Genomic DNA, 142,922 nt, shown 5'->3' with positions numbered 1-142,922 from the left:
AAATCAGGAATTCGTTAGATTGCGTGTAACAGAATAATAAAAGACATTATTGCATTGACATATGTTATTTAATGTGAGCCGTCAATTCCCTACAAGGAGTGGGTCTGCTTACAGCTGTCCCAGCATGCTGTGAGAGATGAGGGAAACGGTTGCATGGCCATCCCCTTCCCCACTCGAGACTCTGGACAAACGCAGTAAAGCCAAAGTGAACATCTCAGTCCCCTTTAAATGAAAATAAAGGTATAAAACAGCAGAATACCGCCAGATATATACTTGTCAAGCTTAGCTGTGTAAGAGACTTAGATGGAAAAATAGGCATGTGTGTGCACACGCGTGTGCGTGAGTGCTGTGTATTTGACAGCCACTCAGGTAAAGGCAACATCTCTAGCTATTGCTGTTCTTGGCGTTAGTGCCTAGCCAGCCACTTGCCCAGGCAACGTCAGCAGAGTCCTTGCTGCTTCTCTGTCTTCACTCCTTAACATCAGCATCAAAGCCTACCTGGGAAGTAACTCTACGATTTGTGCCATTAGTCAAGGCTGTTCCCTTCTGTGTCTGAAGATGTGCTAAATTAGGAGCAGCAAAGAAAAAGTACTCACTGAGTCAGATTTGGAGGAGAATCCAGTTTGACGCCACAGTCTAGCCAAGAGCAAAAGCAGGGACAGAGATGGGTGAGCCCAAGGGATAAGCTCCCAGGATACGCAGGGGGGACCCACAAATGAGGTCACAGAAAGCAGCGGTTAAGGAAGGCGAGCAAGGCTAATGTGGACACGCAGGCAATAAATCTAGACGTACTGGTGACGCTGGCCGATGTGCTTTATTCCACGTGGAGAGCTCTCAGTGGCTCACAGCCTAGTCTCTGTAGATGTGTCCCCACTGGTCTCAGGGACATGGAAAATGTGCTCAGAACCTGGGGTCTGCCTGGGGGAAGAATGCAGGACATTTAGAAACATGTAATAATTAGACATCTGAAACGACTTTCAAGAGTTCAGCTCACTGCTACAGTGTATGATGTTGTATAATTTTAACTTGGGTTTTATTTCTGCCTTTAAAAAGAATCATTAGCATTTCAAGCCAAAGTAGTAATTGCTTGAGACATTTAGCATAGCTATTACACAAGCTAAAACTCTTAGAAGAAAAATGTTAGAATTCCTGATGAGAACTTAGATATCTAACGAAAAACTTTCCACCCTAAGATAGCTTTATATACGCTGTTCAATAAATTGTGAAATCTGTACTTTAGTTAAGTAATATCTTGTACGTCTTTAGCGCAGCGAGAAAATCGAATCAAAAACAAATCTGGACTTAGGTAAGAAGAGATTTATTGGAAAAGACCATTGCAGTAAGTGGAAAAGCCTACTGCAAAGGGAAAACACTCTGACTGTGGGATGTGCGGGGGTCTCAAAGGTCAGCAGAAAAAGATCTTCAATTTATAGGGGTTAGTAAACAAGGCTGGAAATGATCAGGTGAGGGGGAATGGGGGTGTGTGTGGTGTGATTGCACAGTTGACCTTACAGTGACCTGGGGTTGGGGCAGGGACAGGTGATCTGGGGACCCCTCCGGGCAGCTTTCAGGAGGAGCCTAAGGGTGGATTAAAGTTCAGGGACTTGTGGGGCAGATGGGAGAAGCCTGACTAATATTTCGTCAAGTTAGCAGGTATTGTGTCCAGTTGGTCAGCAGGAGAAAGCAGTTCAGCTAATCCTTTATGAGACAAAGCGTGAGAATTTGGAGGGTGTGTTGAGGATGGTCACAGGGAACAAGGGGTTGTTTGCAAGCCTCCTGTTAGTCATGCAGGAAGGGGCAGTGACCCATGTCCTGAAACACAAAGGGTGGCATTCTGGCAATCTCTGTCTCCTAGGCGCACAGGACTCAGGAAAATTGGACACGGTCAGGTTCGTTCTTTTCCCCCAAGTTTTCTGTCGGATGCTTCACTTAGTTGTTTAAATGCCAACACAACGTTGTCATCTTTGTCATCGCATAACTCACTTAGTGAGATCCTGTACGAGATGAAGTGTTTCAATTATTATCATGGTTTTTCATACTTAAAGATGTTCAGCTGCTTACAGGAACTTCACATGCAGGGGCGTTTACTCTACCTGATGGTCTGAGTGACAGGCACAAAACCTGTGATTAACTTAAACGCACTGCCCATGTTTAACCTACAGAAAAAAAGAGAGTAACGTTACAGGAATACATTTTGTTTTCATGGGTTCTCAATCTACCGCCAAGGAAAAGATAAATTACCACTGAGTTGCTGGCCCTTCCAGAGACAAAATAAAGCCAGAAGTAGAGATACCTCAGGACATACCCCTGTGCTTTGCATCCAGAGCCTTACTCTGTTCCGTGTAGCCCTAAAGTGACCAAACTAGTAAAGAGGCTAATCGTTTGGCTAAAAAAGCATGACTTTTAGTGCTCTTATACAGTAGCCCATTATTATGACCAAAGTTGTTATTTTACATGTTAAAACAGTGCCAAATGTGAGTGATGTCACCAAAGACGGCAGAGCAGGCAGAGAAGGAGGGCCTATCCCTGCACAGAAACATCAAAAACTCATGCAAAAGCTGCCAGAAGGGTGGAAAATAAGCCAAGGTTTAACTCAGAGTCAAGAACAGGTTAGAAAAGTAGGAAAGCGCTGAGACATTTTTATTCACCCTTTCCCCACCCTCCTTCCAGCTTAGCATCAGCCTTGTTTCCCAGTCCCCGATTCCCCAGGGAACAGAGCCAGCCTTGTTCATCTGTCTGTTCTAACCTGTCTGGGAGCTGCAGGAAGGACTGAGGTGAGGGGCTTGTCTTTGTTTGGCCGAGCTCAGAGCTCAGTCAGGGAGGGAGATAGCGAGGCAGCTGCCGAGGGTGAAAGACGACAGTCGAGACTGTCGACTGAAAAAAATGCACAGCGTGCGAGTTGGGAGTTAAGTTTTATCTGGGGCAAAATGAGGACTAGAGCCTGGGAGACAGCGTTTCAGAGAGCTCTGAGAAACAGCTCTGAAGAGGTGGCGGCGAAGTCAGTATAGATGTGATTTTGGTGAAGGGGGAGTACATGCAGTCAAGCACATATTTTTTGCAGAAGGTTTCCGCTAGTCTCACGAAGGTTACTGCTGGTCACGAGGAGCAGAGTTCACCATGAAGGATTTTAGTGCTTTGCTAGATACGAGGACATGCAAGAATTGGGCTCATAAAATCTCCTCAAAATACCTATCTGAAGACCTGTTCTGCCTGTTTTCCCCAGAGCCCAGAGTGCCTCATTTCTGCTCTCCACCCTGAACTCCTTTCAGGGGTTGCTGAAGGTCAGCAGCTGCAGCAGCACATAATTTGATCCTTGCAGAGGTAGATGGCAAGTGCCAGTTTGTAGGTGACAAGACAAAGCAACTGAGTAACGAAAACCTCTGAGGAAAATCTAGGCGAACCCACATACGTCAGGGAATTCAGACAGCCATGCAGATGCCTAGGGCAGGACACGTGCTTAGAAAAGACCTGAGAAGACCCCAAGCCTTCATTACTGCTGGTCTCCAGGATAAGGGCAAGCAGGACGTGGGGGAAGGGTGAGTCATAAACGGCTTCAGTGTTGAAGGAGATCCCAGCACAGAGCCAACCTGCAAAGAACGGAAGGAAGATTTTTCTTTCCTTTTCTTCTTCTCCTTCTCCTTCTCCTTCTTCTCCTTCTCCTTCTACTTCTTCTCATTTTCTTCCCATTTCTCCTGCTCCTGCTCTTCCTCCTTCTTCTTTCTCTTCTTCCTCTCTCTGTCTCTCCCACTCCCCCTTGTGTTCAAAGAAATCTCTGTCCAAACACTAGCTGAATACAATCTAAGGAAACAAGGACTTCAGGGACTTCCCTGGTGGTCCAGTGGGTAAGACTCCTCGCTCCCAATGAAGGGGGCCAGGGTTCGATCCCTGGTCGGGGAACTAGATCCCACACGCATGCCACAACTAAGAAGTCCGCATGCCACAACTAAGAAGTCTGCATGCCACAACTAAGAAGTCTGCATGCCGCAACTAAGACCCAGCACAGCCAAAATAAATAAATATTTTTTTAATTAAAAAAGTAAAGAAACAAGGACTTCAGAGGCCATACATGGTGAAAAATATACACAGATTTTTATAAAAATAGTTTGGAAAAGTCACTAAACCAAACAACGCCACAGCGGACCCCTTGAAACATAAACCCTGAGAAGGGGGACAATTCCAGAATTACCACATTATTGTATTCAAAATGTATAGTGCTCAAAAAAAATGTATGAAGCGTAAAGAGAAACTAGAAAGTATACCCATTGACAGATAAAATTGCCAAAAACTATCCCTGAGAAACAAAAAAGAGCATAAGACTTATTAAAAAAAAAATCAAAATGGCAAAAGTAAGTCCTTCCTTATCAGTAATTACGTTAAATGTAAGTGGAGTAAATTCTCCAATCAAAAGATTGGCAGAATGAATTAAAAAATACATAATCAGGGCTTCCCTGGTGGCACAGTGGTTGAAGAGTCCGCCTGCCGATGCGGGGGACACGGGTTCGTGCCCCGGTCCGGGAAGATCCCACATGACGCGGAGCGGCTGGGCCCGTGAGCCATGGTCGCTGAGCCTGCGCATCCGGAGCCTGTGCTCTGCAACGGGAGAGGCCGCAGCAGTGAGAGGCCCGCGTACCAAAAAAGAAAAAACATAATCCAACAATTTACTGTCTATAAGAGACTAATTTTGGATACAAGCATACAAAGATGTTGAAAAGTGAAAGAACAGAGAAAGATACTCCATGCAAATAGTAAATAGAAGAGAGCTGGGGTGCCTGTACTAATATCAGAAAAAAATAGACTTTAAGTACAAACTGTTACAAGAGACAAAAAAGACATTATATGTGGATAAAAGGGTTGATTCATGTAGAAGATATAAAACTTATCTAGAAGATACAATAAACATATAGACCCCAAACAACAGATTCCCCCAAATATATGAGGCAAAACACTGACAGAATTTAAGAGAGAAAGTGACAGCTCTAAAATAGTAGTTAAAGGGGACTCTGGGAGGGCTCACGCCAAGGAGTACTTCCCAGAACCTCTGCTGTCACTGTCCTTGTCCCCACAGTGAGCCACAGCCACCCCCTGTCTCTGCAGGAGACCCTCCAACACTAGCAGGGAATCCTACTAGACAAGTCCAGTGGCTCCAGCAGTCACATAGACGATGCCTGCTCATCATTCACTTGCCTGACAAAATTTCACCTCATGTATTGTCTCCCTCACTGAACGCCAGCTCCCTGACAGCAAAGGCTCTTTTCTCCTCCGTGCCTCTAGACTAGTCCTTAGAGGAGTGGCTGGTATATAGGAGGTATGCTTGGCACATGGAAAACTCAGTGCTCACTGAATCGCTGCATTCTGAAGAGAGAGATTTTCCAAAAATAACTAGAGTCTAAATGGCAGCTATTCGATACTGAAACTGGGTCATCAGTAGCCATCTACAGTTTGGCAGAAAATACGCTTAAAAATTAATCTAAGATATCAGGAAACTTGCTCAAGCCTCTTAGATAGCCTCATCCACCAGAGGGCAGACAGCAGAAGCAAGAAGAACTACAATCCTGCAGCCTGTGGAACGAAAACCACATTCACAAAAAGTCAGACAAGATGAAAAGGCAGAGGGCTATGTACCAGATGAAGGAACCAGATAAAACCCCAGAAAAACAACTAAATGAAGTGGAGATAGGCAACCTCCCAGAAAAAGAAGTCAGAATAATGATAGTGAAGATGATCCAGGACCTTTGAAAAAGAATGGAGGCAAAGATCGAGAAGATGCAAGAAATGTTTAACAAAGACCTAGAAGAATTAAAGAACAAACAGAGATGATCAATACAATAACTGAAATGAAAACTACGCTAGAAGGAATCAAGAGCAGAATAACTGAGGCAGAAGAACGGATAAGTGACCTGGAAGACAGGATGCTGGAATTCACTGCTGCAGAACAGAAGAAAGAAAAAAGAATGAAAAGAAATGAAGGCAGCCTAAGAGACCTCTGGGACAACATTAAACGCAACAACATTCGCATTATAGGGGTCCCAGAAAGAGAAGAGAGAAAGAAAGAACCCAAGAAAATATTTGAAGAGATTATAGTCGAAAACTTCCCTAACATGGGAAAGGAAATAGCCACCCAAGTCCAGGAAGTGCAGTGAGTCCCATACAGGATAAACCCAAGGAGAAACATGCCAAGACACATAGTAATCAAATTGGCAGAAATTAAAGACAAAGAAAAATTATTGAAAGCAGCAAGGGAAAAATGACAAATAACATACAAGGGAACTCCCAAAAGGTTAACAGCTGATTTCTCAGCAGAAACTCTACAAACCAGAAGGGAGTGGAATGATATACTTAAAGTGATGAAACGGAAGAACCTACAACCAAGATTACTCTACCTGGCAAGGATCTCATTCAGATTCAATGGAGAAATCAAAAGCTTTACAGACAAGCAAAAGCTAAGAGAATTCAGCACCACCAAATCAGCTCTACCACAAATGCTAAAGGAACTTCTCTAAGTGGGAAACACAAGAGAAGAAAAGGACCTACGAAAAGAAACCTAAAACAGTGAAGAAAATGGTCATAGGAACATACATATCGATAATTACCTTAAACATGAATGGATTAAATGCTCCAATCAAAAGACACAGGCTCGCTGAATGGATACAAAAACAAGACCCATCTATATGCTGTCTACAAGAGACCCACTTCAGACCTAGGGACACATACAGACTGAAAGTGAGGGGATGGAAAAAGATATTCCATGCAAATGGAAATCAAAAGAAAGCTGGAGTAGCAATACTCGTAACAGATAAAATAGACTTTAAAAGAAAGAATGTTACAAGAGACAAGGAAGGACACTACATAATGATCAAGGGATCAATCCAAGAAGAAGATATAACAATTATAAATATATAAGCACCCAACATAGGAGCACCGCAATACATAAGGCAACTGCTAACAGTTATAAAAGAGGAAATCGACAGTAACACAATAATAGTGGGGGACTTTAACACCTCACTTACACCAATGGACAGATGATCCTAAATGAAAATAAATAAGGAAACAGAAGCTTTCAATGACATAATAGACCAGATAGATTTACTTGATATTTATAGGACATTCCATCCAAAAACAGCAGATTACACTTTCTTCTCAAGTGCGCACGGAACATTCTCCAGGATAGATCACATCTTGGGTCACAAATCAAGCCTCAGTAAATTTAAGAAAACTGAAATCATATCAAGTATCTTTTTTGACCACAGCACTATGAGATTAGAAATGAATTACAGGGGAAAAAAACCAGACGTATTTCAAAGCCCACACCCAACAACAGCAGAAGATTACACCCTTCGTAAGCGTATCAAACGTTCTCCAGAAGAGACCATAAGTTAGGCTACATAACAAGTTTCAACACATTTAAAATTACAGAAGTCACACAAAGTCTTTTCAGACACATTTCAGAGCAGAGTGGAATAAAGCTAGAAATCATTAACAGAAGGAAAATAGGAAAATTGAGAACTCTATGGAAATTAAACAGCACACAGACAATGAGTCAAAGAAGAAATCACAGGTAAATCAGAAAACAAAGACAAATGACAGCAAAAGCAAAGCATACCAAAACTTATGGGATACATGAAGCTGCTCAGAAGGAAATTTATACCAGTTAATGTCCAAATTAAAAAAGATGGAAGATCTCACATCAGCAACCTAATTTTACACTTAAGGAACTAGAGAAACAAGTGTGATCTAAAACCTAAGCTAGCAGAAGGAAGGAAATAATAAAGATTAGTGTGGTGGAAAATGAAATAAATAATAGAAAAACAGAATCAGTGAAACAAAAGTTGGATCTCAGAAAAGATCAACAAAATTGACCAAATCTTTAGCTAGACTGACAAAGAAGAAAGAAGATGCAAATAAAATCAGAAATAAACATAGGGAAAGGTGCTACAGAAAAAGAAAGGATTATATGAAGTTATTATCAACAAATAACATTACAACAAAAAATTAGATAATCTACGTTAAATGGATGAATTTCTAGAAATATACATATTACCAATACTGATTCAAAAAAATAGAAAATCTAATAAAGCCTATACTAATTAAATAAACTGAGTCAGTTATCAAAACCCTCCTAACAAAAGTCCAGATCAGCTGGTAGTGAATTCTACCAAACACTTAAAGAAGAATTAACACCAATTTTTTTCAAACTGTTGCAAAAAAACAGAAGAGGAAGGAATGCTTCCTAACTCATTCTATGAGGCCCATTTTACCCTAATACCAAAACCAGACTAAGACATCACAGGAAAAGACCAACTTCTCTTATGAACATAGATGCAAAAATCCTCAGCAAAGTACCAACAAACTGAGTCCAAAAGTATATTTAAAAGATTACACACTATGACTCAGTGAGATTTACCCCAGGAATGCATGGATGATTCAACATGAGAAAACTAATCAATGTAACACACCACATTAGAATAAAAGAATAATAATAATAATAGAATAAAAGAAAAAAGCCACCAGATCACCTCAGTTAGTGCACAATAAGCATTTGAAAAAAAAGTCCTTTCATAAAAATACTCAGCAAACTAAGAATATAAGGGAACTCTCTCATCATGATAAAGAACATTTATGAAAAGCTCACAGCTAAGTTCAGATTCAGTGAGAGAGGACTGAAGATCAGGAACAAAACAAGGATGTCTGCTTTCACTATTGTTAATCAACATTTTCCTGGAAGTACTAGGCAGAGCCCTTAGGTAAGAGGAAGAAAAAGAAGGCGTTCAAATTGGAAAGGAACAAGTAAAACTCCTTTTTTCACAGATGGCATGATCCCATATGTAGAAAATGCTGAAGAATCCACAAAATAACTATCAGAGCTAATAAACAAATTTGGCAAAGTCATAGAGTACAAGATCAATACTCAAAAACCATTTGTGTTTCTACATGAAAGCGAGGTACTTTCTGAAAATAATATTAAGGAAAAAGTTCCAACTGCAATAGCATGCATAAGAATAAAATACCTAGGAATAAATTTAACAAAGGAGGTCAACAACTTGTACACTGAAAGCTACAACATTGCAGAAAGAAATTAAGGACGACCTAAAAATGGAAAGATACCCTGTGTTTATGGATTGAAAGACTTAATATTGTTAAGATGCCAATAGTACTCAAAGTGATCTACAGATCATTGCAATCCTTATCCAAATTCCTACAGCCTTGTTTGCAGAAGTGGAAAAGACAATCCTCAAATTCATATGGAATTACAAAGGACCTTGAATAGCCAAAACAGTACTGAACACAAAGAGAGTTGGAAGACCCACACATTTCACAAGCTATAGTTATCAAAACAGGGTGGTACTGGCAGGAAAATAGACAGACAGACTAACGGAATAGGACTGAGAATTCAAAAATAAACCCACATATCTGTCAGCTGAGGTTTGACAAGTTACCAACCCCATTCGGTGGAGAAAGAATTCAACAAATGGTTCTGGGGCAACTGTAAAACCACATGCAGATGAATGAAGTTGTCAACTTATCTCATACCATACACCAAATCTATTCAAAATGGATCAACAATCTAAATATAAGAGCTCTTAGAAGAAAACATAGGGAGAAATCTTCATGACCTTGGATTTGGGAATGAATTCTTGGATATGACACCAAAAGGATGAGCAAAAAAGAAGAATTAGGTAGGTTGGATTTCCTCAAAATTAAAAATTTTGTGCATCAAAGGGCATTATCAAGAAAATAAAAGATAACTTACAGAGTCGGAGAAAATATTTGCAAATCATATATCTGACAAGAGTCTAGTATTAGAATATCTAAAGGACTTCTACAACTCAACAACAAAAGATAAACAACATAATTGTAGAGTTATGGAGGGCAATGACTTGTAGAGTTACGGGCAAAGGACTTGAATAGACATTTTTCCAAAGACTATATACATCTCTTTCATAACATAAAATTAAGCTCAAAATGTTTAGTGTTTAGGGAAATGTAAAGTAAAACCACAGTGAGATATGGATCACTTCACACACACTAGAATGGCTATAACTTTTTATAAAAAAGGAAAATAACAAGTGTGGTGAGGCTGTGGAGAAAGTAGAACCCTTGTACAGTGCAGTTGGTTGTGTAAAATTGTTGCTGTGGAAAACATTTCAGCGGTTCCACAGACGTTGAACAAGGAGTTACTACATAACCCAACAGTTCTACTCCTAGGTTTATACACAAAAGAAATGAAAACAGGCACTGAAACAAATACATGTACATGCTTGTTCACTGCAGCACTATTCACAGGAGCCAAAAGTTGAAGCAACCCGAATGTTCATTCATTGGATAAACAAATTGTATATATACAAACAATGCAATAACAACCAGCTATAAAAAGGAGTCAAGTACTGCTATCACTCCAACATGGGCGAACCTCGAAATATCCTAGTGAAAGAACTCAGACACAGAAAGTCACATAATTGTATGATTCCATTCATTAATCACCCAGACTAGTTAAATCCACAAGATGGAGAACAGACAGACACAGAACAGTAGGTGCCAGAGTTGAGGGAGGGGAGGGGAGTCACTGCTTCAGGGGTCCAGACTTTCCCCTTGGGTCAATGACAATGTTTAATACCTGGATAGAGGCGGTGGTTGTTCATTATGAACGCATCAAATGTCCCTGAACTCTTCACTTTCAAATGGTCGATTTTATGATACGTGAGCTTCACCACAATCATAATTTGAAAAGGTGTTTTTTAAACTGTTTGAAATAAATTGCACCTTAATCACCCAAATTATTGCATCTTGAAATTATTCTCATAAGTCATAATGCAACAGCATTCATTACACAAACACACACGCCTGTCTATAAAGAATGTTAAAACAGAAAAGGTCATACCAGTTATCCTTGGTCAGTGCCGACTGGGAGCTGTGTTTGTTGAAGTTCAATATGTAACTGTTCAAAGGGCATCCCCTTCCACTCTTATCATATTTATTCAAGCAAAGGAGAGGAATATTTTTTGCATCCACATGAATCGTTTGTAACATAGCCTGAGGATATGCAGAGATTTTAGATCGTTAGTGTCTTTCTTTTGAGATATGCCTTAGTCTGTTATAAAATATCATTCTGGTTCTTTACATCTAGCTCACTAAAACAATAACTCATTATATTTTAATGAAGTATTGTCAAACATGCAAACAGTGTATTAAGGTTTTCTCCACTTTAATATAAATGACCAAATAAAATCAGTTTAAAAAAATCAATACTCAAAATATTGACTCTTTGAAATCATAGAAATAATGTCTCTAATTTACTAGAAATGTGAAGTCACAGTCACTTTTATCATCCCAGAATTATGCTACAAAAATTTTTTGAATCTATTTTTCCTGAAAAAGTATTCATGGCTTTACAAACTTACATTGTATCAGCTACATATAACAGGAATAGCATTCCCCTTTCCATATACATCTATTTTTTCTTAAACTGCCATTCAGAATATAATTAACTGACTTTGGCCAATGATGTCCTCACAGTCATTTAGAACGTACTGCCCATCAAACCCTCCTACACTGTTGGTGGGAAGATGGTGCAGCCACTATGGAGAGGAGTATGGAGGTTCCTCAGAAAACTAAAAATAGAGCTACCATATGATCCCGCAATCCCATTCTAGACAAAACTCTAATTTGAAAAGGTACATGCACCCTTATGTTCATAGCAGCACTAGTCATAATAGCCAAGACATGGAAGCAACCTAAGTGTCCATGACCGATGAATGGATAAAGAAGAAGTGGTACATATAGACAGTGGAATATTACTCAGCCATAAAAAACAATGAAATAATGCCATTTGCAGCAACATGGATGGACTTGGAGATTATCACACTAAGTAAGTCAGACAGAGAAAGACAAATACCATATGATATCACTTATGTGTGGAATCTAAAGTACGACAAAAATGAACCTATCTGTGAAACAGAAACAGAAGCACGGACATAGAGAACAGACTTATGGTTGCCAAGGGGGAGGGGGGTGGAGGAGGGATAGATTGGGAGTTTGGGATTGTAGATATAAGTTTTTATATATAGAATGGATAAACAACAAGGTCCTACTATATAGCCCAGAGAACTCCATTCAGTAGCCTATGATAAATCATAATGGATAAGAATATATAAAAAAAGAATGCATATCTATGTATAACTGAATCACTTTGCTGTACAGCAGTAATTAACACAACATTGTAAATCAACTATACTTCAATTAAAAGAGAAAGATCGAGGAAATATTTCCTAGAACTTTCCATCCAAAGTTAAAATAGGAATGTATTGCTCCTCCACATGCTGTGGGTAAGTCACCAGGGCCCCAGGCAGGACTGGCCGGCAGACTCATTACCCCCAATCACACGTGACAGGAAACAGTGGCTCATGTATTCATCTTAAAAATTAAAGTGTGCGTTATATATTTGTTGTTTCTACTCTGTATATCACACACCTTCTTCTTTACGTGCAAGGATCACAAAAATAAGGACAAACACAAACTGCCTATCACAGGGGTGCCCGATGTTGATGTGCGTCGGAACTCCGTGGTTATAGGATGGCATCTCCAGCAGGTAATGCTAATGATGCTAGTGGTGCTGGTCTCTGGTCCACAGGTGAGCAGCCAGGGCCTCTGGCGTAATGATCCCCACAGTAAGGCATAATCCGTACATGATGATTAACTGAGAATGTAACATTCTCTTCCTTACCTAATTTAATTTTCTATTTTAAAACCACTCAGGTATTTTAAAAAAAGATTTGTTCTTCCACTTCAGTGAAAAGCTGGAATTCTTATTCTGGAATACGAGTAACATGGCTTTGGTAGAGTGGACACTTTCCTACTACTATCATCGTATAAAAATTATTTCTCTTAAATGAATAAACAAGATAAAAGAAAGCTGCACCCATACACTCACGTACATCTTTTACCACAATGATGTCAAACAGATCTTGATTGGTTACGTTGGACAGCCAGACAAACGGGGAGACTGCCGTCCTGCCGTCTGCCCCGGGCATCAGACGACAGACCAGCTCCGAGTCCACACATTCTTGACCTGAAAAGTCTAGTAAGAAAAGAAGTGGAAAATCAAAGAAGAAGTGAATTGAAAATTGTTCTCCTGTTCAACACGAATTATTTAAAACAAATCAGACTTGTTTATACCATTATTACTAAGCAAATGATTAAAGATTTTTAGAAAGGAAAATATTTAAGATGAAAATTTAAGAATTATACTGCCAGACCATCACTGGGAAAGCATTCTTCTTAAACTAAACTCATTCTGGCATCTGTTAGAGGTGTTGTTATTTGTCCTCATCGACTGGTCCAGGGGGGTAACTCTGTGTCTATCACCCAGAAAAGGGATGAACACCATTTACAAAACGGAAAACGCACTTCATTGGACCCTAGTGATCTGAGGATCTCAGGCACCATCCGCCTGTCCTTTAAAACGTATTTCATTATCAGTTAATTGCTTTTAAGGTGCTAACACAACATTGTAAATCACTGTATTTCAATAATTAAAAAAAAATGCTATGGAGCTACAAAAACTGCAAGATTTCCCATAACAGAGTTAAAATTGGCATCGCTGCCCACTTAGGCTATCTCTCCCCTTCATATCCCAGCAGAAGGGAGGAAACTCCTACCTCCCTCTCCACGGGCTCTGGTTGAGCCCCCCAGGCCTGAGAGGTGAACTTGGGAGGAGAAGCTACTGCCACGGCTCACGTGGTCTCCCTGTGTCTGTACCCCTCCTGCATCCCCTCCTTCCTCTCAACTTGTTCTCTAACAGCATCACAGAGACTATCTTTTGGCTACATCACATGCTCACAGGGTCCCAGGATCAGGACCCAGACCCCTTCGTGGGGAGGAGGCATTATTATGCCTACACACATTGGCCCAGAGAAAAACAAAAAAAGATAAATGTATTCACCCCTCTAAGTCCCAAATGTAGGCAATTTCCTGGAAGCACATCAATTCTTTCCTATGAAGTTGACTCATTGCTAGCTAATTTCGTATTCCACGATTGAATGAACCGACCCTTTTCTCTCTGTTCCTCATAAGCCTTCCACATTCCAGTGTAATAATCTATCCAGAAATATGAATAAACCCAAGCAGCCCTTACTGCTCCATTTTTTCCTCCTTGCTTCTTCTGGAGGTGAGGGAGAGAATTCCACCCCCTTCTCCCTTTCCTCTTAGGCGTCTCTTCTTTTTTCATCCTGGGGCGGTGAGTGTATTCTCTGCTTCCAAAGCCTTTACTTCATCTGGCACAGATTAGTGCATTTTCCTTATATTTTTGTCACGTTCTTTTCCTTTACTCTGTCCTTTCCTCAAAGGCACGGGCAATGCCTCAACTTCCTTGTTGCACCCCCCCATAGTACTCAAGAAAGTACTAACATACTGATGAACCCCATAAATATGCCAATAGTCCTTTTCTTATATTTCCAAAGTTATTCAGATTTGAAAGCTTAACTAGTGAAGAGCATCAATATTGACCAAAAGACAAATAGCATCAAGAGGAAAGGGGAGAGTCTGGACTAAATTTAGACAATTGCATGGTCTGTTAGCTTATAATGACACTAGAAAATGTAAAAATATTTTAAGCATTTAGTGTCAAATCAAATCCATGGTGGCTTAGCTAAATCCAAATAATATATTTCAGTATAACTTTTGCACAGCATAGATCTGAAGGATTATGTTCGCTTCCTAAGCGTTCTTTTTGCAAGAGTTTTCTCCTTATATTCTAAAGTTTAATTTTATTGAATATCTCAAAATATTGACATTTATTTTCCGCTATTGACTACACAGTCTGTTTGTGGACGTTCTCAACCTTACCAATTTCTGAGGGAGGCAGCTGGTATTCTTTTCTCATGTCAGCCAGCTTAGAAATTGTTGGGAGGAAGGAAGCAGAATTCTTTTGAATTCTGTCATTGTGTTCCTCTACCATAGCGGCAAAGTCCTTGGGAAGGTCCTTCAGAATTACCAGGGGAATGTGTAACTAGTTAAAGCCCAAGTACAGGATACCAAGTCTGGGAGACACAGGGCCACGATATTTTTAAAAGCTTGGATGGAAATATAGTTCTAAGTATAAATTTATAGTATAAATACTATAGTAAAGAATATTGGTAAAGGATCCATCTAAGTACGATCTTATCAACATAACCGTTTGTTGTAATCTTTGCCAGATTAACAAGTGAACTGCAGTATCTTGTTAATTCCCATTTTCTACTATTGGGGAGATTACATCACACTTTATTTTCTTCATCACTTCAGTGTATGGGAAAGCTATACATTTCATTAAATCTATTCTGCATCTGAATACTTATTTTTCTGCTGATTCTTTTGTCTTTTTCAGGGGCCAGTCATTTTGTCCGTAAATAATGACAATTAAGAAAATAAGATCTAACACGTATTGTTTCCTATATGCCAAGCACTGCTCTAAGCCCGCTGCACATATTCATTAATTCAATCCTCACAGCAATCCTTTGAAGTAGGTACTGGTATGATGCCCAGTTGACAGATAAAGAAATTTGATTACGGCCACCTACATACTAAGTAGCAGGGCTGGGATGGAATCCAGGTTTACATCACTCTACCCTGCTCCCTGCTAGCTCTGCTCACTTATCCAATGCTACTATCATATTTTTATCTCTTGCAATGAGTAAAATTCCCAGAACAAAATTTTCAAATTACCGTTAAACTGAACATTCATGTCTTCTCGTTTCAAATATACAGTAAGTCCCTTACATACGAACCTTCAAGTTGCAAACTTTCAAAGATGCGAACGTGCGCTTGCATATCCAATCACGTAAGTTAGTTCACGTGTCTGGCATACATTGTCACGTGCATGCATCCCGTACAAGTGGTTGTGCTTTCACGTACTTTACCGTACAGGACTGTATAGAACACAGTAGTACAGTATCTTTGTTTCAAGCCCAGGATGTCTGGAAGCAAGCGTAAAAGCAGCAGTGATGTAGCTGGTACAGTACTACCCAGACATCACTGGATCATTTTTTTAAGAGGGTGGATAGAATTGAATCCAGCAAGGAAGCAGAACCTGTGCCATCAGCGTCAGGCATGAATGAAACTGCAGCTTGCCCTCCGTCCCCTATTTCTGATGATCCTTCAGCTCTGCCATCTCCCACCGCCTCTCCCCACTCCAGTCAGCAACTCTTCTTGCCTGTTCCCTCGATGCCAGCCCCTGGATGCCAGCTGTTGTACTAGACTACTGTACTTTTCAAGGTACTATACTGTAAGATTTAAAATGTTTTCTTTATTTTTTGTTTGTTTTTTATGTATTATTTGTGTGAAAAGTATTATAAACCTATTACAGTACAGTACTATACAGCCGACTGTGTTAGTCGGGTACCTAGGCTAACTTTGTTGGACTTATCAACAGATTGGACTTACGAACGTGCTCTCGGAACGGAACTCGTTCATACGTAGGGGACTTATTGTACCTCAATCGTCGTCTAAAACCAGTCAGTCTGGAATTTCCTGGTCAGCAGTGGTGAGGCAATCCATCTGATAGACCCCTTCCATCGCCCAAAGAAAGATAAGGTCATCTGCTCTTCTCTTATCTCGCCCCTTTACGTCTATAAAAACCTTCCATTTTGCACAGCTCCTTGGAGCTCCTTTCTACTTGCTGGATGGGATGGTACCTGACTCATGAGTCTTTGAATACAGCCAATTAGACCTTCAGATCTACTCAGTTGAATTTTGTTTTTTAACATCATCAAAATGCATCACTGTGATACTGCCAATGCAGTAAGTGGGCAATCATTTGCTCTCTCTGGGCTGCAGTTTCCTTTTGTTTAAAATAGCAGTAAAAATATATTTCCCCCACAAAGCATGAAAGCATAAATATACTGTGAGAAGAAGTAAAAGTGTTGACCACTCTGCCGCATTTCCAACCCTTCCTGTTTCTGGCTTTTTTCAGCAAATGCAATTGCCCATAGATATAATTTCACTCTGACGAATGTTCATTCATTCATTCATTAATCCACTCAATCATCTTTTATTGGGCATTTAATATAATATTAGATATTATTCTAGGCAATATTCTCAAGGCCGCTAGCGTCTAGAAGAACCCAGTCTAGAGAAAGTGAGAGACAAGTTCGCAGACTAAGAAATGACATGATGAGGGCTGCACTGCAGCTGGTAAACCAAGTATTTAGAGCAGAACACCAGGGGGCTGTGCCCGGGGAGAAGTGAATAAGGCTTCTCAGGGGACAGGATGCTTCAGCTTGAGCTCGAAGGGGTTTGTCAGATAAAGACCGGGTAGGAGCATTCGGGAGAAACAGGGCAGCAGCAGTTCTGAGGAATGTAGCCCCACCCTGGACTCGCCCCAGGTGTGCTGCTCAGAGAGCATCAGGGTCTTCCCTGGTCCCCAGACAGAATACGTGTCAACGTTATTTGATTAAGCACACCGGCCAACTGTACCAAGAAACAGCTGCAAGTACATCCTCCTAGACAATCATGCTTGTCTTAATGATGAGCACAAATGACATTTTTTTTCTCACATGCTTCCCCTGAAATACCCAACGGCACAGGATCTGGGGAAACCTCTAACTTTACCTTTTTTAGTAAAAATGCATATAAATGTTGCATTCTACCACACAATAGATCAGTATTTTTAATATAAAAGGAGTTTCTTTGAAAAGTCTTTTCCAGACATTCTCCCATAGCCCTCTGAATAATTTCATATTGTTGGAGTTATTATCTCTCATTTTAGAGACGAGTCATCAGAGGATCGGAGAGGTTTTGTAAAAGCTTGCGAGTAAGCTGAAGCAGTGAGTCTGTCTGATGCCACGCCCCGTCTTTCCCAGGAGGCTAACAGCGCTGCTGAGGTCACAGGCAGGTACGCAGCTGCTCCAGGGAGCCGCACTGTTGGACTTGGAGAACAACTACAGACAAGAACTGACTTTGCCCTTGATTTCCAGTTTCACTGAAATGTTGCAAGTACACTTCGCTGTGCAGAGAAACCCAATTTAGCTGAGTCACAAGTCACACCCTACCCTAAAGTAAAAGGCAATTCTTAGCTATTAAACATAGAAATACAGTCAAGAAAACTATGCTGACAGTATTTTTAAATCCAAGTTTACAAACCACCATTTAAGGTAGACTTCTCACTTGTTAATGCCATTATTTCTCTATCAGTCCTGCCAAGCTCCTCATTGATACAAACACACACACGCACAGATACACACACATATACACACACGTACACACACACTCACACAAACACGTGTGTCTTTCCCATGTCTGTCAGTTACATTAAGCTATAAACTTAATGCAAAATTGTGTATCACGTTTCTTAAAATAATCAAGCTGGTACCAAGTCTTACTATGTTTAAAAAATATGAATTCAATCCAAAGGGGACATTTGGACTTAATTTATTTTCAAATAAGTGACTTAGTCTTGGGACTGAAAGCAGCACCATTCTGCCACCCCGAGTCTAACCTTCAAGTTTATCTCAGCTATTAGCAGTCACTTCTTTCCTTAAACAATCCCCAAACACATGCACTCACTTTTCTCACCGCCTCATCTGTAAACGAGGCACCAAACCCCCTCCTACCTGTGATCTGTGGTTCCCTCCTCACACCCAACAGCCGGCAGCTGCTGCAGGATGGGGTCAGGTGTCCTGGGAGGCCCTGGGAAGACCTGGAACAGAGCGCACTGCTGCTCCGACCGAGGCCCTGGCAGTGCCCTCTCTACACCAGCCAAGTCTCCTGCCTTAGGTTTCGATTCCTGGAGAGGCTGAGAGAAGACGAAGAGCAAGCAGGGTATCACAGCTTCTCTGCTTCTTCCCATTTCCTCGGCCACACCCTCTGTGAAAGTGCATTTATAGGACACTGAAGGCAAAGGTCAAGTGTGTGCACACACCTGCCTCGGGCCAGCTGCAGTCTGCACACGCCCCTACCAGCCTCTCCCAGGACTCTCCCAGCCACCCCGCACACTACACGTACCTTCCTCCACCTCCTTCTGCTCTCCACCTTGTAAAGTCTACAAGAATTACAGCAAGGACACCTGACATCTTGGGACAATTAACTGGAGCCTTGAGATCCACTGAGAATTCTTCTTCATCAACTCAAAAGTCCTGATCAGTGTGGACTAGAAATGAAAACGTCGTATGTGCTCAAAAATAACCTGCCGGTCCGATGGAGCATAAAACCTCACAGTGGAGAGTTTCTGTTCAGTAACAAAATGCAGAGAACAAGTCCAACGAACCTCCCTCAAGGTTTTAATGGGACAGAGAAATACTACACCACTGACCTAAGCATATTTCTTCCTATTTTTCATGTTACAGGTATCAAGGAGGTCAGGGAAAATTTGAACAATGAGGATATTAATTAAAAACCTTTCTCTTACTCTATATAAAATAGATAACTAATATGGACCTGCTGTACAGCACAGGGAACTCTACTCAATACTCTGTAATGACCGATACGGGAAAAGAATCTAAAAAAGAGTGGATACATGTATATGTATAACTCATTCACTTTGCTGTACACCTGACACTAACACGACATTGTAAATCAACTATATTCCAATAAAAATTTTTAAAAAACCTTCCTCTGATTGCTATGACTCCTAATATAGAATACATTCTGCTCAAGTAAATAAGGAACATGTTTGAAATATCTTAAATAACAAAGTAAGTCTACAAAATTCATAGTGTCTTAGACACTATGTTCCCTAACCACATACTCAATAATGGAAGATAAATATGAAAAATAAAACAAAATGTCTTACATGTGCAAGTTAATAAGAGCACTTCTAATTAATTTTGCAGGGCAAAAAGAATTAATGGGAAATTTTTTTAATACTTGAATTTAAATAACACCAAAAATATTCATAAAAATGTACTGAATGCCTCTAAAATTGTGAATAGACAGAAATTTATATCATTAAGTGCTTATATTAGAAAAGAAGTTAGAATAAAAGTTAGTGAGCTAAGCATGAAACTTAGCTAAAGAAGTTAAAAGGAGAACATTTTTAAAGAAAGTGATAGGGCTTCCCTGGTGGCACGGTGGTTGAGAGTCTGCCTGCCGATGCAGGGGACACGGGTCCGTGCCCCGGTCTGGGAGGATCCCACGTGCCGCGAAACAGCTGGGCCCGTGAGCCATGGCCGCTGGGCCTGCGCGTCCAGAGCCTGTGCTCTGCAATGGGAGAGGCCACAACGGTGAGAGGCCCCGCGTACCACAAAAAAAAAAAAAAAACAAAGTGACAGAAAGAAATTATCAAGATTAACATTTTAGTGCCATGTAAAAAAGAAGGATTGATAAAGCCAAAACTAATTATTTGAAAATAATAAAATCAACACAGTTTGTCATCATTTCTCAGGAAAAAAAAGAGATAACAAAAATAAATAATTTTAGGAATAAAAGGGGGATCAGAACTACAAAAATGGCAGCAATTTTACAAATTAGAAAAAGTACTATCAACAGGTATATCATAAGAAATTTGAATATTTAGATAAAGTGGAAATTTTCGTACGATATGCCAAGCTAAATAAGAAATAGAAAACTTTAGGGTAATTTTACAAATTAGAAAAAGTACTATCAACAGGTATATCATAAGAAATTTGAACATTTAGATAAAGTGGAAATTGTCGTATGATATGCCAAGCTAAATAAGAAATAGAAAACTTTAGGGCTTCCCTGGTGGTGCAGTGGTTAAGAATCCACCTGCCAATGCAGGGGACACGGGTTCAAGCCCTGGTCCAGGAAGATCCCACATGCCATGGAGCAACAAAGCCCGTGAGCCACAACTACTGAGCCTGCACTCTAGAGCCTGTGCGCCACAACTACTGAGCCCACGTGCCACAACTACTGAAGCCCGCGCATGTACAGCCCATGCTCCACAACAAGAGAAGCCACTGCAATGAGAAGCCCATGTACTGCAATGAAGAGTAGCCCCGACTCGCCACAGCTAGAGAAAGCCCACGCACAGCAACAAAGACCCAATGCAGCCAAAAATAAATAAAATAAATAAATTTATTAAGAAAAGAAAATTTTAACAGACCGATAAACGAACATTTAAAATTTACCCCAATCCTCTTCTCCAATTAAAAAAATAAAAAGCATCATTCAAGGAACATATTATTCCAATCCCATCAAACAGTTCATAAATAGAAGATAAATAAAAAAGAAAGAATGTTCCCCAATTTATTTTGAGTCTAAAATAAACTTTTCAATCAAAAAAAAATCAAACATAGGAAAGGAAAATTTCAGGTCTGTGTCATTAGTTTATATAGAAATAAAAATCCTAAACAAAATATCTGAAAGAAAAATCCTAAACAAAATCCTAAATAAAATAATAGCAAACCTTATCCAGCAAGGTATAAAGAAATAAAACATAGTTTATAAAACCCTTCCAAAATAAGTTCACATCTTTTCTTGGCAATTTCCTAACTCTGTGAAGACCTCAAATGTCTCTAACTTGCTTCTTCAGCCCCCAAATTGGAATAATGACTTTCTCTTTGCAGGAATTCAATAACAAAATAATACCCTGTATGTGAGTCAGTGTTTTGTAATCAAAGGAAAAGGAGATTCGGAGCCAGACAGATCTAGGTTCACACCACGGCTTGTGAGTTCTTCTGAGCCTCAGTTTTCTCATCTTAAAACAAAGCTGGTAAGAATAACTACTTTTCAGGGCTTCCCTGGTGGCGCAGTGGTTGAGAATCCGCCTGCCAATGCAGGGGTCACAGGTTCCATCCCTGCTCCGGGAAGATCCCACATGCCGCGGAGCAACTAAGCCTGTGCACCACAACTACTGAGCCTGTGCTCTACAGTCCTCAAGCCACAACTACTGAGCCTGCGCGCCTAGAGCCCGTGCTCTGCAACAAGAGAAGCCACCGCAATGAGACGCCCGCGCACCGCAACGAAGAGTAGCCCTGGCTCACTGCAACTAGAGAAAGCCCGCACACAGCAGCAAAGACCCAAAGCAGCCAAAAATAAATAAATAAAATAAATTTAAAAAAAAAAGAACAACTACTTTTCAAAGTTGTTTATAGAATTAAAAAATAACTTATTAGAGACTAGAGTCCAGATCAGGAGAGCAGAGTTGGAAGACCCTGAGCCCCACTCCCCCAACGGGCACACCAAAACCACAAGTACCCGTAGAACAACTCTCTGAGGACAACCTGAAAACCAGCAGGACAGGTTTTCTATGACTGAGGATATGAAGAAGGGCCACACGGAGATGGGATGGAGGGGTAGAGATGCAGTCCAGTCAGAACCCACAGCCCCAAGTAAGTGACCCACAAGCAGGAGGGTATCACAACCGCAACGTTCCCCTGAGGAGCAACGGGTCTGACCAGCTCCAGGAGGACAAGCCCCCAGAGCGTCTGGCTTGGAAAATCAGTGGGGCTTCTATCCGGGAAGGCTGGGGGGCTGTGGGGAACTGAGACTCCACTCTTGAAGTAGATTCATTGACTAATATTAGGGTGGATGCGAGGCAGGCAAGGACCTGGGGAAACTTTCTCCAAGGACAGAAGTACTGGCTGGAGACCTTTTTTTTACTCTCCTTCTAACTAGCAGGCCCGGTGCTGGTGGGGCCGTTTCTATCACTCTCAATCAACCTACCTAACACCATGAGCCCTGCCCTGGTGTTCCCCTGAGGACCCGCCCCACCCAACCCACCTCTCCAAAGCAACTCCTACCCCACTCAACTGACAGGCAGCCCTGGCCAGCACCAATGCCCCCCACAGCAGATCCCACCAGAGAGGGCTGGCCCCGCACACCAGCACACCCACAGCAGTCATGGTCGGGACAACCAGCCAGATGAGCTAGGGGCCAGCCCTGCCCACTGGTGCATCCACAACCACAATGGGAGGGCACACACAGCCCACAAAGAAGGTACCTCAGGAGCACCTGGCTTTGGGGACCAGGGGGCATTGAGCCAAAGGACCCCATAGGACACCTTCTATACAAGGCAACTCTCTCAGGAGTGAGAGATGTAGCTGATATGCCTAATCACTGAAATTAACACAGAGAGTTACGCAAAATGAGGAGACAAGGAATACCTTCCAAATGAGAGAACAAGACAAAACCCCAGGAAAATCACTAAATGAAATGGATATAAGCAATTTACCAGATGAAGAGTTCAAAGTAATAGTCACAAAAAATGCTCACTGAACTTGGGAGAAAAATAAATAAAATCAGTAAGAAATTAAACAAAGAGATAGAAAATATAAAAGAGAAAACAAGGAACTGAAGAATACAGTTACTGAAATGAAAGATACACTAGAAGGAATCAACAGCAGATTAGAGGATGCAGAAGAATATATCAGCAATCTGGAAGATACGGTAGCAGACATCCAAGTCCAGGAAGCACAGAGTCCCAAACAAAAAGAACCCAAAGAGATCTACACCAAGACATACTGTAATTAAAATATCAAAAGTTAAAGCAAAGGAGAGAATATTAAAAGCAGAAAGAGAGAGACAACTTGTTCCAAGGGAACCCCCATAAGATCATCAACAGATTTTTCAGCTGATAAAAATCAGAAACAAAAGAGAAGTTAGCAATGCCACAGAAATACAAAGGATCACAAGCGATTACTATGAACAATTATATGCCAATAAAATGGATAACCTAGACGAAAAGAATAAATTCCTAGAAACATACAATCTCCCAAGACTGAATCAGGAAGAAGTAGAAAACACGAACAGACTGATTATCAGTTATGAAATTGAACTGGTAATAAAAATACTCCCAACAAACAAAAGTTCAGGACCAGATAGCTTCACAGGTAAATGCTACCAAACACCCCAAAATGTATTAACACCTATCATTCTCAAACTTTTCCAAAACAACTGAAGAGGAAGGAACACCTGAACACATTCCACAAAGCCACCACCATCCAGTTACCAAAACCAGACAAAGAAACCACAAGAAAATTTCAGACCAATATCCTTGATGAACAGAGATAAAAAATCCTCAACAAAATGCTAGCAAACTAAATACAATTCAATAAAAGGACTGCACACCAAGATCAAGTGGAATTTATCCCACGGATGCAAGGATGGTTCAATATCCACACGTCAATCAATGTGATAAACCACATTAACAGAACAAGGACAGAAACCATATGATCATCTCAAGCGAAAGTAACTACATAACGCTCTGACTGAACAAATCACACTGCCTATTTTCAAAGTGCATTTTACTTTCAAATTAAAGGTAAAGAGTTCCTGGCTAACTCAGTCTTCAGAATAGCACCAATATGATGAAAGATGCCCATTTTTAGCCAAGCTGTCAGCTGTGGTCAATGCTTATATTAGTGAATTTTAACGGCAGTTGTGAGAGCTTGAAGAATGCAAAGGATTAAATATCACTCTAGATTGGGTTGGGGGAGGTGGAGAAATCATACAAATGTTAAAAAATGTTTGAAGCTGCAATGATTAAATCAAGGAACACATCAATTTGGAGCCACTGGGGAAAAAATCATATGATCAGCTCAATAGATGCAGAAAAAGCATCTGGCAAAATTCAAAATCCATTGTGACATAAACTCCCACAATGTGGGTAAAGAGGGGATATACCACAACATAATAAAGGCCATATATGACAAACCTACAGCTGACATCGTAAGAGTGACAAGCTAAAAGCTTTTCCTCTAAGATCAGGAACAAGACAAAGAGGCTCACGCTTGTCACTTTTATTTAACACAGTCTAGGAGATAAAAGTCATTCAAATTGGAAAGTAACAAGTACAACTCACTAATTGCAGATGACATAATACTATATAGAAAACCCTAAAGACCCCACCAAAAACCATTACAACTAGTAAATGAATTCAGTACAGTTGCAGGGTACAAAATTAATATACAGAACCAAACCAAAGTCATTAGAACTAGTAAATGAATTCGCTGAAGTTGCACGGTACAAAGTTAATATACAGAAATCTGTTGATTTTTATATACCAATAATGAATTTTCAGAAAACTAAATGAAGAAAACAATCCCATTTATAATTGCAAAAAGAATAAAATACCTAGGAGTAAACTGAACCAAGGGGGTGAATGACTTGTAACCTGAAAACTATGACACTAATGAAAGAAACTGAAGACTACACAAATAAATAGGAAGATATACCATGCTCAAAGATTGGAAGAATTAATATTGTTAAAATGTCCATGCTATTGAAAGTAATCTAGAGATTCAATCTACAAAACAAAACAAAAAAACGTCAAAGGCATTTTTCACAGAACTACAAAAGACAATTCTAAAATTTGTATGGAACCACAGAAGACCCCAAATAGCCAAAACAATCTAAATAAAGGAAAATTAAGCTTCGCTTGGTCACGATCCCAGATTTCAAACTATACTACAAAGTTATAGTAACCAAAACTGTATGCTACAGGTGCAAAAGTATACACGTAGATCAATGGCACAGAATGGAGAGCCCAGAAATAAACCCGTACTCATATGGTCAATCTTTGACAAACGAACCAAGAATATGCAATGGGGCAAAGTCAATCTCTCCAATAAATGGCGTTGGGAAAACTGGACAGCTACATGCAAAAGAATGAAAATGGACTACTTTCTCACACCAAATACAAAAATACATTCAAAATGGATTAAAGACTTAAATGTAAGACTTGAAACCAGAAAACTCCTAGAAGAAAATACAGGCAGTACACTCTCTGACATCAGTCTTAGCAATATTTTCTTTGGGTCTCTCTCCTCAGGCAAGGGAAACAAAAGCAAAAGTAAACAAATGGGACTTCATCAAACTACAAGCTTTTGCACAGTGAAGGAAACCATCAACAAGACAGAAAACCCAGCCTACTGAATAGGAGAAGATACAGGTAGACCCTGTTTTATTGCACTTTGCTTTGTTGCACTTTGAAGATCTTGCATTTTTTACAAATTTGTGGCAACCAGCAAGTCTATAGCCATTTTTCCTACATTTGCTCATTTTATGACTCTGTGTCACATTTTCTTAATTCTCAAAATATTTTAACTCTTCTACCAGCAGAAAGAGTATGACTCACTGAAGGCTCAGATCATGGCTAGAATTTTTTTAGCAATAAAGTATTTTTAACTGCGGTATTTACATTGTTATTTTAGACATAATGTTATTTCAAACTTAAGAGACTACAGCATAGTGTAAACATAACTTTTTACTCATTACGAAATCAAAAAAATATGTGACTTGCTTTACTTTGATATTCACTTTATTGCATTGGTCTGGAACTGAACCTTCAATAGCTCAGAGGTATGCCTGTATTTGCAAATGATATATCCCATAAGGGATACGTAAAATACGTACATTCCAAAATACATAAAAAAAAAACCTCACACAACACAAAATTAAAAGAACAATCTGATATAAAAACGGGACAGAGGATCTGAATAGACATTTTTCCAAAGAAGACATACAGATGGCCAACAGACACATGAAAAGATACTCAACATCACTAATCATCAGGGAAATGCAAATCAAAACCACAATGAGATATCACCTCACACCTATCAGAATGGCTATCATAAAAAGACAAGAAATAACTTGGCAAAGATGTGGAGAAGAGGGAGGCGTTACATACTGTCTGTGGGAAAGTAAATCAGTGCAGACACTATGGAAAACAGTATTGCAAGACGTACTTTTGTGTTTTCCCCTTCCTAATAGGTCCATAAAGGGAAAAGATCATCTGGTGGGATGCTACACAGAGAAGTGCTATTTGACGTGGGCTTTAAAGCATGGCTAAGATATAGATAAAGAGGAGGGAAACTCAGAGCTAAATAATTGGTCTTAAAAAGAGGAAAATACAGACCGTATACTGGAGGACCTTCTGTGAACTCGTTTAGTTCGGCCAGATCATGAAAGATGTAACATGTTGACAAAGCGTAGACAATATGGCTCCAAAGATAGTTTGATGCCAGACTGTAGAGGAAGGAGATAAAAGCAGAGCTCTGATTAGCTCCACCTCAGACTGCCTTGTTCATGCCCACTGATGCCAGGTTGGGGGAGGCTGGATGCCCTGATGACACAGTGGGGAAGCACAGTGGCGATGAGGCCCCCCTCACGCTGCTTGGACGTATGGGAGGCATGAGGAAACCCAGAGAATCCACTGCCGTGTCATCCCTCACGTCTCAACGTCCCTATTCTTGCTTTTGAGATACGGCCAGGGCTTGCTGTTGCCAAGAAGAAAGACCTAGGAGACACGGGGCTGCTCTGTCTTGAATTTTTATTAAAAGAATGAAATGTTTGGACGTGTTGGGAAAAGTTAGATTTTGTATTTTTCACGTGAATCCATAACTGGGACAAGAGAAAGCTTCACTTCTTCAACTGACTGCTATGATTTCATAATTTCTGCCCTGTTCAGGAAGTCTTCTGGCAGGTGGGCAAGGCTTCCATAGCCCGGGAGTTTTCTGAAAGCCAGCTTTTGCTTCTCTCAATAGCCTTTCTTGATCCTGTTTTATGTCTTCCTATCGAACGAAGGCTCACTCTATCATCTCTATGGATATCACACATGGTAAAAGTCCCTAGTAGGTTGAGTGCTTATTAGGAAAAGTGCTGTCTAATCAACATAGTTGATGTAAAACCAAATTAGCTCTTGTTACTTACATGGGTATGCCAAGATGAACCCTACTCTAACTTCGTACTTGATCGATCGATCGATCGTGCTTGCACCACACATCCCTGTGAGGCTGAGTTGATAACAAGCCTTTATCGTAGCTTAGAAACCTGGAAACCAAAGAATGCAGACCTGCCCTCTTGATACAGCTCTACATAGCTGCTTCGTACCCTAGGAAGGAATGCACGCTCACTCCCTGGCCCTGGCTGGTTTTGTGCAAGTCGGATGTGCATTTAGTGAACACTGACGTTGAAATAAAAGTCAGTTTAACAAACGATATATTTAGCTGGCATCGTTCTGTATTTTGCTAGATTCCTATAATAAATACTTCATATGTTTTCTCCTCGTAGCTTCTGAGTCACAAGTTGCCACCGTCATCAAGTCTGGCTTCTCTCCTTAGTCTTCACCGCTTCCAATATTTTTCCATCAAAGAAACTGCCACACTACGTTTAGGGCTTGTTGTGGAATGAAATGGAGACTATAAAGCTTAAGGAAAATAGAAGACCTGTGGGAGCTGCAAGGTACACTGCAAGGGAGTGTGTGTATGTGTGTGTGTGTGTGTGTGTGAACCTGAGGACAGGTCAATAGCCTTCACCAATTTGAATAAGAGAAAGTGGACTGAAAAGAAAATGAAGAGTGTCAGGGACCTGTGACACCACACAGAAAAGCTAACACTCACACCATTGGAGTCTCAGAAGGAGAGGGAAAAAGAGTGGGGCTGAAAAGATATTTAAAGAAATAATGGTGACATATGATCCACAATCCCACTCCTGGGCCTATATCCAGACAAAATTCTAATTCAAAAAGATACATGCACCCTTATGTTTACAGCAGCACTATTCACAATAGCCAAGACATGGAAAAAACCTAAATGTCCATCAACGGATAAATGCATAAAGATGTGGTACATATATACAATGGAATATTACTCAGCCACGAAAAAGAATGAAATAACGCCATTTGCAGCAACAGGGATGGACCTAGAGATTATCATACTAAGTGAAATAAGTCAGAAAGAGAAAGACGAATGATATCACATATGTGGAATCTAAAATACAGCACAAATGAACTTCTCTATGAAACAGAAACGGACTCACAGACATAGAGAACAGACTTGTGGTTGCCAAGGGGGAGAGGGTGGGGGAGGGATGGAGTGGGAGTGTGGGATTAGCAGATGCAAATTATTACACATAGGATGGATAAGCAACAAGGTCCTACTGTAGAGCACAGGGAACGATATTCAGTATCCTGTGATAAAGCATAATAGAAAAGAATATGAAAAAGAATGTATGTACATGTATAACTGAATCACTTTGCTGTACAGCAGAAATTAACACAACATTGTAAATCAACTATGCTTCAATTAAAAAATTTTTTAAAGAAATAATGGCTGAAAACTTCCCAAATTTAGGAAAAGACATGAACCTACAGAGTAAAAAAGCTAAATAAACCCCAAATAAAGACCATACAACGAAAACATCTTAACTAAATTCGTGAAAACTAAAGACAAAGAAAAAATCCTGAAAGCAGACAGAGAGAAACACCACATAACCCACAGCGCACACCAACTCAAGTGCCCGTGGATTTCTCATCTGAAGCCATGCTGGCCAGAAGCGGCCCAATGTTTTTCAAGAACTGAAAATTTTTAAAACCTGTCAAATAAATTTTATAACCAGTGAAAATATTCTTTAGGATTGAAGAGGAAGTAAAAACTGTCCATTCAAGGAAAATGACCAGAATTCGTCACTAGCAAACCTACCCTCCAAGAATGGGTAAAGGAAGTTCTCTAACAGAAAAGAAAGGATTACAAAAGGAAGCTTGAGCCTTCAGAAAAGAAAAAAGAAAATCAAAATGGGTAAAAGAGAGAAAAATATCATAGAATATTCTTCTCATGGGCTGCTTAACTCATATTTGATGGTTGAAGTAAAAATGTTAATGTCATCTGATGTGATGCTCAATGTACGTCGAAAGAATACTTATATACAATTATATTTTAAAAGCGGGAAGGGTGGGCTTCCCTGGTGGCGCAGTGGTTGAGAGTCTGCCTGCAGATGCAGGGGACGCGGGTTTGTGCCCCGGTCTGGGAGGATCCCACGTGCCGCGGAGCGGCTGGGCCCGTGAGCCATGGCCGGTGAGCCTGCGCGTCCGGAGCCTGTGCTCCGCAACGGGAGAGGCCACAGCAGTGAGAGGCCTGCGTACCGCAAAAAATAAAACAAAAATAAAAAAATAAAAAAATAAAAAAAAATAAAAGCGGCAAGGGTAAAGGGAACTACGTAGCAGTAAGGTGGTAAGACCTCCGTACCAGCAGACTGTGACCAGTTACAGATGCACGTTGCCACCACTAAGAAAACTGTACAAAGTGACGTACTCAAAAACACTGTAAATAAATCAACAGGGAATCCAAAAATTTTCAGGGAATTCACGGGAAGGCAAGAAAAGAGAAACAGAAGAACAAGAAACAGAGGAAGCATGAACATTAATAGCAGCTTTATTTCCAAGAGCCCAGAACTGGAACCAAGCCAGTGTCCTTTAATGGGTTGAATGGGGTTAACCAACTGTGGTACATCCAGACTTTGGAACCGTACTCGGCAATAAGAAATAGCACAATACGGATAACATGCAGCAACTTGGATCTGTCTCAAGCGAATTACGCTGCATGAGAAAAGGCCAGTCTCAAAGGTTCCATACTGTATGATTCTATTTATATGGGGCTTGAAATGACAACAGGACAGAAATAGAGAGTAATTAGTGGTTGGCAGAGGTTAGGGACGGGAAGGTGGGTAGCAGTGGGAGGGATGTGATGTCGGGTGGGAAGGGGAGAGGGGGAGGGGGGTTACAGTGGGGAGCTGGCTGTAGTTATAAAGGGGCAGGAGGAGGGTTCTTTGTGGGGATGGACTGTTCTGTATCCTGCCTGTGGTAGTGGATGCACAAACCTACACATGCAGTAACACTGCACAGAACCAGATGCTCACACACAAATGCGTGCACGTAAAACTGATGAAATAAGAATAATGGATTACATTTGTATCAATTTCCTGGTTCTGATACTGTACCAATCAGAACCGTACCTGGTTCTGATACTATACCGATGCAAGCATCTACCATTTAGGAAACTGGGTCAAGTCTATATGGGATCACCCTGTATTATTTTGTTTCATTATCATTTGTATTTGATACATAATTTACATATAACATTATATTAGCTTCAGGTACACAACATAATGATTCAATACTTGTATATATTGTGAAATGGTCACCGCATTGTCTAGGTAACATCCATCACCAAACATCATTACACATTGTTTTGGTGATAGAAACTTTTCAGATTAACTCTCAGCAACTTTCAAATACAGTTGATCCTTGAACAACACGGGTTTGAACTGCACAGGTCCACTTATACTTAGATTTTTTTTCAGTAAATACAGAGTCGGCCCTCTGAATTCTCATCGCTGTGTCCACAGGTTCAACCAACCATGGATCGTGCGCCATGATTACTATCCACACGTGGCTGAATCTGCAGACGCAGAGTCTGTGGATACAAAGGACCCACTATGGGACTTGAGCATCGAGGATTTTGGTATCTGCAGAGGGTCCTGGAACCAGTCCTCCACAGATGCCATGGGACAACTGTAGACAATACAGTATTATTACCTAGATTCACCATGCCATACATTACACCACATGACTTATTTTATAACTGCAAGTTTGTTCTTTGGACCCCCTTCACCTGTTTTGCTCACTCCTCACCTCCCACCTCTGACAACTACCAATCTCTTCTCTACATCTATGAGTTCAGTTTTTTTGTTTTATTAGATTCCACATAAGAGATCATACAGTCTTTGTCTTTCTCTGTCTGATTTAGGTCACTTAGCATAATGCCCTCAAGGTCCATCTATGTTGTCATAAAGGGCAAGGTTTCACTCTTTTTTTTGGCTGATTTTATATATATACATATTTATACATATATATAATATATACATATATATAAAATTTTTAATCTATTCGGCCATCAATGTACACTAGTTGTTTTTATGTCTTGGCTATCGTCAATAATGCTTCATTGAAGATGGGGGTGCATACATCTTTGAGTTAGCATTTCCATGTCTTTCAGATAAACACTCACAAGTGGGATTGCTGGATCATATGGTAGCTGTAACTTTAATTTTTTGAGGAATCTTTGTACTGTTTTCCACAGTGGCAGCACCAATTTCCAATCCCACTAACAACAGTGCATAAGGGTTCCCTTTTCTCCACATTCTCACCAATACTTCTTATCTCGTCTTTTTGATGATGGCCATTCTGACAGGTGTGAGATGATATCTCACTGAGGTTTTGATTCAGATTTCCCTGATGATTAGGGATGTTAAGCATGCTTTCATGTGTTTTTTGGCTGTTTGTCTTCTTTGTGAAAATGTCTATTCAAACCCTCTGCCCATTTTTCAATCAAGTACTTGGGGGTTTTTGTGTGAGTTCTTTACATATTTTTGATATTAACCTCTTATCAGATATATGATCTGCAAATATTTACTCCCATTCAGTAAGTTGCCTTTTAATTCTGTTGATGGCTGCCTTTGCTGTGCAGAAGCTTTTTAGTTTGACATAATCCCACTTGATTTTCCTTTTGTTGCTTTTGCTTTTAATGTCAGATTCAACATATCATTACCAAAACCTGTGTCAAGGAGCTTACCCCAATGTTTTCTTCAAGGAGTTTTACGGTTTCAGGATTTATGTTCAAGTCTTTAATCCATTTTAATTTTTATGTGTAGTGCAGGATAGTGGTCCAGTTTTCCAAGCACATTTATTGAAGAGACTGTCCTTCCATGTTGCATATTCTTGCCTCCTCTGTTGTAAATTAGTTGACCATACACGCATAGGTTTATTATTTCTTATAATACCATAAACATCTACAATTTTCTCAAAATAAAAATTTTTGATAAATGGCTCTTCCAGAAAACCCTTTATAGGCCCATTGCAAATATGATTTTCCCTCTCTTGGGAACAAGATGGGAATAAATTATGGTGGGAATGATGACTTTCCAGTAATCTCACCAAGGTCTTTATACACGTTTCTCAGAAAAATTTCACATCAGTACAACAAATGGAACATAAAGCATTTTGTTTTCGGAGTTCCTATGTAAATTCATTCTTCATAAGTTGTTCCAAGTTACTCTTTAAGGTTGTTGCTAAAAATCAAAAAGGAAGCTGCCCATTAGACCCACCTGGAAGAGGTTAGGTGTAACTCCTTCTTGCAAGAGAATACCACGTTACAAGAAATAACTTTATTCTCCTCCTAAAAATTAGGAAGTCAGATTGGCTCAGTCATATGGAAAAAATCTTCATGTCTCCATCAGACTTTCGAAACTACAAATAAGGGGTGGAAACCCATGTAACAATATATTAATACTGTGTACCATTGTTTTAGTTTTGTTTTGCTTTTTTATTGGAATATAATTGCTTTACAATGTTGTGTTACTTTCTGCTGTACAATGAAGTGAATCAGCTATATGTATACCTATATCCCCTCCCTCCTGGACTTCCCTCCCATCCTCACTTATGTCATCAGAGAACCGAGCTGAGCTCCCTGTGCTATACTGCAGGTTCCTACTGGCTACCTATTTTACACATGGTAGTGTATTTATGTCAAACCTAATCTCCCAATTCATCCCATCCTCCCCTTAACTCCGTGTCCACATGTCCATTCTCTACATATACGTCTCTATTCCTGCCCTACAAATAGGTTCATCTGTACCATTTTTCTAGGTTCCACATATATGCATTAATATACAATATTTGTTTTTCTCTTTCTGGCTTACTTCACTCTGCATGACAGACTGTAGGGTCCATCCACATCTCTACAAATAACCCTATTTCATTCCTTTTTATGGCTGAGTAATATTCCATTGTATATATGTACTACATCTTCTTTACCCATTCATCTATTGTTGGACATTTAGGTTGTTTCCATATGCTGGCTATTGTAAATAGTGCTGCAATGAACGTTTACAATGTGCATGTGTCTTTTAGAATTATGATTTTCTCATGATATATGCCCAGTATGGGATTGCTGGGTCATATGGTAGTTCTATTTTTAGTTTTTTAAGGAACCTCCATACTGTTCTCCATAGTGGCTGCATCAATTTACATTCCCACCAACAGTATAAAAGGGTTCCCTTTTCTCCAGACCTTCTGTAGTATTTATTGTTTGTAGATTTTTTTGATGATGGCCATTCTGACGAATGTGAGGTGATACCTCCTTGTAGTTTTGATTTGCATTTCTCTAATTAGTGATGTTGAGCATCTTTTCATGTGCCTCTTGGCCATCTGTATGTCTTCTCTGGAGAAATGTCTACTTAGGTCTTTTGCCTATTTTTTAATTGGGTTGTATTTTTGATATTGAGCTCCATGAGCTGTTTGTATATTTTGCAGATTAACCCTTTGTCCGATGCTTCATTTGCAAACATTTTCTCCCATTCTGAGGATAGTCTTTTTGTCTTGTTTATGGTTTCCTTTGCTGTGTGAAAGCTTTTAAGTTTAACTTGGTCCCATTTGTTTATTTTTGTTTTTATTTTCATTATTCTAGGAGGTGGGTCAGAAAAGATCTTGCTGTGGTTTATGTCAAAGTGTGTTTTCCTCTAAGAGTTTTAGAGTGTCCAGTCTTAGGTTTTTAATCCATTTTGAGTTTAGTTTTGTGTATGGTATTAGGTAGTGTTATAATTTCATTCTTTTACATGTAGCTGTCCAATTTTCCCAGCACCACTTATTGAAGAGGCTGTCTTTTCTCCATTGTATGTTTTTGCCTTTGTTGTCATAAATTAGGTGACCACAGGTGTGTGGGTTTATCTCTGGGCTTTCTACCTTGTACCATTGATCTATATTTGCTTTTGCGTCAGTACCATACTGTCTTCATTACTGTAGCTTTGCAGTACAGTTTGAAGGTGGGGAGTCTGATTCCTCCAGCTCCATTTTTCTTTCTCAAGATTGCTTTGGGTATTCAGGGTCTTTCGTGTTTCCATACAAATTGTAAAATTTTTTGCTCTCATTCTGTGAAGAATGCCATTGGTAGTTTGATAGGGATTGCACTGAATCTGTAGATTTGCTTTGGGTAGTACAGTCATTTTCACAATATTGATTCTTCCAAACCAAGAACATGGTACATTTCTCCATCTGTTTATGTCATCTTTGATTTCTTTCATCAGTGTTTTATAGTTTCCTGAGTCTTTTGCCTCCTTAGGTAGGTTTATTCCTAGGTATTTTATTCTTTTTGTTGTGGTGGTAAATGGGATTGTTTCCTTAATTTCTCATTCTGAATTTTCATTGTTAGTGTATAGGAATGCCAAAGATTTCTGTGCATCAATTTTGTATCCTACAAGATTATCAAATTCATTGATTAGTTCTAGTAGTTTTCTGGTGGCATCTTTACGATTTTCTATGTACAGTATCATGTCATCTGCAAACAGTGGTAGTTTTACTTCTTCTTTTCCAATTTGTATTCCTTTTATTCCTTTTTTTTCTCTGATTGCCGTGGTTAGAACTTGCAAAACTATATTGAATTAAGAGTGGCGAGAGTGGACATCCGTGTCTTGTTCCTGATCTTAGTGGAAATGCTTTCAGTTTTTCTCCATTGAGAATGATGTTTGCTGTGGGTTTGTCATATCTGGTCTTTATTATGTTGAGGTAGGTTCCCTCTATACCCATTTTCTGGAGAGTTTTCATAATAAATGGGTGTTGTATTTTGTCAAAAGTTTTTTTTTGCATCTATTGAGATGATCATATGGCTTTTATTCCTTAATTTGTTTATATGGTGTATCACACTGATTGATTTGCATATATTGAAGAACCCTTATATTCCTGGGATAAATCCCACTCAATCATGGTGTGTGATCCTTTCACTGTTGTTGGGTTCTGTTTGGTAGAGATTAAGGGGCAGTAAAAACACTGCTTTGGTTTCTAAATGTCTGGGTGTTCAGAAATTGTTGTATTGCATGTTTTAAAATAATGAAAATCGGTTTCACCAAAGAAAGGAGGGACCCTTAACACGGCACATGCAAGGATGGGTCAGTTCCAGGGAAAAGAGTATTCTTCTATCTCCAGACAAAATGAACCACAGGGGTTTTCTAAGCCGATGTAATCTGTGTATAAATAATGCCATACAATGGATCATCTTTCAGCAAGACGTCTTGATAGTAGGAGACAGCACACCTTGCCCTGAGGAAAAAATGCTCTGTTCAAGTTTAGGGTCTAAAATAGGTTCTAGAATGATAATCTGAGGTTAGGCTGGGGCAGGAAAGTGACTATAAATGAACTATGTTCTATAAAATGCAAATGTGTATGCAAGAGGATGGAAAGACGTGTGAATTTAACACAAAGAGACCAACGACAAATAGATTAAACCCATTTTATTTGTTCGTGGTTTTTCAGTTACTTATGTAGAATTAAAATCAAGCCAAATCATCAGGTATGTTTTATTTAAAGCACCATGGAATTTATACCAAACTCCCATCATGTTTTATAAAAAGTAGTTTAAGTTCACTAAAAGGTACTCTTCCAACAGCCATATCTAAGTCATGGAATCACATTTAAATTAAATAGAGAGAATATATTGCAATGTCAGGATACTGTAATCGTTTATTCTAGCCTTAATAGACTGTTTACAAATTATAACATTGAGGAGAAAATTGTTGAGAATGTAATATTTGATTAGGCCTCACAGAGCAAACATTGTTCTTCAATCTCATATAACATCCTTGCATTTCTCAATCAATCTACAGACTAGCTGAGACATAACCATTGTGACTAAACGATACAAAGAAGCCAAGGTTTAGAGATACTAAGTGATTCATCCAAGGATGCTCACAGGAGAGCAGGGCAAGTTTGATCAGAACCCTGACTCCAAACTGCTTCCCTTTCTACTTCATCATATATGTATTCCCAACAAAAAGCATGAGAATCATAAAATATGACTTTTAAAATGCCCAAGGCAATCTTTTAATTAGTTTGGATAGACTTCATTTTCAAATTTTCTTAAATTTTTCATTAAAGGTTTCACTCAGTTGTTCAAATGCTAAGACCACGTTGTCCTCTTCATTTCCACATAGTTCACGCAAAGAAACACTGTAAATGGAAATACAGATACACATAAAACTCACCCATTCTACTGAGAGTCGGTATCATAAGAAGGGCTTTCCCCAGGGAGGTAGAACTAAGTAAATCCCACTAGATGATGAAATGTGAGCAAACTGAGGAAAAGAATCATAAGGAACATATTTATCTAAAAAACAAAAAAAATCTTGTCAACGAATCAATCAATCAACACAATCACCATGCAGCTCCCCTCCCTGTATTTTACGAAGAGGATATTTGTTGTTTTTTTTTTTTTTGCGGTACACGGGCCTCTCACCACTGTGGACTCTCCCGTTGCAGAGCACAGGCTCCGGACGCGCAGGCTCAGCGGCCATGGCTCATGGGCCCAGCCGCTCCATGGCATGTGGGATCTTCCCAGACCAGGGTGTGAACCTGTGTCCCCTGCATCAGCAGACGGACTCTCAACCACTGCGCCACCAGGGAAGCCCCCAAGAGGATTTTAATGGCCACCAAGTCCCATGTAACCAGATCCCTCCTCCCTTCAATAATAGCAACACAAATCTCCTTCTTTTTTCCCACATTTTTTTTTAAGGAGTCATTTTGTGGGTTTTTTTTTTTTCAGTATATACTTAAACCCACAGGCAACTACCTCTACAAAAAGCAAAACAATCCTCCCTTTACCTAGATGTATGAGAAAATTAAGAAAACAGGGTGTGATAAACAAAATAATGGCCCACAAAGATATCCATGTCCTAATCCCTAGAAATTTATAAATCCTTAGGTTACATGGCAAAGGAGAATTAAGGCTGTAAATGGAATTGAAGTTGCTAATTGGCTGACCTTGAGGTGGGGAAATTAACCTGGATTATCTGGGTGGCCCACTGTTGTCACAAAGGTCATTCTAAGTGGAAGACAGGGGGCAGGAGAGAGTGAATGTCAGAGTGACCTGATGTAAGAATCTGCCTTCCAATGCTGGCTTTGAAGACAGAAGGGGCCAAAATCAAAGCATCTATAAGCTGGAAAGGACAATCAAATAGATTGTCCCAGAGGCTCCAGAAAGGAATGCAGCCTTGACAACACCTTGATTTCAGCCCAGTGAGACCCATTTTGAACCTCTGACCTCCAGAACTGTAGACACTAAAGATGTGTTGGTTTAAACACTATGTTTGTGGTCATTTGTTACAGCAGCAATAAGGAACTGATACACAGGTGACGAGAATGGAGAGAGGAAATCCAAGAATGGACAGTGCAGCTGGGCTCATCAAGGAATGGGAACAGTCAGAACCTGACCTTTCATCAGCCTTTTGTAATCTGTACCTGCCTTGATTCCACTAGAGATCCAGTTTTCCCCTGGTGTTTTCATTGACCTACCGCAAAGAATGACCAGCTCTGTACCCACAATACTGAATTTCCTCCTAGTTACAGACTCACAATTGTGACTCCTGGACATTTCTCCTGAAGAATATTCAAGAGATATAATGTGACACATACCACCTAACTCACTGGTTTTTGTTCTCAGTCCCCAGATCTCATGCTCCCGCTTATGTTTTTACGTATCATTAACTAAAATGGAAACCTTGGTTGTGGAAACTGAGAACATGAGTGTCTAGGGATTCTTGAAGCTTTGGGATACTGCTGCCTGTTGGTCTAAAGTGCCTGGGCTGAGGCTCTGGTCTAGGTGAAAGTTCATGGATTTTGGAATTAGTTCTATTATACAAACAATGCAACAGTTGAGGAGAAGGTCTGCAAAGTCACAGGGGAATTGAAATGCTCAGGGGCACCTTTAAGTATGAGCTCAACATTTTTCAAATTATCATTAAATTATTAGAAAATATGAAATCACTATTTAAAATGTATAACATACCTGATAGATTTAATGGTGAGGGAAAAATCTTCCAACAACTGATAAGCAGCTCCTTCATTTATCCTAAACAAAACAACATTTTGAAAATTAATGGTATAAAAACATTGAAGAATTTATTTCATATTGAAATGTTGGATTGGTCATTAATGGATTGCTTTTGTCTGTCAAGATGTATTTACTAAAATCATTTCTACCAAAGACTCCCAGATGATTTAATCTGTGAGAATGACAATTATGAACTCCAGTCACAAGTTCACAATCAGAGATAATCAGTGAACATGGGAGGCTGACCTTCTAGGAGAAACCCAAGTCACAAAGTCAAGATCAGGAGCGTGGATGGGACCAGAGAGTCAAAGAGAAGGCCAAGTGAATTACTCACTGGTATCACAACTACTTTATTCACAATAATGAGTCCTACTGTCAAAAATGATCAGTGTTTCTCAAGAGGGTCAGAAGTTTTAAATACTTGAATTCACTAAAGATTGTTCAAAATGTATTTAAAATGCACACTGAATTCCCGATGGTGTGACAGAATTCTCCTCCCCCAACACACCCACACACACGTCCATGTGCTCAGTGACTGGGCCAATTTCTCCATTCCCAGTAAATCTCTGCACACTGTTTTGGAAAATGGTTTCCCTGCCAAGGAGTTAAAACAACTGTCATAGTCTCAGTCCTCAGATGTGTGAATTATATTCTTTTCATATACTTCTGTCAGATGATGCAGAGCATGGCATTATTTGTTATTGTTATCCATTTTTAAATATATAATAATCAATAAATAGTACTAAATAAAAAACATCTGTGAACATGTGCAAATATTGGTAACTGTAGTGTAAATCTTTATGTCAAGTGAGTCAGCCTAAGTCTCAAGATTTTGCTGGTCAAACACAAACAACAATACCACCAAATGTATTTTCTCTTGCCCTTAGTCTGTAAGAAAAAATTTCAGTATGTTTTGCATGATTAACCTATACTTGAAATTGTAAGAAGGTGTTTGCCTAATATTCATTACATTCATTTATTAGATGTAAAGATGCAGATGAAGACGGATATAGAAAGAGAACTAGAGGTAGAGGCAGAGGTGGAAATGACAGAGAGAGGTAGAGGTGAAAAGGATAGAGAGAGAGGTAGAGGTAGAGATGGGGATGCTGGGGATGACAGGGATGCTGGGGATGGCTGGGGAGGGAGATGGAGACGGAGACAGATAAAACACACCTGTTGTCCTGGACCAATCCTGTCAAGGAACCGTGTTTATAGAAATCGAGCGCATAAGCATTGAGCTGCATTCTTCTTCCTTGGTGATCAAATTCCTGTGGCCACAGCACAGGAGCCCGAGTGCTATCAATGCCAATGGTGCGCAGAGTGACCTGAAGAAATAGAGCTCTCCTTAATTTACTATTTATGTGTAAAGAAAGTTTATGATTTCTTACATTGTGCTTCATAGTTCCTTCCTAGAATCAACATGTTGAAAGCACACTCTTCACAGTGAAGAAGAGGGTGTCTCTCATCCACACTGAGGTAGTGCTGTCCCAAGTAGGACAGTAGGATGGCCTGGCTCCACCGATGAACATCACTGCCTCACAACGTACAATAAAAATTTTAACTACCCGTCCACTAGAATATAGCAAGGCTCACTAGGAAAGAAAAGCTAACTTAAAATTTTATCAGTATCCTAATTGGTGCAGGAAATACCTTTGTACACAGTGTCAGGGAGCTGGTGCCTTGCATGTCTGGAAAGAAGGCTTAAACTGAGTAACTCTGACAATCTTTGGATCCCAATTACTGGAACAAAAGGGAAGGGGAGGAAGATGGAGGGGAAAGAAAAAGGAAAATAAGAAAAGGAAGAACGCACATCAGTAGTTTTTCATGTCTGCTGATTTTCTGAAAACTCTATGGGGTCAACAGGAACTCTAGTGCAGGGCCAGTGAGAGTGCACACTGGTACAGCTACTTTCTAAAATGACTGGGGAGTAGCTCAGAAAGTTATTATTATTCAAAGTCCTTAGAATATTCTTATTCCGTTATGATCCAGAAAATCGTTTTGACCCCGAGAGTCTGGAAGATTTGCAATCAAGGGGAATTGGTGGATAAGTAAGGTAAAATTATGTGGGGGGATGCAGAGTCTAAACACAAGAGGAAAAGAACTGCATCAAAATTTAAAGCATTAAAAATGTTATTCTTGACTGTTTTTAACTTGACAGTTATGGGTGTTAAAACACTTTAGTATTTATATTCCATTTTATACATTTAAAAGGATGATGCAACGGTTCTATTTTAACATATCAACACTTATCTGAAAATGCAATCTATATCATTAGAAACTATTTAAATATATGATAAAAATATATGCATCCATTTAAAATGCACAAGGGTCTATACAGTTTTTCAAAATTCTTTGAAAACAGGGTGGAGGTTTCTCAAAAAACTAAAAATAGAGGTACCATATGATCCAGTGATCCCACTCCTGGGCATATATCCAGAAAAGACAAAAACCATGATTCGAAAAGATACATGCACCCCAGCGTTCACAGCAGCACTATTTACAATAGCGAAGGCATGGAAGCAACTTCAATGTCCATCAACAGATGACTGGATAAAGCAAATGTGGTACATATATACAATGGAATACTACTCAGCCATAAAAAAGAATAAAATAATGTAATTTGCAGCTACACAGATGGACCTAGAGATTATCATATTAAGCAAAGTCAGAAAGAGAAAGACAAATACCAGATGATACCACTTATATGTGGAATCTAAAATATGACACAAATGAATCTCTCTGTGAAACAGAAACAGACACACAGTCATAGAGAACAGACTTGTTGCCAAAGGGGAGGAGCGGGTAGAGGAGGGATGGTTTGGGAGTTTGGGATTAGCAGATGCAAACTATTATATAGAGAATGGATAAACAGCAAGGACCTACTGTATGGCACAGGGAACTATATTCAGTATTCTGTGAGGAACCATAATGGAAAAGAATATGAAAAAGCATATATGTGTGTGTGTGTGTACCTGAATCACTTTGCTATACACAACAAATTAACACAACATTGTAAATCAACTACACTTAAATTGCCACAAGTTTATTCCAACATTCAAATGGGTTATCCAGCACATCTGAAATGTATCTAGTTCTCTATACTTCATTTTTGACACCACCGATCCAGAATATATGGGATTTACAGCATCTACAGCAATACTGGGAAAGCCTGAAGATAGTTTTATGTGCTCTTTTCACAGCAAACCTCTGCCAATCTCCAGAAAAGTAGTGATCCTGGATTTCTGTATACTGGAACAGGGTTCCTCAGGCCAGGGTGACAAACTGGCCTCAAGAGCACCTTTCCCTGGGTATTTCTGTTGATGCACCTGAAACTCTTTTCAATCTGGGGAACCTGAAGCCCTTGCTAAGCTGCCCGAAAGCATAAATCCAATTCTTTCTTAATGACATTTTACTTACAAGCCTCCTTTTCCACTTACATGGTCTGAAGTTTCTAGATGAAGCAAGCTGCCGTCAGAGTTCCCAGAGAGACAGGCAAATGGAGAAATGGCTATTCTTCCTTCCCTGCAGCTCATCAAGTGAGACACAAGTTGTGAGTCTTCACACTCTTGACCTGAGAAATCTGGCCATAAGAGGTGGGCACAAATCAGCTTTGAAGATTAAGCCAGACTGCCAAGCCTTACACACCTGCTCTAGACCAGGAGGCAAAGGGGAGCCATTCAACTTTCAAGGACCAACACTGTAATGAAGACTGAATAGGACTGATCACATACAGTAAGCAGCACATCCTGGCATAGAATACATTCAATAAATGTTAGTTATTAATACTATTATCAACGGTATAAAATTTTGTATTATACTTTAGTTGCTTTGATCAACAGGTCATAAAAACTAAATTTAAATGGTATCCTCTTTTAGCCCAGAATCGTTGTTATTACCTTGGTCCTTTTTCCCACCGAACTCAGACTTGCCTGCAGAATCCTTCTAGACAGGCTGATTCAAGCAGCCACCATCAGCAGGTTTGGAAATGGCGTATGAGAAGAAGTATGTTTTCCATTCCTCCCTTTGTAAAGCACCGGAGGGCACGTTCACAGTCGGCTCTCGTTTGTGACTGAGGCCGAACCTTCCCGTTCCTTTTCTTCCTCCTCTGGTTGCTCGCCACACCCTCTGCCACTGTCTACTTCCTGCTTTCACGCTGTCCAGAAAGTTACACGGTCCTCCTCCCTGACTTCTTCCAGCTGAGGATGTTACCAAACCAGGAAATGGCTACCCAGAGCTCACCCCTTTCCCTGTATCCCTGTCACCGTTTCCAGTTTAGTTTCTCCCGGAAGATTTCCAGCCAATAGCTCATGAAAAGTAAGAGCAAAGATCAGGAGTGTTGACTACGTGCTACGTGCTGTTTGGAGATAAGTTACAGACATTGGCTTAACTATTTAAAGCTCACCCAAACTAGGTGGATAATGTTATCCTCCTTATTTATCTGTTGAGAAAATCGAGGCAGGAATATGGAGTCCCCTGCTCAAAGTCCCACTGCTAACAAGTAGCAGAGCCACAGCTTGGAGTCAGGTCATAATGCAGAGTTTATGCTCATGACCACCATGCACAGCTCCTCTCAAGGAAGAAGTGACAGAATCACTTCTTGTTTCTCCTCATCTCATAGGTGTCCTTACTCCTTTTCCAGGCTTGTCCCAAACCCAACCTTTAATCAAGATGGTTTATAAATGACTCTATTCAATGTCATTCTCCACTGTCCCTTACTTAATTCTAATAATCATACCGTCTTCCTTGAGAGAGCAGAAAGGATCCCCTTATTCTAAGGCAGACTGATCTTTCCCGGGCTCTACTCTTCTTATGGGATAAAATATACTTATGGCAAGATTATTTATTTTTTAAACTGTCCCACAATGGAGCTAAGATACACTTACCTATTTTTGACAATGGGAGCTGATGTTCTTGTTTCATATCAGCCAGTTTGGAAACAATCAGTAGGAAAGAGGCAAAGTCCTTTGTCACGTTTGTGTTATACTCATCTAGAGCGGCCTTGAAGTCCTCAGGGAGATCCTCCAGAAACACCTAAATCATCAAGGAGGTCATCAAAAAAAAAACAAAAACAAAAAACTGGAGGCCAAATATTTTTCAGAGAGATCTACGTACCATCCTTGAAAACTGAAAGTTTAGAAGAACTGCAAAGAACAATGTAATGTAATTCTATAGTTATCTATCTATTCAGTAATGTAACTGTTCCATTCTTTCATCTATGAAATTCAGGTGAAATTCATTTTTTATTCCTATTTGTGTTATAAAAGCGAATACCTTTGCTCTTAAAAATTTGTTTTCATGCTACTTAATCAAAACTCTTTTAAATAGAAGTATGCCCTCAAATGACATTAGACTTGTGAATATTTCAAAGAATCTAGTGACATGTTTGGAAAGCAAGCAACAATATAAAGTCCCCTTTGTGCCTGGAATAAACCTCACTCAATTGTGAGGGTCTTTAAAGCCCCACTGGATTCATTCTCCTAATATTTTGTTAATTATTCTTCTATCTATATTTTCATAAGAGATACATCTCTAATTTTTTATAATGTCCTTGTCAAGTTTTGATATTAAGTTTAAGTTTTGCTCCCTCTTTTTATATTCTCTAGAAGAGTTTGTGAAAATTTGCTGTTATTCTTTAAATGTTTAAAAAAGTTCACCACTGAAGCCATCTGAACCTGGGTTTTTTTAAATGGGAAATTTAAAAAAAATAATTGGTTACATTTCTTTAATGGCTATCAGATATGAAATTATTCATATAGTCCTTGGTTAGTTTTAGAAAGTTGCATTTTCTAGGAATTTGCCCATTTTGTCCAAATAGTCAAATGTTATTTTCCATTTGATGTACTACATAAGATCTGTAATAATGTCTCATTTTCTTTCCTGATAATTGTAATTTGTGCTTTCTCTCCCTTCTTTGTCAATGAGTCTTGCTGTGTATTCATCACTTTTATTATAAATCTTAACAAAGAAGCAACTTAGGCCTTGCTGATTTCCCTTTTTTTACAATTGCTCTCAATTTACTTTATTTCTGTTCTCATTTTATTACTCTTTTTCTTGTATTTCCCTTAGGTTAGATATTCTGTTTTATTTATTTTGCTTTGTTTTGTTTTCTCCTAACTCCTTAAGCTGAAAAGTCAAATCACTGATTTTTTTCTCAGCCTGTCTTCTTTTCTAAGATGTGGATGTCCCTCTTATAAATGTCCCTCTAATCATTGCATAAATCACATCTTATATTTGTATGTACTCTTCATTATCATTTAACTAAAATATTTGATAATTTCCATTTTATTTATTTTTTGTCTTATGTGTATTTAGAAATGAAACGAGTTTGTTCAATTTTAAGGCAATTACGGTGTTTCTGGTCCAGAAACATATTTCACATATATATATATTACCAGCATATATCTGACAAAGGTACCAATAACACACAATAGAGGAAGGATAGTCTTTTCAAAAATGGTATTGGCAAAATGATATATACATGTAAAAGATTGAAATTGGACCCCTACCATATGCTATACATAAAAATAAACTCAAAACGGTTTAAAGACTTAAATGTAAGACCTAAAACTGTAAAATTAATAAAAGAAAATATAGCGACATTGGTTTTGGCCATGATTTTTTAATGTAACATCAAAAGTATAGGCAACACAAGTGAAAATAAACAAGTGGGACTACATCAAACTAAAAACCTTCCGCACAGCAAAAGAAATAATCAACAGAGTGAAAAGGCATTTCTGGAATGGGAGAAAATATTTCTAAACCAACCATCTGATACGGGATAATATCCAAAATATGCAAGAATCTAGTACAACTCCATAGCAAAACAAACAAACAAAAACACAAAAACAAAAGAAAAACGGGCAAAGGACTTGAAAAGACATTTCCTCAAAGAAGGCATACAAACTGCTATCATGTATATTACAAGTTGCTCAGCATCACTAATCATCAGGGAAATGCAGATCAAAACCACAATGAGATAGCACCTCATACCTGTCAGAATGGCTATCATCAAAAAAAACAAGATTATAAGGGTTGAAGAAAAATTTTAAACGTAGAAAAATTCGAACCTTGTACACTGTTGGTGGGAATGTAAATTGGTGCAGCCACTATGAAAAACATACAAAGTTTTCTTTAAAAAAATTAAGAATAGAACTATCATATGATCCAGCAATTCCACATCTGGGTATATATCCAAAAGGGTTGCAATCAGGATGTTGAAGAGATACCTGTACATCCACGTTCACTGAAACATTATTCACAACAGGCAAGACATACAAACAACCCAAGTGTGTATCAGCAAGATGAATCGATAAGAAAGTGTGCTGCATACATACAGTGGGATATTATTCATTCTTAAAAAAGGAGATCAACATGGATGTACCTAGAGGACATTATGTTAAGTAAAATAAGCCTCACAGAAGGACAAACACTGCATGATTCCACTTACATGGGGGACCTAAAACAGTCATACTCATAGAAGCAGAGAATATTGTCAGGGGCTGGGTGGAGGTGGAAATAGGGAATTGTTTTTCATTGAATATAAATTATTGTTATGCAGGCTAAATAATTTCTGTAGATCTTCTCTACAACATAGTACCTATGTTAACGATACAGTACTGTGTACTTTAAACTACATTAAGAGGATAAATCTCATGGTAAGTATTCCTAACTAACTAAATAAATAAAACCAGAAGAAATATTTTGGACATGGTGGATATGTTTAGTGCCTTTGTTGTGGCAATGATATCACAGGTGTATGCATACGTCCAAACGCATTAACATGTGTATATTAAACGTATGCCATTTTTATATATCACTTATACCTCAAAAAAACTTTTAAAATAAGGTATGCATATCCTCTTGATATGTCATGAAACCAATCACAATATATTTACCCTGTTTTAACTTATGTTTAAAACATACGCTCAGTATCTGTACACATTCATGCATAAAAATAAACAGAGTGGAGTGAAAATTATATTCCCATTTTCTTCTACCTTCCATTATTTTGGTCAGAAAGTCAGCTATCCATCTTATTACTGCTTTTTTCAAGGAAATGTCTATTTCGGCTCTAGCTGATTTGTGTTTTTCTCTTTGTTTTTGATTTTCAGTAGTTTTAGTTTAATGTTTCTTTATCCTTCTTGAAGTTGACTAATCTTTTGAAACTATGGAGTGCTGTCTTTCATCAGCTTGGGAAAATTCCCAGCTATTATTTTTGAATACCCTCCGGCCATTCTTCTCCCTCCTCTTCTTCTGGGATTGCCATTATATTACATTAAACCTTTTGAATGTCATCCACATTCTCATATGCTATTGTTTTTATTTTCATTTTTTTCTCCCTGTGCTACAATTCAGATACCTTTTATTGAGCTATCAGTCAACTCACTGATTTTGACTTCTGATATGTATATTCTGATCAGACAGTACATTTTTCAATTCTGGACGGTCCAATTAATTACCTGGTGAAATTCTCTATTCTCGTCAATTTTGTAATTATCTAGTGAAAGTCTCCATCCTTTCATCAATTCTATCTCTTCCCCCATTTTCTTGAGCAGTCCTTATATTCTAACTTCAATATCTGAATCATCTTCCTGTTGATTATTATTGCCTGCTTTCATTCCTGCTAATTGGTCATATGTTCTCACTTACTCACTTTTTTAGGTTTTATTTTTCTTTCACCAGAAGTGTTTGTAAAAGGACCTGATAGACTTCAAACAATGTTATCTTCCACTGGAGTGAGCTCCCCAATTTTGTGTTTGGCCAAGTGAGTGAAGATGTGATCACCTCAGTCTAAGTAGAGATTGAAGTGGATTGATACTGTTTTCCAGTTTTAGTAAGTCTCAGTCTACATCTGGTGCATCTCTGCTCTTAAGCCCTCTTGGGTTTTGAGTATGAGGCTGGTGGGTCTCAGTCTTCTCAGCCCTAAAAGATTCCCAAAGATCCACGTCATTCCTGTAGAGCTTCACAACCTACATTTATATCTTCCAGCCCTAGATGGCTTTAAAAATGCCTTGAGGGTAATATAAGCCTATGAATACATTCAAACTCTTCCCTCTAGTGGGTTTTTATTTAGTAAATGCTACAAGACTGCAAGAAATTTGGTGTAACACCCTGACATTTCATGCAGATATGACCCAGTGAATGTCCTGAGTTAACACTCTCTCAAGTGTCTAGTCTGTCACTCCAGCCCCATGGAATCACTAAAAGCTTTATTGCTGTGTTGTGTTTTTTATCTCATAGGAGAGGCTCTCTGGATATGCTAAGTACAACTTTGAACCTCGTCCAGAATCAACAAGTTCTTTGAGAGAAAAATCATGGTTGGAGAGTCCAATCACACCTTGGATAAGTTCTTGCCATTTTATAATTTTAGCCAATATAATCCTCATCCCTTCCACAGCTCTCTGTTGCAACAGGAGTGATGGCCACCTAGCATGTCCCACCTGGAAGTGCTCAAATTTCTAATAATCTTTAAAGGAAAAAAGAGAGAGAAATAGGAGGCCTCCACTCAAAATCTTTTTTTATTGTACTTTTTTCTATCATAACCATCTGTGTAAGACAGAGATACTGACTTGTCTTTTGTAAGAAAAATAAGTTTATTTAACCAAAACAAATAATAGTCCAAGAATGTACATGTGATGAAAAAGATATGAAGATGAAAAGTCAGTGACTAAAATTGTTTTCACTGGTCTAGAGAACACTCTGTGAGGGCTAAGAATGGTAACTTAACATTGTGATGTTAGACAATATAGATGAACTCTTCTCTTTTTGTTCTTCTTTGTCACCTTTACCAAGGTTATCTGGTATAATAACCAGCCCTTCCCACTTTCTCAGATTCTAGTGAAATACATTAGTAATAATATTTGATGCTGATTTAATGACAGGGAATCATGATCAAAGAACTCATTGCAAATAAAATCGGACAACAGTCTGTGTGTCAAGGGATGATTTCTTAGATGACTATTCTAATATTTTTTCAGTGAGAACATTATAGTTTACAGCATACGCTTCCTGTCCATAGACCTACTGCAAGGTAAAAAGATGCTAAAAGAACTAGAGATTCAATGATGGGAACTATTAGTTCATTTAATGTATAATTACGTACATTTTTTTCTTTAGCCACTGATTGCTACACGTTTATACAATCCAACAGAAAACATGAGCAGAACTTTTTATCCCATTTTTCCTCAAGGCATTTAATCTTTTGATAGATTTATAGAGGAGACATGTGAATTACAGATTAAATATAACACTGATTACAGAAGAAATTATTTCTATAAAACAAATGAACTCTATATTAATAAAATTCTGCTGTGGAATCATTTACGGTAGGATCTGTTAAATTATCTTAATTATTTAATGTTATCAGAATCATAAATTTTACCTTGGATTGATAAAACTTGAGCGTAGCATCTTGGAACTTTGCTGGAAGATATTTTCTGCCAAACAGATTTGCCAATACTAACACTAGCTTTTCCATAACATCTTGAGAAAAATGTTTCGAGCCTATACAAAATAAAATATCTTGTCATAAACATAAAAAGTGCATTAATCCCATTTTTAATGTTTCAATTGAACAATACAAATTGAATGTTATATTGCATGTTATTTCATGGAGACTAGAAATTTGTAACAAGTGTAGCGACTAGGGAACGACTATCTCTGCTGGCAGTTTTACACCTGTGCCTCCTTTTTCCTTCTTGCCGCTCCCCCTCTACTTCAGACTCTTGTAACTCCAACCAAAGACCCTTGTCCCCTTACCTGGGACCTTCCTCTTTAGTCTATGATTGGTTTTCTTAAGCATTTAATGATCATGACCTCACCTCCTCAAAAGCCTCTGATCGCATCTCAATGCCTCATAAACAAAATCCAATCTCCTCGGCCAAGCACGTAAGGGTTTCCAAAACTAACCCACAAATAACCCCCCAGCCCCCTCCCCTCCCCTCCCTGCCACTCATGTTAATATACTGTCAACCCCAACACAACATGGTAAAGCAACTATACTCCAACTATATATATATATATCCCATCAACCTGACTCATTCCCATCCTCCACAGCACGTGACTGTTACATGGTCGTGTTAAAAAGTGCCACCTTTAATAACTTGCTCATATTCGAATCTTGGCTCAAGACTTACAATATTTAGGTTTTGTGACCATGGCAATTTGTCTAACTTCTCTGTTTCCTCATGTACAAAATAGCAACGTCCATATTATCTACCTCATAAAGCTTCTGTCTCCATGTTTATAACCGCACACACCTCCCTACACACACACACACACACACACACAGCAATAAACACAACTGCACTTCTTGTTGCCTGAAATTATTTCTCCTCTTACAGAGCTTCTGGGAGACAGAACTTCCTGAGGATCCTTGTTTCACAGAACAATGCACATTCAGAGCCTAGTGACGCTGTGTAAAACAGAGTGTTCCTGCCAGTTAACAATGGAAGATAAAGCGAAGTTATGCTGTGAAAGGCAAGAAAATCACCAGGCATCAGGAACTACAACGAACTTAAGCACAGAGACAGAAATATTTCTTTTAGGGACATAGTTTAAAGATCTATGGTTTAGTTATAAAAATCAAAGGCTTTTATAAAAACTGCATTGAATGAAACATTAGATGGGCTTTACAAATGGAATTCACAAAAAATGTACACAATTTGACAAAAGCAAATCTGGGGGAAAACAAGTTTCTAGATCATGCAACTAATATGGTATCAGCTATTTAAATACACTATAGGATTATATTCAAAGAAAATATGATTGGAGGAAAATATTCACAAATATCAACAGTGAGTATTTTTTTAACATGATGGTTTCCTATACCCTTTCCTCCTATGATGAGCATATATTACATTTAATTAGAAAAATATTTACCAAAAAATCATATATTAATATCTCTGAATCCTGGAATCAAGGCATCTCTCAAGTTAATAAGAAGTTGTTATTTTTAAATAGTTGCCACAAAATATGGCTTTCTCCTATGTAATCTATATTAGTAGGTATATAAAACTTTATTTTATCTAATTTGGTATCTCCAAATTATCTACATATTAACTTGCATTTTCTTTGTAGAAAAAAAAGATTTCCTGAAGTGTTAGCTCCACTATAGCATCTTTGCTGTTTTTAGACCATACGTATGAAACGTCAAGCTTACCTTTCCTGGTTGGCTGACAGAGATTATGGAAAAGGCCTCTTACAAGAAAACTGACGAAAACAAGATTGGAAGGCTCGTGATAATGCAAATGTGACACAAGTCCAGCAAAGCCTGTAGGATTACCTTCTTGATCTAAATAGCCCTAAAGAACAGACATAATTTATTAGTTTGACTCAACTCAACCACATACCTTAATTAATAGACAGCTTATTAAGTGCCAGTTTAAAACAGTACTTAATACTGAGAACTAAAACATGGCTGCCATGACAGTAAGCAAAAGATGTTGCAGCCATCAAGCCATCACATTCCAGCAGCCTGGATGGTGAGCCCTGAGGGAGCTCAGGATGGAGACAGGCTGCTCCACCATCAAGCCCTCAGCCACTGCAGCCCCCGCAATGGTGCACCTGAGAACACTCAGGATGGGAAAGCACAGGACACTGGCCCCAGAGAGCTGAGGTGCACATCAAAGGAATGATTCCAGTGAGCCCAGACTCTTGCATCTTCCCATACACAGAAAAGCGCTAAATTCCTTAACTTGAGATGTCTGGCTTTCTTTAATGAACAGTCATCTTCTGAAGTTCTGACTACCTGGTCTTTATTGCAAAAACCCCTATATATCCTAGCTCCTCCCTTGCCTCTTGGGAGCAGTCCCTCAAGTGTTATTTGAGATGCTATGTCCTGCTTGAAGTCCTAAGAATGTCCACCGAATAAAACATAATTCTCAACTTTCAGGTTGTGCTTTTTTTTTTTTCGGTCCACAATACCAACATAAGAGAGATTAGTACTCATTACCTGGCCCACTTTGATAATTAAATCAACTGTAAGTAGTAGGAATCCTTGGCTATAACCTTGGAAAGACTGGAATTAGTTCAAGATGATGAGAAACAGAGATGGTACCGATCCTATCTCACAAAAAGGCAAACACGGTCCTACCTCCTTGACCAGGAATTGCACGGAGAACAGAAAGTACAGTTTCAGCATCTCCAGCGCCCGGGGCTGCTTGAAGGAGATCAGTGAGTGCTTGAGCACCGACAGCACCTGAGGAGAGGAGGATGTTAATTCACACTGTGCTCCTGCTGAGAAATACACTCCTGGATGACAAGAGAGGTGCACTGGAATTTAACATTTTTTCCTGCATATCACGATGCTTTGGCATCTTAAAACCCTTGCTGGCTGGGGAGAGACTGATACTCCCAGGGCTACTTCCTCAAGGTAATAACAACTTGACAAAGCTTGCTTTCCTCTACAAACCAACCAATGCCGACTTTACGCCCCACCTGCTGCCTTACCTGAATCTCACACACCAAGCCAATATTCCCCTGTCCTAAAGCACCCCAGGTGCTAGGCAAATAGAGACCACCGCAGCTCCCAAAGCCCACCCGAATGATTCCAACTACCCAGTCCCAAACTATTTACTCTGAGATGCCTTGCCCTTCCCATGGGCCCTCTCCCTCCACTCGTGGCTCTTGCCTCCCGACCATCCTGGGGTCTCGTGAAGCCCTGCATGGTGCACCCTGCCTGCATTTCTAGGACCTCTTGAGTTTCTACTTTGTTTCCCTGAGCCTCTCGTCTGTCTCCTCCTGTGGCCACATCCGACTGACCAGCTCATAAAAGAATATAAAACAATCAAATAGATATTACTAATATCCATTTTACCCCACAGATACCAGAGCCACCTAAGATTCAGTGCGATTTCACATTTTACCATATTCTTACATGGCACGCCCTTCCCCTAACAAAACGGAACATATAAAACCGAATCACTGGAAATGAAACATGTTGCCAAATAACCTGGTAATATATGTGGATCCAGTTTAAGAGCTTACAATCTTGGGTTGTTCTGGAAGAAAATACGATATTATTGATACATTTTCCCATGTCCTGCAGTATCGTTGCAAAAACGATGGAATCACGTTGATTAAGGTCAAGGTAATAAAAATATTGAGACAGTAAAACAGCATCGAGGTAACAGTTCAGATATCTTCCAACTGCCCACTACAACGTTTATGAGGTTCAAGTAAAAGGAGAATTTCCCAACATCACCGAAATTAAACGTGGCTGCCTTTAGGCCTGAGAGTTCATAGTACCTGGGAAGAATCTCTAGTCAATGTAAGGCCAGGGGACTAGGAGGGAGAAGGAAGGAAGGGAGAGGGGCAGGGAGGAAGGGAGGGAGAAGGAAGGAAGGGAGAGGGGCAGGGAGGGAGGGAGGGAGAAGGAAGGAAGGGAGAGGGGCAGGGAGGGAGGGAGGGAGGAAGGGAGAAGGGCAGGGAGGGAAGGAGGGAGAAGGAAGGAAGGGAGGGGGCAGTGGAGGAAGGAGGGAGAAGGAAGGAAGGGAGAGGGGCAGGGAGGGAAGGAGGGTGAAGGAAGGAAGGGAGAGGGGCAGTGGGGGAAGGAGGGAGAAGGAAGGAAGGGAGAGGGGCAGTGGGGGAAGGAGGGAGAGGGGCAGTGGGGGAAGGAGGGAGGAAGGGAGAGGGGCAGGGAGGGAAGGAGGGAGGAAGGAAGGAAGGGAGAGGGGCAGGGAGGGAGGGAGGGAGGGAAGGAGGGAGGAAGGAAGGAAGGGAGAGGGGCAGGGAGGGAGGGAGGGATAAGGAAGGAAGGGAGAGAGAGGGGCAGGGAGGGAAGCGGGGAGAAGGAAGGGAGAGGGGCAGGGAGGGAAGGGGGAGAAGGAAGGGAGAGGGGCAGGGAGGGAAGGGGGGAGAAGGAAGGAAGGAAGAGAGAGGGGCAGGGAGGGAGGGAGGGAGAAGGAAGGAAGGGAGAGGGAAAGGGAGGGAAGGAGGGAGAAGGAAGGAGGGGATGGGGTGTACCATCCATCACCTCTACTTTGGGGTGATACGTTTTCAGGGAGCCAAAAATGCCCTTTCCTACAACTTCTCCTCTCTCTGGCTCTACATTTAGAGCAACAGGCAGGAAACAGCAGAGTAGTAGAGGGTGAGCGACCTCTGGTGGTTCACTGTAACTCCGGAGATGCAGACCACGTCACTAAAGTCTCATTACGACAGGAAGAGTTCTGACTGCGGTGCCTACTGCAGTTCGTGGTGACGAATGGCCTCCACAGGACCAATCTGTGGACCAGTCTGTCAGTGACATTGGCAGAAGATGAACTTTCAGTCCAGAAAGCTACATAATTTGAAAATACGCTAAATGCTGAGGTTTGGACCAAAAGCTATTCATCTAGCTTCACATTTAAAAGGGTATTTAAACAGCACTGAAGTGAGCAGACAGTGAAACCAAAAGAAAAATCATGCACCCTCTTTCTTGGCAAACCACCAGATTTGAAGGGATGTACTTTCCTTCAAAAGTGAGAGAATAGACAAACCCACAAGAGATCAGTTCTTTTAAGAAAATAGACCAACTTCCTAAAATTATTCAGTCATGCTACAAGTATTTATTGGGTGTCTGTACCAAGAATTAAGACAAAAAAACAACTTTGGCCTAGGGTGCTTACATTCCAGTGGGAAATATAGAGAAAATAAACATGATAGAGATGGTAGATATTGACAGAGACAGAGATTTGCAGCTGTGTAAGGCGTGGTGTGTGCTATGTATAAATGAGCAGGGGTCACAGTCGGCACGGCAGACGGGGGTCCATCGACAGCGCAGGAGGAGTGGTGGCAGCAGGCTAACAGCAGAGCAAGAAACTGAACAAGATGGAAGAGTGAGACTGTGCACACATCTGGGGGAAGGTTCTGGAAGCAGCAGAAACAGCAAAGCTGTGCCCCTCGGAGTGTTACGTGCCTACTGTCGGAGGAGCGGGTAGTGGGCTCGTGTAGGAGAGCAGGACGTGGTGAGTCCAACAAGGGATCATGGGACCAGGCTCTGTAGAAACTTACAGACCATCACAAGAACACTGGCTTCTACTCAAAAGTAATCTGACCTATGAAAATGGGTTTTTTTAGAAAAACGTATTTTGGAAAAATTCTTTGGCATCCTCAATGGAGGCCAAAAGATACGACCTCTTATGAAACAAGGCACAACCGCATAAGGTAAATGGACAATATAAATTGACATTTAAAAAATAATACATTATTATGATATGAAAGGGTGACATCGGAAGCAGTGCACAATCTCGGGGAAACAAGTCCAGCAGCAGAATGAACATCCACACGGTGTCCCTAAGGAGAAGATCTGAAACTTGAGAGAGTGCATCAGAGACGCAGGAGATAAACTCAAGTGTTCTCTCATAATGAAGAAAAACAACAGCGGAGAACAGGAAAACGACTTTTGATTTTAAAAGTTATAACTTTTTCTGGAAACTGAACAAATCAAAACGGAAGCAAATATCAAAGATCTAACTTAAGAAATCTTTTCTTAGTTCCAGAATGATCTGAGCCCTGCACAATGCAAAGGTTCTTAACACTACTGAATTGTACACTTAAAACCAGTTAAGATGGCAAATTTAATGTTACATGTATTTTACCGCGATAAAAACTTCTGAGCATGAAGACTGAAAGTTTTCATCATGTAATAACTAAAACATCAATAAAACATAAAAGGAAAGACACACAAGATAGAAAATCCTGGGGAAAAGAATTTAAATATACAGACTTTTTAAAATACTCATATAATTACATAGGCAGAAAGAAATAAACTATAAGGAAACAGGAATTAGCACAGTTCCTCTAGAGGAGATTTCAAGAGTCTGTTCCTCTATGACAGTAAATGCCAGAGGGCAGTGAAGTGATTCTAGCTTGATGTGATAAGTAAAAAGAATATTCCAAGAAATTTATGCCCACACTTGAGTCTTTTATGTGTGAAGGTTACCGAGAGAGCTCCTCACACAGGCCAAGGCAAAGAAGACCAGCGACTCAGAAAACCTTTTTGAAAAAAATTAAAAAGTTTGCAAGAAGACGTATGCTTCTCTCCTGTATAGAGGTAAAAGATAAGAACTCAAACATGGGGAAGTTTTGGTCTAAAATGATAGGCACCTGGTCTGTAGGAGCGTCAACAACATGACAAGAGGCTGCTCATCACAAAAGTCCTGGAAGAATCCTCACCGTGGCAAACAGGATCCAAATTAGAGGGCAGGCGAATCAATATACAAACCCAGGGAGGAATGGGTCCCTTTCACAATGCATCTTCATAAGGATGAAACCAAATATTTAATTACGAATTTTAAATTTCTCATTGTGGGATTAGACTCAAAATATTTATCTCAGCAGAAAACTTCACGGTAAGTTTATAACCACAGTCTTAAGTCCAACTAAATATAAATATATCTTTGCAAGGAACAAAATACACACCTACAATTAGAAATATGACTGAAAAAAACAGCAAAATGAGAATGTGACTGTTTTTGGAGAGTCAAACTAGGTGTAGGTGCTTTTTTTCTTCCTTCAACTTTCTGCATTATCCAAATATTCTTTGATGAACTTGGGTTACTTTTTTATGAAAAATAAGCCCTTTTATTACAAAATCATAAACACAAATCTTTTTGTAACCCAGATCTTTTAAAATCCATAGCTAGCACCCTTCACTCCTATGGGGCAATGTTTATCATACGTGAAAATAGTAATCTGGGGGCAACTCCAAATGCCCATTGGCCATAAATTCTATGATTGACAGAGACAACAAAACTAATTATTACTCTCCCCACCCACCCCCAGTTCTCTACCAGCCAAGACACTAGCAAGCATTAAAGACTGGTGACTCCAAGAAGCTATCACTACAGATGTAAAAACGAGCCCGGCCAGTAATGGAGACTCAGCCCCAGAAACCATCCCACAGTACCTTTGCCTTAGCGTCCTCGGGGTCATCTGCCTTGGAAGCCAGAAGCATGAGTCTCAGGATCAGGGAGATGCTGAGAGGGAACTGCCCTCTCAGTTCAGGGACGTTGGATTTGATGAGCTTTTCGATTTTAGGGAGTGGAATACCAAAGAAATACACATCTCCCCCCAGGTCTTGACCTCGTCGTCCGGCCCGTCCAGACATCTGCAAACAGAATAGAAGCACAAAGTAAATCTTTCCTGAACAGTTTCTCCATCACAGTATAAGAACTGAGCCTTTTATACTGCATTAGAGCAAGTACACTGTGAAGATGTCCAACCGTTACAGAACTGAGACTAAAATCCAACTGGGTGCCAGGCAGGAAATTCACCGTGGCTGAGACAGAGGTGAAAATGAGACATTCGTCATCCTGATGTGCTTATTTCAGTCCCAAAACTGTGCTAGATTTTTGTATACTGATATACAGCAAGAAGAAAAAAAGACGAGACCCTGGCTTCCAGTTCACTTACAGCTGAACTTACAAGTCTTCCTCTCTTCCTTCCCACCCCCCTCCTTTGTCCCTTTTCTCTCTCTCCCCTACACACATGTGTGCTGAGTGACAAATCACCATAAAAATTGTGCACAAACCGAGACGCAAGAGTGAGATAAAATTCAGAAACGCTACTTGTACAAAGGAAGTTAAGAACAAACTCTTTACAGTAGTTATATTAGTTCTCCTTCGGTAAGTGCTCAGAATGTGCTAAGTCCTTTACACCTTTTTTATAAAGACCCTACAACCACTACCCTATGAGGAGAGTGTAATCATTGTCTGCATTTTACAGTAGAGTAACTGGGGCTTGGGAAATAAGAAAGTCACTGTAGGCAAACACCAAGAAGTGAAAGACCCAGGACTCCAACCTTGGCATTTCCACTGCCAAGTTCACCATCCATGACGCCGGCCCCAGACCCCTAAATGAGAGATTCCCAAAGATGATATGGGGGGAGGGTTCATGCCCAGAACAGCAGCAGAAGGAGAACTCCGAAGGACAGAGGTTGGTAAAATGGAGGAAAAACTAAGGATGTTGTATTGGGTAGGAACAAGGCCCATCAGGGAATAGAAAGGAAGTGTTCTGTGAGGAAGTGGGGTGGGGGGGCACTTGGATAAAACCTGTAAGGTTGGCTGACAGATGTAGCAGAAATATTCACCAAGTGATCCTGAGCAGGTAAACCGTCTGCGTTCAGGACACAGTGGAGTCAGGAGACCTGAAAATTAGGAAAACTGTTTAATGACTACAAGCTCAAAATGTATGATGAAAGACGGTGGAAATGGAAATTGCAAGGCCAAAATCAAAACCACTGGAGGAGAATAACAAAGTCGGCTTGGTAGTACAGTGCACAGCAGGGGCAAAGACAAGAGAAGCATGAAAGAGAACCCCAGGGCGTAAACTCAGGGGCAAAGGGGCTGGACGAGGAGGGAGTCCTCAAGCACCTTGCACCTGTGTGTCTTCCCTACAAACCACTTCATTGAATTCTTGCAAATGCCATGGGACCGTTCTTATCGACCCTATTCCGGAGATAGCAAAGAAGGACCAGGCAGGTTAGAGATCTCACCCAAGGTCATGTAACACCAAGCCCGTGACCGGCCCTATACCACAGCTAAATGTGACTGTCAGGTTTGCAGGAAAGTCCCCGTGAATTGCAGCACGTTTGCAAACCAAAGCCTCGCCTTTCTTACTCTTTTATTGCCTATTTTAGCAATGCAATAGGGAGTTTCTGCATATCACAATACCTGTCTGTAGTTTAAAGCATCCAGATAGACTGAGTTTTGAGCAAAAACCACAGATTTACAAGGCATGTTGATTCCTAAAGCAAGTGTCCCCGTAGCGGTCACCACCTAGAAGGAGAATAAACAGTTACTTCATAAAATAGCATTCCAGTGGAATGCCATGGAGTGACTGAAAGCCTTGAACTACAGGACCTAGAACGTTGGCGTTCTTGCTATGTCATATTTCACTGCTCAGGGCCTTGCCCCTCACTCTGCTCTGCCCAGAATATTCTTCTCCCACGTATCCAGTTATCTGGTTTGTTCAGTCCTCCGCTCAAATGTCAAATAGAAATTTCTGGACCACCACATCCAAAATGATGGCCCCGTCCTCATTATGCCTACTCATGGCATTAATGACCACCTCAAGTGTATCACCTGTGTGTTTACTGTCCTGCCTCAGACTCCAAGCCCCTTTCACTATCGTGTACCCCACCCCCCAAAAAGAGTACCAGGCACATGACAGGTGCTCAGGAAATACTCTGTAATAAATGACTAGAAAGGGAACTTCCCACAACAGGGAATAATACTGTTATAGACCCACTTATGGGCAGTGGCCAGCCTCACCCACTATAACTTATCTGTGAAGATTATTTCTATGGAAATAAATTATCTAAGTAATAGAGCAAATTAAGTTTCACCTTTTTCCCTGAATTGCCATAATAACTGACCAGAAAAGGAGTAGGGAAAATTTTACAGTTTCTTAAATAATCTATTTTTACTCATTTTTTTTCATATAATGCTGGGTATTTCTAATTGTTATTTCTATTTATATTGATTATCATAAAGTCATAGTTGAGGTTAATGGTGAAGTATATGGAATAATTTTAATTATTCTGAACCTGATATCGATACTCTGTCAAAATGAAACACACCATTTATTAACTATTTTTATAAAGTTCTTCAATAAGAACATGAATGGGAAAAGAAAGAACATTAAATTTATACTATAACTAGAATAAATACCTTTTGAAAAATGTGTTCTCAATAACAAAGCTATCTCTGTTTCCACAGTACTCTGCCTAGCGGGATCTAGTTATCCATTTACTAAGCTACTGGTAATTGAGCAACTACTATTTAAGATACTATTTTAGACCCAGGATATGCTGATCAAAATAGTTGTGCCTCCTTACCTCAATTCATAATCATGTAAAAAATTTTGTTTCTGGTTATTGACTTTTAAAATAAATAAATAACTTGTTATTAGTTAAGAAAAAAGCTAAACAACGTTGTTAATGATACATTTTGGGTTTTTTTCCAGATTACAGAATTACCCTTAAATTAGGATGTCAGATTTTCTTCAAGATTTATTTATTAAGATTAAACGATACTCCCTAGAGTAACAGAATCTATCACTCCCCTCCCCACCACACACAAATATAATGTACATAATTCAAAAAATTAATGTGGCAAATTAGAAAAAGTCAGGGTCTATTTTAAAATATTACTCAACGTCTAAATTAACTAGGAAATCATATAAACCCTCTTTGTGAATGTATCCAGAGGATCCCCTCACATCTTTATGGGACACACCACATACATAACAAGGGCTGGGTGTCAAGTGATTCAGGGAACCTTCCTCCTGTCCGCCACCAGGGACAGGACAGAGTATGAGGATGGTACCGCTAAAGTCTGCCGAGCCATGCAGCTGGCCCCCGGAAGAGTACATCCTTGTTCTTATTTCTCCTAGTACACCGGGAAAAGGTCTGATCGAAATGCTACCCTGAATGTCCTCCACACCCATGAAAAGACATTTACAGCCAAAATCACACGAACAGCTGACAAAATGCCATGAACATTATAAATGAAAAGTGGGCGTTTATTCCTAGATCGCCACAGGTGTATTTCAAACATAGTTGGAAATAGTTGGAACAGTACTTGTTTAAGGGATACTTGAATCTCATGAAAAAGAGATAAACTGAATGAGAGATTTCACACCCCCTCCCTCAACTAAATGAGATGGAAAATGCAGTGGTATCGTGGGATGTTAAAAAAAAAAAAAAGACATAATTAGATTGGAAAAAATGGTTATTTTCCATTCGTTATGGTGCTCAGCTTCATATAGACAGAGTTTCAAGTTATAAAATGAAGAACTTTACTTACCCTAATAAATCCTTTCCTAAAAAGAATCTCAACTAACTGCTTTTCTTTGAAGCTCAAAGAGCTGTGATGATATCCAATCCCTCTTGCTGCCAAAGCCTTCAGTTCGGCGCCTTTCCTTGAGAATTTCACTCGGTCAAACACCCTCTGCAAAGTCTGAAAGAAGAGTTTTAGGGATTTTGATCGTCTCTTATCTAATTTGAATTTAAATCAGAATTTAAAATGGTGAAATGAAAATAACAGGCACACTATATAATAATTTAGCTAAATGAGGCCAATTATTTGAAATTAACTCTACATGTAAAAAACATTTTATGGGAACAACAGTAACTATCAGACATGTTCCAAAGTCTTGGAGCAGAATGTCTCGCGCTGTTTCACCCCATTTCAGGGGTGAGAAGCACTGACCAAGCAGTAGACAATCCCCAGAGGAGGTGTGAGTGTAGCCGCTCCAGCCTGAGGGAGGTCAGATCAGCCCCAGGAGTTCTCCCTGGGGAGAGGGATTTCTCCAAGCAGAGCAGGTTCCTTACCTTACACGGTCTGGGAAGGCTTCCTTCTCACTGTAAATTGGTCACAGATAGCCTTAAAAATATCCCTGCCCTAAGGAGGAAATCCACTTGCATGCAGAGTTTTATGTGTTAAAATAAACACTGCTTATGAAAGAGAGAAGAAAAGAAAAAAACCCCAAACCCTAAATCCAAAAGCAAAATACCCTCCATGTACAGTCAACTACACAATGGGATATCAAGGACCCACGAAATGATGATGGTTCTTGAAAAGGAGGAAACCGTGAAGTTTACAAAAGAATGTATACAATAGAATGCACATATACACACACAGACATATGCCTCTATGTGTGTATGTATGTATGTGTGTGTGCATGTATGTGTGCGTGTATGCGTATGCATGCGTGTGTGTGTGGTCACAAAGACATGAAAGGTTCATCCAGAAGGGCAGTGATTACTCCCCACGGTTGGCATGGCTTTTCTTGTTACTAATTTGTATTTTCGAATTCGTCTACCAAACGCATGCATTATTTGCACCATAAAACATTTTGAAGAAGAAACGGCATACCACATTTAGATATTTCAATGTCTTTTTGGTGGCATGTTTTGACTATAACACAGAAATCCTGAGCTTTAGAGAAACTGTGTATATATTATTTCAAGTGTATTGGACCACATGTACCGAAATATTCGGTTGAGGCGTGTGAGACCGGAGCGTAGAATTCAGGCTGTGAAAAACAGTATTGCAGGAAGAAATAACGGAAGGGCAGCCACCCCCAGGGGTTAACTATTAACAAGCAAGAAATCTTCTACAAACCTAATCCTGTCTTCTTCAAACATGCTCTGCAGAGCCCTCAGGGTTAGGTAAAGACAGAGGCCACGCACAAGGGTTTCTATTCTGGAAGCGACGGCACTGAGGTATCACACCCAGCAGCGTCTGGAGCTGCGCAGTAGTAGCGGGAGTGTGAAATGATTTCCAGGAGCATTGCTCCATCCTAAGGGCTCACCTCAGCATCTATGGCCTTCTGATCAGCATATGTGCAGTCCTCAGGGATCTCCAAGTTCTTCTCAAGAAGCTTGAGGAGATTAGCATGTTCAGCTTCAAGGATTAGGCTTTGATCCATTTTTCTGGGATTTGTCTGGCTTCTTTTATCTCTGTTTATAAAAACAAATTTTAAGTAATGAATGGCCACATGTGGCCACCATAGGAAGCCCGGGACATCCTTGATCCCCTCATCACCCAGACATGCACTACTACATACCCCCAGACCACCCTGAACCAACCTTCTCCCTCGGAAGCCTCTGGAACTGGTGGCCCCTCATCAGAAAAGTCCCCTATTGTGTCTGAATATTCCCCTCCCTTCCTCCTACTCTAAGCATCCTTCTTGCCAAATCCAGTTCTCCCAATATGACCCCCCCGTCCCGTGCTAAAGTGATGAGCATTTTCTCTTTCACAGGCTTGGAGGAAGGTGGGTGCCCCCGGCTCCACATGGCCGAGTGCAGGCCAGCTCCTTCTCTCCTCCTTCTCTCCTCCTGCTACACCAGCTCTGAGTTTGGTTGCCAAGGGCTCTTGGCGACACCATCCCCTGCAGAATTGCCCTCTGCTGACAAGAGCTCCCAAGAAATGCCTATAAGGTTACAACACCTCCTGGGACTGGGAACGTGGCCCCCAGCCAGTACCTGACTGATAAGAGGTACACGAAACAGCCCCCTCCACCCACGCTGGCACGATCCTGCAGTGCACCCAGGCCTCCCGGTTGGCCGGGGTCAGCAATATTCCAGCAACACCACACCCTTACGCCTCTTCTTCACTTTCCCTCTGTTGCTTCGTCGCTTTCTTGCAGGTCCCGCTCAAGCACACCCCTTCAACAGATCACTTCCATGAGGTCCCATCTCAGATCTCTGCGGGGAATCTGGCCTAAGACACTGCCCCACAAACACTGGCTTGGACTCAGTCACCAAAGCGCATTATCCATCACTCCATGGGAACTGCCTTTCACAGACACCCACATCTCTCGTCCTTTCTTGGTTTGTCTTTGGTGAATGAGAAAAGCTGCTGCCATATCAGTAAACAAAGGATGCTGCAGCCATCAAGCCACTACAGTCACCCCGACGGTGAGCCCTGAGGGGACTCAGGACAGAGACCCACGGGCTGCCCACCGCCAAGTCCGCAGCCTCTGCAGCCCGCCTCCGTGGTGCACCCCGAGGGGACTCAGGATGGGAAAGCACAGGACACTGGCCCCAGCTCTGAGGTGCAGATCAAAGGAATGATTTCAGTGAGCTCAGACTCTTGCATCTTCCCATACATTGAAAAGTGCTAAACTCCTTGAGATGTCTGGTTTTCTTTAATTAAGAGTCATCTTTTGATGTTCCGACTACCTGGCCTTTGTTGCAAAAACTCCTCTACATCCTGGCTCCCCGCTTACCTCTTGGGAGCAGCCCCTCAGAGCTGTCTGAGAGGCTGCGTCCCGGGCTTAAGTCCTTAGAACGTCCAGCAAATAAAACCTAATTCTCAACTTTTAGATTGTGCTTTTTTTTTTCAGTCGACACTCTCGCCTTTGCACATAGACAGCTCCTAATATGAGAATATGTGCTAACCAGTGTCCCATCTAACCCCATTTCAGGGGTGAGAAATACAGACCAAGCAGTAGACGCGCCACCAACTCACTTCCTGGGACATTCCCTTCACCTCCAGGGGCAATGCCGGGACCAGCACAGGCAGAGGGCTAACGGAGGCCCCCATACTGTTGTCTACGGATTTCTAAGTTTTAAATTGAGGTACCAAACTTTCAGATAAAATACAACCTCCTCCTACCCCGACAAATAAAGCTCCGTAACCACCTGGAATCTCAAGGGTGAGAGGGAGCTCCAGAGGGATGTCTCCTGAGCTGCACCAACTCCTCATTTTAAGGGAATGGCTGCAGACGGGGAGGCCGGCTTGGGGTTCTCTGAAGCACAGGGCCCAGGGCAAGGGTCCCAACACCCTCAGTGTAATCATGGTGCTGAACGAGGTAGGAAAATGCTGACGGAAAGAAAATGCACAACCTAGAAGTTGAGAATTACGTTCTATTCGGTGGACATTCTTAGGACTTCAAGCCCAGGAGACAGCAGCTCAGATAACTCTGAGAGACTGCTCCGAGGAGGTGATGGGAGGAGCCAGGACGCACAAGAGTTTCTGCAACAAAGAACAGGTGGTCCGAACATCAAAGGATCACTGCTAATTAAAGAAAACCAGACACCTCCAGTTTAAGGAATTTAGCGCTTTTCTGTGTATGAGAAGATGCAAAGTCTGGACTCACTGGAATCGTTCCTTTGATGTGCACCTCAGCTCTCTGGGGCCAGTGTCCTGTGCTTTCCCATCCTGAGTCCCCTCAGGGTGCGCTGCCGGGGAAAGTGGAGGCTTGCTGGCTGCAACATCCTTTGTTTACAGATATGACAGCAGCATTCTTAGTTCATGAAAACATTCGTCTTATTTTTAAAGCTTGGCTTGTTGGTCACTAATGCAACGTGACGTCGTGACTGCCAGCGTCCTGAAGAAAAGCTGTCTGAGTGTCTAAGCTGTCTAGTGATTGAAAAGGCTGACACCTACCATCACTTCCAGGGAAACAGCATGACAGGCAGAAGGAAGAGACACAGAAGTGTCAGCAGGAAATTCTGACCTGCTCCAGAATGTGAAAAATCTGAGCCCGAGAAGCTCTAAAAGCTGTTTCAACTTTCAGGGAAATAACTACCAATCATTGCAAAATATTTATGGACCAGCTGTGACCTGCCAAGCAATGTGTTAAGACTGTGTAAGCAGCTCTTTACAGGAAACCGCCCTCAGCAGGAAGCCCCTTTCCCTGTCACTTTAGCAGAGCTGCATCGTGACTTTTCACCAGGCACCCCATGCTCTACTCATCTCCGGCCCAAGTACACCTTTCAAGTCTTTAGATCACGCAATACTTTGCCTAACATATCGGTTCTTTCTGCAGATCAAAGAAGGAGGAGAGAAGAGTCAGTAATTAACAGGTGACCAGATCTCTTCCCAAGTTTCCCCTTCAGTAATCTCCCCAACAAACGGCGTGATCGAGAGAACACCTAGAGGAAGATGACGAGGATTCCACGAGCCTGCACACAGCGGGGGACGGCGATGACCCTGACCCCCCATCTCAGTGATTAACTGAGATTACTCTCCTCCTTCCCTTTAAAACTTCCATGGCCGAACAGAATCTCAGAGGTGGTTTTGGGGGAACACTGAGTCCACCATCTCCCCACACTGCCGGCATCCTGATTAAAGGAACCTTTCCTTTCTGCCGACATCTGTGAGTACGTAATCGGGTCCAGCGAGAATCAGGACCCAAGTCATTCGATAACAACTGGACATATTAATAAAAAGAGGAAAATGCACGGTCCCTGCTGTGAGAGAGCTTAACGATTTAGGAATAAGACAGCAACACATCGTAATCGACCTACTAAATACTGCAGCGTAGCAAGAGCCCGGGAGAAAGGGCACTAAATCTAAGTGGGGCATGAGGGCGAGCTTCAGAGAGGCACAGCGAACTCATGAGCAGAAGCTCTGGGGGCGAGCAGGAAGGAGGGACCTCAAGGCAGAAGGGCCATGTCACAGGAAAGTGCAGGAGGACGTGGCACTCTTCACACAGGGAGAAGAGTAAATATTGAGTATTGAAGGATGAGAGTAGTAGGACGTGATCTGAAAAAGTGAGGGCAAAACTCCAAAGATGGTGGTCCACCAACAATGGCCCAGGAGAAGGAACAGTGAGTGTGGGTAAGTTAATCAATGAGAATGTCAGCAAGAGTGGTGTCAGCTACACCGCAGGGTGGTGAGCCTCGGAGCTCCCAAGTCCAAGAAGAAGACCTCTGTGATCACCCGAGGAAGATGCGGGCCCGTCCAGACCAGGCTGCCACTGAGGATGGGAGGGTGGGAGGAAGGAAAGACGCATCTCAGACGCAGAGTCATCAGAATTAGACACCGAGAACAAGGCAGGAGCCAGGAGCACACACAGTTCTCCGAAGCACAGAACCGGCCTGCAAATAAGGGACAGCTAGGATGTCTGCATAGCCCAGTGTACATTCCTGTTGGGACCTGTGATGTATTTCAGCCTTCCAACCACCCGTGTGTTGAGTCACATACTCACATTGTCTTCTGTGTCTCAAGGGATTTTCTAACTTTTCGAAGTTTGCTCTCCATGTCATAGGCCTCCTTATCAGCCTTGAGGGACCTTCTGCTCTGTTGCTTTATCTCTAGGAACCTTTTCACACTTCCAGCGCTTCTCTCTACAGCCCCTAAATTAAATCTGGAAACAAAGGAAAAGAACGCTTGCCTTGAAATTAATGTGATAAATACAATTCAGTCATATAGCCATCCACTGCTGTCATCCTGACACACAGTTGTTGAGTTTTTAATCTCCACTTTTATGAGCTTCATCCTGAACAGGCACATGAGGTGTTCTGGGTCGGCAGACCCATCATTAACCGCCTTACAGGAAACAAGAAGTCCCCCCCTGGGGCAATGGCAAGCAGAGCCCCCAGAGATTTCTCCTGGAAGAGGGGTCAGGCACGCCACAGGCAAGGAACAGATAACAATGGATTTTCTCTATTTACAGAAGAGAGATGTTCCTTCTTCCTCTCTTAAGAGGTGAGGAAAAATTGTTTTACTCCTTTTTATTTATTTTTATTGTTATTGTAGTTGTTCTTGTGTCTAATTCCACTGCTCTTTAGGTCTGTCTTGTAACAGCATCAAAGACCCTTAGTGTTAGATATTTTTTTTTCCAAAGTATAGTTGATTTACAATATCATGTTAGTTTCAGTTGTACAACATAGTAACTCAGTATTTTTGAAAATTCTATTCCATTTAGGTTATTACAAGATCAGGGCTATCATTCCCTGTGCTATACAGTAGGTCCTTGTTGCCTATCTAATATATAGTAGTTTGCATCTGTTAATCCCAAACCCCTCATTTGTCCCTCCCCACTTTTCCTCTTCCCTTTGGTAACCGTAAGTTTGTTTTCTATGTCTGTGTGACCGTTTCTGTTTTACTTACACATTCATTTGTATTATTTTTTAGATTCCACATATAAGTGATAGCATACAGTATTCGTCTTTCTCTGTCTGACTTATTTCACTAGAGAATATTATGGTTAGTGAAATAAGTCAGATTTCTTGACGGCCAAATCTTTTGTGAATTTTAGTGCCTCCTTTGCTTTTCTCTGTGTGTTTTTGTTTTCAGTTTTATTGAGACATAATTGACATATAACGCTGCATACGTTTAAGTTATACAAAACATGACAAGTTGATAAAGGTAAACATAGCAAAACGATGACTGTAATAAGGTTAGTTCACAAAACCACCACCTCACAAAGTTACCTTTCTTTCCTTTTGTGGTGAGAACATTTCAAATCTACTCTTAGCCACTTTCAAGTATGCAATACAGTACTGTTACCTGTAGTCACCATGATGGAATTAGATCCTCAGGACTTATTCATTACATAACTGGAAGTCTGTACCTTAGACCAGCATCTCCTCCCTTTCTCTCACCCCCATGTCCCTGGAAACCACGAATCTACTCCGTTTCTATGAGTAAGGCTTTTTCAGATTCCACATACAAGTGAGATCGTACAGTAAAATTTTGCTCTTTTAGGCAGGATGGAGAGAACTGGGGGTTTTCATCCTCACTTCTTGGATTGTGACTATTTCTTTCTAGGGACCAGGTAAACCCAGGGGTTACTGGCCTCTACAATCCAGAAAAGTCTCCAGAGTCTGGGCTTTATACCTTTTGAAATGGAAATCCCTAGGGACATATGGTCCAGACTTCCTGGCACCTTGGGATTTAAACTAGCATATTGCAAGGCTACTTTAATTTTATGTGGGGTAATTGTGTGCATAAACATTCGATCTCTTTTGTAAAAAACCTAGGTATTGACTGAAAATTAACAAGACCTAATTAAAAATACACTAGTTTAGAGTAAAAGGAGAAGAAATGGAGAAGGAAAACCAAATAAAGAAGGTGATATGTAACAGCACAAGTAAAATTATTTTTGTAAGAACTAAACTAGAAAGGTGTAGTTTTAAATCGGCACTCTAATAACAAAAGGGCACCAAAAAGCGTACTGAACACTATTTTACAAGAGTCAAGTTTGTGTAACTTCCCTCTACTTAAAAGAATGCATCTAATACAAATTACAACCAAAAACAAATTAAATGACTTACAAAAAAAACAGTGCAGGTAACTTCTCCATTTGTCTTAGCTTTTCAACAAGACGTGGAAACATACGTCGTGCCATGTTTTCTGAACTAACAACCGAAGGAGGACGAAGATTCCTCAGGACCATTCTGGCCTGTAGCAGTGAAAAGAAAATTATTGTAAGTTCTGCGTAATGAAGACATGAATTCCTGCCTCTGGCTAAAACATTTTCATAGTTATCTAATCTATATTTCTGTGGTTCTTTAATAGACTATGTAACAAAAACAAAAATAATGGAAGTATAAAATAAAACATTGCAAAAGAACCATCAAAGAAATATATAAATCAACATTTATATATCATATACGAGAGAACAAAAAGATAAACAGTAATACCCACGCACATGCGCACGTGCAATTTAACATGCAATTTTTTAAGGCAACACAAATCAGTCAGGAAGAGGATTATTTGGTAAATGATGCTGGTTCCACTACATGGCAGGAGGTGGGGTAAATCAGTTTCTCTCTACATCATGTAACATATATATACACGATATAAGTTTCTCTCTATATCACGTATCACTTACAAATACATTTTAAAGGTTTTTCTTGACAAAATAAGTGGAATAAAATATAATTATATAGGAGCAGGAGGTTAGTTAAAATAGAATGGGAAAAACTCACCTGAGAAAACTCTAATATATGTCACACCCCCAAAATCAGAAACCTTAATATGTGACAACAGAGCAAACTCCAAAATAAAAAGACCAGCAACTTACTTAAAACAAATATTCGTAACTCATACGACCCCGGACTAAGGTTGTAATACAAAAATAGTTCCTACAAATTAAAATAAAAATCATAAAAGATAAAAAAACTTTCCAGATGAAAAAGAGATAAAGGGATGAAAAGCTCTCCTCAGCTGCTGTCACTGTGATTCCCGAGCATCATGACCAGGAAAGGGCCCCTCTGTCCTCATCCCTCAGAACGTGGAGCACACGCCAGGGCAGGGACAGAGGACAAGACAAGGACATAGGTCCTTTCTCTCTCTCTAGTCTATCTCAGAATCACTGGACTTCGTGCTCAACTGAAAATCCTACAATGGAAGCTGAAGATTAAAGAAAGCCAGAAAATAGTAATGACTGCACAGCACAACTCAAGGGGACAAGAACACAGAGGTGCTTCACCCAAAACATGTGTGATAATTACCTCCTGGATGTGACCGCTCTTCACCCAGCCCGTCAGTTCTGCCTTTAAGCTCTCTTCATACTTTCTAGCATCCACCTTTCGAATGACTATTTTATTCTTAAAATGAACGAATTCCTCCGGACACAACTCCTTGAAAAGGAATACCACAAAATTCAATAAAATCATGCAAGAAAATCCAAAAGTGTTTCTCAGCAATATGTCTCACTAACAGAATTACAAGCGTCTTGAGAGTAGAGGATGAACTTCTATCTCCCCAACATTTCTGGTGTGTAAACCTAATAGGATGGTGAACTCTTAAGGCAGAATGTGCAGCAAAAACAAACAGGAGATGAACAAAGATGGACAGAGAGAAGGGAGGGGCGCGAGAAGAGAGAAAGGCAGGAACAGAAACCCAGGACCCAGCACATAGGAGGGGAGATGAAAGGATTGTCCTGTCACAGAAAGTGAAAGAGGAAGCCTGCTCAGGAGTTCAGGGGCATTCCGCCCAGTTACAGGAAAACACAGACCGTCAGGAGGAAGGCTGTCTAGAGAAGGGGCGACCTTATTTTGCAAAGAGTCCACAGGTAACTTTCAAAGATCAGATGCAAGTGATTAGAAAGAGTGAGAGCTTGTCTTTGTGAGCAGCAGGTACCATCCACTTCAATCAATTCAAAATAATTGCAGAATTACTATTTACCTGAGCCCTGGGCCAACCTTCCCAGAATTCAAACATGGTATCATAAAGTTGGATCATTTCTCGAGGCGAAAAGGTAAGATCAGAAGGGAATCCAAACTTTTCAATCTATGTTTAAAATAAAATTGAAAAATTTAATATTCCTTCTATTCCATCTGACGTTCCATCCTCTGCCTCAGCATCACTCATTATCATGAACCCAAAGACACTGAAAACAGCACTGATCTAACATGCTCAGTAATGGCTCAGCGCAAACAAAATACTAACCGAGAGTGTCCCTGATTTACCAAGAGAGAAAAAAACTCAAAAGCCCACCGAAAGGTTTTTATATTTCCTAAGAGGTTTCAGCTGAGCCAATTCTCTTATGAGGGCTGGGAGGCTCAAAGATCTGTGGACTCAGTTTAGACAAGAACACACAGCCTCCACCCTGTAACTGGAAGTGGAACTGATTTAATTATGAATATGATTCCTGGCTTTTGAGCACCAAGCCAGGCTAAAAGGGGCAAATCTGATTTTCTCAAGTCCTATGATAACTTGAAGGTCACCTTCACGACACTCAAGGAAACTTCTCCCCAGGTTACTGACTTGGTTCTGCTAAGCCTTCTGGATATCCACGTCATTATTTTTCCACAAATATTTTAAAATATAAATTAAAAATTCCTGTTCTCCAAAACCCTTTACTGCAGTAAATGCTACTGGATTCAACCACTGTTGCTACGAATCCACTGCCTGTGAAACTATGATCCCTGAGACGCTGGCAGGTTTTCTTCAAAAGAAAAGTTGAGGACAGGGGGGTTTTATTCTAGGAATAGGCTTCCTCAAGGGCTCTCACTGGAAATGTTAAATCTCCAAGAAGGGGCTACAGTATCCAGATTTCTCCAAAATTATTTGACAATAAGAAACTTGTTTTCGTAAACAGCTACTAAGTTATGAAACTCAGGTTTGGAAGTTCTGGGCTAAAAAAAGCCACCCCAAACAATACAGCTGAAAAAAATTGTTTAGTAGGATGGAAAGTGCAATCAAGTTTGAATCAGAAGGTCTAGTTCTAATTCCACCTCTAAATGCCAGTTCCTCATCTACAATATAGGATCAAAATATCTGTCCTGCCACCTTACAGACTGTGCTAAAAGCAAACAAGATAAATACATCAGTACAGGTTTTTTAAACCTTTTTAAACTAGTAGATAAATAAGTCTTGAAGAGCTAATGCCCAGTATGGTGATTACAGAAAACAAAGCTGTATTATGAACACCAAACATGCTGAGAGACTAGATCTTAATTGTCCCACCACAAAAAAGGGATGCGGGGCTTCCCTGGTGGCTCAGTGGTTAAGAATACGCCTGACAATGCAGGGGCCATGGGTTCTATCCCTGGTCCGAGAAGGTGACACATACCGTGGAGCAATTAAGCCCGTGCGCCACAACTACTGAGCTTGCGCCCTAGAGCCCACGAGCCACAACTACTGAGCCCGTGCACCACAATTACTGAGCCCGCACGCCTAGAGCCCATGTTCCGCGACAAGAGAAGCCACTGCAATGAAGAGCCCGCGCACCACAACGAACAGTAGCCCACGCTTGCCACAACTAGAGAAAGCCTGCACGCAGCAACGAAGACTTGACGCAGCCAAAAATAAATAAATAAATTTTAAAAAATAATAAAAAGTAAAAGATGTTAAAGAAAAAAAAAGGGATGAGGACTCAGACTTGACACAGGTGGCAGACACACTGCAAAATAAATGTATCAAATCAACATGCTGCACCCCTTAAACTTATACAAGGTTTTATGTCAAACGTATTTCAATTAAAATAATCAACCAGGCTTTGAAGGAGGCTTGTAAAAATCTATAGGATGCAGGTGATTTCCTGGAATCACTGTTCAGCATCTGAGTCTGAGCACTGAACTGACTGAACAGAAAAAACTACATTTTGCCAAATAGTACATGAATATGTTATTTTGGAATGTTAGCATTTTCTTCTCTTATTATTACTACTTAAAAGTGGCAAATTACTTTGCCTAAATAAAATAAATCCAAGAACTATCATAATTTTTAAGACACAAATCTTCTGTTTTGGTCACGAGAATGCTTATGATTTCTTAGGGCTTTTAAGCTTTTAAAAAGCCTGCGTGTCCTTATTTCTACCATGGAGGGCAATTCTGCCTTTGCCACGGATTTGTTGTCAGAATTAAGTTACGTAATACGTGGCATAGGCCTAGTAAACCGCCTGGCACATGATCGATGCCTCAACTCTCACTGTGACTGATGAATGACCAACCTACAGGTCTTAATGTTTTTAATCAATTTCAGGACTCGGTGGCTACAAGCTGGGCATTCCCTTCAGCTGGTCTTCACGATACGATAACTTACGAGCTGGTAAAAAACTGAGCCAGCCCAGGTGTAAAAGGAAGAGACATAAAAGGTCACAGATTCACACCCTCCTTCATTTATGAACACACAGCATTACTCACGATGTTGTTTGGGCAAATCACATCGTCCCCAACCTCGCAGGTGACGGAAGCACTGCTCCACGTGCAGGCGAAAAAGACCAGTGGCTCGGCTCCTCCCACGCTTGCTGGGGCTGACACCGTCAGCCCACCCCACCCCCGGCAGCCTGCAGCTGTCCCTGGGGGGCCGGATAACTCTCCACTCTGCCAGAAACGAGCCTCATGTGAAGGTGGGCACTCCCTCACCTCACTCATCCTGCCCCCCTCCCTTCTGGGACCACCCTTGTGACAGAGCTACAGAGCGGACACCCAAGGGGGACGGCACTACTCTTTATGTTGCCACAGTTCATTACACTTTTCCACGCCACCCACTCTCGCACATCACTCTGAGGTCTACTACACAAGATCAGGAAGCATCTCCTTGTTCAGAAAGGCCGACTTGCTTTTCTACCACTGATGCTTTAGGATACATCCCATACACACAGCTGCCAAAATACATATTTAACACTGTCCAAGCCCCGTTCCTATTGCCAATGTCCAGGAGCCTGAAGGAAACTCAGGCAGCAGCGTGACGTTTGCAGAGGTCACGTGGGGTTACAGAAGCTGGAGCAGCTTCCCAGTTGATTCATTAATAGGTACTGAGATAGAGGAAAGGCACTTGGACCAAAATGCCCACCTCGCCAAGTTCTCCCAACCACCGTGCTCACTGCTGTTTAAAGACAACCTTCCCTGAACCATCTAAACACAACAAGTGACTGTGAAAATACTACGCTACTTAAAAACACCAGGAAATAACGTGGAAAGAGAAGAGAAAAGGAGAGGAAGACCCAGAAAGGAGTCTTGTTATCAATTTTTGGGTTATCATCACTATTCTAGTTTGGGGATGTGAGTTAGGTCACAGGAATTTTGTCCACATTTTAGTTTTCTTTAGAGTGTAAATAGAGCCACTGCCACACAAAAGAGAAAGTTCCAGAATAAAATCCTGTTGGAAAATTACCATCGCTAGGATTCATTCCGTTGCTTTTAGAAGCTACTGCATCACAGCCCAAAGGCTATAAAGTGATTCTCACTCACTCCCTCACCCAGGCATTTGTCCACCAGATTGTCCAGAATACAGTGATACGACTGCAGGCTCTGGAATCGGTCTATCTGAGACTGCATCCCAGCCCCACCCCTTCCTCAGTGGTACAAGTTCTCTCTGCCCCACCTTCCTCACTTGCCAAATGGGAATATCAATACAGCATGTATCCTAAAATGGTGATGGTTAAAAGAGACAAAATACGTAAAATTCTTAGAACCCAAAGTAAGTGCTCCATTTGGGTTGGCTATATTTGTGTAATATACATTTTAATTTTATATACATAGCAGTTAGTTACAAACTACAAGGACACAAATTCTGTCTTCAAGGACTTAGTCTAGTAAGAAGACAAGCATGTAAAGAACTTCAGCAGCAAGCTGGCCATAACTGTTGTCATACAAGAAAAATATAGACAAGGTGCTACGGAGAGAAGACTCCATCCAGCTAAGGAAGTCACAGAGGATTCTGGACAGGTTTCCCATTAGAAGAATCATCAAAGATGAACAGAGTCTGGACAACGGGCACTTTGCATCTGTGCTGAAACACTCCAGTTTATATATAAATCACGAGGGCTTCCAGGTAAAATCCATCAAGTGGATGAACAGAAAGGACTTGGGGCCAGTTCCCAGAAGACCTGGGAAGCCTAGCTAAGGAGCTGTGCCTTTTGCCGGTTCCAAAGAAAAGCCACTAGAGGCTCGGCAGGATAAGAATTATCCTTACTAATTATTTATCTAAATTAGCTTTCTGATCCAGATGACTATTTAGGCAGAACATGGAACTACTCCGTGTGACATCAAATATCTTAAATAAAGAAACCTCCATGTGCCTGAAAAATGGTCCATTTAGAAGGCTCATCTGACACCAGAATTTAGAGTATATTTCACTTATCCAGTCTTGGAAGGAAGGCAAACTATTGCTTAATTATCACCTTGAGAGGCAACCAGAGCTTTAATGGGCCATTCCTGAGAATAGAAGGAAAGAGGAAAAATAATATGCAAGAAAAATTAAGAAATCTTCCCCCACTCAAACCCCAGTGCGCCACATGAGGTCCCCTGAAGACCTCCACCTTACTGATTCACTACCAAAAAGTCATGTGATTGCTATGTTAGTGCAAAGTGTCTTTTCCTTGTTTGACCTAATTCACAGCAATCAGATTCTCACACGTACAAGGTACTGTCCACACACAGTTGTAGCTGCATTAAGAGAAGAGTTAGTGTCCTTGAAGGTGGACAGATGGGACACAGGTGCTGAGAAGAAGGAAAATGGGCAAAGAATAAAGAAAATCGACTCCAAAAAACTTCAGGTTAAGATGTTCAGTCATTCTTAAGCTTTGCAGATGTAGACACCACTGAGGAGCAGATGAAAACTATGAAGTTATTCTTGTTACTCTTAAAACTCAGGTTCAATATCTGTTACAGAGCATCGATTCTGTAATTCTGATGAGTGTCGCCCAGGCAGCTTTGCAATATGATACAAACCACCGATGTGGCTCAGAACAAACATGGCGGAACCATCACTCACATGGTCCATGGTCAGCGCAGCGCACGGGTGAAAATGGTCAAAGGAGATGTCATGATTGTTTACTGAACATATGTGCTTCTCTAAATCATTGTATCTCTCTGCATAGAGCACTGGAAATGAAGAACAAGGATTTCCAAATGAATGAACACACAATGGCTGGAATAACTTGAAAGGAAAAGATAAAATTCCTATGAATATGTCAAACATACCAAGTCTCACTTTATACGACTGCTTCCTCAGTAAGTAGTCTTGGTGAGAACTGGCGCGGCAGCCGGCATTTCTTGAAGAAGCAGTATTTTTTTCTATCATACTGTCCGTTTGTTTCCAGTACTGTTTTATGGATCGTAGCCACCTTAAAAATTTAAATTACGTATTATTTAGGCAGAACATGGAACCACTTCCTGTGAAAGGATTTTAAAGTACTTTAAATAAAGAAAATTCTATGTGCCTTAAAAATTACTTAAGGGAATAGGCCCTGGAGCCAGATGACCTAAGATCGAATCCCAGCCTCCTTACCATGGGCTGAAGCTCTCGGTTGGATCACAAAATCTCTCTGGGCCTCATTTTCCACATTTAAAATGGAAATAATAATAGCAGTATGGAAAAGACTATCTAACAGTAGTAATGAAAATAATAAATCATAAGGGTTGTTGGCCATTTAAAATAAATTAACATATGCAAAGCACTTAGAACAGCACCTGGCAAATAGGAGTCTTTGCTATAATTGTTGTTGTTAGTGGGCAAAAATCTAGCCCCGTGGATAAATAATATGGGGTTTTCAACCAATAAGGCTTCACTATCTTTCTAAACATCTACAAAGTGGGACAACGTAAGAAATCTCAAGGTCCATGGCAGAGCATGTCATTATACCATTTTAATTTTATTTCTTGGTAAAGGACAAAGAAAAAGAAACATAAATGGATAACTTCCGGTGAACCTTTTTTGAGATATGGGGGAAATTTCCTAGTCAGCTGCAGATCCAGCTGGGAGAACCCTTGATTTTCCTTTATAGAGTGTGGGCTTGCTCAGCACCTGCCAGGAGGGGTGACTCTGTTCCTTGAATATCCAGAGATAAGGTAATAAATTCACCAGAAAGTTATGAAACTCTCCAGAACCCAGATAGAAAGCATGACATTCAATCATTCAAAATAGATAAGCATTGTATCCGGACTAGAAGCTAATGCCTACTCGGTGAGATGCTCCGGGTTGCTAATGGTAGCAGAAAGGGCCAGGAAGGGACAGCGGATCATGACAAGGAGATGCTCCCAGACTTCTGCTCCAATTTCTCCACCAAGACAGTGGACCTATTAAAGACAAAAATTCTCCATTAAAAATGAGCAGAAGGTCTGAAGAGATATTTTTCCAAAGAAAACAAACAGATGGCCAACAGGCAGATGAAAAGATGCTCAACATCACCAGTCATTGAGAAATGAAAATCAAAACCACATGAGATATCACTCGCCTCTGTCAGAACGGCCACCATCAAAAAGAACACAAATAACAAGTGTTGGCAAGAATGTGGAGAAAAGAGAACGCTTGTGCACTGTTGGTGGGAATGTAAACTGGTGCAGCCACTGCGGAAAACAGTATGGAGGTTCCTCAAAAACCTAAAAATAGAGTTACCGTATGATCCAGCAATTCCACTTCGGGGTATTTATCCAAAGAATACCAAAAGATATACCAAAAGATATAAGCATTCCCCATGTTAATTGCAGCACTATGTATAACAGCCAAGACATGAAGCAATCTAAGTGTCCACTGAAGGATGAGTGGATAAAGAAATTGTGGTATGTATATGCAGAATGGAATATTATTCAGCCATAAAAAAGAATGAAATCTTCCCATTTGTGACAACATGGAAGGACCTCAAGGGCATTACGCTAAGTGAAATAAATCAACAAACCAGACATAAAAAGACAAATAATGATCTCTCACGTGAAATCTTAAAAAAAAAAAACCCACACACAAAAAAACAAGCTCAAAGACATAGAGAACAAATAGGTACTTGTAACAGGTGGGCATGGGAGAAACGGGTGAACTGCTTTTGTTTGTTTTAGTTTACTTTAATTAAATTAAATAATTTTTCAGTTGATTTAAAATCAGCGAATGAAAATAAGACAGGGAAACCTGAATCATCATACATGGTCTCCAATTACCTTTAATCAACCATGCCAAGTTTACGTAAATATTGGCAAATTCAGGCAAGAGAAAATCTTGACACGAATTCTTTTAATTCCCATAACCAATCCATCAATAATTCCTCTTTATCTTACTTTCCAAAATGTCTTTCACATCTAAGTATTTTCTCCATGTCCACGGCCCCCAAGTCAATCACGATACCCTCCTGGCCACCCTCCTAGCTTCCCAGGCCATCCCCTGAACACTTCACATCACAGCCAACAGATACGTCTCAAGGATGAATTCCATCAGGCCATGTCCACAATTAAATTTCTTCAATATCTTCCCATTGCATGTGGAACAAAATACAAACTCCTGAACAGGGCGTATATGTTGTGCTGGGAGTAACCGCCCCCCACCTGCCTCTCCAGCTTCATTCAAGCCTCTCTCCCATCCTGCCCTCACTTTCCTCCAGACACACTGAACTTTGCTTTGTTCCCTGACCACATCTTTCCTACCCCGGAGCTTCCAAATACATTGTTCCTTCTGCTCTTACCCCCTTTTGAACTTGCAGAGTTCGGTTCAATGTCGCCCCATGGGAAGACTTTCTGACCAGCCACCGCAGAGCCGTCCCCCTGCTGTCTCCCTGCCATCACCACAGTGGGGTCACACTGATCCATCTCGTCACCATACACACCGATGCGGGCTGCCACCGTCATGGGTAGGCGTAGCTGTCTATCCCCTTTTTTCCAATGATTCTGTGACTTACCCTGGGCATTCCCAGCACCAACAGTGCCTGGCATTGTGGAGATACTCCCTATATATTTGCTGAATTAACGAATGTCCTTTGACCAAATAAAGCAAATGGAACTAGATTTAGGGAAGATTCTCAAATATGGTCTCCTTTAAACAGATTAAACTATGACACCTGGCAATCAACTGGAAAGAACGTACCATCAGAGCCAGACAATTAAAAAAAAGAAAAAACTTCCCCTGCCCATTTGGCTTTGCCCTAGTCAGATAATACACCAGCCCGTCAGCTTTACCCTGACATAAAATTGGGGAAACTGAGGTACCCCATGTCACAGCATTTCAAAGCTTTGAGACTAGAGTACAATTCAAGGTTCTAGATTGCCAAGACAAAGCTGTTGGATTTTTTTTTTCAATATGAATATTCAAGGCCTTCAGGATGTAGCATATACAGAATGAGCGGAAAAAAAAACACAGTAAGTCAGATTCAAACCAATCAAAGCACAGCTCGCTTGGTAGCTTCAAGCTTTACAACAGGAAAAATTACGTGAAATACAGGCTTATCATCATTTTCCCCTTTAAACTGAAAACCCCTTGGAGCAAAAGAATTCTTTTATAATGTTTTAAGTCTCTTTGAATAAATATTCTTAATTCTGCTGTAAAAACTTTCTCAATATCCTTCATTTGCTCTATAAACGTCCATCATTTTCCATCCTGCTCTCTCTGCCCAGGGAAACTGACCCACAGAGGCTACTTCAAAAGAGCTCCAATGCTCTCTGGTTCCATTGGCTTTGGCCAAAGGAGAGCCTGGGCAAGAGACCTGAAGGAAATGAGGGTGAGGTCTTTGTGCCATTGGCCGCCTTCCTGGCAGGTTACCCTGAGCCAGGTGTGCTCCTCGGCTAAGGCAGCTGACCCTTGCAAAGCGGCCAGCACACTCAATCTCCCTGTGGGTCTCATTGACTATATCTTTCCTTGTCCCTTTAGGCTGAGGGGTAACCTCCTCGCCCTGGGCTACTGCACTAATGGCACAGTTCCCCCCGCCCACACACCTTTGCAAAAAGCTGTTCTTGAATTCGTCCATTTTGTGTGTGTCGTCTGTTTCCTGCTGGGACCACGACTGACAAGATACTGTACATAACTGACATCATTGTTATAGCCCCAAACTCTTTGCTTTGGAGACCAAAGATCAGATTTTTGGAATCTCTGTCCAGGGAAACTTATGCCCTGGTGGTGAGTTCTACTCCTCTGAAACAGTGGTCACCAAAGACAGCTCCTCTGCCATCCAGAGGTCCGCAGACACAGATACCCTGTCCTGAGCCAGAACAGGAAAACGGAGACCAAAGACTGGCGTGATTCACAGGGGAAAGACAGTGTCCTCCGCAACCGAAACTCCACGCAGACGATGAATGCCCCGAAGCAGCAAATGTCTTCAGTGCGGCGCTTATGCAACCAGGAACTCAACCCAGAGAAATAATACCAAACCTACCTCATCAAATATAACATATCTGATCCTTTTCACCCATGCCTGGCGATGCGGAGCTAGCAGCAGAAGTTCAAGGCAGGCAGGCACTGTGATAAGTACCTAAAAACAAAAGCATTGTGCAAACAAACACTTTTGAGCACTTGCTACACCCAGATGTAGTTCTAAGAATATAAAAGAGAGAGTTAAAACTCCTGAAGGGACCTGCTGATTAAGTAGCATATGATATATTCGTTTGAATCTTGTGACACTGCAATTTTTATAGGTCAAAATGGTAAGATATCAGATTTGAAGTTTAAATTCTTATTTATAAGCATTCACGGTAATAATAGGAAGAGTTCATTGTCGCAGGTTTATTCCTTCAAAATCTGACCCCGAGGTTCAGTTTAGGTTGAAAACCGTTGATTAAAAATGAACAACTATGGAAGTTGGGAGAGGATGGGGCAGAGGGAGAAGGTGAACTTCAGAACACACCTGGTGACGCGTTGGCCCACCTAGCTTGGACTCTGGAGCGCATGGCGGCCATCAGTGCCACTCCACACGCAGCCGAAATGGCCAGTGTCTCTGCCGCAGCCCCGCTCAGTCCCAGGGTGCCGAAAGTGGGCCAGCACAGGGGCCGACAGCCGGCCTCTGTCGGACCTCACGCCCTGCCCCTGGGCAGCGGTGCTCTTACAAATGGCGATGTGGGTGTCACATCTCACATCTACCATGCAATGTGCTAGAGTCACGTTTTCACTTTCTGTTTAGCTGTAACTGTTTTCAGTGAGTTTAATAAGGAGGGAAACTGTCTGATTTACTTAACACCATGAAGTCCATCCATAAATACAACAGTTTGAAATTATGATGAGTATCCTTCCCATCAAGAAAGGTCAAGAAACAGTTATTCTGAATGGAAATGAGTTTGTCAGTTTTTATAACATGGGGTTCTTCAGATCATTTTCGATCCACTTATAAACCAAGATGATGCCATGAAATATAACTGAAATCTGCAATCAAAAGCTAAGTGTCCCTGAGAAAGATGAGCTCCATTTCTTACTCTCTGGAATATAACACTGTTAAATTTTCTCTAAAGCCACTTCATCTTTTATAAATTCAAGAAAATTACTTCTACAAGCCCTTGTCAAGATACTGCATTCCTACTAAAAGAGACTTCTAAGTACTATCATATAATTCAATAACAAATGCATTAATTAGTGTATGTCCTACCTGGGAGTTTAGAGCCTCATGACGATAGTCCCGTGTAAAAACACCGCACAGAGATACACCGTTTGGCAGATTTTTGCTAAAACGATTCTCAACAGTTGCTGCCACCTGATTGACAAGGGCCTGATTGACAGGGGAAAATATCCATTAATCACATAATAAAGTACAGGGGAAACCTCAGAGAGAGAACAACAGGCACTGTCTAAAATTACGTACTGCTGGGAGGGCAGGAAGCTTCATCACCCCTTTCTCCTACCATCTGCCTAACCCACGGGCTGTCTTTGAGCTCTGTGACTACACGTGAACTCACTTATAACCTCAACCCAATGTAAAATGGGAAAACCCGGCTTCATCAGAGGGAAAAAGCAGGAAATGCTGCCCACGCATGACAAACAAACAGCTGATACCTGGGCCACCAAGGCTTAGAAAGAAACCGTGAGTCTATGTAGAACGGCCAAGGAGGGCAGCCGGGATGGACGTGTGGTTCTCGTATTTGGGGGCATCCCCAGACCTCTACCTGCGAGTGTACAGGGACCCACACCCCGGACTAGGCAGGTGGTGGCCAGCGAAATCTGAGCGTGTGCAAACCTATACACATCTCTGTATTTCACACTCTATGCCCAAAAAAGTCTCACCTAGATTAAAATGTAAACTTTAAAACATAAGCATAAAGATACTAGAAAGCGGACATTTTCATATGTTTGAGCACACTCGGAAACACTAAACGGAAATACTGATAGATCTGACTACACAAAGATATTAACAAAATATCATTGATATAACCGCAATATAGCAAAAAGATAAAATGACAAAAGTATATTGGTTATACTTTACAGAGAAAAAGTAATATACTTATTATACAGACTTCTGGCCAATCAATAAAAAGGCAATGCCCTTCCACTACAAGAAAAAGAAAATGGGCAGATGCCATGAACAAGTAGTTCATGATTAAAGAAATATCACTGCCCAGAAATCATACGGAAAGGCTCCTCAATCAGTGATCACAGAAATGCAGATTTATTATGAGATGGAAATTTTTACCTAGCAGTACGACAAAAAATGTTTAAAGATCATAGGAATGTTGGAAAAATATAAGAGGATATATATACTTCCATATACTGTCAGAGGGAATAAAAATGGATTTAAACTTTTAGAAGAGTAATTTGGCTTCTAAAACCTTTGGGTTCTAAAACTTTTAGAAGAGGAATATGTATTGTGTTGAATTACCAATTCCACCTCCAGTAAGCTTCATTTTTCTTGATATATTTTATTAATTTCCTGCTATGAACACTTACTGCTTTCGTAACCATGAAAAACGAAAAAGTTACAATCAAAACTAAAGTGCTAATTTCAACTAATCATGTTGATCAGTCTGGTTCTGAGCCCGATCCCACGTCACTCAACGCCACATTTTCCTAGGAACTAAAATGGAGTGAGATCTCATTTTAATCTGTAGAATCAAAGTTATCCCAAGTAAATCTGCCTTTCTTAACAGTAATCGCATTAAAAACAAGGGGTTGTAAATGAGGATATGCAAACTTATACTTCCTGTAAATCAGCCTTTCTCCTAAATGACAAAGATCATACTTTCTGTATTTAAGCTTGGCATTAGGTGGTTCCAGCCATAAAAGAAATATGGCAAAACCACCTGGCATGAGAAACACATCAGGCACTGACGCCCAAGAGCAGACAGGATGCATCCCACCAAGAGCAGAGGCAACGCGGGGTTCCTAAAGACTCAACATTGCCCGACATAGTCGGGATGCTTCTCTCAGTTTGAGCAAAAAGCTGAATGACAAGATCACAGGACCAGACCTCTGCCTCACAGTGCTCTAAGGGAAGTATTACTTTGGCCTCTCGGACTGGAAGGAGAAAATGCAGGTTAGAAAATAAAGTGAGACGCATGGAAACAGAACAGCCTGGTGGTTGGCTAGGGTGGGGCTAAGGGCAGGGAGAACAGGTGAAGGGGGTCAAAAGGTACAAAGTTCCAGTTATAAGATAAATAAGTCTGGGGATGTAACAGTGACTATCGTTAACAATACGGTATTGTGTACCTGACAGTTTCTAAGAGAGCAGATCTTAAAAGTTCTCATCACAAGGAAACAAAAAATGTATAACTATGTGAGGTGATTCATGATTCATGTTCACTAGAATTACGGGGGTGATCATTTAACAATATATACAAATATTGACCATTATGTTGTACACACGAAACTAACAGGTTACACGTCCATTTTATCTCAATAAAAGTGGAAAAAAATAAATGGCGAAAAAAAATAAAGAGAGCTAGATCTACCACATGACTACGTGCATTAAACTAAAAGAGGAGGTTCGGGAGTGAAAGAGAAAATTTAAGTCACTTGAACAACCCCCCAGCCCCCAGACCTACCTTGGTGGGGGCCACGTACACGACCACCCCATCGTCGCCCTCCCGTAGCACCTTCTCTATGCAGTAGTAGGAGGCGTAGGTCTTCCCTGAGGACGTGGGGGCCACTATGACCGCAGACTCATTCTTGTCCACGACGTCCAAGAGCTCTCGCTGCAGGGTCAGAGCACCGTTGTATCAGCACCATGAGAAGCACGTTAGCAAAACAAATACCTTAAGACACTTCCAGCATAATTCTCTGAGCCGCAAAGGAGTGGCTGCGAGTTGAAAACACACCAAAAGATACACGGGGACTTGTGAAGAACTCACGGCCTCCCCCAGAAGAAAGAATTGCAGTGCTTTTGAGCATCTGGAGGTGGGTTTGTGTGTGAAAAACGGAGAGAGGGTCTGAACAAAATATCTTGTCCTTGGGTAGATATTCTTTCTGATTACTTGTCATTGACTAAGTGCACAACGGCTCTGAGAAATGAAGATCTAAGAGTATGTATTTTTGTAAGGGTGAAAAAGTAGCTGAACAGAAAAAAAAAATCAATGATGAATCATTTTACTACTTATCTTGTACTTTCTAAATAGAAGGATACCAGCTTGTACTTTGGAGGGCATGTGGGACCTTCATTAAAACAGACTCCCGGGACTTCCCTGGTGGCGCAGTGGTTGAGAGTCCGCCTGCCGACGCAGGGGACATGGGTTCGTGCCCCGGTCTGGGAAGATCCCACATGCCGCAGAGCGGCTGGGCCCGTGAGCCATGGCCGCTGAGCCTGCGCGTCCGGAGCCTGTGCTCCGCAACGGGAGAGGCCACCACAGTGAGAGGCCCGCGTACCGCCAAAACAAACAAAAAAAAAAACCAGACTCTCATCCCTTTAGCCTATGCTTTTATTCATCAAAATGAGGACTAGTGAAAGGATCATTAGCCTGTGTGATGGGCAGAAGATGGAAAAGCCCCCCAAAGCCCCATCCTGCACACTCTCTGAATCCTGGTCCACTCTGGGCCGCACCTCAGAGCAAAGGCGACATCAGAAGAAGTGCAGCGGAGGCGGGCGTAGATACCTGGAGGGTCCTTAGCTGCTTCCTGTTCTGCACTTCAGGAAGGAAGGACCTGGTCCCCCTGCCCCAGAACAGCAGGCAGGGAGTTTCTGAGGCACTCCAGCATCATCAACACAAGGACGATAAAGTCAGATTCTGATAAGACCGTCTGTTAGACTGAACCTCTGAAATGGCATTTTCATAGCCAAACATGTTTAACTGATAAGGTTCGAGGCGATTCTATAAGGTTGAATCAATGCAGAAACGCACCCTTTTATTCCTAATTTTCTAGCCATCAATATTAATTTTACACTTATTTACAGAAAAGTAGCTACTATGGTCACGGGTACAGGCTGTAAATATCTAAACAACTGTCTCTACTGTTTAAACTCCTTGAATGTCTCTGTCACATCTCTATATTTACATAGGATATCCTGCAGACACAGGGAAGCCTCCATAATGATACAGTCGGATGACAAAGACAGAACTTCAAATATATACATGTGAATCCATCAGAGTACCTCCAAGAAAATGGTCTATTTATGAAAAGTGGATGATATGAGAAATTCACTTTCTTTAAATGAGAAAAAGTCTACATTTGACATTTCCCATGACAATTTTAAATAAGATGACTCAACATGAAGAACTTCATGCCAAATGTGCTGGGTGGAATCATGAGAAGCTCCTGAGATCAGATTTAATAATGAAATACAAAAATGTTTCTTTCATCCAGTCATTACCTGCCAGGTGTCAGGAATAAAGTCCTGGACTCTGGGGTCTGGATCTTTCCTCTCATCTCGTACCAAATACTGGCCCATGTACTGCAGCTGAAACCGAGCCGGCCCAATGCCAACTGAGTATTTATTCTTCTTCTTCTCCTTCATGTCATTTTCTGTGACCTATAGGAGTTTACAAGCCCATTTTGAAAGTGACTGTAAATTATAACATCCTTTAAATGATTAAAAATATTTTTTAAAATAAAATAACTGAAAACTAATTTTTACAAGAAAAGCATTTTACCATCTTTCAAAGTTTGCAATATTCATTGAAGAAATCTCTTACCACCTAAATCATTATCTTAACTAAGAGTAAATAGCACACATCAAGATCTTCAGATTATCCATCACGGCACTTGAGCTACAACCTGATATCAAGACAACTGAACAGTCGCAATATAGTTTTTAAATGTTTTGCTAGAATTAAACACAGGATTAGTTTTAAGGGTCTGCAGAGACTATCTGGCATTTTCATCCAGAGAAGCTTTTGTAAAATTTTCTAAGTCTAGGTTACTTCAAGTTGGGGGAGCTGGATTACTAATAATGATTATGAACTTGGAGTAAATATTTTCAGTGAAAAAAAAAAACCCAGGTAACTGTGCTTATAAGACACTTGAGGTGCACCTAATAATTACTCTACTAGAATGGAGCTATTCTGAAAACATTACCTGCGCTGGATGCAAAGTACTTGCCAACTCCTCAAATCCTAAGTACCTAAGGCATCTGGCTATGAGTTGCCGATCTGCCTCTTGCAAAAGTTCTGGGTATTTTTCCATCACGGAGTAGATCCTTTTCATCATTTGAACAGCTATACTTAAATCTTTTGTGGTTTCACCTTGGTAAAGAATAAACAGCAAAACTGTTATAAAGGCCATCAAAAATAATAAATGTTTGATTGTCCAAGATTATTCACTCAGGCTATCAACCTGACCCAATTAAATTCATTGTCTTACTTAGCATTAATGGAGGTTTTGGAATACAGAAAACTCAATAAAATGGAAGTGCAACTAAACACATTCCGACATCTCTGTGAATAACTGAGATGTAGCTCTGTAAGTGTTGGGGGAAAAAGGACAATCTTGTAGCTCATGATAGAAATAAGATCACTAAAGCCCAAGTTGGTCTAAGTTCTAAGGAATACAAATCTTTCCATGTCTTCTCTACTATGTTCAAAGAAAAATGTCCAGATGAGTCTAAATATCTGGTTAAAAACTTGGGCTTCCCTGGTGGCGCAGTGGTTGAGAGTCCGCCTGCCGATGCAGGGGACGCGGGTTCATGCCCCGGTCCGGGAAGATCCCACATGCCACGGAGCGGCTGGGCCTATGAGCCATGGCCGCTGAGCCTGAGCGTCTGGAGCCTGTGCTCCACAACGGGAGAGGCCACAACAGTGAGAAGCCTGCGTACCGCAAAAAAAAAAAACAAAAAACTTGGCAACATTTATTGAACCCTAATGGTGACCAGAGATAAGTATCTGGTGTAATCACTGGAGCCTTTAAATTCAGTCTGTTACACCTACCAGATCCAAACCTTGCTAATCCCTGTCCATTTCTTTACAGTCACTTACATCCTTTCTAGTCCCCCTCACGGCTGGTCTTTTCATACTTCACATGTTAGGGCAGTTTTGATTCGCCCTTTCTTCCAATCAACCTACATTTTATCTATTTAACAGATATTACCAAACACATGCTGATGCTATACAGGCTACAAAAGAAATTTAAGCCACTGTTAATCCTGATCTCTCTCAGGGCAACTGCAAATCCTGACACAACATCTTAGAGAGACCCACAGAGGCCAAGTCTTATGCTTCTCCCTGGGATGAAATCCTCAGCGAAGTCTGTCGTTGCAGGGGCAGATTGAAGTTTGTAGAATGACGGGGTAGGGGGGAGAAGAACCCCCAGTGACCCCGTGTTCAACGGATTCAAGTGTGGAGACGACCAAGACAGACCGGTCAATGAGGTGTACTCGGAAGTACTGTCAGTTTGGAGGCATACTGGCCCCTCATCATTTCACCTGCCATCAACCTACACGTCTCTATCCAGCCATGTTTCTCTCTTACCTGCCTCTTCCTGCCTCTTCTTTTCTTTTCTACTATCTATTGTAGCAGTTGTAAAGTAGAGCACATGGAAACCACAGCAACTTCTGGAAGAACTCAGCATGCCAGGCGAACATGAGCCGAGTTTTGCCCAGAAAGAAAATGCTCGCGCTTCAGATCTCAGAGATGAATGACAGACTCTCCCTGGGACCTCGCCATCTGTGGGTCCCCTTAACGAGGCCCACAACTCTCTAAGTGGTTGTTTGTAAACTCTGACTGGGAATTGATTTGAATTTTTTTATTGGAGTGTAGTTGACTTACATTGTTGTGTTAATTTCTGCTATACAGCAAAGTGATTCAGTTATACATACACATTCTTTTTCATATTCTTTTCCAATAGTTCCCTGTGCTCTACAGTAGGACCTTGTTGTTTATGCATCCTATATGTACTAGTTTGCATCTGCTAATCCCAAACTCCCAATCCTTCCCTCCCCCTCTCCTTGGCAACCACAAGTCTGATCTCTATGTCTGCATGTCTGTTTCTGTTTCGTAGGTAAGTTCATTAGTGTCATATTTTAGATCCCACATGTAAGTGATAAGGAATTGATTTGAATTTGCTTATGAATGTGCTGTATCTTTGCTACTGGGGCCCCCTTTGAGACTTCATTGCTCATTGATAAAATAGAGGTAGTAGTACTGAGAGGACTTCTCCAAGGACAAAATCAGATAATGCATCTAAGGCTTCCCTAAGCCTTCTAACACAGACTTCCAGTTAATAAATAACAGTTATCATCATTAGATTTTTATTCTTTTCCAATGTATTCAAACAAACAAATCAACAGGCACTCACAGCCACATACCTTCACCACGGCAATGCTCTTTCCACGCTCTCAAGCAGGCAGTAATCCCCACCATTTCAACTCGAAATTTCACTGGGCTAGTTTTACATGATTTCAAAAAATCTTCTAGGTTCTTTATTCCAGAGTTTAAATTCTCTTTCATTTCCTCCTCAATAGAAAAGGACAGAACATTCCATTTTTTCTCTTCTTTTTCTTCTTCCTTGGCAAACAGCCTCTCCTTATTCTCTCTAGTAATTTTTTCAGCCTTGGTCTCCTGCCCCAAAAAAGAAGGAAACATGTCATAAAACAAGTTGGAAATAGTCCAAGATGCCATTGCATGAATGAGACAATAGTTTTAAGTGTATATTGATTATTTTGAACGTCATCCCATTCTTGACAAGGCACAATCTTCATTTCAGTGTCTGTTTCTTAACACTGAAGCCTCTGTGAATTGAAATCTTTGGACAATCCAACTTAATGACTATGACGCCTCTGTGCAGATAATTTTTCTAGATTTCTAAGTGGTGTAGGTTATAAATTGAAGAGTAACTGTAATACAATCAGAAAAACCAGGACCCTGGTTTTTCTGTCTCCTGATCTCTCGGGAATTGGTTTTCCTCTTTCATTCCCCATGGTCACCTCTCTACCCCAACTTGTGCTTCTAGATATTTCTTCCACAAAGCCTTGCTCAACTCTCCCAGCCTAAGTACGTATTCCTCCCCTGCCCGGACGTCTCTCTATCAAATGCTCATCACACACAATGCAGTTGTGATTTTCCTTGTCGTGAGACAGGAATGTGCAATAGTTGTCGGTGTGTCCCAAGCACAGCACAAGTTCATCCTCTTCTATGGGTGAATGAGGAAGGGGCAGGTAGGAAGGAATATCATAAATAAACCGGTTTGCTCTGTCTAGACAAGCATTTCCAACCAACTTACACATAATATAGACCCACTTCTACTACACTTTTACCTACTTGTCTTATTAATGTGCAAAGAAAATTAGAGAACTGTTGTATGCATAAGAGAACACTGACAAACCTTCCATTATTCTGCTTAGTCATGAAACTCATATCTAAACTTTGCCTTTAATGAAGTCAATTTTCATTGTCATCACTTTCTCAGTATTTAATTCGAATCAGTGGAGCTTCTCCAATGTTTCAACTTCCCAAATGTACTGTCCTGTCCTGGGATAGCTCGGCATGGTTCTGTCTCAGTTAGGACAAGGACAAGCCCTGGCTCTTTGCCAGGTACAATGTGTTTGTTTTAGCTTGAAGTGTTGCTGGAAGAGCACATTTACACTGTGCTGAGGTTGTTTAATCTCCACGAGATAATTTACTTAATTTCCAATAATGTAGAAGATAAAAAAAACATGAAACTTTTTTCAGTCTTTATACCTTACACTAGGTAATTAGAATTTTTGCCAACTTTCTATTTTATAACCTCTCTCTCTCGAAAAAAAATAACTATATAAAAGAAGCTTTTCAGTAAATAAAAAAGGAATAGTTCTAATTGGATGGTCTCACTAAAGATCAAATTGGCTGTGAAAATAAAAAGGAGGTTGTCGCCACGAGGAGAAAAACAAAGACCACCAAGCTGGGCCTGAGGTGGCTTGTTGACTATTAAAGCAAAAGTCCTCATGTCTGCTCAAATATTTTTTTAACTTTAGGTATAACTGAAAAATTGTAGGATATTGAAAGTATACATCACGGTGGCTTGATATACATGTACATTGTGGAAGGGTTCTCCCCACTGAGTTAATTAACCCACTCATCAACTCACATATTTATCTTTTGGGGGAGGAGGGAGGGGAGAATATTTAAAATCTACTCTCTTAGCAAATTCAATGATATGATGTATGGTTATCCACTCTAGTCACCATGCTTCTCCTCTCTGTTTTTATGAGTTTGAACTTTTTTTTCTTTTGGATTCCACGTGTAAGTTACACCATGCAGTATCAGCCTTGTCTGTCTGACCTACATCACTTAGCACCTCTAGGTTCAACCACGCTGTCACAAATGGCAGAATTTCCTCCTTGTAACTGAATAATATTCCAATATATATACAGACCACATCTTCTTTATCCATTCATCCCTTGCTTGATGCTTACATTGTTTCTGTATCTTGGCTGCTGTGAATAATACTGTAATGAACATGGGAGTGCAGAGATCTCTTCTACATCCTGTTTTCTTTTCTTGGATAAATACCAGAAATGGGAATGCAGGACTATATAGTAGTTTTATTTTTAATATTTGGAGGAAATATACCATTTTCTATAGTGGCTGCACCAATTTACATTTCCACCAACAGTGCCCAAGGGCTCCCTTTTCTCCACATCCTGGCCAACACTTGTTGTTTCTTGCCCTTTTAATGATGGCCATTCTGACAGGTGTGAGTCGATATCTCATTGTGGTTTTGATTTGATTTCCCCTATGACTAGTGACGTTGAGCATCTTCTCATGTGCCTGTTAGCCATCTGCATGTCTTCTTTGGAAAAATAACCATTTAGTTACTCTGCCTACTTTTTAATCAGATTGTTCTATTTTTTGCTATTGAGTTGTATGAGTTTTTTGTATATTTTAGATAGTAACCCCTTATCAAATGTATGATTTGCAAATATTTTCTCCCATTTTGTAGTTAGTTGCCTATTCATTTCTTTGATGGTTTCCTCTGCTATGAAGAATCTTCTTAGTTTGATACAATCTCACTTGTCAATTTTTGCTTTTGTTACCTTTGCCATTGGTGTCAAATCCAAAAAATCATCACCAAGACCAATGTTAAGGAGCTTACGGCTTATGCTTTCTTCTAGGACTTTTACAGTTTCAGGTCTTGAAGTCTTTGATCCATTTTGAGTTAATTCTTGTGTATAATATGAGATAGGGTTCCAAGCCTCATTCTTTGGCATGTAGCTGTCCAGGTTTCCCAACACCATTTATTGAAGAGGCTGTCTTTTCTCCATTGTATATTCTTACCTCCTTTGTCATAAATTAATTGACCATACACGCTTGAGTTTATTTCTGGGCTCTCTATTCTGTTCCATTGACCCATGTACCTGTTTTTATGCCAATACCATACTGTTTTGATTACTATAACTTTGTAATATAGCTTGAAATCAGAGAGTGTGATGCCTGTAGATTTGTTCTTTTTCCTGAAGATTGTTTTGGCTATTCAGGGTGTTTTATGGCTCCATACAAATTCTAGGATTGTTTGTTCTATTTCTGTGGAAAATGCCATTGGAATTTTGATAGGGATTGCATTAAATCTATAGATTGCACTGGGCAGTGAGGACATTTTAACAATATTCTTTCTTCCAATCCATGAGCGCAGAATATCTTTCCATTCATTTGTATCCTCTTCAATTTCTTTCATCACTGTCTTGTAGTTTTCAATGTACTGCAACCTCCTTGGTTAAATTTATTCCTAGGTATTTTATTCTCTTTGATGCAATTGTAATTGGGATTGTTTTCTTAATTTCTGCTCCTGATAGTTCATCATTAGTGTATAGAAACACAACAGATTTTTGTATATTGATTTTGTATCCTGTGACTTTACTGAATTCATTTATTAGTTCTGACAGTTTTTTGGTGGGGTTTTTATATAATATAATGTCATCTGCAAACAGGCAGTGTTACTTCTTCCTTTCCAATGTAGATGCCTTTTATTTCTTTTACTTGCCTAACTGCTCTGGCTAAAACTTCTAGTCCTATGTTGAATACAAGTGGTGAGACTGGGCATCCTTGTCTTGTTCCTGATCTTAGAGAAAAAGCTTTCAGGTTTTCAGCTTTATCATTATATAATGACCTTCTATCTCCCTTACTACAGTCTTTGTATTAAAGTCTATTTTCTATGGTATAAGTATAGCTACCCCTGCTTTCTTTTGGTTTCCATTTGCATGGAGTATCTTTCCCATCCCTTTACTTTTCTAAAAACGTAGCATGGAAAGCAACTATCAAAGGGATTGAACAAATAACAATAAAGGACAATGAAAAGTAAAAAAAAATTTGATAGAATGAATATAACCTACCTGTATCTTTTTGCTCTTGGGTTCACAGAAATTCTTCCTTGGCTTGATAGCTTGAGGTACAACAAATTTTGAAGAGACCGATTCTAATGACTTCCCATAAAATCGTTGAAAACGATGATACATTTGCACAGATCTAAGATGACGAGGATCTCTAGATTTTTCTGGAAAAGAAAAGGCTTAAAATGCAATACTACTACATATTTTCAACAGCGTTCTCACTAATCCTTCACACCATCCCACACACACGTGCACTTTTCTTTTTAGTTTGGAACAGTAACTTAGGCTGATGACTTTTGTTAAAGAAGGAATCTTAAATCACACCATCTCTTGTCCACAGAATGATTCCTTACTTTATTTAAAGGATGCAAGGGACAAAACACCCTTTTATTGTACACCTCTCAAAGCAAATATCAAGATGCTACAAAGAATGACAGATTCTGGGCATTACTTCTGTTTTGTGCCCTGTGAATGAAGTTAAGAAGCGGGAAGGTAGGGCTTCCCTGGTGGCGCAGTGGTTGAGGATCCACTGCCAATGCAGGGAACACGGGTTCAAGCCCTGGTCTGGGAAGATCCCACATGCTGCGGAGCAACTAAGCCCGTGCACCACAACTACTGAGCCTGCGCTCTAGAGCCTGCGAGCCACAACTACTGAGCCCACGTGCCACAGCTACTGAAGCCCACACTCTGCAACAAGAGAAGCCACCACAGTGAGAATCCCGTGCACCACAACGAAGAGCAGCCCCCGCTCGCCGCAACTAGAGAAAGCCCGCACGCAGCAACTAAGACCCAATACAGCCAAAAATATAAATTAATTAATTAATTAAAAAAAAAAAAGAAGGGGGAAGGTTAAGGCCAAATCAGGAAGATGTCCATCTAGGGTATCACGGCTTCTTGTATCACTTGACAGAAAAATCCTTACTCCAGACCATGGCCACAGAGCCAAGAACTTGGCAGCTCAGAAAGACTCACTGTGGAAAACTCCAATGACATAGGAAATCCCAACACTCAAGGTATGACTTACGCCCGTCCCCAGAGAAAACTACAGCACTCACTTCAAGGGATTGTTAAGCAGGCTGATTTTTCTATATCTGTATCTACATATGTAAATCAAACGGCTCCGAAGGATGTTAATGATTGATCTAAAAACTCCCTTGTATTTTTCAGGATATTAGTAGTTGTTTCTAACAGCAGGCTGGGAAGTGTTCCGTGGGAACATGCTTACTAGGTCCACTCTGAGATTCTTCTGAAGGTAAGTTCTGTCCACTGGAAGCAGGGTGGGGGTGAGCATGGGGTAGACAAGAGAAGACAAGGGATGAGCCGGGAAAAGGGTCCCTAAGTCAGTCTCGGCTAACTTGCTCTCAGTGGTGCCACAGCCTCCATCCCGAGCGTGAAGGTGGGTAAACTGCTGCCCTTGTTATGGGTGACGTGAAAGCAGCTGCTACTGCTTGCAAGCCTACAGGCTCAGTATTTCTGCCATCAGGGAGCACACAGGTGTCTTAAACTATAAACTGTCTTGGCTTAAAACAGCTGCTAACTTTTGTGGGACAAATGCCACCTCTGTGCACTTGCTCCTAAGACAGCTGTGTGCCCCTGTACACATGACGGTCAGCAAAGTGGGGCTCTTTCCTCACCCTCTTTACTGACATATATCTACGTACCTCGTACATTATTGTTATTCAAGAAATAGGATAATTTTTCATTGTAACATAAAAGGCAGAAAGTGAAAGAGATTTTAAGGTATTTCACCAGAATCGCAGAACTCACCATCAAACTGACCCTTTGTCCTGTCATAATCATCACTAAGGGGTCTGTGGGAATGCCAGTGCACAAGCTCATCAAATTCTTTCTGCTTGACCAGTGAAGTTACAATAGGATCATCGCTATGAGATGAAAAGAAACATAGGCACATTTTAAACTGCGTGCCTCCCAATACAGCACAGCATAGATCTCATTTAAAAAAAAATTTTTTTAAAAATCATAGCCACTTTTCCTCTTTCCGAGATACAATATGGGTGATAGAATCCAAAGAGCAGTTTAACGGGGCTTCAGAACCCAGAATCCACCCCATATCTCGTGCCATGGACATCAACAAATATTCATCCACTCATTCATTAATTACAAACACACAGCTGGAATGATTTTACTCTAAGGTTAAAACTATGTTGATTTTTAAGCTGGTTAGGATCACAAGACATTGGTAAATTTGAAACTAAACTCATTATGTGTTACAAACACAGGTTACATCTAATATAACCTCTTTATAAATAATCTGTCCAACTTTGTAAAAGCTCTAATGAGTCATTCATCCATTCCACCCAGGGGCTCCCATACCTCGTTAGGAAAGGCAAATCTTTCAAAAGGTCCCCAGCAAACTTATCAACCACCTGACATGACACTGGAATAAAACCCAAATTAGCCATCTTTTCCTTGGAGGTATCTGTAAAAAAGTAGTAAGACAAGGTCAAATGTGAAACTTTCATACAGCAATGTTACATATCATTTTCTAAAATTTCACATTTAAAAAAACATCATGTTTCATTGATCTTATTTATTTACGTTAATCAATTCTAGCCCTTCCTATAAAGCTATTTTCCACATTAAAACATTCTGGAACACGGCAGAATATAAAGAAATAGGCAGCAATTAGGCATGTAGGTAGGTAGATAGAAGGATAGATAGACGGATGGATGGATGGATGGATGAAGAGATACACTGACAGACAGAAAAACGCCTATGTTTCCTATTTCAAATGTTTGTTCCTTTTCTTATTTACTATTATGAGACAAGGAATTTAAATATGGAACTCTCACTCAGAAATCTCATATATGCTTTTATAAAAATAAAAAAGAAGTAGGGGGAAAATACAGATGTCAATGAAATTATGTTATATCATTAGTCTTCTCTTACATCCTCCTTGATGTTATGCCCATGTACACCTACATATGATAGATGGATATCACACATCACATATTGATCGTATATACAACAGCTGGCTAACAAATGCCCCTTTATCCAGTGTCTGGTTCATAATTCTAGGTGAGCTGCAATTGCCCTGCTCGGTATTTCCTTGACGTCCACCGTTCCTGCATTTGCCTGAAACCTTCCTACGAGTCCCTACAACTCTCCCTGAGCACTTTCTTCTTGCAGCCTTGGGCGCAGCCAGAGTCCTAAGGATTTCATGCCCCCCGAGACTTGACGAAACTCACAAGGTAAATACCCCAGCTACCTTGCTCTTTGGGTAAGACATCTCCAAAGTGGTTTGCACACAGTTCTAGGATTCCCACCCAGTAAAACTTACCTGTAGTTGCCCACGTGGAAACCTACGCAATAACACAGCCTGCACCGACTGTGTTTTCTTCCTGGTATTACCTAAGCACTCCCTTATTGGATCTTCCTGGGAACAATAAACTCCTTGCTCTCAAGCGTCTCTGTCTGGTGGAACTCATTCTGACATAATGAAAGGGGATAGATATCCTTCCCCTGTACTCTGAAAAATACACTTGTATCAATACATCCCCAACCCCCCTTAGCATTCTTCTTTTTTTTTTTTAATTTTAACATCTTTATTGGGGTATAATTGCTTTACAATGGTGTGTTAGTTTGCTTTATAACAAAGTGAATCAGTTATACATATATATCCCTTAGCTTTCTTTGTCACTTTCCATCTGGGGTCATTTTATTCTTCCTGAAATTCATGATATAGAAATGTCTCCAGTGACGACAGGATGATGGATAAATCAGCGTTTGTATTTTGAAAAATGTCCAAGCTACTCATTTTTTAAAACTGTATTTTAAGAATAACATATGATTTCATTATGTTCTGACTTCTATAATGATATTTGGGGAAGTCTATTATTAGAGACTAATTTTTATTCCTTTGTAGGTAACTCTGGTCCTTTTAAGATATTTATTTTTTACATTCTCTAATCCCACTGCATCGTGCCTAGTGTGTATATTTGTGCGTGTGCGTGTGCGTGTGCATATGCATACGTTTGCTTTGTCCCACTCGGGACTCATCATATGCCCTGAGTGCGCAAATCCCTGTCTTTCATCGTCCAGGCAAACGCCAGCCACGGTCTCGTCAAATATGGCCCAATCTACACTGGCTTGGCCTCTCCTTCCAAATCTCCAAATGAACGAAAGATTAGACAGCTTCATTCTGTCTTCCATGTCTTTTAACATGTATTTTATCATTTTTTATCTCTATTTCTTTCGTTTGTTTTCCGGTTCTTTTAAAATTTCTCCAGCTTGAGATATAACTGACATATAACCCTGTGTAAATTTTAAGGTATGTAATGTGTTCATCACTATTGTACCTGTAGTTCTTTTGATCTATTTCTAGCTCACAAATTCTCTCTTTAGCCAAATCCAATCAGCTTTTGAACCTATCCATTGACAGTCTTTTCATTTCTACAACTTTGAATATTTTAAAATGTGAAGATGTTTTCTATCATTTTGTTTTCCACGTTTCAAATTTCATATTTTATTTCTTCAAGCATTTTTAAACATACATATAGTATATTCTACTTGTGACAATTAGAAAATCTGAAATACTTAAGAGTTCTCGTTTTGCAGCTTACTGTTTGTCCGGGGGCTTATTTCTCTGCTGTTTATAAATTTGCATGTGCACTCGTATGTGGCAGAGAAGCCCTGTAAAGTCAGGGTATATGAGGATGTTCCTCTACAGAGAACACACCAGATTCCTTTGATCGCTTGAAGGTTATTTTCCGGCTTAGAGTTGTCTTGACTCTGCTGACTGAGTACACTGAAACCCAGATTCTTAGGAGGGCAGACCTACAATTAGAAATTCTCAGAGTGACCCAGAGATCAGTCTCTCCCTTCATGTTTGGCTCCTGGAATTTCCCTCCTATTGTTTTGAGCTTACTTACGATTTTGTAAAAAGGTGTTTGGTGTCTCTTATCTAACTTTTCCATCATTACGCACAAGAGATTTTTCACTTGATCTACACTTCAGATTGATAGTAATAGAAGTCACTGGCTTTCTTAAAAATTGGCAACAACGTTAGTTACAAGGAAAACGTATCACTGTTCAAAATTATACTCAAAGGATTATCTCCTCAAGGATAAGACAGTATAGGTCATTTTAAATGCATAGTACCCGAAAATTATTTATACTTGCAACATTTAGTTACTGGTGCTTTCAAAACATTTTCAGAGGAACAATGCTTTTATTTCAAATTAATTTAGAGATTTATTACCTTTGATTGGTGATGGATCCTTTTTAAGAAAAGGAAATTGTTCTGTTCTCAGAGGAAATGGCTTTCCAACATCAAACTTTGTGACCAACTTTGATACAGTATCCCAGAGATGTTCATAATCTTTCATAATGCCATTTCCCAAATTCAAATGTAGCCCTACATGAGTTCAAAGTAGTAAACACTGAAAGTCATTCACACATACACAGAAGCACACATTTTAACTAAATTCACAGAGCTCTGAAATACTTGTCAAACAGTGAAATTTTCTGTGAGTGCCACACGGAACCTAGAGCCAAACGGTCCCTAGTGTTGACTGTGGGGCTGGAGACTTTAAAGTTTATCCTGTTTCCCTATTTGATAACTATTAACATTATAACTGCCTTAACTAACAATAACAGATGGTGAATATCTAACTATTCTTCAAGGTAACAAAAAATGTTATGTCACACATAACTTTATAATCAATAAAACAGAATAAAACTATGATTTTTCAAAAATGAGAAAGTTTGTAGAGGATTGCTAAATTTATTTGTAGCTAACTCATTCTAACACTTGCAATATGTAGGAACCAAATCTTAGAGGTCAAAGAAGCTTCAATAATGCTCAATCAGTTTTAGTTCTCTTAAAATGTCTTTTATTTTTCTTTGACTACGAATAAACAGCAGAAGATTTCTTCTAATAGAATTATTCCAAGAAAGAAAAATTAATTATATACAACAATTATATAAATCAGCTTTATCTTTGGAAAAACTTAAAATTCCCTAAATATCTAATAGTAGTACGTGATTACATTAGTTAGAGTAAATATTCTGAAAAATGTTCTGCGTATATTTAACTGAAAAATTCACCTGTTAAAATTATCTAGAAATGCCAAGTTCCCAAAGATGTATTTTTTCCAAAAATACTTGTGGAGTAATATTAAGTTAAAAATATTTTTAAATACAACATTCACTCTGATTGCAACTAAGTAAAACTTATATACATGCATAAATAAATATCTGAAAGAAAATGACTGCTATATGTTGCAAGTATAGGAAAATAATTTTGAAGCTTTAAATCCTTTATAATGTTTATCTCTGGGTAAAGGCATAATTATTATAAGATACTAGGGTGGTACCTTGAACACTTTCATTTTCATAGTAAAATGCTATATTCTTCAATAAAAGCTCATCACTTAAGTCGGAAAGGTGAGTTAAATCCAGATTCCAAAATTCAAAAACGTCTATATTACTTAGGATGAAGTATTCACACCACTTTTTCTGAAATTGGAAATAAAAACCAAGTTAGTGACGATTTTTACATTAGCAAGAACCTAGAAGCCTTCAAACATCTCAATAATCCAACTGAAAGGCAAGTGGGCTGGGCTCTTCCATTCTTACGGACTTGAGCCCTTCCAGGCTGGGTCATAATGAATGTGTCACACCTTGAAAGATTTAAAGTTAAAATAAAATCAGGCTGACCAAGAATGATTCAGCATAGTCCTTATTCCCAGTCACAGAAATCTATACTTGACTCTTACAACTTTTCTCCCACAGATACGGGACTAGAGAAATACTTCTGCTTTCAAATGTGCCTCTGTTCTTTCTTCAGGGTTTAATGCTTCCAATGTTACTTTCAGGTCAAAACAGCATTTAAAAACAGAGCATTTGATTGTTTAGGGGATCCTTCACAAAGATCCCCATCCACCTACATCCCTGGGCAGCTGTGTTCCCGCCTGTCACGGGCAGAACGTCTTCAGCGGCAGCACTGAGCTCAGAACAGGGCAGCCGCGACTCAAGCAACCGCAGCGCACAAACCTGGTCATCCCTTGAGTCGGCGTTCGAGTTTGGGGAGCTGGGTTGAGAGGGAAAAACGGAGGCTTCGCTGCTCCACACACGATAACACACCCAGGCTCTCCAAACGTGAATAACCTCTTTATCTATATGGATGTGGAACTTTAACAGCGTTATCCAATAGAAGTGGGACGCAGGCAAGCTGCATACGTTACCTTAAACCTCCATATGTTTCTTAAACTTTTTTCACATTAAAAAAAAAAAAGCTGAAATTCATTTTATTTTATTCAACCCAACATACCCAAAATATTGTCATTTCAATGTGTAATCAATATAAAAATATTCACAGAATAGTTTACATGCTTTTCACACGAAGGTTATGAAATCTGATGTCTCTTTTAGACTTAGGCACGTTTCAAGTGCCTAATATCCAAGTGTGGCGATCGGCTCCTACCCTGGATGGCCCAGCTCTAACCAGGTGACTGAGGATGGCTGTATAGGGTTCCTGATGAGGTCACAGGTATCAAAGAATCAGGAACCCGGTACCTAGGGTGGAGTTTTACCTACAAATAAAACACGAACGAGCTCTCTTCAGGGCCATAAAGCTGTGGTCCTCAAACTGCTGCAAAACCTCCCCTGGAAAGATTATTAAAGAGAAGACAGGGCTTCCCTCGTGGCGCAGTGGTTGAGAGTCCGCCTGCCGATGCAGGGGACACGGGTTCATGCACCGGTCCGGGAAGAGCCCACATGCTGCGGAGCGGCTGGGCCCGTGAGATATGGCCACTGGGCCTGCGCATCCGGGGCCTGTGCTCCGCAACGAGAGAGGCCACAGCAGTGAGAGGCCCGTGTATAGCAAAAAAAAAAAAAAAAAAAAGAGAAGACAGCTTGCTAGGCAGCATCCCCAGAGGCTGATCCAGTAGGTCTGGGGGGAGCCCAAGAAACTGCATTTCTAACCTGTTCTTAGGATGCTATCGGTCAGGGGGCTGTACTTGGGGTACCACTGCCATGTAAGGGCTGTCCCCACCCCCGGGCCACAGAGCCTTTCCCATAACACCGAGTAAACAGAAATATGCGAAAACAGGACACCAAAGCTTCCTCACTGGAGCCGCTTCAGCTGAGAGGTACCTCCATGTCATCCCCAAGTGTCAAGATTTGAGCCAACATGAAACTCTCTCTTCCACGTCCTGAGCTACCTTCCCCAGAAGCCTGAGGATATGCCCTTCACTGTGAACATTTCAGAGGCTGAAATTACGTTACGAACTTAGGCTTCTAGCTCCCAGGTGCTACCACAGTGAAGCATGGAGAATGGTGAAGACAGATCAAGGGGGGGCTCACCCAGGTGACAGTCAGCCCTCCCCACGTCGGGAGACGAGAACATGAGGAAGGGCACAGACTGGGAAGCTGGGCAGAGATGAAGGTGGACCTCGGCTTGGTCACTTATTAGCTGTGCTAATGGGCCCCGCAGCCCTTCTGAGCCCAAGTTTTCGTTAGTAAAATGAGGACAGAGGAGGAGTGATGTGTCTGAGTGAGGCAACAGAGGTCAAGGACACGCACAGAATAAACGGTAGGCCCTCCCACCACATCCAGCAGTCCACGCCATCGTAATTAAAGGTGATGTCTTCTACCAGCCAAAGCCACAAGGAATGTCCTGCAGGGCCATCTTAGAACATTCCGTAAGGCAGAAAGATTTTGTAATGTTCTTTTCAACTCGTGCTCACTGTACATAAGAAATTGTTTATAAAACTCTCTATAAATGAAAAGTATACATTCAGAGCATTCCTTTAAATCTGTAAATCAACACCACAGTTAACACATTCATACTATTCAATAGTTGAGCACATGTAATTCAACCTCAATAAAGTTGACCAAAAATTAAGTATTTCTCAGAAATAAAATTACAGCAGAGCACAATATTATCGATGCTATAATGTGTTATTTCAGGATCTGACATGCTGTATCAATAGGCTCAGTGTATTAAACTGGCATGACTTATATTAAAATGTCTAAAGTGAATTAAATGGGAACTAGGAATAGAGTCTTCATAAACCTTTTAATTAGCTACAGTCTGCCTCTGCCTGACAGAACCAAAAACGCCTAGAGCAAAGCTCCCCAGTGGGACCTGGGACACAGGAGAATGCTTTCACTCGAGCGTCAGCAACCCCCATGATACTGTGTCCACCACCTCACAAAACCGTTGAAAACTTCTGTCAGAGCAGTTGTGAATGTTCACAAGTATGACCCAGGTACGCATCGACGGACTTGTCTGCACCTGAGCTGCAGCTGCTGACCCGACACCTCTGTCAGCTGTTACAGTAAATACAGTCTATGCACCACCAGCAGAACTAGTCCAACCCATCACTTCTCAGTCACCCTCAGGTCAACCCCCTCCAGGGTCTGCACTGCATCCCCCCAGCCAGACCCCAACAGGGGCGTTTACACAGGGGTCGCCTCGTCTCAGTTGGAAGAGGGTGCCCTCCGCTCAAGATGCGGCCCCAGGGGGACAGGACTCTCCTGTGTTCTGCTCAGGCCACAGACCCAGCCCCTTGGACGGAGACTGGCTGCTCGTTGGCTTCCACTGGGTCCCCTGGAGCTCATGTCTACCAAAGACAGCCCTGAGACGCTGAGGGACTTGCCACGACATTTCCCACTCATCTCGCCTGCCTTCTGAGGACCCTCAAGCCCAGAGGCCCACCTCCACACCCTCATCAGCCAGCGGGATTCACCAGGGGCCTGAGGACCTCAGATGCCCTCCCACCCCTGGCAGCACAGGGGCCACATCTCCATCCTTCGTGCCCGGACCCCAACTGCATTTTCTAGACCAGTCCTCTGGCACACGCGGCCCCAGGTCTCTCGGTGAGGCCACCGTCTCCCAGTCTCCATGCTGCCGACACGTCCTCTCTGTCACAGAGCCCGAAACCTCAGGGCGGACTCCATCACGCTGCCCACCCCACGCAGGGGACCCTTCACTTATTCTCCAACGGGGTCCCCTCCTCACTCATGGACACTCTATGGGAAGGGGGAGGGAGGCGCAGTGGGGGCAGAAGAAGACAGTTGTCTTTTCAATAATATTTGTTACACATGGATCAATGTACAGCAAGTCCCCTACATACGAACGAGTTCTATTCCAAGAGCTTGTTCGTCAGTCCAATTTGTTCGTAAGTCCAACAAAGTTAGCCTAGGTACCCAACTAACACAGTCGGCTACATAGTATGTACTGTCATAGATTTATAATACTTTTCACACAAAGAATACATAAAAAACAAACACAGGATAGTAAAGTGCACAAAAGCACAACCACTTGTAGAGGAACCATGCACAGGACAATGCATGCCAGACACATGAACTAACTTACGCGACTGGACGTGCGAACACACGTTCACATCTTTGAAAGTTCGAAACGTGAAGGGAACTTACTGTATTATTATTTTAAAAGCCAGGAATTTGGCTTTTGTTTTTCCAATCCCCAAAGTAAGGGCACCTGCCAGTCTAGCCAGAGGCCAGGCTTATGAGGGAGAGGTAGTGCAGAAAAGCGGTTTTCACAGACGTTCTTCACCTGATAGAATTCGGGGAGTCCATGAACTTGGGTCAGAAAATTACATTTTTATTTTTGCTAACCTGTGGCAAACTTTGTATTTTCTTCCATTGCAAACCCAGACAAAATACCGTCCCTCCCAGGCAGTACCTGGGATTGGGCACCAGTAGGGATCACAGATGTTTTCATTATAAGCACTGCAAACATATCGAGATATTGTTGACACTCACCATCCATTGAAAGTACGGTATTTATCTGATTATCTAATGTACTAACAAAGAAGCACATGTGTTACTATATCATAAACGATACGGTTATAATATTTTGATAACAGTATTTCACCATAACTGATTTCCCTCAGAACCTTATTTGAGGCATTTATATTATTCTGGGCCACAGCATTCGTCAGATAGCCACAGGGGCCCCAGAACAAAAAGGCTAAGAAGCCCTGAAGAATTCCTTTTTGTGTGGTTCTGACACACCTGTCTGCTGAGGACGGAAAAGTGAGTAAGAGGGGACCACAGTGCAGACTGCGGCCTTTCCCGATGAACAAGCACCTCCCCTGCCACCTGTCTCCATGCATGGCTTGACCACAGGATGGAGAAGAGGGGGTGTCCTCGTCACTTCCGATCTATCCTCCTCCCCCGGCCCAAAAGCCTGCCGCCATCCGTCTGCTCCGTCTGGAAGCCCCTCCTGACCACGCTCCTAGGTCCCCCACGTACCCAAATAGCGATGACTTTCCTGCCTGGCGCAGCTTCACCAGCACCACAGATAACTTCAGCCTCCAAGAAGACGATACCATCGACACTTCTCGAATGTCTTGTATCCAGTGATCCCCCTCACCCCTCTGACCCAGGTCACATTCTCCCCAACATACCCATGCCTGCCATCACCAGGACCTGCTCTCCGTCCTTGCCTTGCTTTGGGCTCCCCCATGAAGCAGACCCCGAGCCTCAACTTTATGGAAAAGCACTAATTTGTGACTGCTCTCAAGAGGCGCCCGTGAGGGGATGCAGAAGTGAGACGGGAAAGAAAAGAAAACCAGGAAGGACCATGTTTTCCAACCCACGACCCCTGTGGACAACCAGAGCTTAATTCCACTGGGGAATTCTGAGAGCGTAGAGCACGTTTCAGGGCTACCTGCCCCGACGTGTAAGGAAGCTGGGGTCTCCTGCACCCAGCCCTCACCTGCCGTCGGTGGGGCATTACACCCCAGCATTTCAGACCCAGAAGATCAAACCTTCAGGCAGAGAATGGCAGGCATTTACAGTAAGATGGGAAGTAAGGGAGAGGGAGAGACGGGCCAGGGAACGACAGTCTGTCTGCCTGCCAAGCCCCGAAGAGGGGCTCCTCACGCCCACCGCCGGCCCATCCTTCCAGCCCTGTGTAATGGCCATCACACTCCTTCACTGATCACACCAGGTCCCCCAGGTCAGCAGCCCCTCTGCTCTCCCCCTGCACGATAGGGTCCTTGTAGCTTGTCTCTGGTGCTTTGTTTCCTAGCCCAGCATTTGCACCACCCCCTTGCAAAGATACGGAAACCTCCTTCCTGTCTTCTTTTCCATAAAATGGTACAAATCCACCAAGGGCGTCCGCCCCGCCTAAACTCTCTTGTTCCTTTCTGTACATATCATGCCATCAGCTGGCTTCCTTGTGCCTGCGGCCATGTGGTTAGGACCCACCGGACACGGAAACGTATATGATAACACATACGGGTGCCACTATAATTCTTCTGTCAAATATGTCAAGGGAAGCCTCCAAAGTACCAGGCAGGACAGGGTGGTATGTCCCTCTCAGTAGAGCTCACTCTTCCCCGCCTCCAGTAAATATCTCCCACATATTTCACTGTTCTTAAACTTCCGGGCCTGCTTCCTCGCCATGACTTTGAGCACATGACTTTGTCTCTACTTCACAGAGGAAATTCACACCAGCAAGCAGGAAATTCACACCAGCAAGCAGGAACAGACCCCACAACCTCCGTCACGGCCAATCTGTACCATTCTTTCTTCACTCTCTCCAGTAAGAACGGCCATACCCCTCCCTCCATAAAAGGGCATCCTCCGCATGCCCCCCTCACCTGACTCTCCCTGTATTTTCATCCTATCCTCTCTTAGTTTCCATGATCAGCATTTAGACATGCTCCATCTGTCATATTAAAAGCACTCTTTATTTTTTATTTTATATTGGAGTACAGTTGATTTACTCTGTTGTGTTAGTTTCAGGTGTACAGCAAAGTGATTCACTTATACATATAAGTGTATACATATAAAAGAGTATCCACTCTTTTTTAGATTCTTTTCCTGTATACATCTTTACAGAATACCAGGTAGAGTTCTCTGTGCTACACAGAGGTCCTTACTAGTTATCTCTTTTATATAGAGTAGTGTGTATATGTCAATCCCAATCTCCCAATTTATCCCTCCCCCCTTACACACCCTGGTAACCATAGGATTGTATTCTATGTCTGTGAGTCTGTTTCTGTTTTGTAAATAAGTTCATTTGTATCATCTTTTTAGATTCCACATATAAGTGATATCATATGGTATTTGTCTCTCTCTGTCTGACTTACTTCACTCAGTATGACAATCTCTAGGTCCACCACGTTGCTGCAAATAACATTATTTCATTCATTTTTAGGGCCGAGTAACATTCCATTGTACATATGTGCCACATCTTCTTTATCCATTCCTCTGTTGATGGATATTTACGTTGATTCTACGTCTTGGCTGTTGTGAATAGTGCTGCAAAGCACTCTCCATTGACCCAGGTGCCAGCTCTGCCCTTTGCCGTTCCCTTATTCTCAGCCTCTTACACAGAAAGTTCTCTCCACCGTTATGTTTTCCCTCCCACTCACCTCTGAATCACTGACACTGACTTTCCTCCCCACCACTCTGCTCACCTGCCTCTTGATTCCCAGCAGCAGTGAGCCCTGTGCCCTCAAACCCAGCGGACTGTGCTCAGTCCTTAACCCCCTACAGCTCTCGACACACCTGATCCTATTAGCCACGCCCACATTTGGAGACGCGGTTCCCGTCTCTCAGAGCCATCCGTTCCCCTCTCTCCTCTCCATCCATTTCAGCAGTTCCTTCCCAGCACCTCAGCCTATGTGGGACCACTGCACGATGGACTTTCTCGGGTCTCTGCCCCGGGCCCTCTTATCATCTCTCTCCCAACGTAATTTCGTCCACTACATGAACATCCGTGGGCTGATGACTCCCAATCTTTACGTCCAACGCATCCCACTCTGCGGAGCTCCAAACCAGTATTTACACAGCTCACCTGGTACCTCCATCTGGGTATGTCCTTGGACCCTCAAACGCACTCTTTCCAAAACTGAACACACGGTGGCCTCCACCAGCGTCCCGTGGACCATGGCACCCTCCCCTCCCCCTGGAGGCTCAAGAGGAGACTGTCCCCCCCGACTCTTCCCTGCCCCCGCCGCTCACTCACTAAACCTGTCAACTCCACACCTCAAATCATGATCGACTGCCCACTGCTGTCCAGCCCTCTGCCCATGCCCTTGTCCCCAACATCAGCACCACTTACAGGCACGGAGGTGACAGTCACCTAACTGGCTTCCCGAGTCCACGTGTCACCTCTCTGATGCACCCTCTGCGCTGCACCTGAGACACCTGTTTTGAAATGAAAGCGCCACTGACCTAGAGACCATCCAGCTGCCTCTCGCTGTGCTTGGCATCAGGTTACATCTCCACCCTCCTAACAGCACCTGAAGGGGCCACAGGGTCTGCCTCCGACCCGTCCCTTCCACTTTGTCCCTTTCCTGTGTTCTTTCTAGTCCAGGGACACTCGGTCACGCCATCCTCGGCACGATCACACAGGCTGCTTTACCTCCTAGAATCTGGTGTGCAGCCTCCCTCCAACCTGCTAACTCCTACACACAGACTTGGGTTACTTAACTTCTCTTCACTTCTTAAGAGAAGTCATCCTTTTCAGACTGAGTTCAGTCTTTTTAGTATCAGATTCTAAAGCGTCCTGCAGTTTCTATCCTGCAGGAGTAGTTTTAAAAATTCCTTATCTGTCTCTCCCTGCAAAATGTAGCTCTATGAAAGTGCTGGGCGGGGTGGGTGAACACCTTCTTTTCCTGTGATCCACACGATGCACGTGCATTAAATAAATATTTGTGGACCGGCTTCCTAACTGATTGGTTCTAAAACACTTTCCTTGGACATTCTGACTATAAGTATCAAGATCCTTAAAAAATGTCCATTCAAATTGATCCACTAGGGCTTCCCTGGTGGCGCAGTGGTTGAGAGTCCAGCTGCTGATGTGGGGGGGACGGGTTCGTGCCCCGGTCTGGGAAGATGCCACATGCCGCGGAGCGGCTGGGCCCGTGAGCCATGGCTGCTGGGCCTGCGCGTCTGGAGCCTGTGCTCCGCAACGGGAGAGGCCACAACAGTGAGAGGCCCGCGTACCGCAAAAAAATAATAATAATAAAAAAATAAAAATAAACTAATCAAGAGTATACTTACCATTGTTAAGAAAGTCTGAATGTCCTTAATCCAGCGGGAAGTGATGAATCTGGTACATGCTCTTTGGGAAAGAGGTAAGTGGAGGAGAAATGCCACGCTGAGACAGTGCAGTCTACACCAATCTGTCACTCCCTCCAGGGTGGGGCAGTTCGTCTCCACCTGCATCAAATAAAGAAGGTGGGTCAGAGGACCGTGGCCAGGACACCACCTGATGCCTGGGTACCTCAGAGAAGGTGCAGCTGCACCACGTGGGCAGGAACCACACGCTCTTACGCTGTTCGCTCTGCATTTTTGCAAAAGTTCTCTTCTTCACATAACACACACGTTGGGTAAGAGAGACAGGGAACCGCCAGCTTAGTAGCAGTTTACATGAAGCAACTTCCTGTGTTCTTAGTTGCGCGCAACTTCACATGAGCTGACCCAGCAGCGCATGACGTCAGGAGCTCACAGAATTCTGCACGGCGGGGCCACACATGAAATGCTCCATCTCTTTTCTCCCAGGCGTCCTATTTTAAAGGTTATATTGAAAACTACCAGGGTGAGGAAACCGGTACAATCTGAAAATGTACCCAAGTGGAAAAAGGGTAAAGAAGTGGGCATATTTAACCTGATGAGACAATGTTTGCAGGGCTGTCACTGGAACCAGACTGAGGCTCATTCAGTGTGCCTCCACAGGGCCAGACGGGGTCCAACGATGAGAAGCCCCAGAGAGACAAGTGGTTTAGTATCACTTTTGTGATCATTTAAAATGGCACGCCTAGCCACCTACGTTATTTTGCAAAGACACTATTCAAGCAGACCTAAAGGACACAGGAGAAAGATGACGAGCCCTGTTCGTTTCTGAAACTATGAAAGAAAGAGACCAAACTGTGTTTCTCTTTCATAAGAATCTTCAACCAGGAGTTCCCCAGCACTCAGGTTGTAAACAACACAGTACGAGTACACATGTGTGTCTGAGTGCATGCGTGCACATGTGCAGACACACAGGGATGGCTAGTTGGTTGGCGAACAAACCCACACCAGTCTACAGAGTCTCAATGGCCTCTGTCAGCCCTACAGAAGTTGTGGCTTTAGCATCTGTCCAGCCAGGACAGCAGGAAGCTCCTTGCACAAGGCAGTGGACAGAGTGGAGCTTGGATAAGACAGACAGACCTGGTTTCAATCCACACTGTATTTCATCCTTGGGTTTGACGAATGTTCCCTGGACTCTCTGAACCTCAGTAAGAATCACAGCACCTCCCTTAAACTGTTGTCGTGAAGACTTAATGGCACAAGGCATGTAAGAGCCCAGAACATCATAAGGGGGTAAACTCTCACCAAGGGCCACTTTCTTATCTTCCGCTGGAGGGCTGGACACATTTGACTAAAAATGTACTAAGGGAAACATCTGTGAGTAGAACACCAACCCATCTAACAGCACAACAGATGTTTCAGTAAAATCAAATAAATAAAATTTCACTGGTGTTTCACGGTAAACTTATCATACCTGTTGGATGTTAGCTTTCTGAGCATCAGTGGTCTTCGATCTGTTTTCTAAAAAGTGATGGTATAAACTCAAAGACAAGGAGCACGAAGTAACACAAAGAACTTGCCGAATGTCAGATCCTTCTGGCCACAGTTGCTTAAGCAGAGAAATAGTTTCACATGCCTGTCACAGAAGGAAATTGTAAAATGTCGTGGTATTTAGAAAAATGTTTACAATCATAAATGATCTTACTAGAAGAACTCGTACCGAAGAGAAAAATAGATATGACTACACAAAAACATTTCTGTTTAAAGCAAGAAACAAAATTCAAAATGGGAACATAATAAGTATTTCAATGAAATTATTACAAGTTTAAATATGTAGAGCGCTCCTATAAATCAATAAAACATCTAAGCCTTTAATAAGACATGAGCAGATAATTCACAAAATACAAATATTAATAAAAGTGTTCAACCATTTTAGTAACAAAAAGGACAATTAGATAGCATATTTTTACTTTCAAATTAGCAAAGTATATTTTAAGGATAATAGCACTGGAAATCATGTGACGTGTCATTTCTCTTATATTTGCAAATCAGAGTATACATAGGCACAGAGTTACTGCAAAGCTATTTGGCAATACATATGATTATCATTATGTATGTTGATACTTTCTGATTGACTATGCAAGTTCTAGGTAGGTAGGTTAGGTAAGTTATACAAAATGTGTACCAAGATTTATGCTCCAAGATGTTCGTCACAAAGTTATCTGTTAAAGCCAATTTTCAAACAATTTAAATGTTCAGCATTAGAGAAATATTAGGCATCCAGTAAAAATAAAATTTGTGAATAATTTTTCTGATAATCGGAAAAAGTGGTGTATTAAAGTCTGTTAATGATATGTTTGTCTGTTAATATTATTATAGTGATATTAATTTCCTGGTTTGACAAACGTACCTTGGTTACATCAGATCTTAACACTGGGGGCGGAAGCTGGGTGAGAGGTATATGAGAACTCTGAACTATGTTTGCATTTTTTTAGTAATTAAACAATTCATTCAAATCAAAAGATTTTTAAAAGTTTCAGTACCTCTTCCATCATATCTTTCCATTTTAAATTTCCAAAAAGACGTCCTAATGCTAAAACTCTACATTCCTTCAATTGCTTAATCAGGGTTTTATAAGCATTCTCAAAGTGCTTTTCACGCTGCAAAAGGAAGGCAAGTCACATAAATCGTCATAAATAATATATCACATTACTTTCCAACTAAAGAAAATCATATATTGAAGATAATACTGTTACAATATATTTCTAAGTTAAAAAAAATACACTAATGTAATTACAGATCATCAACAATGCTTTTAAAGCCTGCCTGTCTTCGCCAAATTAATTTTTGTCGAGGTCCATTTTATTTTTTAACAACTCCATCAAGGTATAATTAACATGACACAAAATCCCCTCACTTTAAGGGTACAATTCAACGGCTTTGGGTAAATTTACAGAGTTGCGCAACCATCGCCATAATCTAATTTTAGAACATTTTCAATATCTCAAAAAGAAACAATTTACCCATTTAATGCACTAGATTTTATTAGAAAAAATTCAAAGAGACACAGAGAGAATAGCATAACCGCCTTCCCCAGGTAATGAACATCCAGCAACAGCCATTATCAACACGCATGGCATTTTTATAGACATTTCACACAGTCCTCAAATTGATCAATGAAATCACCTCTTTGAGGTGAGTGTTCAATAAACTAGGAAATAAATTATTTTACCAGAAATAAAATCCTCCATTAAAAAATGTCTTTCTTGAGAAAAGACTAGCAAGGAAGTTTGTAGGGACTCTTCAAACACAGATTCAGAAATTGCTCTAACAGAATAAAAAATGAAATGAACGGATTTCAGGACCTCCTGTCACTACAAAAAATAATTTTTTAATTAAAAAAAAAATACACACACAAGGCTGTTCCTACTCACAGCAGGCAACCAGAGTTGGAAATAGTTTAATGACTGAAGTTCTAACGAAAGCAAAGTAAACTATCTTATTGGATTTTGTGATAGCCATCCAGATGTGGCCAGTGCCACAAGGGGTGTGACCCTCAACTCAAAAAAGTGAAAATGTTAACTGACACAAAAATCATTTGGATGATATATAGAACTGTCTTCACATTCTAAATTCCCTATAAGTAGTGAAAATTAGACAGAAACCAAATTTATTTCTAAAATTGGTGAGCGTTTTTGAACTCCCAAACATTCAATACAGTCATTACCAATTATACCAATACAGCAAAATAATAAGATTACAGGATTAAAATTCTAAATACTTTGAAAATTCTATTAATGATTTAATGTTAAGAAATAATTTTATTTCAGGGACCTCCCTGGCGGTCCAGTGATTAAGACTACATGCTTCCGATGCAGGGGGTACAGGCTGGATCCCTGGTCGGGGAACCAAGATCCTATGCGCCATGCAGTACGGCCAAAATATTTTTTTAATTTTTTTTTTAAATTGTATTTCATCAACTTTCACCATTGTTTTCTCATGAAAAGCTACCATATTCACCATCATTTCACTAGTATGTGGACGCATGTCTGGCCTTCCTAAGTAGAGATGGAAGCGCATGCCACACTTAAGCACCGAAGTGCTGGGGTCAGGCTGCCTCTTTTAAAATCCAGGCTGTATTACTGGATTTGGAATTGACAATGGGCAGATTATTTGTTCAAGTATCTACTTCATCATCTGCAAAACACAGACAACACTAACACCTCCCTCACAGGGTCACTGTGAAGGTTAAATAAAGTGACTCATGGGAAGCACCAAGCACTACTGTTATGACAACAACTGCCCGATAAATGACTGCATTTTTGTTTTATTATTATCATTTCTATTTTTCTACACCTCTCTGTTAAACCTATGATAATTTCCATAAAAGAGGGAGAAATCAAACTGAGTCAAGTAATGCAGAAAATTTCGTGAAATTCTAAAAGTTTGTCTTTTAGGTGCAAACTACCTTCTGGAAAATCAACTGGTGTTCGTAGTTGCTCGGCATAAAGTACGCGTAAAGTCGAAGGACATCGGATGCTTGGCCCGAGAAGAGCACGGCATTGACATTCATCGCCCAGGACTGCATGATTAAAAAGTTGAAAAGGTGTACTTGTAGATGGCTCAGGCTTTCATCGGCAACGATCAGAAAATATGGGTAACTGTCTTCCAAGAAACTTTTCCACTCTTGTGAGAAGCACCCAGAAAAGCCTGTTCGGACATCAATGTTGGTATTATGCTGAAGGTGGAGAATTAACGCCATTCTCAGAGGAAGCAATTCAGGGATGCTGTTGTATGCATGTTCAGCATCCTGTGGGGTAGACAATTTTGAAATCATCATTTAGCCGTCTACTAGTTTTGCTGGTTAACACATACCATGAAACTCATTAAAGGAATAGGTTCCAACACAGTTGTATTCTGTTTTATAGTCAGAACATAGACCCTCGATCCTTGACTGTCATTTTGCAGATACATGCCACAAATCACAATTTGGGTTTAAATACATGTGTCCCCTTTAACTCACACTTTCCCTTCCCATTCTAATTCTTCTCCTCTCCAATCTCACTTCAAAAAGAAAAAGGAAAGAAAAATATGTAAAAGCAAATGGTAGCTATAAAGCGACCATAGGGAAAGCTGGGGTGGATCACGCTGCAGGGACAGTCCCAGGTCACCCGGAAGTAGCACCGGTTTTTATCAAAAGCCCACAATTCATGCATTGCTCGCAGGCAGTCAGCAAGGCTTAAATATCTAACAATAATATGGATCACAAAAGAACTGAACAGACATGCACTAAAACCTCCAAGAATAACACACTGGTTACCTTTAGGGATAGAATGAGGAGGTGGTGGTGGTATGATACATACATGTATTTGAAACTGTTAAAATTTCATTAGTTATATGCACATTCAAATCAAGGAAGACCAGGTATCTTCCCTTGGATGTATTTACTTCAGAGCAAATAAGAACGAAGCAACATTGGTGAGTTTGATCCACGTCTGGGCTCAAACAAACTGGTTTTTTTTTGTTTTTTTTGTTTTTTTTAGTTGCTGGGAATAGGAGTTTATTAATTTATTTTTGCTGTGTGGGGTCTTCGTTTCTGTGCGAGGGCTTTCTCTAGCTGTGGCAAGCAGGGGCCTCTCACTATCGCGGCCTCTCCCGTTGCGGAGCACAGGCTCCAGACACGCAGGCTCAGTAGCTGTGGCTCACAGGCCTAGTTGCTCCGTGGCATGTGGGATCCTCCCAGACCAGGGCTCGAACCCACGTCCCCCGCATTAGCAGGCAGACTCTCAACCACTGCGCCACCAGGGAAGCCCCCACAAACTGTTGAGTTTTGAAGACAGAGGTGGACCTACTTGGAGTTGGGAGATTAGAACCCGGAGATCAGCTCAGTCGCTTCCGAGGACACCCCTCACCCTCCTCCAGGGTCCTGTGTGTCCTCACAGGAAAGCTCCATGAGGGCAAATAAAAAATAATCCTCTACAAATGACCCAATTTCATTCCTTTTTATGACTGAGTAATATTCCATTGTGTATATGTACCACATCTTCTTTCTCCATTCGTCTGTGATGGACATTTACGTTGACCTGGCTATTGTAAATAGTGCTGCAATGAACACTGGGGTGCATGTTTCTTTTTGAATTGGGTCATCTGTAGAGATGTGGATGGACCTAGAGACTGTCATACAGAGTGAAGTAAGTCAGAAAGAGAAAAACAAATATCGTATATTAACGCATATATGTGGAACCTAGAAAAATGGTACAGATGAACCGGTTTGCAGGGCAGAAATAGAGACAAAGAAATAGAAACAAACGTATGGACACCAAGGGGGGAAAGGGGGGAGTGGGAAGAACTGGGTAATTGGGATTGATATATATACACCAGTATGTATAAAATAGATAACTAATGAGAACCTACTACATAGCAGAGAGAACTCTACTTCACTTTGCTGCACAGCAGAGACTAACACACCATTGTAAAACAACTATACCCCAATAAAAATAATAATCATCATCCTCAATGTAGTAATTTCTGAATACTGGGATCCTGGGTCACTTTTTTTTTCTGTTCTTCCCTTTAAATTTGCTGAATTTTTATAGATCTACTTCACTTTGAAATAAGAAAAAAAACCTACTTATAAAACAATGTCATTGTAGTCTCAGTTCTCAAATCACAGAAAAGAACCCAACTGTCACGTTACCTTGAAGAAGACGACGGCAAACTGTCCTCCTTTATTAATTAGATCCACAAGGTAGCATTCCACCAGGTAAAAGAAGTGCAGGCCCTGTTCAGGCCGCAAGGATTTCTCACAGATGTATGTCATCAGCAGTGAGTCTCCATCAATCAGAAAAAACTCAGACTCAACAAAATCATTCAACAGACTGTCATAACTAGAATACAAACAGTGAAAATGAAAAATTACACGAAGATGAAATCAGGCCCCAAAGGCAGCAGCTTTATTATCATTATTATCTTCATCATCATTATCATCAATAGCTTGATTTACTGAGTAATTCTTTCACGTTGGTCTCTACACTGACTTGCCAAAGACACCCGCACGCATGAGTGTTCTTCACAGGAGGAATCAGCATCACCTCCGCTCAACAGGGAAGGAAACTGAGGCTCGAAAACAGAGCACGTTATCTAAGGCCAAAATGTGGGCCGGACTCAGGGACTGAACACCTATATCTGAATATAGACCTTCCTGCTTCATCAATCTCATCCTTTCTAAAGAAGATGCGGCACACACATACAATGGAATATTACGCAGCCATAAAAAGAAACGAAATTGAGTTATTTGTAGTGAGGTGGATGGACCTAGAGTCTGTCATACAGAGTGAAGTAAGTCAGAGGAAAACAAATACTGTATGCTAACACATATATATGGAATCTAAAAATTAAAAAAAAAAAAGGCATGAAGAACCTAGGGACAAGACGGAATAAAGAATAAAGACACAGACCTACTAGAGAATGGACTTGAGGATACGGGGAGGGGGAAGGGTAAGCTGGGACAAAGTGAGAGAGTGGCATGGACATATATACACTACCAAATGTAAAACAGAGAGCTAGTGGGAAGCAGCTGCATAGCACAGGGCGATCAGCTCGGTGCTTTGTGACCACCTAGAGGGGTGGGATAGGGAGGGTGGGAGGGAGGGAGACGCAAGAGGGAAGAGATATGGGAACATATGTATATGTATACCTGATTCACTTTGTTATAAAGCAGAAACTAACACACCATTGTAAAGCAATTATACCCCAATAAGATGTTAAAAAAAAAAAAAGAGAATTACTATACAGGGAGGAGACATGGGAACATATGTATATGTATAGCTGATTCACTTTGTTATAAAGCAGAAACTAACACACCAGTGTAAAGCAATTATACGCCAATAAAGATGTTAAAAAAAAAGAGATTACTGTAGAGGGAGGAGACATGGGAACATGTGTAAATGTATAACTGATTCACTTTGTTATAAAGCAGAAACTAACACACCACTGTAAAGCAATTATACTCCAATAAAGATGTTAAAAATAAAAAAGAGAATTACTGTAGAGGGAGGAGACATGCGAACATATGTATATGTATAGCTGATTCACTTTGTTATAAAGCAGAAATTAACACACCAGTGTAAAGCAATTATACTCCGATAAAGATGTTTAAAAAAAAAAAACATGGAAATTGTAAGCATGATTTCGAGAAGATTGAATAAATGCTCTCAAATATGGGAAAAAAAAATCTCATCCTTTCATAAAATGATGGGTTCATTGACAGCCATGGACAATAAAGCAAGAGAAGACTGTTTCCACTGACCATCAAACAGCTCTAAAAGTTCTGTGTTCAACAATCTCATATATATATATATAAAATACTATAATACATATACTAAGATAAATGATAAATAGATTAGATATGTGGATAGATGGAAGGATGGATGGATAGATAGATATAGACAGACGGTAGACGATAGATAGATGAAAGGTAGATAATCGCTTTAAGGCCAATCCGATACACAGCAAATACGATGTAGAACTTTATATCTCTTGATTTATTACTACAACACTCACTCAGCTTTTGCCATTTGATCCAAAATCAACTGTGACATTTTCTCCAAAAGCTTCAGGTACTTTTCTAAACCTAAAAAAAGAGAGAGAGAAAGAGAATGAATTATTTTCAATCAATTCTTTTTAAAAGAGCTATCATTTACAAATTATTTGAGAAAGAAAAAAGTCATAAAGTTAATTCTATTAAATCTGTGTAGCTTGCAGAATCATTATTTTACAATTTATAAATATTTTAAATTGAAAATTACCCATTCTTGCTACGTGCCTCCAACCTGATGGAAAATATTAAATATAGCAAATATCCTTTACTGTGGTACCTCTAAGTGGCAGATGCTAATGAAAACGGCAGACCTACAAAGAAAGGAAAATTAGAAATGAATTATTCCATCAACAAACGGTACTGAATGACTATTGTGTGTTAAACAAAACTTTAGGCACTGGGAATACAAGAATGAACAAAAGTCAAAATGCTGTCAGTTCCCATGAAACTTAAAATTTACCAGGAAAGATAAATATCAATCAGATAATCATACGAACAATGGAACATTGCAAATGTGACAAAGTCAAAAGGTCAGTGGACACTTCCCTAAAGAAGCAATGCTTGAGCTGAGTTCTGAAGGATAAGACGAGATATAATTAAACAAAGGGGTGGGGTGGGTAGCACTGCAGGCAGAGAGAACCCAGAACACCTGGCGCAAAAGCCTTGTGGCAGGAAAGTGTGTGGATGGTTCTAGGTCCTGAGAAGAAGCCAGCCGCGCTGGAGTGCAGAAACACAAAGTCATGCAGAGCCTCTGATCGCATGTTTGTCATCCTGAAATACATTGATGGATTTTAAGCAGGTAGTAATGTGATTGACTGTGCATCTTGGAAGATTACACTGGCTCCAGTACAGAGAATAGATGGGGTGAAGCAAAGACCCCGCTAGTGAGGTGGAGAGAAAGCCACTGTTCTAGAGCAACGGTAGTAGTTGCATGTAGTGCAGCTGGACAGTAGTTTGAGGCACATGTTCATCTCAGATACTCAGAAGGTGAGTTTGACATGATGAGGTAATGGATCAGCTACGGATGCAGAAGAGGAGCCCCTTAGGATTCTACCAGATGCAATCGCATGCAAGGCGAGGCTGCTCCCTGGGCTGGAAACCTTGGGATGCGGCCAACGTCAGGGAAAGATCCTAAGTTCATTTGTGGTCAGCCTGGGTTCGACCTACTATGGGACATGTCCTGTAAGTAATTAAATGTACAGGTCTAGAGATCAAACACGAGGTCTGGGCTAGACCTCAGTGTGAGAGCAGTTTCAGTATTATGGTTAAGTGAGGCCACCGGTGTGGATGAAGGCGCTTGGACAGAGAGACACAGCATCAGGAAAGACAGTATCAGATACACGAGATGAGATGGGTTAAATCACAGCATCCCAGAGGTTCACAGGTGCCCTTAACGTCTCAGGACTTTTTTTTTTAAATCGTACTCCTAAGACAAAATGAATACCTAATAGTTCATGTATTAAGCAGTGAGCGCCAAACAAATTAAGTCCTAACACCTTCATTTGAAAATATAATGCACATAAACTGAAAGAGATAATACAGGTTTTGAAATTAAGTAACAATGACTAATGGGACATGAGTGCATGCTGGGCACTGGGCAGATTTTTAACCACAGCCATGTTGGCAGAATAAAGCCTCCTTCATCTGACAGGTAAGGGACTCCTGGCCTGTTCCCCAACCCTCACAAGAAGCTTTCCATATGAAACTTTACCCCAAACTGGTTCTCACCTAAACATCACACAGAATCCACAATCATTACGCTCAGTTCTCTCTCATGTAAGGGAGAAACATGCTAAGTAAAATAAAACCAGCTACCTATCATAATAACCACGAGTGAATATGTATAAAACATTAGAATCGCTCGACATTTAAGGGGGAAGAAAAAAAATACGAAGCCAGGCAAACAAACATGATTCAAGGAGAGAACAGTCCTTAAAAAAAAAAAACTCCAGTTAGAGTTCTCAATAATGACAGTGACATTAACTAATAAAATAGTAACAGGTTGCTACAGTAAAACAAAAAAGTAAATGCTCATAAAAATTTTAAATACAATTTCAGAAAAATAATTTATGCACAGAACAATGGAATGGGCATGCTGAAGTTTCAAGTTAGCGGATCTAGGGGTTAAAATCCAGGAAATTTCTTAGAGGAGAGAAGAGAAAATCAAAGAGATGGAAAATCGAAAAATTACTAACATATGGAGGAGAGATCAACAAGTTCTAAGTCCATGTCACAGTAATTCCAGTCACAGAGAAGTACGATTGCAAAGTGGGGTGGGGATAAATTAAAAGTAATCAAAGATATAATAGTTAGCATAACATAACAATATTAGGCCAGAGTTAAAGAAAAATATACTTTTTTAGATGGAAAAGTTTTTCCAAGCACTGAGCAGAAATAATGGCAAAAGAGAAAACCATGCTTACACACAGCTTGTGAAAACCGAAGAGCTCCAGGAATACAGAGAAAGACGAAGCACCACAAAGAGGTGTAAGGCAGATGTGAGCAGAGGGAACACGGGCGCTGCCAGCAGGACGCCAGGCTTCTCACCCCAGTTGTGAACATACTACAGTTGAGGTAAGTTACGTTCTCTGTCTCACTTCACTCATCCACTCATCGGACAATCATATTACTCCCCCTGGCTGTGTTTGCAAGCCATTTAAAAGTATGAGCTGATGCATACAAATGGATTAAAATAGTACCTGGCACACAGATACAACACATCAAAATGAGAGCATTACTGGATGTCTTGATAAAAGAAAAGAATACTTTCAAAGTTCTGAGAGGAAAATGTTTTGAACTAAGAATTCTGTATCCAAACAGTCATTCAATTCATCAGGAGAGGGAAAACACAGTAGTACTAGACATTTAAGAAGTCAGGGGCTTCCCTGGTGGCGCAGTGGTTAAGAATCCGCCTGCCAATGCCGGGGACAGTGGTTCGAGCTCTGGTCGGGGAAGATCCCACATGCCGCGGAGCAGCTAAGCCCGTGCGCCACAACTACTGAGCCTGCGCGCCACAACTACTGAAGCCCACGTGCCTAGAGCCCGTGCTCCGCAACAAGAGAAGCCACCGGAATGAGAAGCACGCGCACCGCAACTAGAGAAAGCCCGCACGCAGCAACGAAGACCCAATGCAGCCAATTAAAAAAATGAATGAAAAAATTTTTAAAAACCAGTCGGAAACCTCACCAACGACTCATCTTAAATGAAAATTTATTTTAAAAGATAGTACAGAAAATTGAAGAAAAAAGATAAAGAGGACAATCAAGAAACATTGAAATTATGTACGGTCCACAAGAATTAAAGGAAGCTAAAAAGAAAAGAGGATGCATGACACTTTGAATTTTGAGAAGTATCCATTTCAAGCAGTAGTCTTAATGATATGGAACTATGTTTCCCAGGCAAAGATAAAGACTGCCTACTATTGTACAAAATCATAATTTTGTAAGTGCTGCTAACTGGTTTTCCATTTTTGATTCAAAATAGAAACAAATCACAAGAATTAAAGTCATAAAATACTATAAATTATGACAAAGACTTATAGTATGAAATTCATACAATGAGCCAAATAGGGAGGTTCATACATGGGGAGGCTTCATTTCTGTGAGGCCGGGGGTAACCCAGCTCACAAACAGAGACAAAAATGTAGAACTGGGTGGTTCCAGTTTACAGCTTCCAGTAAACAAATCGATCTCGGCATTTTTAGGTGGTGACACAACAAAAATAGAGGCAAAGAGCTGTTTCCATACAGAACTACACCAGTGTGGAAATACTCCAGCGGGGGGGGGGGGGGGTCTTAAACCTGAATTTGATCAAATCTCTGGTAGCAAGAACTGTCACTTAGAAATTTAGAAAACAGAAGAACATCTTAAATGTTAAAATATGCCAAGAGGACTAGGAGAATCACTACAAGACAAGATTTTAAAAAAAAACAACCGGGGCTTCCCTGGTGGCACAGTGGTTGAGAGTCCACCTGCTGATGCAGGGGACGCGGGTTTGTGCCCTGGTCTGGGAGGATCCCACATGCCGCGGAGCGGCTGGGCCCGTGAGCCATGACTGCTCAGCCTGCGCGTCCGGAGCCTGTGCTCCGCAACGGGAGAGGCCACAACACTGAGAGGCCCGTGTACCACAAAAATAAATAAATAAAATAAAATAAATAAAAATAAAAACAACCCGGCTTCCCTGGTGGCACAGTGGTTAAGAATCTGCCTGCCAATGCAGGGTACACGGGTTCGTGCCCTGCTCCGGGGGTATCCCACATGCCGTGGAGCAACTAAGCCCGTGCACCACAACTACTGAGCTTGCGCTCTAGAGCCCATGAGCCACAACTACTGAGCCCACGTGCCACAACTACTGAAGCCCACCTGCCTAGAGCCCGTGCTCCGCAACAAGAAGCCACTGCAAAGAGAAGCCTGTGCACCGCAAGGAAGAGTAGCCCCCGCTCGCAGCAACTAGAGAATGCCCTTGAGCAGCAACGAAGACGCAACGCAGACAAAAATAAATTAATTAATTAAAAAAAAACAAAAGAAAAACCACCACCAATATAAACTTTCAAACAAAACCCCCCAGCTTACTAAGAAATAAATTGCAAGAGGATGAAAGAGATGGTAACAAACTTCCAAACACAGTAGTGTCAGAACCTTGTTTGGGTTCTGATTTTAAAATCTTAAATTGAAAGAAGGGGAAAAAAAAGAGGAATCGTGGACTACACGTTGAAGGAGAGACAGCCAGAGCCGGAGTACACGGTCCAGGTGATGGTGGAGCACGCGAGGGGACCGCTCCTGAAACAAGCCCTGCAGAGGAGCTGACCCGCAGTGGGCAGGACTCGAGAGTGGCCTCTGAGACCCCGGTCTCTGAGACCCCAGCCTCCCCGGTGTGCCCCGCCCCCCATAACCTGTCCCCTGGGCGTGGGCAGGACCTGCGACTTTAGTGGGACAGCGTCTCCCCTCATGGGGGTACATCTGCGAGACTATCATACACAGGAGAAAGGAGATTCTCCTGCTGGCTCTGCAGACCTAAAGCTGAGGCTAAGCCCCTCAGCGGGGTCTCTACAGGCCAGGAGGAGCCTCCGGCCAACAAGAAACAGGGAACTCCAGCCCCACAGCTGCAAGGAACTGGATCCTTCCAGCCAGCGGACGCCTTCATTCCAGCCGGGAGACGCAGGTCCGGGGCTCAGCCCCCTGCCTGGACTTCCCATCCACTGAAACTCTTAACACGGTGAATTTCGACGGACTTCAGCCACTGAAGTGGTGATCATTTGTTGCACAGCAATAGAAAACGAATGCGTACCCCTTGACCGTGAATACTTCGTTAAAAAAATAAATAAATTCTTACAGCGCTAAGCCACTGAAATGTAGGAATCACCTGGGAGACCTTATGAAAATGCAGACTCTGATTCTGCAAGTTTGGTTTGGGTCCGAGGCTCCGCAGGGATGAGGAAGCTGCTTGGCGCTGCCCCGTCCAGGGCTCACCGGCCCTGTCCGCCTCTGACGCGCTTTGGTCTCCCCAGTAGCCCCATGCCCACCCTTTCTCCGAAGAGGACCCTTAGTGCCTGAGCACTCGTCTCCCTCCTCAGACCTCAGCGCTCCACGCGCCCGCCCCCGCCAGCGCCCACTTCCCCCTTGCAACTCCGGAGCTCTGCGACGCACCGCCCTCCGCAGCATCGCGCATCCCTCGCCCCCGCCCTGCATCCCCTGCGCCCAATGCCCGCGCCGGGCACCTCCCCGCCCATCAGGTCAAAGACCTCGAGCCCCTGCGAGACCGCAGCGCCCCGGGACCCGCGAGACGCCCTCACACCCTTTACCCCGGACCGAACCTGGAGCCGGACCCGCAGCCTCTGAAGGGCAGCTGAGCGCACCGCAGAAAGGCAGGAAGGCGCGGAGCGTAGAACCGGTGTAGGGGTCGGACGGGGCGGGGCGGGGCCCCCGTAAGGCCAGAGGTCCGGGAGACTTTCGGTTTCCTTTATCGTTTGCAGGACTTCAGTTTCAAGTTTCGTTTCACCGCGCTTCAGTTGTGTGAGCTGGTAGGTGGTTTGAGCATCCTTCCGTCACAACATCCAGCAAGAGGCAGCAGAGGACTTTGGGATTTGGGCATGAAATAGAAGGAAATGAGGCAGAGAAATCCGGGACATCTATCTAAACAAGATAAAATCAAGAAGAGGCGGAATTAGAAATAGGTGAAATGTGTCCACCTAAAAAATGTTCACAACCTAGAAGTTGAGAGTTACGTTTTACTCGATAGGAATTTTTAGGACTTCAAGCCCAGGAAGCAGCATCTCAAGAAACCCTGAGAAACTGCTCTGAGGAGGTGAGGGGGGCGGAGCCAGATTACATAGTTTTTGCAAGAAAGGGCAAGGAGTCTGAACGTCAGAAGATTATTGTTAATTAAGGAAAACCAGATATCCCAAGTTAAGGAAATTAGTGCTTTTCTATATATGGGAAGATGCAAGAGTCTGGGCTCACTGAAATCATTCCTTTGATCTGCACCTCAGCTCTCTGGGGCCAATGTTTTCTCATCCTGAGTTTCCGCATGGCTCACGGCAGGGAGTGGCTGCAGTCTGATGGCTGCTAGATGGCAGGTATTCTTTTCCTTCCTGAGTTCCCTCAGGGCTCACCGGCTCACTTTGGAGGGCTGCAATCGCTGATGACTGTGACGTTCTTTGTTTAATGATGTGGCAAGAGATATTCCATTTCTCAAATGTAAGGTACTGTGGAATCTGAAATTCCACCTTTATGCAAAAAGAAAAAAACCAGTTAAGAACGCGTGAACTTGGAGTTTCTGTGATGAGAAGCTGAGAGTTACCGTTCTGTGTCAACTATATTTGGAGCTTTCACGGACCGAGAAACATCTTTCTGTGAAATCGAAAGCGCAACATTCTCACTGTTGTTTTTTTTTGCCGCACCAGGTAGCTTGTGGGATCTTAGTTCCCCCGCCAGGGGACTGAAACCCAGGCAGTGAAAAGGCAGACTCCTGACGACTGGACGGCCAGGGGATTCCCTATTTCTCACTTTAATTGATGTTATTTTTACGTAATTTCTGCCTGTTGAGGTTTGCAGTTGCTTACTGTGCTCACGTGCTTAATTTCATGAACTTCATGAACGCCATAAATGTGCAAATACGCTGGAATTCCAGGAAGTCGTGGGTGGGGGAATCTTAGCAACAGTGGGAAGCCAGGAGCTGCTCTGTCCGCAAGAAAAGAAGAGAGGTCCAGGCTCTCACTGATCCACAGGGGAAAACAGACAGATGGCCATCGACTGGAGAAAAGGGCAGGGGCTGAGAAGGTGGACACTTCTCACAGCCATCAGGCTTTTATTTATTGATTATTTATTTGCAAGTTTGTAATGTGTTTCTTGTGATGATAGTGAGAAAGAAAACAAGAGAACCTGGAACTTGACACCTGACTGGTCTAAAGTGACGCTCCGTTTGTGTCCCTCCTTCGCCAAGCTCTCTAAGGCGCTTGCCTGGGGCCAGCTGGGCAATGCCCCTCCCTCCTCCTGCCCAAAGGTCAGTGTCCTGACTCCTGACACCCATGAGCTCACAGCAAAGGTATCAATACTTTGCAGGATGGACTGAAGTAAGGCTCTGGAGCTCAGGAAATGATTGGTACTTACCCAGGGGGCTCGGAGGGTCCTTACCAGAGGGAGGTGGAAGCCACCTTCTTTTTGGCATGGTGGCCTCTCGTGGTCTACATGCACTGTCTACACCTCTTCCCCTCCGCCGAGTCCTTGAGCCCCTTTATTCCAGATCTGCCTTGAAACTGCTCTGTCAGACACCAGTGATGAGTCATTGATTGAGAAATCAGGATAATGGTCCTCTGGTCCACGATTCACTGACTTCTCTCTCTGAAATTTTTGAAAGATTTCAGCCAATCTCTCTTTTCCTAAGAGCCTCTTCTCCCTCGGTTTCAGTTACAGTATTCTTTAGCTCTATTTCTTTCCCTCCCATCTCTTGGGATTAATGGAGTGATCACGTAACAGTTGCTCAAATTAGAGCCTGGGGACTGCTGTTGAATCTTCACTCAAATCCCAGTGAACCTGAGCTCCTAACATGGATGGAATCTGGCACCTCTGCGCTGCCATTTTCCACAGGCCAGTGAGGGCATCACCACTTCTCACCTGGATGGCTGAAACAGCTGTTCCCCGCCGGACTGCAGTCGGTCCCTCCATCCCATTTCCACCTGCTGCCAGGGTCACCAGTGAGCATGGAAAACGGAGCCTGTCCGGTCCCTGTTGAACACACGCCAATGCTTCCTCATTGCTTCTGGATTAAAGCAACCTACTGGTCCTTCCTCTTTGGGGGCCTCCAACCATTTGATAGGTCTCCTTCCACCCGCCCTCGAGTCAGGGGCCACAGCCAAGCGCAGGACCCCTGTCCTGGACAGACGTGATTACAGGTGGCTTGTCCCATGTACTCACAGCCCCGGAAGGAGCCAGCCCCCCAGGCAGGGCACACAGGCCAGGACCAGGGAGCAAAGTCACCAGGTGGGACTGTAGAAGGCAGACTTGGTCATAACCAGAGGGTGGGGTGACCCTGGTTCCCTTGGGAAGTCGTGATTGCTTGCTGAAATAATCGTGCTGGTGGTCAGGGAGTGACAACTCCTGGGTAAATGCAGCTGATCCGGAGGACAGAGGAACTGGCCGGGGTTGGGGGGGTCGGGCATGGGGGTATATCTGCTCTCACCTGACAAGCCCCCCAGACAGCAGGTGTGCCCCTGGAGGAACTCAGGGATCCCTGGGAGGCTCAAAGATGTCGAGGATGTCAAGGCAGTGACGCTCCCCCGAAATATGGCACGCCAGCACGTGGAGCATCTCAGCTGGACGGCAAGAAGCAGAAAGGCCACTCCAACCACCACCTTTACATCCTTCCCTGAAATCAGGGGATACCCCTCACCCCGCATCCCCCGGGACCAGAGGACAGAGGGCATCCTCATCACCAGAGATGGGGAACACAGGGCCAAGGAGGCAGAAGGCTGTGTGAACTCACCTGGTCACTTCTCACCTTCTACTACCCCAGCCCAAAGCCCTCCGTCTTGCCGATTCTTCACATACTTATTGTTTCTTTGTCTAAAAGGTATAAAATCTTCCTGCTCTGCATGCACCTCTATGTTCATAGCAATAGCCAAGACAAGGAAGCAACCTAAATGTCCAGCAACAGAGGAATGGATAAAGAAGGTGTGGTCCATATACACAATGGAATATTACTCAGCCATAAAAAAGAATGAAATATTGCCATCCGCAGCAACGTGGATGGACCTAGAGATTATCCTACTAAGTGACGTAAGTCAGACAGAGAAAGACAAATATCATATGATATTACTTATGTGTGGAGTTCTAAAATATGACACAAATGAAGTAATTACAAAACAGAAATAGACTCACAGACATAGAAAACAAACTTATAGTTACTGGGGGAAAAGGGGAGGGATAAACTGGGAGATTGGGATTGACATATACACACTACTGTAAAATATAAAATAGGTAACTAATAAGGACCTACTGTACAGCACAGGGAACTCTACTCAATACTCTGTAATGGGCTGTATGGGAAAAGAATCTAAAAAAGAGCAGGTATATGCATATGTATAACTGATTCACTTTGCTTTACGTCTGAAACTAACCCAACATTGTAAATCAACTATATTCCAATAAAATTTTTTTAAAATCTTTCTGCTCTAGTCACTTCTTTTGGACTTCATTCTCTTGTGAAGGGTCCCAAGTACAGGGAAAAATTCAACAAACTGTGTATGCTTTTCTCCTGTTCATCTGTTTTATGTCACTTTAACACTTAGGCTCAGCCAGAGACCCTAAGAGGGCAGAGGACATTTGTCCGCCTCTACAGTAACATATGGAATTTTAGGCCTTACGATACCTTGACATCCATTTAAACCTTGGTGATGACCCAGACTTCTGGTGAGCAGGACAAATACCTCTCCAGGAAGCAAAGTGGAGCCCTGGCCAGGCGGGAGAGAGTCAGGGGGAGACGCGGCCCATGGAAATGTGAACTTCAGAGGTGCCCGTCCTTGTGGGCACTAAAGGGAGTTGAGGGGTCTAAGTGGCAGGAGTGGGGGAAATGCAACCCCCAGGGGCAGAAAGTTCACTTAATCAATGCCTGTGGCAATGGTGACACCCACGGAGGCGGCGGGGGGCGGGGGGGCATGTGCTACCTTGTAACTTAAATCAGAGCTCTTTGAAGAGTCCCTTGGTCCTCTTAACTAAACAAATGAAACCAGCTGCCAGGGACCTATAGGGAAGGTGGCAATGGCACTGAACTTCCTTCAAGGCCCAGCACTGTCTTCTGAGACAGGAAATGAGTCCTCACTGTGGGTGACATCTGGGTAACATCTGGAACTCCTAAGGGGACAAGACATGCCCCAGTGAGGTTGTCTGGGGTTGAGCATGTGTAGAGATGTCTGTTGCCTTGCTTTATATGTGAGTATCTGCAAAGCAAAGATCCCCAGAGTTCTTCACCCCAAAAGGAAGGATTCGCAGGCCACCAGCCAGGTATACGTGAAAATGCACAGATGGGGACCATCCTCGGCCGGGCATCGGAGCTGGGACGGCTGCCTAAAGGGCGGCCGGCTGTGCAGACCTCGGCCCCCCCCTCGGCCAGGACACCTGGTTTAAGAGACAGGAAATCAGCCACACGTCTCTGAGTTCCTCCATACATGGTGACGGCGACTCCATCTATAAACTCTGCAAACTCCCAATTCTGTTCACTCAGTTGATCCCAAGGGGTTCCCCAGGCAGCCGAGGGGTCTGGGAGCGGGGGGCCTCCTCCAGCTCTGGCCTGAGGGCAGGGGCCACAGAGGATGTGCCCTGCTCCACACTGGGACCTGCCGGAGGGTCCAGGCTCGGCTCCATCCTCTAGGGAGAGGTCTCGTCACAGTTCCATGCTGTGGGGCATTGCTTTTATGACTCAAAGCAATGAGTCCAGAGAACAGAGGGTCATGGGCTCAGGGTCTGTGAGAGCATCTGCTGCCGGGAGATCCCGGCATGTACAGTGCAGAGCTGAGGAAGGGCAGCGTTTTATATCAGAAGCCCGTGGGTACCATGGCCATTGTAGGTGGTCCAGACACTTCAGGAGTCTTGAAAGGAGACTGTTAATGCCTCAAGAGCGAAGGAGTCTCGGAGGGCACTTTCGGAGTGCATGCTGATCTCAATGTGGACTGACTTTACATCCTTCTATGCAGGGGGCCCCACTGTGCCCAGAGCCTGTGGAATTTATTCAAGTCAGTTAATCCTAAACTGCTTACCCTGCCTCACCAATTCCTTTGCATGGAAACCCCAGTAAAGGCACTGCCCACAATTCTCCCTCTCCTCTGCCCCCTGACTGACCCTGATGCTTCCTCTGAGTGGCCCAGCATGGTGTACTCCCCCCTCCCAAGAATTTGAATAACAAAGGTGTCAGACTCTTTCTGGTGTCTGCTCTTGGTCCCCTTCTGGCCTTGCCATGCGTCACCCGAGGTGATGTGGTGAAAGCGAGTCCCACGCACTTTCCCATTTACCACCAGAGCCCATTTCCATGTGCATCTGAGGTTGGGAGGTGGGGTCAGTGGCCTTTCCTTGGGTCCCAGTTCAGCTTCCAAACAATTGCTTCTTCTTATAAAAAGTCCTGGTCTTTCAAGCGTTGGTCCTTTGAGTGGACCGTCCTTCACCCACCTTGTTTAATCAAGACTTTGGATCCAGTTGGGCTCTTGACTTTCTTCTTCACCCGAAGTCCTGCCATAATCCCGGGGGATGCCAGCACACTTGTCTATCAATTCCATGCCCTGGCATCTTGCTTCCTATTTGTGGTTTTACCTGCTTGTACCTGCTGATCGTTGCCTCTATGCATCTTCCACCCCTTGATTCTGCAGCAACACTTTCATGCTCCACTTCCAAAATCCTAAGTCAAACTATCTATCAGGATGTAGTGCTGTGTAACAAACTACTGCCAAATTTAGAGGCTTAGAGCAATACCCTCAAACCTCGTATGTGTTTATCCAGAGCATTAAAGTGGCCCTCACTGATTTTAAATCCTTGAAACAAAGTGTCCTCTACTCCAGGCCACACAGTGAGAATTCAACAAACAGTACTGTTACTGAACTGGAAAACACACCAGAGAGGTTCCACAGCAGGTAGAAGACAAATCAGCGAGCTGGAAGACGAAGCAGAGGTATGCAGCCAAACAGAGCAGCAAAGTGAAAAAAGAAAAGTTGTATAAAGTGAAGATACCTTAGGGGCCCTTTGGACACCATCGATCAGAATAACGTTTGCATGATGGGGGGCCCAGAAGGAGAACAGAGAGACAGCACGAACCAGAAAAATTAACAGAAGAAATAGTGTCTGAAAACTTCCCTAATCTGAGGAAGGAAACACACATCCAGGTCCAGGAATCCCAGAGAGTTCTGTATAAGATGAACCCCTAGAGGGGTGGGATAGGGAGGATGGGAGGGAGGGAGAAGCAAGAGGGAGGAGATATGGGGACATATGTATATGTAATAACTGATTCACTTTGTTACACAGCAGAAACTAACACACCATTGTAAAGCAATTATACTCCAATAAAGATGTAAAAAAAAACAAAAAGAGGAACCCAAAGAGACCACATCAAGACACATGAAAATTAAAATGGTAAAAGGTAAGGATAAAGAGAGCATCCTGAATGCAGCGAGAATAAAACAACTTATTACACACAAGAGAACTCCCATAAGGCTATCAGCAGATTTTTCAGCAGAAAACTTACAGGCAAGAAGGAATGGCATAACATATTCAAAGTGCTGAGAGAAGAAAACCTCCAAGGCAAGAATTCACTACCAGCAAGGTTATCACTTGGAATTAAAGGAGGGATCAAGATTTTCCCAGATGAGCAAAAGCTAAAGGAGTTCACCACCACTAAACCAGCCCTACAAGAAATATTAAATGGACTTATTTAAGCTGAAAACGAATGACACTAATTAATAATAAGAAAACAAATGAATATAAAATCTCACTGAAGGGGCTTCCCTGGTGGCGCAGTGGTTGAGAGTCCGCCTGCCGATGCAGGGAACACGGGTTCGTGCCCCGGAAGGTCCCACATGCCGCGGAGCGGCTGGTCCTGTAAGCCATGGCCGCTGAGCCTGCGCGTCCGGAGCCTGTGCTCCGCAATGGGAGAGGCCACAACAGTGAGAGGCCCGCGTACCGCCAAAAAAAAAAAAAAAAAGAAAAAACTCACTGGAAACTGTAAATATAGAAAAAAGGTAGTGTTTCAATCACTTATAAAGAAAACACAAAGGTTAAAAAACAAAAGTAGGAAAATTAAAATTACAATGATTTTTTTTTTTTTTCTTTTTTTGTGGTACACGGGCCTCTCACTGCCGTGGCCTCTCCCGTTGCGGAGCACAGGCTCCGGACGCGCATGCTCAGCGGCCATGGCTCACGGGCCCAGCCGCTCCGCGGCGCGTGGGATCTTCCCGGACCAGGGCACAAACCCGCGTCCTCTGCATCGGCAGGCGGACTCTCAACCACTGCGCCACCAGGGAAGCCCTACAATGATTTTTAAGGGATACATAAAATAAAAAGATGGAAAACATGTCATCAAAATATAAAACTTGGTGGGGTAGTAAAACGATAAAGCTTTGGAATGTGTTCAGATTTAACTTGCTACCAACTTAAAACAGGCTACTGTTTACATAGGATATTACATGTAAACTCCATGGTAACCACAAAGGAAAAAAACAAAGTAAATAAACCAAAGAAAATGAGAAAGGCATCTAAACATGACACTAAGAAACCACCAAAACACAAGGGAAGAGAGAAAGAGAAGTTCAAAGGAACAGAGTGAAACTACAAAAACGGACAGAAAACAATTAACAAAATGGCCATAAGTACATATCTATCAATAATTACTTTTGATGTAAATAGACTAAATTTGCTAATCAAAAGACATAGAGTGGCTTAAAAAAAAACACTCTATAGGACGAGGGGAAAATGGCGGAAGAGTAAGACGCGCAGATCACCTTCCTCCCCACAGATACACCAGAAATACAGCTACACGTGGAACAACCCCTAAAGAACACCTACTGAACACTGGCAGAAGACCTCAGACCTCCCAAAAGGCAAGAAACTCCCCACGTACCTCAGTAGGGCAAAAGAAGAAAAGAAAAAACAGAGACAAAAGAATAGGGATGGTACCTGCACCAGTGTGAGGGAGCTGTGAGGGAGGAAACGTTTCCACACACGAGGAAGCCCCTTCGCGGGCGGAGACTGCGGGTGGCGGAGGGGGGAAGCTTCGGGGCCGCGGAGGAGAGCGCAGCAACGGGTGCGGAGGGAAAAGTGGAGAGATTCCCGCACAGAGGATCGGGGCCGACCGGCACTCACGAGCCCGAGAGGCTTGTCTGCTCCCCCGCCGGGGCGGGCGGGGCTGGGAGCTGAGGCTCAGGCTTCGGTCGGAGGCAGGGAGAGGACTGGGGTTGGCGGCCTGAACACAGCCTGCAGCGGTTAGTGCGCCACAGTTAGCCGGGAGGGGGTCCGGGAAAAGGTCTGCACCTGTCGAAGAGGCAAGAGACTTCTTCCCTCTTTGTTTCCTGGTGCGCGAGGAGAAGGGATTCAGAGCGCCGCTTAAAGGAGCTCCAGAGACGGGCGCGAGCCGCGGCTAACAGCGCGGACCCCAGAGACGTGCCTGAGACGCTAAGGCTGCTGCTGCCGCCACCAAGGGGCCTGTGTGCGAGCACAGGTCACTCTCCACACCCCACTTCCGGGGGGCCTGTGCAGCCCGCCACTGCCAGACAACTCACCCGGAAGAACTAATGGCGCGTCTCAGGCTGATGCAACGTCACGCCGGCCTCTGCCGCCGCAGGCCCGCCCCGCACTCCGTGCCCCGCCCTCCCCGCCCACCGCGGCCTGAGTGAGCCAGAGCCCCGGAATCAGCAGCTCCTTTAACCGCGTACTGTCTGAACAAAGAACAGACGCCCTCCAGCGACCTACACGCAGAGGCGGGGCCAAATCCAAAGCTGAGCCCCGGGAGCTGTGCGAACAAAGAAGAGAAAGGGAAACTTCTCCCAGCAGCCTCAGGAGCAGCGGATGAAAGCTCCACAATCAACTTGATGTACCTGCATCTGTGGAATAACTGAATAGACAACAAATCACCTCCCAAATTGAGGAGGTGGACTTTGAGAGCAAGATTTATGTGTATGCTTCTGTGTGAAATTGTCTGTATAGCTTTGCTTCCAACCATTTGTCCTAGGGTTCTATCCGTCCGGTTTTTCTTTTTCTTTTTCTTTTAAAAAATTTTTTTTTCTTAATAATTATTTTTATTTTAATTATTTAATTTTATCTTACTTTATTTTACCTTCTTTCTTTCTTTCCTTCTTTCTTTCCTTCCTTCCCTCCTTCCTCCATCCCTCCCTACCTCCCTCCCTCCCTCCTTTCTTCCTTCCTTCCTTCCTTCCTTCCTTCCTTTCTTTCTTTCTTTCCTTTTTTCTTTCTTTCTTTCTTTCTTTCTTTCTTTCTTTCTTTCTTTCTTTCTTTCTACTTTTTCTCCCTTTTATTCTGAGCCATGTCGATGAAAGGCTCTTGGTGCTGTAGCCAGGAGTCAGTGCTGTACCTCTGAGGTGGGAGAGCCAACTTCAGGACACTGGTCCACAAGAGACCTCCCAGCTCCACATAATATCAAATGGCAAAAATCTCCCAGAGATCTCCATCTCAACACCAGCACCCAGCTTCACTCAACGACCAGCAAGCTGCAGTGCTGGACACCCTATGCCAAACAACTAGCAAAACAGGAACACAACCCCACCCATTAGCAGAGAGGCTGCCTAAAATCATAATAAGGCCACAGACACTCCAAAACACACCACCAGACGTGGACCTGCCCACCAGAAAGAAAAGATCCAGCCTCATCCACCAGAACACAGGCACTGGTCGCCTCCACCAGGAAGCCTACACAACCCACTGAACCAATTTTAGCCACTGGAGACAGACACCAAAAACAAGGGGAACTACGAACCTGCAGCCTGCAAAAAGGAGACCCCAAACACAGTAAGATAAACAAAATGAGAAGACAGAGAAACACACTGCAGATGAAGGAGCAAGATAAAAACCCACCAGACCTAACAAATGAAGAGGAAATAGGCAGTCTACCTGAAAAAGAATTCAGAGTAATGAGACTAAAGATGATTCAAAATCTTGGAAATAGAATGGAAAAAATGCAAGAAACATTTAACAAGGACCTAGAAGAACTAAAGATGAAACAAGCAACGATGAACAACACAATAAATGAAATTAAAAATACTCTAGATGGGATGAGTACCAGAATAACTGAGGCAGAAGAACGGATAAGTGACCTGGAAGATAAAATAGTGGAAATAACTACTGCAGAGCAGAATAAAGAAAAAAGAATGAAAAGAACTGAGGACAGTCTCAGAGACCTCTGGGACAACATTAAACGCACCAACATTCGAATTATAGGGGTTCCAGAAGAAGAGAAAAAGAAAGGGACTGAGAAAATATTTGAAGAGATTATAGTTGAAAACTTCCCTAATATGGGAAAGGAAATAGTTAATCAAGTCCAGGAAGCACAGAGAGTCCCATACAGGATAAATCAAAGGAGAAACATGCCAAGACACATATTAATCTAACTGTCAAAAATTAAATACAAAGAAAACATATTAAAAGCAGCAAGGGAAAAACAACAAATAACACACAAGGGAATCCCCATAAGGTTAACAGCTGATCTTTCAGCAGAAATTCTGCAAGCCAGAAGGGACTGGCAGGACATATTTAAAGTGATGAAGGAGAAAAAACTACAACCAAGATTACTCTACCCAGCAAGGATCTCATTCAGATTTGATGGAGAAATTAAAACCTTTACAGACAAGCAAAAGCTGAGAGAGTTCAGCACCACCAAACCAGCTTTACAACAAATGCTAAAGGACCTTCTCTAGGCAAGGAACACAAGAGAAGGAAAAGACCTACAATAATGAACCCAAAACAATTGAGAAAATGGGAATAGGAACATACATATCAATAATTACCTTAAATGTAAATGGACTAAATGCTCCCACCAAAAGACACAGATTGGCTGAATGGATACAAAAACAAGACCCATATATATTCTGTCTACAAGATACACACTTCAGACCTAGAGACACATACACACTGAAAGTAAGGGGATGGAAGAAGATATTCCATGCAAATGGAAACCAAAAGAAACCTGGAGTAGCTATTCTCATATCAGACAAAATAGACTTTAAAATAAAGACTATTAGAAGAGACAAAGGACACTACATAATGATCAAGGGATCGATCCAAGAAGAAGATATAACAATTGTAAATATTTATGCACCCAACATAGGAGCACCTCAATACATAAGGCAAATACTAACAGCCATAAAAGGGGAAATCGACAGTAACACATTCATAGTAGGGGACTTTAACACCCCACTTTCACCAATGGACAGATCATCCAAAATGAAAATAAATAAGGAAACACAAGCTTTAAATGATACATTAAACAAGATGGACTTAATTGATATTTATAGGACATTCCATCCAAAAACAACAGAATACACATTTTTCTCAAGTGCTCATGGAACATTCTCCAGGATAGATCACATCTTGGGTCACAAATCAAGTCACAGTAAATTTAAGAAAATTGAAATCATATGAAGCATCTTTTCTGACCACAACGCTATGGGATTAGAAATCAATTACAGGGGGGGAAACATAAAAAACACAAACACATGGAGGCTGAACAATACATTACTAAATAACCAAGAGGTCACTGAAGAAATCAAAGAGGAAATCAAAAAATATCTAGACACAAATGACTATGAAAACTCTATGATCCAAAACCTATGGAATGCAGCAAAAGCAGTTCTAAGAGGGAACTTTATAGCAATACAATCCTACCTCAAGAAACAAGAAAAATCTCAGATAAACAATCTAACCTTACACTGAAAGGAACTAGAGCAAGGAGAACAAACAAAACCCAAAGTTAATAAAATGAAAGAAATCATAACGATCAGAGCAGAAATAAATGAAATAGAAACAAAGAAAACAATAGCAAAGATCAATTAAAGTACGCAGACCTCCTAGAGAACGGACTTGAGGTTATGGGGAGGGGGGAGGGTGAGCTGTGACAGGGCGAGAGAGAGTCATGGACATATACACACTAACAAACGTAGTAAGGTAGATAGCTAGTGGGAAGCAGCCGCATGGCACAGGGATATTGGCTCGGTGCTTTGTGACAGCCCGGAGGGGTGGGATAGGGAGAGTGGGAGGGAGGGAGACGCAAGAGGGAAGACATATGGGAACATATGTTTATGTATGACTGATTCACTTTGTTATAAAGCAGAAACTAACACACCATTGTAAAGCAATTATACCCCAATAAAGATGTTAAAAAAAAAAGATCAATAAAAGTAAAAGCTAGTTCTTTGAGAAGATAAACAAAATTGATTAAACCATTAGCCAGACTCATCAAGAAAAAGAGGGAGAGGACTCAAATCAATAAAATTAGAACTGAAAAAGGAGAAGTTACAACAGACACTGCAGAAATACAAAGCATCCTAAGAGACTACTACAAGCAACTCTATGCCCATAAAAAGGTATACCTTTCCAAGACTGAACCAGGAAGAAATAGAAAATATGAACAGACCAATCACAAGTAAGGAAATAGAAACTGTGATTAAAAATCTTCCAACAGGGCTTCTCTGGTGGCGCAGTGGTTGAGAGTCTGCCTGCCGATGCAGGGGACACGGGTTTGTGCCCTGGTCTGGAAAGATCCCACATGCCGTGGAGCGGCTGGGCCCATGAGCCATGGCCGCTGAGCCTGTGCGTCCGGAGCCTGTGCTCCACAATGGGAGAGGCCACAACAGTGAGAGGCCCACATACCGCAAAAAAAAAAAAAAGAAGAAAAGAAAAAAATCTTCCAACAAACAGAAGTCCAGGACCAGATGGCTTCACAGGTGCATTCCATCAAAAATTTAGAGAAGAGCTAACACCCATCCTTCTCAAACTCTTCCAAAAAAATTGCAGAGAAAGGAACACTCCCACACTCATTTTACGAGGCCACCATTACCCTGATACCAAAACCATACAAAGATACTACAAAAACAGAAAATTAGAGACCAATATCACTCATGAATATAGATGCAAAAATCCTCAACAAAATACTAGCAAACAGAATCCAACAAAACATTAAAAGGATCATAGACCATGATCAAGTGGGATTTATCCCAGGGATGCAAGGATTCTTCAATATATGCAAACCAATCAATGTCATACACCATATTAATAAATTGAAGAAGAAAAACCATATGATCATCTCAACAGATGCAGAAAAAGCTTTTGACAAAATTCAACACCCATTTATGATAAACACTCTCCAGAAAGTGGGCATAGAGGGAACCTACCTCAACATAATAACGGCCATATATGACAAAGCCACAGCAAACATCATTCTCTATGGTGAAAAACTGAAAGCATTTCCTCTAAGATCAGAAGCAAGACAAGTATCTCCACTCTCACCAGTATAATTCAACACAGTTTTGGACGTCCTAGCCACGGCAATCAGAGAAGAAAAAGAAATAAAAGGAATACAAATTGGAAAAGAAGAAGTAAAACTGTCACTGTTTGCAGATGACATGATACTATACACAGAGAATCGTAAAGATGCCACCAGAAAACTACTAGAGCTAATCAATGAATTTGGTAAAGTAACAGGATACAAAATTAATGCACAGAAATCTCTTGCATTCCTATATACTACTGATGAAAAATCTGCAAGAGAAATTAAGGAAACACTCCCACTTATCATTGCAACAAAAAGAATAAATACCTAGGAATAAACCCACCTAGGGAGACAAAAGACCTCTATGCAGAAAACTATAAGGCACTGATGAAAGAAATTAAAGATCATACAAACAGATGGAGAGATATACCACGTTTGTGGATTGGAAGAATCAATATTGTGAAAATGACTATACTACTCAAAGCAATCTACAGATTCAATGGAATCCCTATCAAATTACCAGTGGCATTTTTTACAGAACTAGAACAAAAAATCTTAAAATTTGTATGGAGACACAAAAGGCCCTGAATAGCCAAAGCAGTCTTGAGGGAAAAAAACGGAGCTGGAGGAATCAGACTCCCTGACTTCAGACTATCGTACAAAGCTACAGTAATCAAGGCAATATGGTACTGGCACAAAAACAGAAACATAGATCAATGGAACAAGATAGACAGTCCAGAGATAAACCCACGCACCTATGGTCAACTTATCTATGACAAAGGAGCCAAAGATATACAATGGAGAAAAGACAGCCTCTTCAATAAGTGGTGCTGGGAAAACTGGACAGCTACATGTAAAAGAATGAAATTAGAACACTCCCTAACACCATACACAAAAATAAACTCAAAATGGATTCTAGACCTAAATGTAAGACCAGACACTATAAAACTCTTAGAGGAAAGCATAGGAAGAAGACTCTTTGACATAAATCACAGCAAGATCTTTTTTGATCCACCTCCTAGAGTAATGGAAATAAAAACAAAAATAAACAAATGGGACCTAATGAAACTCAAAAGCTTTTGCACAGCAAATGAAACCATAAACAAGACGAAAAGACAACCCTCAGAATGGGAGAAAATATTTGCAAACGAATCAACGGACACAGGATTAATCTCCAAAATATATAAACAGATCATGCAACTCAGTATTAAGAAAACAAACAACCCAATCCAAAAATGGACAGAAGACCTAAATAGACATTTCTCCAAAAAAGACATACAGATGGCCAAGAAGCACATGAAAAGCTGCTCAACATCACTATTAGAGATGAAAATCAAAACTACAATCAGATATCACCTCACACCAGTTAGAATGGGCATCATCAGAAAATGTACAAACAACAAATGCTGGAGAAGGTGTGCAGAAAAGGAACCCTCTTGTGCTGCTGGTGGGAATGTAAATGATACAGCCACTATGGAGAACAGTATGGAGGTTCCTTAAAAATATAACAGTAGAAAAAATATATATATATATATAACAGTAGAATTACCATATGACCCAGCAATCCCAGTACTGGGCATATTTGCAGAGAAAACCATAATTCAAAAAGACACATGCACCCCAATGTTCATTGCAGTGCTATTTACAATAGCCAGGACATGGAAGCAACCTAAATGCCCATTGACAGAAGAATGGATAAAGAAGATGTGGTACATATATACAATGGAATATTGCTCAGCCATAAAAAGGAATGAAATTGGGTCATTTGTAGAGACATGGATGAATCTGGAGACTATCATACGGAGTGAAGCATGTCAGAAAGAGAAAAACAAATATTGTATATTAACGCATATATGTGGAACCTAGAAAAATGGTACAGATGAACCGGTTTGCAGGGCAGAAATTGAGGCACAGATGTAGAGAACAAATGTATGGACACCAAGGGGGCAAAGTGGCGGGGGTGGTGGTGGTGTGATGAACTGGGAGCCTGGGATTGACATATATACACTAATATGTATAAAATGGATAACTAAGAACCTGCTGTATAAAAAATAAATAAAATAAAATCCAAAAAAAAAGGGCATAATATGAATGACCAAGGGATCAATCCAAGAAGAAGATATAACAATTGTAAGTATATATGCACCCAACATAGGAGCACCTAAATACATAACTCCATATTCATGGATTTAAAGCGAGAAACTGAGAGCAAACCAATCATAGTAGGGGACTTTAACACCCCACCTACTTCAGTGGACAGATAATCCAGATAGGAAATCATTATGAAAACAGTGGGCTTAAACAACACATTAGACCAAATGGACTTGATAGACACATGTAGAACATGCCATCCAAAAGCAGCAGAACACACATTCTTTTTGAACGCACATGCAACATTCTCCAGCATTGATAGACCACATATTAGGTCACAAAACGAGTCTCAGTAAATTCAGGAAGATTGTAATTATATCAAATCTCTTCAACCTTAATGGCCAGAATTATTTTATTCTTAACCTAAGGTAGAATTAGTCACCAAACATTCCTGAGCACAAAAATCCTATGAAGTAGAACAACTACACCGCCTGTCATTTGCAGGACAGAATGGAGTGGGAGGAGAGGAGACCCGTGGACAGGGTTACAGTCATCCAGGGAAAGGGAGCAGGGTGGATGCACACAGGCTGCAGGGACTCTGAGACAGACCTCTGAGAGGCCCCCCGGATGGTCTTTGTACAGGGAAAATCAAGGGCAAAGGAAAGAGAGCATGGAAGGGAACTCCAGAGCAGGAGAGCGTGCCAGGGAATGCATGTGCACCCTCCAGGTATCTCTTTCCAGCTTCATCTAATCCTTACAAATGCTGTGGGTGGTGATTATCACCCCATTGAATTATCACCTAAACCCAGCAGTTTGGGTCCCTCACCATGGGTCACATATCTGGTTAGCTATAATCACACAACTCCAAGGTCACGTGCATTCCATGATAACGGTTCTGTGATAACCACAGTTACAGATGGCAGGCTGGCAAGGACAGATGCAGAGTGTGCCCACTGCAGAGAAGACAAGACAGCCCCACAGCTCTGGAGCATCCTGTGTCATCCTAATGACAAATCCCCACACAGAATTCATCAGAATAAGTAACAGAAACAGTGAAAGAACCAGGGCAAACCCAGTTCCCTAAAGGAGGGATTATCAAGGAAGATTTTTTTTTTAAAAAAAAGAGAGTTGATTGTTGAAGAGGGGTTAGGATTCCAACAAGGGGAGAGAAGGAAGATTCCCCAAGAAGAAGAAGACGGACACAAGTGCAGATCAACAGGCCCAGCAGAGACTGGAGGTTGATGACCAAAAGTGTGTGCCAGAGGCTCCACACTAGGGAAGAACCTGAGAAAAATCTAAAACACACACGGTGGTCAGGATGCAAAGGTCCCTGCTAGTGACAGCTGGCATTTATGGAGCATGGATCATGTGCGGGGCACAGTCTGAATGCTGGACCGTTTCCGTTAATTCTCAAAACAACCTCATTGTTGTTTGACAATTGACAATCAAATTACTATTGTCATTGTGAAAGAAAACTGCAACGAAGGATGTTGCGGCCATCAAGCCATCATATTACAGCCGCCCAGACGATGGAGACAAATGGGCTGCCCACTGCCCAGCCCACCTAGCAGTCAACTGCTGCAGGACCCACAACTATGCACCTGAGGGACTCAGGATGGGAAAGCACAGGACGCTGGCCCCAGAGAGCTGAGGTTCACGTCAAAGGAATGATTCCAGTGAGCCCAGACTTTGCATCTTCCCATACACAGAAAAGCGCTAAGTTCCTTAACTGGAGATGTCTGGTTTTCTTTAATTAACAGTAATCTTTCAATTCCGACTACCTGGTCTTTGTTGCAAAACCTCCTGTAGATCCTTGCTCCTCCCTGACCTCTTGGGGCCAGACCCTCAGAGCTGTCTGAGATGCTGCGTCCCGGGCTGAAGTCCTCAGTTTTGTCCACTGGATAAAACATAACTCCCAACTTTTAGGTTGTTCATTTTTTTTCCAGTCAACATCACCGTTTCACAGATGAAGAAACCGTCACCCCAAGAGATGAACTTTCCCAGGATTGCACAGCTAGTAAATAGTAAAGCAAGGATTTTAGCCGAGGGACTCCAGGGCCAGACTACACACACCACCTCAGATTGACAGTGAGGACCCAGGGCAGAGCAACCCGAGGCAAAGCTTGAACCAGGTCACCTGTGCGACGGCACAACAGTCCAGCCAGAGGCCCGGGGCAACAGGCGGGTCTGGGTACAGGCAGGACCAAGGCAGCACTGACTGGTGGGATGCCAGACAAGGAAATCAAGGGAGTGTAACTGCAATAAGGACATCCTGGTAACTAAAGCAGCCCCAGGTTTAAGTGAGGACTAAAACAGCTCCAATAAATAAATAAATAAACGAATAAAAATAAAACAACTCCATACTTACAAGATTTTCTTTTTGATGTGGACCATTTTTAGAGTCTTTATTGAATTTGTTACAATACTGCTTCTTTTTTGTATATTTTTTTCTTTGTCTTTTGGCCACGAGGCACGTGGAATCGTAACTCCCCGACCAGGGATCGAACCCGCACCCCCTGCATTGGAAGGCGAAGTCTTCACCACTGGATCACCAGGGAAGCCCCGAACAGCCACAGACTTAAGTGATAACTAAAACAACCCCAAATTTGTGCCAAAAAATGAGACTTTGGGGAACATGGGAGGTGGAGAGTGTGTTTTTGTTTGAGGAAAGTGAACTGGGGAAGGGTATTCACAACTTTTTATCACCCCCTCCCCTGGAATGTTGGGCAAGAGTCGTTTCTTACAGGAAAGCGAAGGTAACGGGGACCCCCTTTGTTCTACAAGCAAAAATGCCTGTATTATGTAACAACCTAGATGGGAAAAGTTGAAGAAGAATAGATACATGTATATGTATTCATGTATAACTGAATCACTTTGCTGTACAACTGAAACTAACACTTTGTTAATCACCTACACTCCAATATAAAATAGAAAATTTTTGAGAAAAAAAAAAACGCCTACAGGACTTGAGGGAGGTGAGAATATGCATAGGAGCCAATCGTGACCACGTGAGACGCACGATAAACGTCACTTGTATACGTGAGTCCATGATTTTTTTAGACAGAAAATAAAAAAGACTGAAAGGAGAAAGTGGCATGCTCATCACAGAATCTACGAACCTTTTTTCAATAAATACAGTAAAATAGGAGGGTGTGGCCAGGATGGCCAGGTCGGAAGACCCCAGCTCATCTCCTCCCAGGGCCCCCAAATCACCACTGTTTGCAGAGCAACTATGGATGAGACAGAGTGGACTCTAGCAGAAAAGACCTTCTAAAACTCAAGAGAGAAAAAAGGAGCCACAATTACAGGGGAAGAGGGGCGGGTGGAGATGTAGTCAAGGCCCCCAGCCCGGGACGACCCACAAACACGAGAATGATCACAACTGCCAAGGGTCTCCCACAGCAGGGAGAGGTTCGGGCTCCACCTGGGGCTCCCCAGCCCCGGGGGCCCTGCCTGGGGAAGACCAGCCCCCACAGCACGCGGCTCTGAAGGCGGCAGCGCTGACTTTCAGGGCGCAGAGACGCCGCTCCCACCGGGCACAGACCCTCCCCCACTGGGGACCCAGGACCCCAGGCAGAAGCGGTGATTTGAGAGGAGCCTGGGTCAGACCCAGCTGCTGGTCTTCCCGCCTCCAGAGGGACAGGACAGGCCCTGGGCCCCGCCGGACATGGAAATCCCAGTGGCCATTCTGGGAGCTCATGGTAGCGCGTGCCCACAGCGCCAGGGCACATGCTCGCACCCTCCTTCTAGCGGTTCCCCGCGCACACCCGCCAGGGGGCCTCAGGCCGAGCAGCCCGGCTGGAGACCAGCTCTGCGATGCCACAAGATGCCTGCGGACCAGGTTCCGGAGATGCGGCTAAGTAGGCACGAGAGCCTGGGAAACTCCCGGGAGCACGAGGGATGCTCAGGCCCGCCCACTGCTGCCCAGCCTCTCCCGGCCGGCCAGTCTGGAAGCGCCCCGGTCCACTCTGGCCCCGAGCCACAGCTCCCGGCCGGAAATCCCTCTTCTCCTGTCCCGTCCAGAGTGACCGAGGGGCTGAGATGGTCCGCGTTAGCGAGCTAAGCACTTACTCTGCCGTCGTTGCAGGGGCACTGGCCAAGGCAGGACACTCCTGGGACAGACGAAGGGCTTTGCCACCCGGCTCGGCCAGCGGCAGTAGCATCGCAGGGTCGCTCCCCTGGTCCCAGGGAGGAGCAGCACGCACAGTGCACTGTGTCCCCACTAAGAATCCTGAACTTGGAAAACCCAAATATTCTGTTAATGGGCTCAGGCAAACCTGCCCCTTTGCCCCGAGAGACGTTTTCTTTATTACCCTGCAGAGCAAAAAAAAAAAAAAAAAAAAAAAAAAATTGCAGAATGCGAAATGATTCTCAATGTTGTTTTCCAGTTTTGGAATAGACATAGTACTTTTTTTTTTTCAAGAAAACCGACCTGGGCCTATGTTACCATTGCTGTCAAATTACTTGGGTGGACTGTTTATTGGCTTCATGTGAGTAGAATGTGGTAAAAGACAAAGAAATGTCAGCAGATTAGATGTCTCCTCACTTTCCACTCATACGGGGGAAGTAGCGCTGACCTAGGCAAGCACAGCGATACGTGGTTCTATCACAAACCAACCCTCCAACATGGGCGTTCTCGTACCCAGAATACAGCCGGGACCTGCAGGAGGACATTTACTCAGAGACCTCGGGACACTTCAGAGATACGCTGGTGAACTTGGTCCAGGTATGAAACTCCAAAATTCACACCATTTTGCACGATTAAAAAAAATAGGTATGTTTCGTTTTCAAAAAATAGGACAGAAAACTCCAGTTTACCCCAGTTTAACAGTGAATTCTGTACAATAACAAGTACTGAATGCCAGCTAAATTGAAGGCACTATGATAGAAACTTGGGTTGGATATAGAAACAAACAAATATGAATAAGACACCATCTCTGTTCTCAAAACAATCTGCTATAAGTAAAATGATTATAATTATCAATAAATGCATAAATAATTATATATTACAAGGGTGTTAACAGATTTAAAATACTACGGTTACAATTAGAATGAGAACACCGCCTAAGGCCCCAGGGACCCAGGACCGCACCAACAGGTGAACAGTTAGAATCACCAGATGAGAGTACAATACACATAGGGATCCAGGAGCCTCACGCATGACTTTAAATGAGGAGAATCTGGATTACTGAAAATAAAAACTAGCTTTCCCTTCTTACCATCTCTTTATTTCTGTAATTCCATCTTCTCCTTCAGCTTGTGTTGACCAAATCAATCAGACACACCCTCAGTACCTGATGAAGTGATGCAGGAAATGGGAGAGGATTCAGCAGGAAACAAGGGGCTTGGATTTAGGCAAGAAAAGCTATTTCGGTTCCTCTGTGTTATCACTCAGATTGTTGACTAGCCATCTTCTAGCCGGGAGAGCCGTGGATGGAACTCGATGTTCCAGGGCAGGTTATAGAATTTATAGAATGAAAGAAAACAAGGGAACATCAGTTCAGGAAAAAAATACAGAAAATCTCCCAACCACTCCAGAAAACAGACCCACAGCCATATGCTAAGTTTTCTTTCTGAAATTGCAGGTTCCAACTTTTACCTAGAGAGAGTTCTTCTTTTTTTTAATTCTACAAAGTTTTTTTTTACAAAAATGAACAACTTTATTTCTCAAGTTAAAGTATAGTATTACTTTACACAAGAAAGATAAAAATTAAGAATTCTTTCTACCCTGTCTAGAACTACTCTATATACAGAAAATAGTTAAAATGACTATTGATAATGATTTTTTTCCTTTAAAATATCAATGGCAGTGTGCAAATTTAAGTGACTACTTCATTTTCCTTCTTTTCTGATTGGGCAATTTTGCTATCTTCCTCCTTCGGGGTGGATTAACACATCCAATAAAACACAGGAGGTGTGGTTTCTTTAATGTGTGTTTATTGTGATTAAAAACTTTATACTGTACTTCACAATAGTCTCTATAATTTAAGAATGAATAAATATATCAGCCAAATTAGAACACAAACTAACAATTCCATTCATTGCCAGGCAACAAGGATTTAAAATTTTTTTTACTCTTTTTTTGAGCCCAAGTTATTGTCAGTTCTGAATTAGGAATAAAGAAATCCAAAAGGAAAGATTCC

At 41.8% G+C, this 142,922-nt stretch overlaps 2 protein-coding genes across 2 annotated transcripts in view; one reads left to right on the top strand and one right to left on the bottom strand.

Moving 5' to 3' along the window:
• Window positions 1-35,990: 35,990 nt before the first annotated feature.
• Window positions 35,991-115,433, bottom strand: LOC132427738 (probable ATP-dependent RNA helicase DDX60). Its single transcript, XM_060015382.1, has 37 exons — window positions 115,430-115,433; window positions 115,185-115,254; window positions 113,320-113,509; window positions 111,091-111,432; window positions 109,166-109,282; window positions 108,097-108,258; window positions 106,611-106,769; window positions 97,934-98,075; window positions 96,817-96,972; window positions 93,930-94,035; window positions 93,363-93,478; window positions 91,599-91,759; window positions 87,600-87,852; window positions 85,376-85,542; window positions 84,672-84,830; window positions 82,912-83,061; window positions 80,526-80,645; window positions 79,326-79,421; window positions 76,160-76,275; window positions 75,181-75,323; window positions 74,972-75,081; window positions 69,935-70,039; window positions 69,259-69,387; window positions 68,077-68,204; window positions 66,006-66,164; window positions 61,878-62,025; window positions 60,368-60,520; window positions 58,232-58,336; window positions 56,467-56,667; window positions 51,673-51,777; window positions 50,740-50,881; window positions 48,961-49,082; window positions 43,463-43,610; window positions 42,017-42,159; window positions 39,753-39,904; window positions 38,535-38,597; window positions 35,991-36,700 (listed from the first exon to the last, which is right to left on the bottom strand). Exons 1-37 carry the CDS (start codon window positions 115,431-115,433, stop codon window positions 36,601-36,603), a joined length of 5,142 nt encoding a protein of 1,713 aa, XP_059871365.1. The 3' UTR covers window positions 35,991-36,600.
• A 25,013-nt stretch (window positions 115,434-140,446) lies between these two features.
• The window catches only part of LOC132427737 (annexin A10-like), a 14,284-nt gene continuing 11,808 nt past the window's right edge, over window positions 140,447-142,922 (top strand). Inside the window, exons 1-2 of the mRNA XM_060015381.1 lie at window positions 140,447-140,823; window positions 141,361-141,505. Of these exons, the coding sequence (XP_059871364.1) occupies window positions 140,447-140,823; window positions 141,361-141,505 (522 nt within the window). The remainder of the gene's footprint in view (window positions 140,824-141,360; window positions 141,506-142,922) is intronic.

This window comes from Delphinus delphis, chromosome 6 (genome assembly GCF_949987515.2).
Source record: "Delphinus delphis chromosome 6, mDelDel1.2, whole genome shotgun sequence".
NCBI classification, from domain to species: Eukaryota; Metazoa; Chordata; class Mammalia; order Artiodactyla; family Delphinidae; genus Delphinus; species Delphinus delphis.
The sequence above is the reverse complement of the archived record's forward strand: the minus strand, read 5'-3'. Positions and strand labels throughout refer to the sequence as shown.

Coding starts and splice junctions, on each gene's coding strand:
- LOC132427738 (XM_060015382.1), bottom strand. Junction 106,770..108,096: donor AGAAAGCTAACATCCAACAG/GTATGATAAGTT, acceptor TATTTGATGCAG/GTGGAGACGAACTGCCCCAC. Junction 49,083..50,739: donor CTGTCAGCCAACCAGGAAAG/GTAAGCTTGACG, acceptor TATTTTGTATAG/GCTCGAAACATTTTTCTCAA.